The sequence below is a fragment of the Haliotis rubra genome, unplaced genomic scaffold (assembly GCF_003918875.1).
Source record: "Haliotis rubra isolate DU_JTF1 unplaced genomic scaffold, ASM391887v1 Scf344, whole genome shotgun sequence".
Taxonomy (NCBI): domain Eukaryota; kingdom Metazoa; phylum Mollusca; class Gastropoda; order Lepetellida; family Haliotidae; genus Haliotis; species Haliotis rubra.
Genome location: NW_025767018.1, coordinates 794,384 through 938,562, shown reverse-complemented (window position 1 = coordinate 938,562; position 144,179 = coordinate 794,384). Strand labels below are relative to the sequence as shown.

At 38.5% G+C, this 144,179-nt stretch overlaps 9 protein-coding genes and 3 long non-coding RNA genes across 19 annotated transcripts in view; 10 read left to right on the top strand and 2 right to left on the bottom strand.

The window, feature by feature from the left end:
* LOC124284766 (gastrula zinc finger protein XlCGF57.1-like) overlaps positions 1-10,843 on the top strand; it is a 23,243-nt gene extending 12,400 nt beyond the window's left edge. Inside the window, exons 3-4 of one of the 3 annotated variants that reach the window (XR_006900641.1) lie at positions 6,498-8,874; positions 9,634-9,777. Coding sequence is in view for 2 of the 3 variants with exons in the window: in XM_046720870.1 (XP_046576826.1) it covers positions 6,523-8,511 (1,989 nt within the window). In the remaining variant the exon portion in view is untranslated. Of the gene's footprint in view, positions 1-6,497; positions 9,311-9,633; positions 9,778-10,247 lie in introns of those variants that run through there. The other 2 variants (XM_046720871.1, XM_046720870.1) reach the window with 2 other exon arrangements.
* Positions 1-13,899, top strand: part of LOC124284780 — a 19,232-nt gene extending 5,333 nt beyond the window's left edge. Inside the window, exon 3 of the long non-coding RNA XR_006900644.1 lies at positions 13,828-13,899. This is a non-coding gene — a long non-coding RNA (uncharacterized LOC124284780). The remainder of the gene's footprint in view (positions 1-13,827) is intronic.
* On the top strand, positions 11,257-11,736 carry LOC124284778. Its single transcript, XR_006900642.1, has 2 exons — positions 11,257-11,318; positions 11,630-11,736. It is a non-coding gene; the product is annotated as an uncharacterized LOC124284778 (long non-coding RNA).
* A 2,203-nt stretch (positions 13,900-16,102) lies between the features above and the next one.
* On the top strand, positions 16,103-18,986 carry LOC124284769 (zinc finger protein 239-like). Of its 4 annotated transcripts, none has more exons than XM_046720881.1 (2): positions 16,103-16,159; positions 17,158-18,986. In XM_046720881.1, the coding sequence occupies exons 1-2, from the start codon at positions 16,125-16,127 to the stop codon at positions 18,278-18,280; spliced, it is 1,158 nt and encodes a 385-aa protein (XP_046576837.1). In that variant the 5' UTR covers positions 16,103-16,124; the 3' UTR covers positions 18,281-18,986. The 4 variants fall into 4 exon arrangements, with proteins under 4 accessions (XP_046576837.1, XP_046576838.1, XP_046576839.1 ...); XM_046720882.1 differs by having other exon boundaries at positions 16,119-16,168; XM_046720883.1 differs by lacking the exon at positions 16,103-16,159 and adding an exon at positions 16,179-16,483.
* An 11,409-nt stretch (positions 18,987-30,395) lies between these two features.
* LOC124284770 (gastrula zinc finger protein XlCGF52.1-like) lies at positions 30,396-35,721 on the top strand. Of its 2 annotated transcripts, none has more exons than XM_046720884.1 (4): positions 30,396-30,728; positions 30,895-31,047; positions 31,898-32,856; positions 32,941-35,721. In XM_046720884.1, the coding sequence occupies exons 3-4, from the start codon at positions 32,456-32,458 to the stop codon at positions 33,590-33,592; spliced, it is 1,053 nt and encodes a 350-aa protein (XP_046576840.1). In that variant the 5' UTR covers positions 30,396-30,728; positions 30,895-31,047; positions 31,898-32,455; the 3' UTR covers positions 33,593-35,721. The 2 variants fall into 2 exon arrangements, with proteins under 2 accessions (XP_046576840.1, XP_046576841.1); XM_046720885.1 differs by having other exon boundaries at positions 30,895-31,081.
* On the bottom strand, positions 31,880-48,822 carry LOC124284779. Its single transcript, XR_006900643.1, has 3 exons — positions 48,612-48,822; positions 45,166-45,168; positions 31,880-31,890 (listed from the first exon to the last, which is right to left on the bottom strand). It is a non-coding gene; the product is annotated as an uncharacterized LOC124284779 (long non-coding RNA).
* Positions 48,823-60,492: 11,670 nt separating this feature from the next.
* On the top strand, positions 60,493-87,535 carry LOC124284742 (gastrula zinc finger protein XlCGF8.2DB-like). The gene is made up of 3 exons (XM_046720846.1): positions 60,493-61,260; positions 61,598-61,671; positions 87,370-87,535. Exons 1-3 carry the CDS (start codon positions 60,493-60,495, stop codon positions 87,533-87,535), a joined length of 1,008 nt encoding a protein of 335 aa, XP_046576802.1.
* On the top strand, positions 80,548-135,027 carry LOC124284772 (gastrula zinc finger protein XlCGF8.2DB-like). Of its 2 annotated transcripts, none has more exons than XM_046720887.1 (3): positions 80,548-80,642; positions 133,069-134,013; positions 134,356-135,027. In XM_046720887.1, the coding sequence occupies exons 2-3, from the start codon at positions 133,252-133,254 to the stop codon at positions 134,599-134,601; spliced, it is 1,008 nt and encodes a 335-aa protein (XP_046576843.1). In that variant the 5' UTR covers positions 80,548-80,642; positions 133,069-133,251; the 3' UTR covers positions 134,602-135,027. The 2 variants fall into 2 exon arrangements, with proteins under 2 accessions (XP_046576843.1, XP_046576842.1); XM_046720886.1 differs by lacking the exon at positions 80,548-80,642 and adding an exon at positions 108,366-108,440.
* Positions 87,625-88,796, top strand: LOC124284773 (zinc finger protein 3-like). The gene is made up of 2 exons (XM_046720888.1): positions 87,625-87,798; positions 88,051-88,796. Exons 1-2 carry the CDS (start codon positions 87,625-87,627, stop codon positions 88,666-88,668), a joined length of 792 nt encoding a protein of 263 aa, XP_046576844.1. The 3' UTR covers positions 88,669-88,796.
* LOC124284777 (zinc finger protein 271-like) lies at positions 91,676-94,575 on the top strand. Its single transcript, XM_046720892.1, has one exon. It carries the CDS (start codon positions 92,833-92,835, stop codon positions 93,874-93,876), a length of 1,044 nt encoding a protein of 347 aa, XP_046576848.1. The 5' UTR covers positions 91,676-92,832; the 3' UTR covers positions 93,877-94,575.
* LOC124284776 (putative protein TPRXL) lies at positions 110,948-112,921 on the top strand. Its single transcript, XM_046720891.1, has 2 exons — positions 110,948-111,036; positions 111,996-112,921. Exons 1-2 carry the CDS (start codon positions 110,976-110,978, stop codon positions 112,478-112,480), a joined length of 546 nt encoding a protein of 181 aa, XP_046576847.1. The 5' UTR covers positions 110,948-110,975; the 3' UTR covers positions 112,481-112,921.
* LOC124284741 (putative nuclease HARBI1) lies at positions 112,722-115,931 on the bottom strand. Its single transcript, XM_046720845.1, has 3 exons — positions 115,187-115,931; positions 114,603-114,889; positions 112,722-112,916 (listed from the first exon to the last, which is right to left on the bottom strand). The coding sequence occupies exons 1-3, from the start codon at positions 115,746-115,748 to the stop codon at positions 112,722-112,724; spliced, it is 1,044 nt and encodes a 347-aa protein (XP_046576801.1). The 5' UTR covers positions 115,749-115,931.
* Positions 135,028-144,179: the final 9,152 nt, after the last annotated feature.

The window sequence follows — 144,179 nt, the reverse complement described above, 5'->3', positions numbered from 1 at the left end:
ATGAAACTAAGTGATTGAAGAAAGCTTTGGGAATGATATTCTATGTCTGAACCAACGCTTGTTCCAATTCAGCTTAGTCAATGGCTGATTCTGGGTTGGATGTAAACATTGCTCCATTTCATCCCAAACATGCTCAATAGGGAACGGGTCCAGAGAAACAGCTGGCAAGGGGAGTACAGGAATGTTCTTCTGTCTCAGGAAATCTGTCACAACACAAATAACATGTGGACAAGCATTATCTTCCTGAAGCTTGATGTTATGTCTCTGTCCTTGAATGAACAGCTGCACATGAGGCCCAATAATATCATCTCTGTATCACACTCAGATTCTCAGATTGCCACCGACAAGGATAAGTTGTGTCTCACATGAGATGTGATGTCGCCCCATACCATTACGCTTTCGCGACCAAACTGTCGATGGTGAACAACTCGCGTGTCAGCATACCGTTGATATTGCCGTCTGTACACCTTTGCCCTGCCATCTGAGCTGTCCAGTAGGATTTTTCGACTCTTCAGTGAACAAAAACACCATCCCAAACCTGTCTCTAGTGCCGTCGATGCTGTCTGCATCAGGCAAGACGTGCCTGTTGGTAACGTTGGAACAAAATTGGACAAATTGAGGGCCATCTGGACTGGATGTTGTACTCCCTCAATCGCCTCTGTACAGTCCTGGAAGTGATTGGACGTAAACCAGGAATGGTCCGAGCAGCCAAACTGGCAGTCTGAAATCTATTCCTATAATGGGTCAGCCGAATGTGGTTGTGACGTCGCTCGTTGATGGCCGATTCGAGGCAAATCTATCATGTCGGCATAATGTTGAAAACGTCTCCATAAAGATTAGATTGTGTTTCGATGGACACCAAAATCTCTAACCACTTCATTTAGGGCCATTCCAGTCTCCAGCATACCCAGCGTATTATTTTCTGTAAGCCATGGCATGACGTACTCGCAGTTTAGGTTAAAATAACATGTTTTCCACAAAATTCCGTGCAAAGTGCTTTGCTACATGTTTATTTCGGGTTATTTTTGTAACTTTTCAAATAACTGCTATTTTATGCAATTTTATTTTGTGCACAGTTACTTTTTCTGTTAGTAAGATGGGATAGAAAATTGTATAACATCCCTATGTTTACATGTTCCAACATAGGACAGGCGCGCATCTTAGAAATCGTAGATAAAAACTGTGACAGCACTCGAAAGGCTTCTGTAAACTTCGAGGCAATTCTGAAGGAGAAGGGACTGAAAAACTGCATGATGAAACAATTGGAATGATCACGTATATGGAAGGCCAGGTGCATCATGCTTGAGGACCAGTTCAAGGTTCAACGAACTACGGGGGGTTGGCGATGTCTCACACCAACCATTTTCAACAGAACTGACAGAACAGGATCGGAGGGTAACAAAAGTGGTCAGATTCTTGCTGAAGTAGTTGTTAGGCAGAGCTTAAAGAATCACCATCCGTGGTGATAGGTGAACGTGAAGATTGCCGTGCTTCTAGGTCGTCCTTTTAGTCTTTTTGCTAGAAGAATGGCTGAAGTCTTCTGTATGTAGCTTGTAGTCACAGTCTTTGGTTTTCTAACTAGCCTTCTGTACACAACAAAATCATCGTCATCCAAGTGATCACAGACAGAACATTGTTTTTTTACAACTGATAACTCTTGAAAACTTCTTACATATTAAAGTTCATTTTGATAGGACATGTGCACCCTAATGCGACATGCAGTAGAATGAAGACTAGGGCTTGGACAGGTACCTGGGACGGGTGGGTAATGAGTTGGAACTGGGTACCCGTCACGTTACCCTGACCCGCTTTGACTAATAAATGAAGACTTAATTGAATGTGTTTATAATTATTATATAGAAATTTTTAATTTAGGTGTCACACAACGTACATTCTCAATAGATTAAAAATTACACATATTCACAGTACGTTGTCCGGCTAGAAAAAGTCTTTAAAGAGCACGAAAGCGCTAAAATATAATTAAAATATATATCTACAAGATATTTATATCTTCAATGAGATTGGACTATTCATCGATCAACGCAGTGCAAAACTGTGCTATGAGATTTTACCTAGGTCTAGGCTATCGAGGCTATGGAAGTTATTGGTGACATGGGATGGAACCCTGCAACTAAGTGTACGACAAGATATATGCTTGATTCGTTACTGGAGGAGAATGATGAATATGGACCAAGAACGTACAGAGCCCTATGTTTTTTTTTTGTAATTGGGAAAATAATCAAGTACGGAACAGACACAAGCCTTGGCACTTAGCGTTTTACTGGCGAATGAACACATTGGGAATCACCAAAGAAGCTCTTTTAAATAACATCATCACTGTAAGAAACTGTGAAAAACTATTGTTACAAGCTTGTATAAAAATATGGGAAAATTCATCACACCTGGAGAACGCAAAACGACGATCAAGGAAAAACAAACTGGCAGTTTTTTGCAAGGCTTAAAAATGTTAAAATTATTGTTCTGAAATGACTCGAAATGTTTCACAGTACAATACATGATGTATTGTATTGTGAAGCATTTTGAGTCGGGGTCATCTAAAAAAATTATGTATTTATAAAAAACATCTTTATGCCTCGCATAGACACAAGGGCTTTAGAATCAATAATTAAATATTTGATATAACAGATGCCTATGTTTTAACACCTCAAAGTCTCACAGACGTGCCCTCGCTTTGTTCAGGACAGGTACAGCGCCTCCGCGTATAGAAACCGGTCATTTTGAAGGAATCGAACTTACAGATAGAAGATGTTTTCAATGCCCAAATCGAGTTGAATCGGAACAGCGTTTTATTGAAATCTCCACTTTATGACGATTTAAGAGAAGACCTTTTAACATCAGCAAAGTTTTTCATGCCACGTTTTACCCTCTTGTTGGAACCTGAGAAGTCATCACTCCTTTTATGCTCTCAAGATCTTATAAACGTATGTGCCAAAACCTGCTTTAAACATGTTAAAACCCTTATAAGACGCGGACAAATGTCATATAAATAAGTTTAACATTTCATGTTAGTATTTTTGTATATATTTTCTTAAGTTCAATTGTCTTTTTTATCTACTCATATGCTTCCAGTATATTGCTCTGTGATATTTAATTATCAACCGTCTCTCATAACTCCATGTATAATATTTACTGTATATTTTTATATGTATTATTATTTATTTTAATGTACATATGGTGAGACGTAAATAAGCAATCTGTCTGTCTGTCTGACTATTGTGATTGGTTTATGAGTCCACGGGAGAGGGAGAGAGGTATTTACTTTGAAAACTTTGTTTACATTACATCGTTTACTTGTTAGTTTAATGGTATACACTTGTTATTTATTACCGTCAATTGTATTTTGCCTGTAGATTGGAATGGCATCTGTTTGTAGCTCCTGGTTTGTTACGGAAGGATGTTTGTTGTTCAGATGTTTCCACATCGATTACGTACTCCCTCCTTTCTGACTCAGCTGCACTGTACACAAAGTGCATTTTGTCTTTGTGCCTGATGCGAGTATTCAAAATATGTCCAGACGCCACTCTTAATGTCGGCCATAACTGATTTTATTGAAGGGGAATAACTCACAATTAGTGTTATAATGGGTGCCCGGGTGAGGTCGGGTAGTAGGGGGGTCGGGTACCTGAGTAGGAAATTTGGACCCATCCCAGCCCTAATGAAGACACATGGTTGACTGGAGGAAGAAAAGTTACCTTTGGCATTAGTGAGTGGGAGGATGAGACCTTGCAAGATCTGTCCTTATTTCCCCACATTGGCACGTAGGACAGTCAGAAAGACAGACAAGTTATTAACATCTCATTTGTATATACAGGCATCCCTCGCCATAACGCGGGTCTTGGGGTCCATGGATGACCCCCCGCGTTATTAGACACCCGCGTTATAAGTAACGATTACATAACGCGGAACAAAGGCCAAGTAAAATCGTATTTTCCATGGACATAACAAAACTGCTATTTCGTGTATTGTGCCCAGTCAAAACTATATCGTATTGTTGGAGGTGGAAAATACAACAACTTTGTAAATAAAAAAATAGATGTATGTACATGAAACTTGCAATCAAACACCACAAGACATGATAATTCAATTGTTGTTCCTGTCATGCTACCTGTTATTCAACTAAGCCGGAAATAGCAATCAGCTGGGCACACATCAATGTTTTGGTCCAATGTACCGGTGATTCATTTAAAAACGATCCGTAAATATAACATCCACGAATTTCTATTCCATTATCAGAATAATTGATATGTCAAGCAGTTATTCTAACAGAGATCTTATATATTGCTATCGTATAAGTATAATGCATGTTTTCTACGAACATATTTAACATAATAATAAGCATTGCTAAGCACTTTGGGTTACCTGGCTGGATACAATTTACGTAGGAGACAGTTTGACAAGTCACCGTTGACTTCCCGCGATACGTGCCACTTTGATTGTAAAAACAAAATGTTGGCAATTAATTGTCAAATATGACCTCAACGAGTCAATAACGCGGGTCTTGGGGTCAATGGATGACAAGGCTGTAATCTGTTCGTGATTGCTGAGAAAAATGTGAAATTGGTGCTATCGCGGTAGGCGCTGAAAAGCGGACCCTCACGAATGAGGTAATGCCATTTCACTCACGGTTTCTCTGTTGTTATTGTAAACAGTTTTAATGAATGAAAATGGGATTGAATTTAATCAAATAAAATGTTTTTTCTGACATCATACATTCTCGGATGGCTGTGTATACCCGGGCAATTACACGGTGTGTTGCATCATAGCAAACATTGTACTGTAAACGTACTTATTTTCGCGTGGTGCAATTTTCGCGGAATTGACAGTTTAGACTACATCGCGCGGTCAATTTTTCTCGCAATCAGTGATTGCCGAAACTGCCAGCTGTCTCTTTGGCCGCCACTAATAGCAGTGAAAACAAACAGAGTGGCTTAACCTGTCAGGCGGCGTTTATTGCTTACTCACAGGAAATCCCTATCTGTGCGATATACTAGTACACTCACGGAAGTGATGAAAAACACATCAGTCTTATGTTCCGAATTCTGACGATCTGACGAATTAACTTCTACTGTATATGAAGCTCTTTGTGATTTTAAACAAGCCGGGTTGTTGTGAATGAGATGATTGAGTGTTTAGTGACTATTCGCTTCATGATGTACTGGTAAATAAAATCTTAATGAATAAATAAAATACTGCTGTATTATTTCTTTCAGAGTCGTTTCATGGTAATCTGTTTTGTATCAAACCATCTGTCATGTGACCAATTTCCATGGCGGCCACAACACATGGCTGTTTTCGCTAATTCGCGATGGGATTTCGCTCATTATTTAATTATGTTTTGGGAAATCCATTACAGCGACAGTTAAGTATGATTCTTTAGGCTACTATCAGTTGTCATTTTAAGATTCCTGTAGATTTCTGTCTTCAAACTTGTGTTATGGTAACAACTCAGGGGCGAGCGTGGCTAGACTGAATGAATGACAGGTTTATTAGCGGTGTATATGATTTTCGCTAAAATGTTTTGCTTGAAAAAGCGAAAATAAAACCTGCGCGAAATATAATACGTTTACAGTAAGTACTCGGCTGATAATCGACATGTCTTTATGATAATGTTATTACGATGTTTCATGCTGTTCATCAATTATTATTGAAAAAGACCCTGCATGTTTTAAGCATCTGAAAAAACATGGATATATACGATAAACACTGTTAATTGCAATCCGCACTGAATTTCACTAGTTTACTACGTGATTAACCAGAGCTCAACAGCGGATTTGTTGATGTGCTATTTTCGATCACGTGAATATGTGTGATCACTGGGCAACTTTTATGGGAGCCACGGTTTACCCCGCGGTTTAACCGAATCCGCGGTATCGCGAAGAGCGTTATTGCGAGGGATGACTGTACATGCATAAAATATAATTCAATGGAGCTAAAATGAGCAATGCCTATTGAAATAGACAGTAGTAACAAAGTATTGATAACAACATCATATCATGCTGGTTACAGAAACAACAAACAATATCAATACAAGCTGGCGGCTCATTGCCCTTGCAGTCATTAACATGGCATGATGAAGATGTGTAATACCGTCCATGAGGATGAAATCCTGTCCATTAGTACTAGTAATTGGTCATCTGTGCTCATCAAGTATGTCAACCCAGAATTGCATACCTGTCATTGTGTCTCCTGTAGCATATGGAGATCAGTACTTCATGCTCTACTGATCCATCTCATGGTTGAACCACCTCCATAGCAGATGTTTGTTATGTTGAGATCCTTCTCCTTGTCAGCAGAACACTCAGTTCCAAAGGTCTGCAAAGCCTTGACAGTATCTTGATTCATCAGTGAAAAGTCTATGAAAATCAACTTATTTTCATTTTTCCAAAACAGTCTGAAACCATAAATAGATCTTGTGCCATTCTTCAGGAAATGCGATAACGTGATGAAGAAAATTAACAACTCCTTTATTTTTTCAGTGAACACCACAACATCCACAGGTTAATGATGGAAGTAGAAAGCCAACCACAGACTCCTGGTTCTGTTACTGAAACATGTGTTATGATAAACCATGAGAGAAATGTGAGGGAAACAGGTGATCTCAAGACACCATCTGTTCGTGACACAGTGGAAACAGATGACGTCAAGAGACAATCTGTTAGTGACACACTGGAAACAGATGATGTCAAGAGACAATCTGTTAGTGACACACTGGAAACAGATGACGTCAAGAGACAATCTGTTAGTGACACACTGGAAACAGATGATGTCAAGAGACAATCTGTTAGTGACACACTGGAAACAGATGACGTCAAGAGACAATCTGTTAGTGACACACTGGAAAAAACAGGTGATGCCAAGCAACAGTCTGCTATAGACACTCTGGAAACAGGCAATCTCAAGAAGCAAGAAGATAAGCTGGGTCCATCAAAGCAGCTTCAGTGTGGTGATGGTGGTAAAGCATGTACAAAGTCAGGGGACCGTCTGCAACGTATAAGGATTCATAATGGAATCAAATCTTATCAGTGTATTGTATGTGAGAAAACATATACACTATCAAGTAGTCTGCAGAGACACATGAAGATTCACATTGGACAAAAACCTCATAATTGTGTTGAATGTGGGAAAGCATTTGCACAATCAGGTTATCTGCACACACACATGAGAATTCACAGTGGAGTCAAGCCTTATCAGTGTGATGAATGTGGAAAAATATTTACACAATCAAGTAGTCTGCTGAGACATATGAGGATTCACAGTGGAAAGAAACCTCATAATTGTGTTGAATGTGGGAAAACATTTGCACGGTCAGGTCATCTGCACACACACTTGAGGGTTCACAGTGCAATCAAGCATTATCAGTGTAACGAATGTGAGAAAACATTTGCACAATCAAGTAGTCTTCAGAGACACATGAAGGTTCACAGTGGAAAAAAGCCTTATAAATGTGTTGTATGTGGGAAAACATTTGCACGGTCAGGTCATCTGCACACACACTTGAGGGTTCACAGTGCAATCAAGCCATATCAGTGTGATGAATGTGGGAAAACATTTGCACAGTCAAGTAGTTTCCAGAGACATGTGAAGATTCACAATGATATAAAACCTTATAAGTGTGATGAATGTGGGAAAGCATTTACACAATCAAGTATTCTGCAAGCACACATGAAGGTTCATGGTGGCATCAGGCCTCATTTGTGTATTGTTTGTGAAAAAACATTTACAGCATCAAGTAATCTTTGCACACACATGACGATTCACACTGGAATTAAACCTTATAAGTGTGATGAATGTGGGAAAACATTTGCACGATCACATTATCTGCAAGCTCATATGGAGATTCACAGCGGAATCAAGCCTTACAAGTGTGGTGAATGTGGGAAAAGATTTACACAATCCAGTGCTCTACAGAGACACATGAGGGTTCACAGTGGAATCAAGCCTTACAAGTGTGATGGATGTGGGAAAGCATTTGCACTATCACATAATCTGCAAGCTCATATGGAGATTCACAGCGGAATCAAGCATTACAAGTGTGGTGAATGTGGGAAAAGATTTACACAATCCAGTGCTCTGCAGAGACACATGAGGGTTCACAGTGGAATCAAGCCTTACAAGTGTGATGGATGTGGGAAAGCATTTGTACGGTCAGAACATCTGCAGAGACACATGAGGATTCACACTGGAATGAAACCTTATAAGTGTGTTGAATGTGGGAAAACATTTACAGAATCAGGAACTCTGCAGACTCACATGAGCATTCATGGAGGAATCAGATCTCATCCATGCATTGTGTGTGAGGAAACATTTACAGTTGCAAGTAATCTTCACACACACATGATGATTCACACTGGACTAAAACCTTGTAAGTGTGCAGTGTGTGGGAAGACATTTGCACAATCCGATAATCTGCAGACACACATGAGGACTCACAGTGACATTAAAGAGGTTATCAGTGTGTTGAATGTGAGAAAACATTACACAATCAAGTAGTTTGCAGCGACACATGAAGATTTACGGAGGAAAAAAACGGTTGAATCAAACAAGTAGTTTGCAGAGACGTGAAGATTCACACTGGAATGAAACCTCATTAGTGTTCTGAATGTGGGAAAACATTTTCATGATCAGATTATCTGCAAGCTCATATGAAGATTCACAGCGGAATCAAGCCTTACAAGTGTGGTGAATGTGGGAAAAGATTTAGAGAGTCAAATCATTTGCACACACATATCGAGGATTCACAGTGGAATAAAAAGCTATAAATCTGAAGAATGTGAGGAAACGTTTACACAATCAACTTATCTGCAGAGACACATGAGGATTCATAGTGCAATCAAGCTTTAAAGTGTTGTGAATGTGAGAAAATATTTACACAGTCAATTACTCTGCAGAGACACAAGATAATTCACAGTTGAATAAAAACTTACAAGTGTGTTGAATGTGGGAAAATATTCACACAATCAAGTGCTCTGCAGGGACACATGAGGATTGACAGTGAAATAAAGTGATTTCAATGTGATGTATGTGTGAAAAAATTTGGACGGTCATATAATCTGCAGACACACATGAAGATTCACAGTGAAATCAATTGCTTTGATAAGATTGAAAACTCATCAATGTAATGAGCGTAAACATAACAGATAAATGATAAATCAGTGTAAATATGTGTCCTCACGTTTTGTTCTTGAGTTCTAAATTAGAAAATAAGTGTTATATCTTTTAGCTAGTTAGCGTCCACTAGAACAGTGCTGTTTTCACATTCGTATACATATTACACAGAACTAGATGAACACATGTATTGTCTTGTCATTATTTTGAAAACTTGATTTTTCTGATGACGTATCATTTCTAGCATTGTTACATACCAGGTTTTGTGGATTAATGGAACACCAGGAATACTACTAGAAAACTACCACTTTGAATCCATGACAGTGGGAGAATGATAGGGTCTCACTCATAGGCTCTGGTATTTGGCCTCTGGTTTACATTCATGTGAGAATCCATTATTTTCATTGTTTTAAGTACAATATTGAACCATACATAGATCTAATGACAATCTTGTGGAAACATTTTATAATGTCATGAAGATAAGTAACAACTCATCTATGTTTTCAGTGAACACTGGAACATCCAGAAGTTAATGATGGAAGTAGGAAGCCAACCACAGACTCCTGGTTCTGTTACTGACACATCCTTTACAATAAACCGTGAGAGAAAACTGAGGGAAGCAGGTGATCTCATAAAACAATCTGTTCCTGACACACTTGAAATAGATGATCTCAAGAAACAATCTCTAACTGACAGGCTGGACATAGGTCATCTCGGGAACCCATTTGTATCTGACACACTGGAAAGAAGTGATCCCAAGAAACAATCTGTTACTGTGGAAACAAGTCATCTCAAGAAACACCAAGATAGTCTTGGACCATCAAAGCAGTTTCAGTGTGGTGAGTGTGGTAAAACATGTACGAGGTCATCAGGACTGCTGGCACACATGAGGATTCACAGTGGAATCAAACCTTATCAGTGTGTTGAATGTGAGAAAACATTTACACAGTCAAGCCAACTGCACACACACATGAAGAGTCACAGTGAAATAAGACCTTATCAGTGTGTTGTATGTGGGAAAACATTTACGCTATCAAGTAGTCTGCAGAGACATGTCAAGTCTCACAGTGGTATAAAACCATTTCAGTGTGTTGAATGTGGGAAAAGATTTCCACGATCAGGTCATCTGCAGAAACACATGATGATTCACCGTGGAATCAAGCCTCATAAGTGTGATGAATGTGGGAAAACATTTGTAAGATCAGATAATCTGCAGACACACATGAAGTTTCACCGTGGCATCAAGCCTTTTAAGTGTGGAGAATGTTTGAAAACATTTACAAAATCAGAAGATCTGCTGAGACACATGAGGATTCACAGTGGAATCAAGCCTTATAAGTGTGATGAATGTGGGAAAACATTTGCACGATCAGATACTCTGCAGACACATATGAGGATTCACTATGGAATTAAACCTTATAAGTGTGAAGAATGTGGGAAAACATTTGCAAGATCAGATTGTCTGCAGAGACACGTGAGAGTTCACAGTGGAATCAAGCTGTATAAGTGTAATAAATGTTAGAAAACATTTACACAATCAGCCACACATGATGATTCACTATGAAATGTGAGGGAAGAATGTGGGAAACATTTGCATGGTCAGGTTGTTTGTGCCTGCAGACGCACATGAAGATTTACAGTGAAACCAATTGATTTGAGATGAAATCTCTTCAGAGTAATGAGTGTAAACATTATAACAGATAAATGATAAATACGTCAACATGTTATCAGATACTCATTTAACTATAGCATATGGGATGGTGAGGTATCCTACTGGTTAAAGCCTTCACTCGTCATGCCGCAGACCAGGGTTCGATTTCCCACATGGGTACAATGTGTGAAGTCCTCAGATGTAATATTGCTGGAATATTGCTAAAAGGGGCGTAAAACTAAAATCACTCACTCACTAATTATAGCATGGGCTTTGATCCCCAGAGTCAGGCACCTAGTCGCCAGCACACAAAATCAGCCGCCTAACCCACTCAACCACTGCAACTTCCACAAAAATGGAAGTCGGACAAATGGTAGTCTAGACTGCGGACTTTGTGTACCCCTAACCGCCAGCACACAGTCACTTTTGTGGAAGTTGCGGTGGCTGAGCGGGATAGGCGGCTGACTTTGTGTGCTGGCGATTAGGTGCCTGACTCTGAGGGTGTGGGTTCGAATCCCGGATGGGACTCAACCCAACAAAAGTACTAGAATCTGTACTTTACTAAGAAAGTGTAATCCCAAATATAACATCTTACATTTGACCACTTTCTAAACGGCACTGTGTAATCATGGAGCCTTCGGCCATGGGAGCCTTGGCAATTTACACTTATCAAAGGGGGTACACATTGTCCGCAGTCTCGACTACCAGTTATCCGACTTCCATTTTTGTGGAAGTTGCAGTGGCTGAGTGGGTTAGGCGGCTGACTTTGTGTGTTGGGGACTAGGTGCCTGACTCTGAGGATCAAAGCCCAGGGTGTGGGTTCTAATCGTGGATGAGACTCAACCCAACAAGAGTACTAGAATCTGTACTTTACTGAGAAAGTGTAATCCCAAATATAACACATGTTACATTTGACCACTTTCTAAATGACACTGTGTAATCAAAGTTCATTATTGTTCCGATTGTTCTTGTTCTAAAGTATCACCAGTGCTGAACTAGGGTTCCTGTAGCAATGGAAATGTGCAGCCACCTGATGTTGAGAAATTCCTATAATGACCATCCAAGTATCCTTTTGACGTTGTGCAGTCGTCACGTCATGATCTATGGTGCATTATATGTTTAATGTTTGGAACGAACAAGTCTTAAATGATCATGCTTACCAAATCGACATCAGTCTTTGACGTTTTAGTGCTCCATGCACTTATTCGAGATGATTGCCCCCAAACACTGAATTTATGAAACAGCACATGCATACGTGTTCATTTCCATTCACTTTTTACTGTTGACATGTGCATTTGTTCTTTTGTTCATTTGTTCTAATTTGTTCTTACACATGGCTTGCACGTTAACGTTATTTAACATCTTTAAGTGTCTACGCGTGGGAAAAGGTAAAAGTACGCCAATCTGGGTTATGTATATTTAATATCAATATGGCTGACTGACAGCCTGAGGTTTTACTCAGCTTTTTTTACTTTTCTTTGGGCCTTTGACTTTTGCAGTTATATGCTTCAATACTTAATTTCAATAGAAATGAATCGGTCAACAGGCCTTGTCTTTAAAACCTTACAGTGCAACATTGTTTATAAGCAATTGTTTGTCGACTCTCCAAACGATCATCATCATGACCGCTATGTCGGTAAGTGCTCGTAGAATCTCCATACCATCATTGCCAGGATACCCAACACAAAGAGTGAGTGAATGAGTTTAGTTTTACGCCGCTTTAAGCAATATCACGACGAGGCACACCAGAAATGGGCTTCAAACATTGTGCACATGTGGGGAGTCGATCCCAGGTCTTCGGCGTGACTAGGGAACGCTTTGACCACTAGTCTACCCCACCGTCCCCCGAACACAAAAAAGACACTCAAGTGGAAGATCACGAGATTACACACTTCAAACGTTGATCATCTTGGCGTTATGAATTCTGTAGCAATGAATCCATTGTGAGAACAACTCCTCTACATACTTTTAGTTTAGGAATCCAAGGAAGATGATGTTCCTGACAATATTTTCATGCTTCAAGACATATAAGTCGTTGTCACAGCCTCCGTTTCCGCATTCGTATGTATACATATTACATAGAACTAGGGGCGGTGGGGTAGCCTAGTGGTTAAAGCGTTGGCTCGTCACGCCGAATATCCGGCTTCGAATCCCCACATGGGTACAGTGTGTGACGCCCATTTCTGGTGTCCCTCGCCGTGATTTTGATGGAATATTGCTAAACCATACTCGCTCGTAAAGAACTAGACGGACATCTCAAAACGTGACAGACATTTCTATGATTATATCTCATTTCTACCATTGTTACATACTGGGAGTTGCGGCTTAATAGAACGCAATGAATACCACTAGAAAACTACAATCCGTGATAATGGTAGAATAATATTTTCACTTGCCTGGCGCTCGGCATTAATGTACAACAAGGACTGGTCGGCTCGGAGTCGGTATAATGTGTCTGAGCGGGGCATTCATGCTTCACTGCGGCATGGTATCTCAGTGAGCTAGCACTATAAAACCAGCTTAAGTATGGGCTAGTACAAGCAGCTGCACATACACATACACACGCATGCACGTCGTCATATGAGCGAAATATTCTCAAGTACGACGTAAAACCCAATTTCACCTCACCTCACCTCACTGCGGTATGGTATCTCAGTGGGCTAGCACTATAAATCCAGCTTCAGTCTGGGCTAGTACAAACAGCTGCACATACACATACACACATGCACGTCGTCATATGAGCGAAATATTCTCAAGCACGACGTAAAACCCAATTTCACCTCACCTCCATTGAAAACTGGAACACCAACAAGTGATTGATGGAAGTATACAACCAACCACAGAGCCATAGTTCTGTTACTGAAACATGCGTTATAAGAAACCGTGCGAGAAAACTGAGAAAAACGTGATCTCGATAAACAAGCTATTACTGACACAAAGGAAACAGGTGATCTGAAGAAACACCAAGATAGTTTGATGCCATCAAAGCAATTTCAGTGCGGCGAGAGTGGTAAAACATGTTCAAAATGAGGTGACCTTCTCAAACACAGACCCGTGAAGATCCGGGTTAGAATTGATCTTCAGTAACCCATGTTCGTCGTAAGTTACTAACCGGATCGGGTATCCCTAATGCGTAGATCGGTGCTCATGCTGTTGATCACTGAGTTGTCTGGTCCAGATTCGATTATTTACAGACCGCCGCCTTATAGCTGGAATATTGCTGAGTGCTGCGTAAAACTGAAACTCACTCACGCGCTCTGAAACACATGAGGATCCACAATCGAATAAAACCTTATAAGTGTGGCGAATGTGAGAAAACATTTACACAATCAGATGACAGAGACACGGGGCGGTGGGGTAGCCTAGTGATTTAAGTGTTTGCTTGTCATGCCGCAGGCCCTGGTTCGATTCACCACATGGGTACAACGTGTGAAACCCATATCTGGTGGACCATATTGGCCATTAAACGTTTACAGTGGAGGAAATGTAGATTCCAGTGGTCATCACATACGTTTCGTAGCCCATCTTCTGCAAATACCCCACAACATCATGGTTCTACATCAGTAGCATCTGACCTCCTTGCACTTTGACTCTTGTTAGTGTATTCTCGATTTCCCATTTCAGATACTCTGGAATAAAACTGCAGCTTCGCTGAAGAGAACATTCACAAAATTGATAAAAAGTCATTTGCACACGCACGCACACACACACACACACACACACACACACACACACACATTGTAACTGTGTGTATATTATTCGAATAATAAAACTAATGCTGTTTGACACACAAACCTTGATGGTGTCACACATAGATATACTAACAATCAAGAAATCCCCACCCATATTTAAGTTGTTCTTTTTAACTTATCATAAGTTCATTTTGGGATAGTCCATTTAGATTTGGATGGTTTTTTTAAAATTAAAAATACCAAACCGCCTCCGTGATGTAGTGATTAGAGCGTCCTCCCGGAGAGCGGATGAGAGTCAGTATAATGTGTCTACGTGGGGTGTGCATGCTTAACTGCGAGATGGTCTCTCAGTGAGCTACCACTGTAGAACCAGCAAAAGTCTGGGCGAGTACAAGCAGCCACACATACTCTGGAGTACGACGTTAAACCCACTTTCCTCTCACCTCTTATCCCAGGTGGGACGTCCTTCCTGATGTCAAGGAGAGTAGTTTTACGCAAGGTATTTGAGGGCATTACAAGGATAGATTTGGAATCAGAATATCACTGGACCACAAATATACTTGTGTTTGCTATTTGCCAGCCGGAAATTCTACTCGAAATGATGCTGTGGTGGACTTACTTTGTTATATGATATATCCCAGTCCCTATACTACTATTATACAAAACTCCAGTATTATACAGCCGTCGTTGTTGGGCTTACTGGTCGGTGTGTTGACATGTATAGTCCGTTTGCGTTCAAATGAGAACGACAAATGATTAAATAACTCGAAATTGGGATAAGTGCACAACACATAAACAAGACACATGGTCCTGAAACCACTGTACCCAACATGATCTGAAACGTTTTTGGATCGATCACGGGAAAAATTGTTTAAGAAGCTATCGTGTAATATTGTGCTATTTTCACGCTTCACATCGGGGGATGACAAGCGACTGATGGAACAGCGCCTGACCAACTGGGTCATCTCACCTAGTTGTGCTGAGTTGCACCTGAATGTGTGCTGGTTCTGTTGCACCAGCCGTTGGTCACCCGTCAGTGTGAAGAGTGAAAATAGCACAATATTACGTAATGGTTTCTGAAACAACTTTTCCGCGATCGATCATAAAACGTCAGATTTCAGATTCGGCTGGGTACAGAAGTTTCAGGATCACGTGTCTTATTTATGTTTTGTGCACTTATCCCCATTTCGAGATACTTAATCATTCATCGTTCTCATTTGAACCCAAACGGAATATACGAGATCACATCTCACGTACTCACACTGATGCTGACAGTGGATATGTGCATCTGCCTACAAATCTACTACATGTATATTCCTCAAATACCTTAGGAGTTAGGAGATGATTCTGAGAAGTGACCATGACGAAAAACTACATCACACAAAAGGTCATCTGTTATGTGACCAAAAGACAAAAACTAGTGAATATATAATATTTCATTCTTTTTTAGCGGCGGGGGACTATGCCATATTAATGGCAAAGACTTGTTCTTACGGCGATGATTTAAAGATTTTACGTGCGCTTTCCGACATAATGCGAAAACTGTGGTCCTTGATGACTGATGCCCTCCCTGTCGCCGCCTAACATCGCCACAAGGGCATTGCTCATTGGTCGAAAGATAGGAGCTAAATATAGCCTATGGGGTATTTTCCAACATGGCGGATAATGACAGCGACTCATCGGGATACGGGTAAAACTGGTTTGTTTCAGCACAGTGCGCGTACCAATATCGTAATACATCACTATCCTAAATCCTCCTGAAAATGGGGTCTCGGTCCAATCTTGTCGTGGATCGAGGACTGGCGTCATAAATCTACCGGGGAAAATTCCTCACGAAAATGGCAACCCTGACTTGTCCCTGTAGTGCGGCGTGTAGCGCAAGTGGTCCAGGACAGTCAAACCGGTCCATATTTCTGTGTAGCGCGCAAATCTGGGCTACCCTACACAAAGTCAACACTCTAATGAAAGTCAGCTGTTAATGCATATCCTATAGGCAGGACTGAACTGGTTATTAGTGAGTGATATGGAATATGAATACCGTTGCTGTGTATCCGTCACGAGAATAACCCCCTTTCATACTTTAATGAAGGAAACTAAGGACGGAAACTTTTCCTTACAATACTTTTCTGCTTCGACACATGTAAGTCGTTGTCACATTGGCCGCCCAACGCGTCATGTCAGGTCAGTTTGCTGTTTTCACTAAATCGGATACATACTGACTGACTGAGTTTAGTTTTACGCCGCTTTTAGCAATATTCCAGCAATATCACGGCGGGGGACACCAGAAATGGGCTTAACACATTGTACCCATGTGGGGAATCGAACCCGGGTCTTCGGCGTGACGAGCCAACGCTTTAACCACTGGGCTACCCCACCGCCCGGATACATACTGAACAAAACGACGAACTTGTAATCTAATTCCTGAAAACAGGATGGCTGAGACTTGGCTGATTGTGCCTCATTTCAACCATTGCGGAAATATTGAAGGCATGAATAATACTAGAAAACTGCCACAGAGAATCTGTGATAATGCTAGGGCCTCACGCATTGGGTCTGATTTTGAGCCTCTGGTTTACATTCATTTTAACTTATTTTTAACTTTTTATAAGGCCAAAAATAAATCTAGCAACCATGAATAGATTTGGTAACATCCTTGAAAGAAACGTAACTACTCCTTTATGTTTTCAGTGACCACTTCAACATCCAGACGGTAACGATGGACGTACACAGCCAATCGGAGATACCTGGTTCTCCTACTGAAACAACTTCAGTGATAAACCGTGAGAGAAAACTGACAGAAATAGGTGATCTTAAAACATCATCTCTTTCTTCCACACTGGAAACCGGTGATCACAAGAAGCACAAAGATTGTGGACCAGCAAAGCAGTTTCAGTGTGGTGAATGTGGTAAAACATTTACAAAATCAGGTGACCTTCTGAAACACATGAAGATTCACAGTGGAATAAAACCTTATATGTGCGTTGAATGTGGGAAAACTTTCACACGACCAGGTAATCTGCAGACACACATGAAGATTCACAGTGGAATAAAACCTCACAAATGTGTTGAATGTGGGAAAACATTTACCCAATCATGTCATCTGCAGAAACACACGAGGATACACAGTGGAATCAAACCTTATCAATGTGTTGAATGTGAGAAAACATTTACACAATCAAGTCATCTGCACACTCACATGAGGAGTCACACTAAAATCAAACCTTATCAATGTGTTGAATGTGAGAAAACATTTGCACAATCAAGTTATCTTCGGACACACATGAGGATTCACAATGGAATAAAACCTTATCAGTGTGTTGAATGTGAGAAAACATTTACACAGTCAAGTACTTTGCAGAGGCACATGAAGATTCACAGTGGATTAAAACCTTATCAGTGTGTTGATTGCGGGAAAGCATTTGCAAGGTCAGATCATATGCAGGCACACATGGAGTTGCACCATGGAATAAAATCTTATGAGTGTGGCGAATGTGAGAAAACATTTACACAATCAGATGATCTCCAAAGACACATGAAGACTCACATTGGAATCAAGCCTTATGAGTGTGATGAATGTGGGAAAACATTTGCCCGATCAGATAATCTGCAGACACACTTAAAGAATCATGGTGGAAACAAACCTTATAAGTGTGGCGAATGTGAGAAAACATTTACACAATCAGTGTATCTGCAGAGACACATGAGGGTTCACAGTGGAATCAAGCCTTTTAAGTGTGTTGAGTGTGGGAAAACATTTGCACGATCAGATAATCTACAGACACATATGAAGATTCACAATGGAATATATTGATTTGAGAAGCTTGAAATGTCAGCAGTGTAATGAGTGTAGCACATATTGTCACGACATGTGCACCATTAATTTTATGTGTTCCTGCACAGAAAAGATTAATTTTTACTGATTTCACCTGTTCATTTCCTGTCTATATTAGACGACAGGCTTGATAGGTACCCGAGACATGGAAATTGTTTATGATCTGTTCTTTATATGTGTGACTTAGGGTAAAACGTTAGTCAAAATCGCCAAAATGTGCATGTCTCCAATGATAGTATGACATTTTGAGTGAATATTTCAAAGTAAATATTCATCTTGTGTGAACAAAACAGATTACAGTTTTGACATAAGTTATTGCCCCGTTTGTCCATACCCAGAACATATTTTTATATGGTTTAGCTTTTTTTAGAATTTATGTTCAGTATGTCGTCTCCATAAAAGTGTAATTCACGTTACCTCATGAAAATGACCATATAATTACTTTTAAAAATATGTGTAATTATTAGATAGTATGCCTTATTTACAGTTTTATATTGGGACAATACAATATCAATCTCATAGCCACTAAATTTCAGCGATTTCCCACCATGATACTTTACAGGTTTAAAGATTAAGATTTTTTTTAAGGATGTAGGTAGTGAATGAGTTAAGTTTTACCCCGCACTTAGCAATATTACAGCTATATGGCGGCGGTGTGTACATAATCGAGTCTGGACCAGACAATCCAGGGATCAACATCATGAGCATCGATCTACGCAATTGGGATACGATGACATTTGTCAACCCAGTCAGCGAGCCTGACCATCCGATCCCGTTAGTCGCCACTTACGACAAGCACGGGTTGCAGAAGATCAATTCTAACCCGTACCTTGACGGGTCTTTTAAGTTCTTTGAGTGGCATTACGCCAAAATGCCCACCCTCAACCGAGACCAAGGATACTTCATTCCATCCGTTTATGATGCATTCATCCACCAAGCCCAAACTACTGTATGAACTCTGCTGTATAAACATCTCATTATTATTTGTATATCAATGGCTGAAATATTGCCGATGTGACGTTAAATATTAACTCACTCACTCACTTGTATATCATTGGCTTCCACGCCTGTCCTTTGTCTACTCTCTGGCTTCATCAGCTTTCTGCCTAGCCAAATACGTTAATTATGTTGTTTTCTTTGTTACATTGTTTCATCCAGTATATATATACTTCCCCCTTCTTCATGTCCCATTATGCTTGACAACGGTACAAGAATATGTATCGAAACGTCGCACTCACGAATAAAAAGAAGTTGTTATCCATAAAGTTTGTTCTATATGGGTCTTTTAAGGATCTACATGACCACCATAAGATACAAGGGTTTTAGAATGAATGGGTCTAAGTGAAGGAGATAATACGTCATCTTCTATAGCGCACAGTCTCCAAACACCAAGTGATTGCTCGCGGCGCTTAATCAGAATCTGATTCTTATTACCCTGGATAACCCAAGCTGCCTGTTAGGCGCTAGAAGGTTATAGTACAAGCAGCCGCACATACACATACACACGCATGCACGTCGTCAGATGAGCGAAATATTCTCAAGCACGACGTTAAACCCAATTTCACCTCACCTCACCTCACTTTGTGTATGAATCTCATACTATATTATGAGAGAGAGGTTCACTGACGTGTGGTCACAAGGGTTAGTTGCCAGTCAGTGAGGAAATCTGTTAATTTGAACATTGGTCAAAAGTCGGATCCGTTCGAGAGTTGTCCACTTCAAAGGCCGCATGTCTCGTAACTATTAATTGCCGGTGACTATATATGACGGAGATAACGGTGCTGTTAATGATAATGATCGTGGTTATCATATTCACCATCATTACATTTAGACAAAAGTTAGTTACTTTTCATCGCAGCTGTTTGTCCGTGTCAGAGCGCTGAACCACTACCCTATTTCTCTCCTGGCGACCGGTTGTTTATGTAGACTGGACTTGCGTTACACTGACACAGATGATGACTCCTCTGTGTTTTCAGTGAACACTACAGCATCCAGACGTAATGATGGAGGTAGTCAACACCAGAATCAGGTGACCTCAAGGCACCATCTGTTACTGACACACCAGAATCAGGTGACCTCAAGGCACCATCTGTCACTGACACACCGGAATCAGGTGATCTCAAGTCACCATCTGTTAGTGACACACCGGAATCAGGTGATCTCAAGTCACCATCTGTTACTGACACACCGGAATCAGGTGATCTCAAGACACCATATGTTACTGACACAGTGGAAACAGGTGATCTCAAGGCACCATCTGTTAGTGACACACCGGAATCAGGTGACCTCAAGGCACCATCTGTTAGTGACACACCAGAATTAGGTGATGTCAAGGCACCATCTGTTAGTGACACACCGGAAACAGGTGATCTCAAGGCACCATCTGTTACTGACACTGGAAACAGATGATCTCAAGACACCATCTGTTGCTGACACATCGGAATCAGGTGACCTCATGGCATCATCTGTTACTGACACTGGAAACAGGTGATCTCAAGACACCATCTGTTAGTGACACACCGGAATCAGGTGACCTCATGGCATCATCTGTCACTGACACACTGGAAACAGGTGATCTCAAGGCACCATCTGTTAGTGACACACTGGAAACAGGTGATCTCAAGACACCATCTGTTAGTGACACACTGGAAACAGGTGATCTCAAGGCACCATCTGTTACTGACACACTGGATGATCTCAACAAACTATCTGTTAGTGACACACTGGAAACAGGTGATCTCAAGACACCATCTGTTAGTGACACACTGGAAACAGGTGATCTCAAGACACCATCTGTTAGTGACACATTGGAAACAGGTGATCTCAAGACACCTTCTTTTAGTGACACACTGGAAACAGGTGATCTCAAGGCACATCTGTTACTGACACACTGGATGATCTCAACAAACTATCTGTTAGTGACACACTGGAAACAGGTGACCTCAAGGCACCATCTGTTAGTGACACACTGGAAACAGGTGATCTCAAGGCACCATCTGTTACTGACACACTGGAAATAGGTGATGTCAAGGCACCATCTGTTACTGACACACTGGATGATCTCAACAAACTATCTGTTAGGAAAGTCTAGAAACAGGTGATCTCAGGAAACTATCTGTCACTGACACACCGGAAACAGGTGATCTCAAGATACCATCTGGCACTGACACCCTGGAAACAGGTGATCTCAAGAAGCTATCTGTTACTGACAGTCTGGAAACAGGTGATGTCAAGAGACGGAAAGATTGTTGGGTTCCATCAAAGCAGTTTCAGTGCAGTATGGTAAGACATTTATAAAATCTGAGAGGGCATTCGCTTTGTCACAGTAAAGTGAAGGTTCATCATTGTGTTGAATGTGAGTTGTAAAATTAATGTTGCGGTCGTCACATTCCATTGCTAAATAGGAAAATACTGCCATTGATGTAACATTCATGGTCTACCGGAACAACATCTGCAGACATTGACATATATTCTACGTCAGACAAATCCTAAAGTCTCCTCAGATGTATTGCTTGCATAATATCTCATATTTTTGTAAAGTCAAGTTCCATACAGAAAATGTCATTTCACATTGATTGGAATAGCATTTTATTCAGGAAGAATTATTTACAAGAAATACAAAACGTTAACGGCAAAGGATACTGTACTTTTTTTCGCTTGGTGCAAATTTCGCGGAGTTGACAGTTTAGACTACATCGCGCTGTCAATTATTCGCGCAATCAGTAATTGCTGGAACTGCCAGCTGTCTCTTAGGCCGCCGCTAATATCAATGAAAACAACCAGAGTGGCTTAACCTGTCAGGCGGCGTGTATTGCTTACTCTCAGGAAATCCCTACCTGCGCGATATATACAGTAATACGTTTACTAACGGAAGTATTAAGTACTTATGAAGTGAGATATCGTGATGGTACTAGTATATTATATAAATAGAAGAAAAAACACATCAGTCTTATGTTCCGAATTCTGACGATGGCATTGCGAATGTGGTTAAAGAAAGCATCATCCCCTAAGACACCTGGACTTCCAGACTTTGTGATTTCATTTCGTGATATGCAGGAATAAATATAAATAAAATCTCAATGAATAAATAAAATACTGCTGTATTATTTCTTTCCGAGTCGTTTCATGGTAATCCGTTTTGTATCAAACCATCTGTCACTACGATTGGTCAAAATAGAACATGTCTGGACACGATTTTTTTTTAAAATGCATTACGGCGACAGTTAAGTATGATTCTTTATGCTACTATCACTCGTCATTTTAAGACTCCCGTAGATTTCTGTCTTCAAACTTGAGTGAATGAATGAAAAGTTTATTCGCTGTGTATAAATGTTCGCGTTAAATATTTTGCGCGAAAAGCGCGAAAATAAAACCTGCGAGATATAATACGTTTACAGTGAAGTTCTTTTCATACACCAAAACTGGTCCTTATTTTCAAACAATCCAATGGGAGAGTTGTGATTGATATATAATATGTTTGACAATGACAGATGTTCAACGTAGCTTGATGTACTTTCGCAATCCTTTCCTTGTGTAGACAAAGTCATCAATATTCCCCGCAACAGTGCCAAATTTGAAATGGCAATAGACTATTTATAAGGAAATCACAACAGGTGATGTGTATGACAAATGATATATGTGTGACTAATGAAATTTGTGAGACAAATGATGTGCATGTGACAAATGATATGCATGTGACAAATGAAATGTGTCTGACAAATGATATGCATGTGACAAGTAAAATCTGCGTGACAAATGAAATGTGTCTGACAAATGATATATGTGTGTGACATGTGATGTGCAAATGACAAATGATAGGTGTGTGACAAATGATGATGTGCAAATGATGACAAATGATATGCATGTGACAAATGATGATGCAAATGATGTGACAAATGATAGATGTGTCTGACAAATGATATGTGTGTGACAAATGATAGGTGTGTGACAAATGATATGTGTCTGACAAATGATAGGTGTGACAAATGAAATGTGTCTGACAAATGATATGTGTGAGACAAATGATATGTGTCTGACAAATGAAATGTGTGTCACAAATGATATACATGTGACAAATGAAATGTGTCTGACAAATGAAAGGTGTCTGACAAATGAAATGTGTGTCACAAATGATATACATGTGACAAATGAAATGTGTCTGACAAATGAAAGGTGTCTGACAAATGATATCCATGTGACAAATGATATGCATGTGACAAATGAAATGTGTCTGACAAATGATCTGCATGTGACAAATGATAGGTGCGTGACAAATGATATGTGTCTGACAAATGATAGGTGTGACAAATGAAATGTGTCTGACAAATGATATGTGTGTGACAAATGATAGGTGCGTGACAAATGATATGTGTGTGTAACAAATGAAATGTGTCTGGCAAATGATATGAGTGTAGCAAATGATATGAGTATAACAAATGATAATGCGTGCGTGACAAATTATATGTGTGTGACAAATGTTATGCATGTGACAAATGATATGTGTGTGACAAATGATAAGTGCGTGACAAATGATATGTGTGTGACAAATGAAATGTGTCTGGCAAATGATATGAGTGTAACAAATGATATGAGTGTAACAAATGATAGGTGCGTGACAAATGAAATGTGTGTGACAAATGAAATGTGTGTGACAAATGATATGCATGTGGCAAATGATATGTGCTTGACAAATGATATGTGTGTGACAAATGAAATATGTGTGTGACAAATGAAATGCATGTGACAAATGATATGTGTGTTACAAATGATAGTTGCGTAACAAATGATATGTATGTGACAAGTGAAATGCTTGTGACAAATCAAATGTGTGTGACAAATGAATTGTGTGGGACAAATGAAATGTGTGTGACAAATGATATGCATGTGACAAATGATAGGTGCTTGACAAATGATATGTGTGTGACAAATGATATGTGTGAGACAAATGAAATGTGTGTGACAAATGATATGCATGTGACAAATGATAGGTGCTTGACAAATGATATGTGTGTGACAAATGAAATGTGTGAGACAAATGAAATGTCTCTGAGAAATGATAAACATGTGACAAATGATATGTGTCTGACAAATGAAATGTGTCTGACAAATGATATGCATGTGACAAATGATATGCATGTGACAAATGATATGTGTGTGGCAAATGATATGTGTGAGACAAATGAAGTGTATTTGACAAATGAAATGTGTGTGACAAATGAAATGCATGTGACAAATGATATGTGTGTTACAAATGATAGTTGCGTGACAAATGATATGTATGTTACAAGTGAAATGCTTGTGACAAATCAAATGTGTGTGACAAATGAATTGTGTGTGACAAATGAAATGTGTGTGACAAATGATATGCATGTGACAAATGATATGCATGTGACAAATGATAGGTGCTTGACAAATGATATGAGTGTAACAAATGATAGGTGCGTGACAAATGAAATGTGTGTGACAAATGATATGCATGTGACAAATGATAGGTGCTTGACAAATGATATGTGTGTGACAAATGATATGTGTGAGACAAATGAAATGTGTCTGACAAATGATATGCATGTGACAAATGATATGCATGTGACAAATGATATGTGTGGCAAATGATATGTGTGAGACAAATGAAGTGTATTTGACAAATTATATGTGTGTGACAAATGATAGGTGCTTGACAAATGATATGTGTGAGACAAATGAAGTGTATTTGACAAATGATATGTGTGAGACAAATGATATGTGTGTGACAAATGATTTCTGTGTGACAAATGATAGGTGCTTGACAAATGATATGTGTGTGACAAATGATAGGTGCTTGACAAATGATATGTGTGAGACAAATGAAGTGTATTTGACAAATGATATGTGTGTGACAAATGATAGGTGCTTGACAAATGATATGTGTGTGACAAATGATAGGTGCTTGACAAATGATATGTGTGAGACAAATGAAGTGTATTTGACAAATGATATGTGTGTGACAAATGAAATGTTTGAGACAGATGTTATATGTGTGACAAATTAAATACATGTATATATAGAACTATAGAACATTTACTTAAACGAAAATGTTGATACATGATTCTCTTACAGTCTAAATGTCTTTTCAGTACCTTGTGAGACCTCATTGCCCTGCAATACACGACTGAATGCGGCTAGGTACACTACCGATCAAAGTTTGTAGGAAATCGTGTGACAAATGTGTGAGACAAATGAAATGTGTGTGACAAATGAAATGTGTGATGTGTGTGAGACAAATGATGTGTGTGTGACAAACTTGTAAATAAACTATAGAACTTTTACTGAAATGATGAAAATGTTGATATATGATTCTCTTACAGTCTAAGTGTCTTTTCAGTACCTTTTGAGACCTCCTCGCCCTGCAATACATGACTGAATGCGCCTAGGTACACAACCAATCAAAGTTTGTAGGAAATCGTGTGACACACGTATCCCAATATTCGACCACTTCTTTTTGTCATATCCTTAATGTTTCTAAGTCCTTTTGGGTTTATTCTGTCCTTCATTACACACATTCTCAATAGGGTTGAGATGTTGGCTGTAGCTAGGCTAGTCCAAAACCTGAACATTTTCGTTCGACAACCACTGTTTTGTTTAGTTTGTTTTGGGTCGTTATCATGCTGGGAAATCCAATAACCTTCATACAGCGTTCGGGCCGATGGAAGGAGGTGATCATTTAAGATGTCAACATATTGTTTCTTCGTGAAATTTCCAGGGCAAATACACAACCGCGTCAATCCACGTGATCATATCCCACCCCCCACATTTGAAATTTCGGGCTATGTTTTGGGCGTTGGTAGATAGGTTTCACGGTATCTTTTGTCAAAATTGTCACGCAGGTCGGAAAAAGTCAGACAGAAGGTCGTAGTCATGGAGCCTTTAAATACACAGCCACTTCATGTAAAGCATGTAGGGTACATTTACGTCTTTGGGGTTTGTAACACATAGTCAAACAGTTTTGTCTGTAAAGGATGAATGCAAACTGAAGCAGTTGTTCATACAAGTGTGCACTCATCATTTTCATGCTATTAGTAAGTCATAAATGTTGAAGTATATCTTATTTTGTATCAGATTCTTTACCGGATATCCAAATGTTCATTTGTTTCATTTGGAAATCAAATTATGAAGTATGTGAATGTTTCAAGCAAATTATTACGTTGAAGTATTTACACATATGTTTTAGCATTGATCTCCCTTTACCGCGTTTACCCGAATATTCTACAATGTTTAAAATTGTAATAGTAGTTTTCATTATTCAAGCAAATATTCGAGATACCCTTAATAGGAATGTTTATGAATAATGTGAGTGAAGAATGTTATGCTATGTATTTGTATTATATCGTTACGGTGAATTACTAGTCTTCAGTGGCATGCACAATGTACGTTCACTGAATTATGTCATTTATAGATATTGCTTAATAAGACATATGATGTACGTCATCAACTATCATGTCAGAATGATTAATTGTCTTACTTAATTCATTACTTGAATGTTACATGTCTGTAACTGATCATGATTCACGTCTTTTATTGATTGATTCATTCATTCATTTATTCATTGATTATCTAAAGAATACAGATTCCTGCTTTGCCTGAGATCCCCCTCTGTTTGTGGAGATTCCGGAGCTAATTCCCCGAAATAATTCTAGGTAGAAACAGTAACACAACATACTGTTTCAATATTCTCATATTCAAACAGCAGCGAATTGGTTTATGATAGAAGATTGTGGGTGAGTGAGTTCTGTTTAAGTAGATAATAAAGCTACTCTGTTTTCAATTTTACGTCCTTTATTGTGATTTAAGACCGCTGAATGTAATTCACGCGATATTAATGAAACACAGAAGTATGATGACTACCAATAAGTGTGACATGTATTTCTACATCTATCAGATGAAAACACACACATGTAATTTGGCTACAGTACAGTTTGATGTGTAATACTGGGTATGAGGAGTTATTGGACTTGAGGCTGATGTGCAGGTAAAGTGGTAATATGTTTTCTTTTACCAATTATTTTGTCACTGAATGCTTTAAAACGTTGTGATTTTGTGATAGGAATAGTGGAGTGATTCCAGAATGTTCATGCTTCCAGAAGTAGTCAAAATATCCGTGTCCATTTATACATGTTATAATGGTTTTCAGTCATGACAGTAAAAATCCGAGTTACTTCCTATCAGTGTATATCTCACATACGTAAAGAAATAATGTGAAGGGTTTTCGGTGTGACATTAGCAGGAACAGACTGGCCGGTCTGATGTATGTCTGTTATACATGTCAAGGTCAAGGTCACTATAACCAAGTCAAAAGTAACAAGAGTTATACAACTCTTTGTAATTATTAGGTTAAACATTCAATAAATGTAGTGTTTATTGATACTTTTCACTCTCAAAGAAAAGAGACATGACTCAGCTACTCTTTGATTTCTTCCACTGTAACTCCGTTCACTTGCATTTGCTCTAGAGTAGGACAGTATATATTTTCATACTGAATTTCTCCGGTAGAACCAGATTATTCCAACACAAATGTTGATATGAAAACTGTATACGTTTGAGACTGTGATACTGCAAACATTTGCTAATGCAAAACTAGAATAAATATACAATTGAAGGTATCTTTGCGATACTTTCCGGACTTGCTCCTTCGTCAGCAGAAGGACATGCTTACTTCTTAGCTTCATCAATAAGAAAATACCCAGAAACGTTGTATTCCGTAGATGTACCCCTTAATGTGTATCACTTGGGAATGCTATGCAAATACTCGATGAGAGATAGCTGTGTGTCCCTAAAATGTATATACAGATGCAGTTTAACTGCCTACATCTAAACATGTATCTTGGAAGGAAATTAATTCTAAAGTTACAATTTATCCTCAACTCATTCTTCTCTTTTAATCTGACATATTTACCTGTCGGGCTTAATAGCAGTTGTCACGTACGTTGAGTGTGACACCTGGTGTCATCACTGATTTTCAGTGATACACTCATATAATTTTCGCGGCTGTACTTTGCCTTACATCAACCGTAATTTCTTCTGAGGATTAATTAGACTGGGTATTCTTTTGCACTACCAATCTATGGTTTATGATTTTTGTTTTATGTTTCTTGCGCTTGAGATTTTTAATTGTTTGATTAGTTTTCTAGAAGTTGGTGACTCAGAAATGAAACTTACAACTTTATGGATGACAACTTCTTATTTATTGCATAGAGCGACGTTTCGATGTAGATTCTTACATCGTTATCAAGCTAAAAGTGAATACAACCAGATGTAGAGGGGTATATATACACAGTATGTATTGACAACAGCAGATTAACATTAACAACAACATGTAATTGAATAACAACTGGTACATATTTATGAGAGGCCAGTGGGAGACTAAGAATAACAAATGAGACTGGGAATAAGGGGGATAAGTTGTAATAACAAGCTGATTGGATGCATTCTGAGAGTCTATAGTGTGATTAGTTCTTCATAGGCCGATGGTATATAGTATCCTTGGTCTCTGTTAATCAAAGGTTTGTGGCGGCGGATTTCGATGGCTTCCAAGAGTTTTCTTTTTGTGAAGTCCTGATTCTTGGTTGATAGGACTTCAAATTTGTCAAACTTGATTTGATGGGTTGGAATTTCTGTTGGTGATCGGAGAGGGCTGATTTGCTGTCTGATTTTGCTGTTGAGGTTTTATGTTCTTTAATGTGGATATAAACGGGACGTGAGGTAACACCAATATAGGATTCATCACATTCACAATTAATCTTGAGAAGAAGGACATCCAGTCCAGCAACCATCTCACGTTCCTCATATCAACCAAATTGGAGAGTCTGACCATCCTATACCCTACAACTAGGTAACTGAAGACTACGTTGTAAGCCCGATCTTCACGGGTTGTGTTTTCGGCCACCAAAAGAGATTGATTATAATATAATAAAATCACCAACGTTTCAAAGAAAATTATTTTGTCACACAATTACGTGTAGAAATCCATGGATGGTATTAAAACAAATATACACTGAGGTGGGTTTATGTTCTGTCGTGTGTTTTCGCATTCAAATAGAAAACATAATGGTTATATATGCTCAATTTCAATAATCGTTCCCGGGTGGTGGCGTAGCTTTGAAGCATTCGCTCGTCATGCCGAAGACCTGAGTTCGATTCCTCACATGATTAAAATGTGTGAAGCCCATTTATGGTGATATTGTTGAAACATTGCTAAAACGTTGATATGAATTTCATCATTACGATGATTTGCTAATAACAAGATAACAAACCCCGGCGCAGTGATGAACTGATTTTATACAAAATGTGCGACGTAATGCTGCGTAAATAAGACTTGACACCTGAAGTTAGGTGGCTGATTACGTTCCAGTTAGTGTCTTGGATGTCTTCATCTTGAACGGGCCAACGTTTGATCAGCAAGTGATTGAAAGTCTGAAATGATATGTAGTCGATAAAGGTAAATTCCCCACAACAAAAACTAACAGCATAACCATCAAATGACTGTTGTTCAAAATTCGTTATGCAACCTCAAAATAAAACTGGCTGGCTGGCTGAATTTAGTTTTACGCCGCTTTTAGCAATTCTCCAGCAATATCAATATCAGAAATGGGTTTCACGCATTGTACTCATGTGGGGAATCCAAACCGGGTCTTCGGCGTGACGAACGCTTTAACCACGTACTCAAAATTAAGAGTTTGGCTAGGAAGGAGTCATAAAGGTGTTCTAAGCACTCTACTGAGTCATAGACACGTAATAAATACAGGTTAAATTTATAACAAGAAAAATAATAAAGTATAAAATATAAATGTTAACTTTTCAACTCTATATTGTGCACAGTTAACATCATTGTATTGATTTAGTGATGAATTTTCTCTAAATCCAGTGTTGTGCAAAGTGCTGGGTCACAGTAAAAACAGACTGGTCCCCGGCCTCTGTTGAGGTGTCAACCTGGTTTTCTGGGTATTCAGCGCGGGCGCTACACAGCCTTTGCCACTATGATGTAGCCGCCAGGGGACCAGGTCGTTGAGGAGATAGACGGGAAACCAGCGTATTCTAAAAATAGCTACACGCCGCACTCGCAACGGAAGATCTGCTCTAATATTATAGTTTGATCACCCCCAGAGGTCGTACATAGTAGTGTAATGTATTGATTGGTTGAACTTTGTATTGAGGATATTCATGTTATTCACGTGCATGGGCTGGCCGCATGGCTGGGTTAGAGATTATTTAGGGTCGAGTATAAATATAAGCGAGTGCTATGTGACGTCACTCGGCGGCCATCTTCCAACCTAGCGATGTACCTCTAATGTTTCTCTTGGGCGATTAAAGTGTGTGAAACAAGAAGATGTTGTATGGTGATATGTGAAGGTGATACACTGCAATTGGCGACGAGGATGGGATTCGAAACCCAAACGTAAGTAAATATAACAGACTACAATTGGAATGATTTCCAATGTAGAGCATTCAGTAACATCTAGTCTTGGAACTGTGTCTCGTTTGTTGGTGATCCTCGATATCGATCTGTTACCGTTCACTATCTCCACTATCAACCATGTTCGTTGTTCTGTTCTCTGATCCAGGCAACGCCTCCTCCTGACAACGACGTTGTACCAGCCGTATATTAACTATAGATAACATGGAAGAAAATAACTATAGACACAAGCACGAGCGTTTATACACCCCGAGAATAACACCGATTGTTACTCTCAGTGACGGAAAGCATCGACACTTCGGTAAGAATGCATTGCACTGGACCCTTTCCGCCAGGTAGGTAGGTGTTCGGTGCAATGCGTGTGTACCAGCAATTAAAGAGCATCATATGTGTTCGCATGTCTCCTCGCTGTAGTCACACACTCGTATACGTAATACACACAACTGAATGGCCTTGAATTTCATAGCATAACGTCTTCCCATATTCGTAGGAAGCATAAACATAAATTGTGTGTAGATTATTTTTCCCCGATCATGGCGATATGACCCGACATTTCGTTACAAAGACAACCATATATGTTGTTGGAAAACATATGTTTAAAACTTGTCACCCAACGAAGTGTTCGTTTGCCCGATTTAAATACACTCCAAGTGTTTAAAAATGTTAGGGTGTGTCACTCCTTATGATATCTGCCATCTGAATGATATTGATATGGAAAGGCATTAATTTTGATAGATCTAATTATGTTCACATGAAGACATATTTGAATTATTTCAATGCAGTGTTTTCAAACTTTGCGTGTGCTTATGACAATATTGGGAAAAGAATATTCGAATATATTCATTGCTTTTAACGAATTTTACACAATGATGTATATCACCTCATAGCCCTTAAATATGAAACATCAGTTAAAGTATGGACATTAATCAGCTGAATACAAGTCATTGTGAGGCTATAGAGAGGATAACTATACATCCTGCCATTGGTATTTTCCATACTGACTATTGAAAATCACTCCGCTAAGTGTTGTGTATGGGAAGACATTTTTACGGAATCAGGTTTGTTTTCATGCTACATGTCATGCCATCATATTGTGTATGGTCTCTGCCCTACTTGTTATAAGAGTGTGACAATGTTTCTTATGCTTTCAGTAAACACCATAACAGAATCCTTTCTGTCACTGAAACCAATGCAATCTGTTTATAGGGTTTGCTGAAAAAAATGGGGATCTCCAGAAAGATATGTTATTGATACCTTGGAAACAGGTGATCTCAAGAAAGAACCATCATTGGAACCCTGACAATTGGTGATCTCATGAAATATCCAGTGATTGGAATCCTGGAAATATGAGAAACGATTGTGGTCCAACAAGGCAGTCTCATACATGAAGTGAGTGCAGGAAAACATTTTTCAGATCAGATCACTTAAAAAATATTTTTTATCATAGCGGAGTCTTATCAGCATGGCGAATGTCAGAAAACATTCACACTATCACCTAATATTGGGAAACATGTGGACAAAACATTTTCAAAATCGGATAATCTGCTGACGCGCATCAGGATTCACTGTGGAATCAACCCTTACCAATGTGTTGAATGTGGGGGAAAATAACACAATCAGGTACTCTTTAGAACCACACAAGGATTGACAGTAGAATCAAGCCTCATCAGTGCATTGTGCTTGGGAAAACATTTACACAATCAGGTAACATGCAGAATCACATGAATATTCTCTGTGGAATCAAGACTCATCAAGACATTGTGTGTGAGAAAACATTTACACAATCAGGTAACATGCAGAATCACATGAATATTCTCTGTGGAATCAAGACTCATCAAGACATTGTGTGTGAGAAAACATTTACACAATCAGGTAACATGCAGAATCACATGAATATTCTCTGTGGAATCAAGACTCATCAAGACATTGTGTGTGAGAAAACATTTACACAATCAGGTAACCTGCAGAATCACACGATGATTCACAGTGGAATCAAGCCCCATCGCTGCATCGTGTGTGAGAAAACATTTACACGCTCAAGTTATCTGCAGAAGCACATGAAGGTACACAGCGGAATCAAGCCTCATCAGTGCATTGTGTGTGAGAAAACATTTACACAATCAGGTGAGCTGAATTCACACATGAGGATTCACACAGGAATCAAACCTTATGAATGTGTTGAATGTGGGAATAAATTTACACGATTAGGTAATCTGCAGGCACACATGAGGATACACAGTGGAATCAAACCTTGCCAGTGCATTGTTTGTGAGAAAACATTCACACATTCAGGTCATCTGAATTCTCACATGAGGATTCACACAGGAATCAAACCTTATGAATGTGTTGAATGTGGGAATAAATTTAGACACTCATGTCAGCTGAAGACACACATGAGGATACACAGTGGAATCAAGCCTCCTCAGTGCATTGTGTGTGAGAAAACATTTACAAAATCAAATCACCTACAGAGACACATGAGGATTCACACAGGAATAAAACCTCACAAATGTGTTGAATGTGGGAAAACATTTACCCAATCATGTCATCTGCAGGCACACATGAGGATACACAGTGGAATCAAGCCTCATCGCTGCATTGTGTGTGAGAAAACATTCACACTATCAGGTCACCTACAGAGACACATGAGGATTCACACAGGAATCAAGCCTTATGGATGTGTTGAATGTGGGAAACAATTTATACAATCAGGTTGCCTGCAGAAACACATGATGATTCACACAGGAATCAAGCCTCATGAATGTATTGAATGCGGGAAAACATTTGCAGTTTCAGGTAAACTGCGGAGACACATGAAGATTCACAGTGGAATCAAACATTACTAATGTGTTAATGTGGGGAAATTTACACATTCGAGTGACCTTCTGAAAAAAACAAATTTACAAAGACATGTCAGCTGCACATACACGTGACGAATCACAGTGGAATGAAGCCTCGTAAGTGCATTGTGTGTGAGAAAACATTCACACAATCAGGTTGCCCGCAGAAATATATGATGATTCACACAGCCTTATGAATATGGTGAATGTGGGAGGAAATTTACGCAATCAGTTCGGGTATTCCCATTTGTCGGCACCTATTGTTTAAAGGTTCTAGATCAGTGGAGCGCGATAATCCCTGAGAACAAAACGTGAAATTCTTATTTTGCTCCCCTGTCGGTCTGTGATATTTGGTCACCCAAGCCGGTCAGAGAATATTTGGTTACCCAATATTTAATGATGACTTTAAGTACAAAAAGAAAAAAAAATATCTCACACAGTTACACAATTATTTTACACATTTCATTAGCACTTTTACATGCATACATCTATTGCACATATCTTCATTCAGTTCACCTGCAGCAGGGATAATCTGCAACACCTGAAACACAACGTTATATAGTCTCCCTGTCTGCATTCACACAGGAATCAAACCTTGAGAATGCCATGTACTCTTTAGAAACACATGCGAATTCACTTTTCAATCAGGCAGCGGGGACCTATCACTGTGTTTGGTTTGGGAAAGTATTTACACCTGCAGGCTCCCTACAGAAACATATAAGAATGCACGTCAAAGTAGAATCCTGTCTGATGATTCTGAATATCAGTGTTGTGATGGAACTTTTAAATTTTTTCTCTGGAATGTGAATCGTTTAAAACCCAAAATCTATGACAATGACTTTCAAAATTGTATGCCATTTCAAAATTGTTTGTCTTGTAGAAACATTTATTGACATATTTCCGATGTTGATTGGTGACATGACTTTGATATCTTATATAGCCCAGCAGTAAAACTCTCCGAGTATGGTCGACTTTCTGGTGGTGTCTGCGTATGTGTTCAATATCTCAGCAAATCTGAGTTTGACAATTTTATATGTATCAAATTTATTAAGTCGATATTTGCACTAAAGGTAATTAAACAACGGATTCATCTCTAATGGAAAAAAGCAATTATTGATTATTGTTGGAATGAGTCTTTGTGTAACTTAATCTTCAAGAGAGAATCGCGTCTTGTTATCAGACCTGACAGTCATGTAGAAGATGCTATTATGATTTTGTAAGTATGCGTTTAAATTCTGCCAGACGTATGAAGAAACGTGTATCGATCGCACCACCGCGAAACAATCCACCCATAAATGCTGAGTGTAAGGCTTCACGATGGGTTGCACAAAAATCTCTGAAGACATTTAGACTTAATTAACGTAACGATAATATCTATAGAGAATATTGTATTGTAAAGAACGTAACAGATGAAATAATGAGAGCTACTTATTAATGCGAAAAATGCGACTATATCTGAAGCGCATTAATAAATCTCGCATTATTATATTGTCTTTTGCACTCGATATCGTTATTACTAGTATTTGGGTCACGATAACCCAGTGAACAAAGACGAACGATTGATTCACAAAAATTCCTTTATTGACACAATAACATCGACATCGCAAGGTTGTCTGTTTTCACAATTATCCATAGATATTTGAGCTCACAGCCGGCAGGTATCCACGAGCCATGCGGCTTAGATGACGTGACCTCGCACGAGTTATGTAACGTTTTTTGTTGTTGTTGAACATGCTACTGCTGTTGAAGTTCGTGTTGACTGACTTCCTTTGATATCTGAACACTGTTATTATTATGATATTTTATATATATGTTTTCATTTGCTTTACTATTACTATTAATACTTTTGCATATGTATATGTGTGTATGTGTGTTTATGTATGTGTGTGTATAAGTATGTATGTGTGTGTATGTGTGTATGTATATATATGTATGTATGTGTGTATATGTATATTTATTTATTTATTTATTTATTATTTTTATTTATTTATTTATAATTTTATTTTATTTTTCAATACTATTTATAGTTAATATTATAGTTAAACATACACACTTGTTTCTGATGTATGTAAGGTAACATACACAACCTCTAGCGATTATAGACATAAATATAATTAATAAAAAATTAACAATGATATACAAACTTACCTTAGGTATTTTTATTCCCTACTATTGCTTTTTATAGCAATTAGCAGGTTAATGGCATGTTTCCCCTTTCTGTACAAATTATTTCATTTTAATTACCCATACTGTTTCCACCATGGTATTTCCCCATCTCATCGAAATGATGGTGTGGACTTTTTCATTCCTCTTTTTTACATGTTTTCTTTCTTTTCTCTACTTATGTAAAAACACTTTCTTTGACTTTACTGGATGCTTTTACTCTCCCTCAGTTGACCATGATATCTATTTGCAAACTTATATGTTGAAAGAAATGACATTTTGTGTGTATTTAAAACAAGTACATGATGGTTTTGATGTGCATCTACCCGCTGCCTACAATAGAATGTTTGAATGTATAGATGCCAGTTGACATCAGTCAGTACAGACAGGCAGTGGGGACATTTGCAGTCGGGCTACACTCATATGCAGCTTGTAAACAAAATATTTTCACTTTTCTATCCCGACATCTTTGCGTTTTCAGCAAATCGGTTAGTATTATCGCATCTCTTCTAATACTCTGTTGTGGAGACGTACATCCTAACCCTGGCCCAGTACTAAATACTTTAAAGATAGTCCACCTAAATGTTTGCAGCCTCAAAGACAAATTGGTTGTTAAAGAAGTTAAATTTAATTCTTTTGATATCATTTGCATAACTGAAACGTGGTTGCATAAAGACATTCCGAACGATGATATTCTTATACCGGGATTTCAACCTCCATTCCGGAAAGATCGAGGGAGTCGCGGGGGCGGTGTGGCTATATATGTTAAAGACAATTTGTATGCGGAGCATATGCACCAACTCGACATTGCTGGACTTGAAGCCGTATGGGTTTATGTTAAATGTAAACATCGTGCCTACCTCACAAGTACCTTCTACAGAGCTGACCGGAGCATTGCGTACTGGGAACTAATTGATCAGTCAATTGGAAACGCTGTTGATCTTAACTTATTTACTGTTATTACTGGCGACTTTAATGTAGATATTTTAAAGGAAAGCAATCGTAAAATTCAATTATTGGAATCCTTACACGGACTAACCCAAATTATTGACAAACCAACTCGAATCACCCCGCAATCCAGTACTTTAATTGATCTCATATTTATACTATATCCACTATGCAAAATGTGCAGGATCGCGGGGTGTTAGACTCTATGTGCAGTGACCATTGTCCGATATATGTTGATATCAAATCTGTTAGACCCAGGTGTGATACATTTAAACGTAAAATATATGATTATCAACATATGGACGTTAATGGTATGATTTCTGATATCAATAATCTTGACACTAATGACTTATTCTTAAACAACCACGTGGATGATATAGCAAATAAATTAACGACTATAATAAGGAATACTTGTGACAAAAATATCCCAAATAAAATTGTTACTATTCGACCATCGGATCCACTTTGATTGAATAAAGAAATTAGATCGCTAATACGTAAGTGCAATAGACATCATCAGCTCGCTAAGAGGCAAAACTCTGTTACCCGTTGGGCTCGATTCAGACAAAGTAGAAATAGAATAATCTCGGCTATCCGAAAAGCGAAAAGAGCGTATGCAAGTAAACTAGATGAAACGATAAATCGATCCACTACGGACAAATGTTGGTGGAAATTAGTCAATAATTACGTGAAGAGAAATAAAAACAACAGTGAATAATAACAGTGAAGTATATGATATCTTAATGAGTGTTAATACTGCGAAGGCAACCGGCCTCGACGGCATTGGAAATAGAATTCTTAAATTAATTGCTGTCAGTATTTCACCCCTTTTAACGGGACTTTTTAATCTATCACTTCAACAACGCGCATTCCCGTCAGTTTTGAAAGAAGCAAGCGTTATACCGATTCACAAAAAGGGAAGTGTAAATGATTGTACAAATTACAGACCAGTAGCCTTAACTAGTTGTGTATCTAAAATATTTGAGCGATGTATATTCAAACATGTTTTCAACTATCTCAGAGGCAATAACATCTTATCCAATTTACAGTCAGGTTTTATCCCAGGGGACTCTTGCATGAATCAGTTGACATATTTGTATAATTTCATAGCCAAGGCAATGGACGAAGGTAAGGAAATACGTGCAGTATTTTGCGATATCAGCAAAGCTTTTATAGTGTAAACATATTTTATTCAAAATAAATTGAACTAGGATTGGTAAACAAGCCGTAATGGCTTATCTGAACATGATACATGAATAAAACAAATATTAAGTAATATGCAGCATGATAGGAAAGCAAGCAACCTGCGTATGAAACATTATTAATCATTTATCAAACCTATGCAATTTTATTATAAAAGTATGGACAGATTGTAGTATGAAAGAATTTACAACTACATTTTTGTTTGGATTACCATTTAGGACAGAATTTAAATTAAATCCATGTTCGTAAAAATACATGCGATGTCTGATGTTAGAATAATTAGGACAAGTAAAGAAGTAATGTAAAGTATCCTCATAGGGGTGACCACAGGAACAGAATGGATCAACTGAAATGTGCCGTTCAAACATGTGCGCTTTCAAATTACTGCACCCAAGTCTGAGGCGTGAGTGGATAATTTGGCAGAAACGTGTACCAAAGGTTTTATCGAATATATTTAAATTGGGTGGTTTAGATGATTGGAATGCATTTTTGAATTGGCCTATGGTTTCAATATCGTACATACTCTCGGGCAAATCATTCCATTGTCGTATTGTATCAGGTAAAAACGAGTTGCTATACAAGTCACTACGACATCTTATAGTTTGAATGTTATTTCTGTTTCTTAATCTATGGTCACTTAACTGTGATACTTTTTCGGGCAGTAGATCAGTTAAATAAACTGGTGTGATATGATGAACCATTTTGTAAAATAATGATCACTTGCTAATTTGTCTTCGGTCAACTAGGGGCATAGAGTTAGTTTCCTTATATATATTAAATCATGACTTGTTCCTCTAACTGCCCCGCAAATCGTCCGCAGTGCGTCTAAATGTAGATTTTCGACAAGTTTTTCTTGTTCTTTAGTACAGTTATCCCAAAGGTGCGAACAGTAATCGAACGTTGGTAATATATATGACTTGGACATTTGCTCTAATGATTTTCTAGATAATCTGTATTTAAAACTGCGTAGACAATTTACCAATGGACGAACCTTTTCAACTAATTCACCAATGTGGGAATTCCATTTACAGTCTGATTGCAAGGTTACTCCTAGGTGTTTATGGTAGCCGACTTCAGTAATGTCTACTCCATGCATTTTAAGCTTAGGAATTGGAAGTTGATTACCGGTATTTCTGCGAGTGAATAAAACAGCTTGAGGCTTACCAGGATTAAAGCTAACCTGCCATAGTTCAGTCCAGTGAGAGATCCTGTTTAGGTGACTATTTAAGGAAGCGGCAGTAACAACATGATTATCAACAATAACATGTACCGAAGTATCATCGGCAAAAAGACGAATGTTACTACTGATACCCTCAATGATATCATTTATGTAAACTAAAAACAGTAACGGCCCAAGGACAGATCCTTGTGGCACCCGAGCAGTGACTTTCTTTAGATCTGAATTGGAATTGTCTATAACTACTCTCTATAATCTATTGTCAAGATAACAGAAAAAAACAATCAAGTAACTTACCCTTAATACCATAAGCTTCTAATTTCGCTATGATTCCCTTATGCCAAACTTTGTCTAAAGCCTTGCTTATGTCACAGAAAACATGCCCATACATGTAGTATGAAATCATACAAGTATGTCAGTTGGTATACAGTTCCATCCCCAGGCATGAATCCTGACTGCAAATTCGTTAATACGTTATTATCTACAAAAGAGTTAAACACATGTTTAAAAATACATTTCTCAAATACCTTTGATAAACAGCTGGTAAGAGCAACTGGTCTATAGTTTTTACATTCATTAAAACTACCTTTTTATGAATAGGAATGACAATAGCTTCCTTCCATATTGTTGGGAATTTCCAATATTCTAGGGATAAATTGAATAGATTAGTAAGAGGAGTACAAAGGGATGGCACGATCATTTTGATAAATCTGTTACCTATTTTGTCTGGTCCACTGCCTTTGGAAATATCAACTGATAATAGGATGTCTCTTACTTCTTGTGTAGTCAATACAATAGACGCAAGAGGAGTCTTTACTTTATATTCAAGTGTAGGAGTCTCCTTATCAGGATAGTCAACTTATGCGTGGTCAGCAAAATATTCATTAAATATATTTGCTTTATCTTTACTATCATTGAACATATTATCGTTATGAATAATCGAAGGAAATTTCTTATAATCTCCATTTTTGGATTTTATATACTTATTCACTAAAGCCCACCAAAATTTAGAATTACTCCCCTGATTGATCTTATCATCTAAATCAGAAATATATTTCAATTTGGCTGCTCTCACGGCTGCTGTTACTTTGTTCTGTAAAAGCCTAAATTTTTGCCAGTCTTTATCATAATTTCGAGTCTTTGCTTTCTTATGCTGTCTATTTCTTTTCCTGATAAGTATTCTTATAGTACTATTCATCCATGGATTGTCCCGAGGTCTTATTGTTACCACATTGTTTGGGACATAAATATCACATATATTTCTCAAAACATCAACAAATTCATGTGTTAGTATATCAATAGCATTACATCTACAGATGGAATCCCAGTCAACGTTGTTAAAGATCACATATACACTACGGGGTACAAATACATAAATCACTAACTGGCATCGTTATAAATGAAACCCCGTCATTAAAACTACTCATTTCGACCTTTAATTGACTTAAATCGACCTTTTTGACAACAGTGCACAATTCTCACCCGCGAACGAAATTTCAACCAATCAGAGCGGCGCGTCTCTGTGACGTCATATGAGGAATCGCTTTGAGGGCCGATGCAGAATTCATCTACATTTTAGGGGGTAAATTATCTTGTTTACATGTTTGTATAAACCTGAAATCGTGACAATTGTTGTGGAAAATGAAAGCTATATGCTCTCACAATCTACTGTCATTTAATTTTGTCTCCTGCTTTACCTAGTTTCATAGACTTGTTTTCATAGACGATTCTGTCAAAATCGATTGGTGTCGTTAGGCCCTATTTGTATAATGACTGATCCAAATTGATCCCATTTCTGTGTTTTCTTACCTCGATATTTAATCATGTCATGTAAAAATCTGTTTGTATTCTCAAAACAGTGTCGGCCCATAAGTTTTCACATGCAATACAGCAATTAATACTCCCTTGTTGTATCCCGTGTTAGGTGGTATAAACCTACACATGTTATTTGTCATCATTCACTTGATGGTCAGTTAATGAATTTATAACAGGTATAATTAGTGGTAACACACTTAGATTACCCAACAAAGGTTCCCATTTGGCATTTCTTGTGTCTGGAGTAAATATTCAACATTATAAACATCGATCAAAGGATTAACCGATAATACGCTCATTGATTAATTACTTTTATCTAACACAGCGGATTTGTCAAAAGGTAGTGTTTATGTATGTAGATTTACTAATCTATACTGAATACACTCTGCCGTGTCGGTGTCTGCGTAAAAGCAACGTCCTTCTTACAAAGGATTAACCGGCAATACATGGATTGATTGCCCATTATTGGCTAACTAAATTACTGTTTTTAAAGAAAGTTGCCAGGTGTGCTATCTTGGGTCACCAATGAGACTATACACCAATACCTGAAAAGATTTATCACTTTTTCGTATAGTAAACTGTTAAAAGACACATCATTTGGAACAGTTTTGTGGATGTTGAGGGATACATTCCTCAAACAAGGTAATGGCATGATATTGTTCCTGTAATTTTAATCTGTTTTAATTTTAATATTTGCATTTTGTTTTTTATTCATTTGTCGTAGCATTCAACAGAATCATTGTTTTCGCCTTGAAGTGTAATGAGACAGACAACATACACAAAGTGTGTGTGCGAATTATGATTCGCATTGGCAAACTATAAAATGTCTAGATATTACAGTTCTGTTAAATAAATTTATTCCGACTACATGTCATACCATCTACTTTCATTTTAGATATCATCTTTTCTTGTCATGTTACTGTTTCATATATCAATGTATATTGGAGCGGTCCTCATATAAGTTCTTTTGAGCTTGTTGACCATTCCAGTTCGTGAAAATTCTGTCTTTGCTTTTTCATGAAATAAATATGTTTCAAGCACATTATATTATATCAACAAGTAAAATACATTCTGGGGAAGAAAGATTGAGCACTAATCATTTAAGTTGTATTACAGTCTTTGAATAAACAGTCTAGTTTACATAGTTTGAACTCACTGGACCACGTCCAGCAGACCTGCCAACTGCCATCCACGTAAGATTACCTCACGATTTCTGCCTACCCTTTCAATTGCTCTCTGCATCCAGCGAGCATGAACAGGTTTCATGACGCTAATCCTCAAATCAATCGTCTTTTGTCTTGAGATTAGCTGCCACAAACTGAGATCATCCTGTCTACTGTCAATTACTAGTACTAACAGTTGAAAGGAAAGCCGTCTTTGATCCAAACGCCCATGTGTTCTGGGAATTAAGATGTTTACGCTAGAGTCTGATTAAATACTAGTACATGTATAGTACTTCCCAAAGTTGTGAGTGTAGTCGTGAGTGAGTATAGTCATTCTGGTCAACCATTTCCTGATTTGCCTCCTCGCATTATTTAATACACGCATTAGTTTGTTGATTTACAGTATTTTAGATAAGGTTTGTATACCTGCTCTAAATAACAGACTCACTAAATGGCCAAGTATGACAGCTAAAATTCCATAATCACAAGCAGCTTTTAGAAAGAAATATTCAACTTCTGATCATATCTTTACACTATCCAGAAATGTCTATCCGGTCATAAGCGTAAACTATGCGTAGCATTTGTTGATTTCCGTACAGCTTTTGATTCGATCAATCGCTCTAAATAGTGGTACTCTTTACGTAATGCTGGCCTGAAAGGAAGACTGTATTAGATTTTAAAAGTACTGTATACCAATTTCAAAGCTTATGCACGTTGTGGTGATGATAGACCGGGTTTTTCGAATGACCCATTAGTTAAGACAAGGACGTATTGTGAGTCCAATTCTATTTTCCCTGTTTATCAATGAATTGTACAACGATATTAGCGCAAATGCTATGCATGGCACCCAACTGTTTCCAGATCTTTTTTACTCTTTTATGCTTTTATTTTCTTACGTCTTAGTCCTTTTATCAGAATCTGTAGTTGGACTCCAAGCGCAGTTGAATATTTTGGAACGGAATGCTAAAACATGGGATTAATCAGTTAATCTAGATAAGACTAATTTTGCTATATTTAGAAAAGGTGGCCGGACATCGTCTAAAGAAAGACGGTCCTTTAACAACTAATCTTTAATTGTCACTGATCATAATATACTTATCTTGGTTATATCATAGTTCATGCATGGTCCGTCTTAAGTCTATAATCCGTTAGTGTCGATAAACGCTCGTCTTGATTGCCACGTTTACTTGATAAGGTTTATGTACTAATCGTCACGCATGAAATGCACCGAATAAAGACTAGCCACTAATAGATGCTTCTCTTTGTATTTTGAAGGTAAGTCATCTTCACATTCATTCATTGTTCTTAAATTATGTTCACATTTCCCTGTTTTCTATTGCTTTCCATACTGTTAGTATATACCACTATTGTTATTTGAATGATGCAGTACTGATTAAGTACACCAGGAAATATTTGTATTCTACTAAGTTTAGTTTAAGTTAATTTAGACATTATGTAATTTTAGTAAATGAAAATCACACATAAAGGAATCGGGGTTGTTGCTCAGTCCTGTTTCAGTCCATCAGTCGCAATCACCATCTATCCTCGTGTCTCCGACTGTCATCCTTCGACGACACCTGCAATTACGTGGACAGCAACAACAGCAACAACAAGAATTTGACATGTCAACACTAATATCTCAAGTATGCCACATGAGAATCTTGAGGTGTTCTCTGGAGCTGCAAATGGTCAGAATTGGTGGCAGAACTTTTTAAACTATATATAAACTTTTACACCTTCAATGATGAACGCAAATGCGAACTGTTACCACTTTATCTTAAAGGAGCAGTTAAACTGGTATCGTGTGCTACCCAACGGAGATCGAATAGCTTGCTACAATCAAGGCGTCATTCGATCAACGCTTCTCCTCTCATGCAAAGGTGTACCGACACTATTTGGTCGCCTCCTTGATAACCAAGGTAACGCAACCAACTCTGCAGGCTGTACTGCAAGACCTCCATAGTAACAATCCACCGGTGACGAGACAGAGACAGCCTCCACAACAACAGCTGCAGTAACTGCCTCCTCAGAACCAGCCACCATCACCAGGGCCTGCTCACCCCATAAGCATGACCACACAGCTGCCACGACCTACTTTCCAACACCAACAGCACCAACAACTGCAGCGACCACGACAACCCGCGCCTTCTCACTTCCAACGGAAATATCTTGGCTGTGATATGTATTGCTCAAATCGTTATGCATGCCCACGCTTCAAAACAGTCTGTACTTGTTGCAGTAAGTTAGGACACCATTTTAACGTTGGTATCAGTGCGGATCATTCACAGAATAAAGCACCAAGGCAATAGGTACGCGCGCCCGATTCTCCAGTTTCTGAGGTCAGGCATGCAAAATCTATAGTTTCACTAGTGGCTCCCTTGGTCAAGAACACCCTTCTGATAAAGATAAAACAAGTGAAGACACCAGCCCCTTAGCCAACACATACCCCTAAACATGTCTCACTCCCAGTACCCTTACAATCAAACATCCCTGATCATGACACCCCAATTTCTTTACCCAGTCCCTTTCCATCTTAGACACCTGATGTTGCTATCCATCAAACAGTCAAACATTCCCTGTTGATGGGATCCTTCGCTGCCAATTATTAGAGGTAGGAAAACACTGTCATATAGAATGGACTGGGATGGCAAAACCGCCCAGGAACCTGCATCACACATCAGTTCTCATCTTCTCAAACACTTCCACAAGCACAAGACAAATTCTACACGCAACGCAAACCTAGGTATTTCACGTAGTTCCAGACATGCCTAACGCTTCTCAGTCTCTTGACGATATTTCATTTGGTTCTTTAGGTTCCTTATGCTTGGCCAACCCTTTTACGGTAACATAGTCCCTGTGTTTCATAAGTGCTTGGATTTGCATAGGTTACTGAAGGACATTTTGCATATCCAGATAATCATTGTCTTATTGGTTTCCATTTTTTTTCGTTTTTCTAAGGATCTGCATGGAGTCTGATGCTACTTTGGCTACTGGCTGTTTTTATCCACTCTGAAGTTGTAGTCTACATTTTCATCATGCAACAAATTGGTTATCTCTAAACCTTTGTCTGTCAATCTAGCTTTACTTCAACATTTCTTTGATTCATCTACACTCTCAACAGTCGCTGGAGATATGTCTATCACGTGTCTATCCTTTTAGGATTACTCGCTGTAGGTGTTGCTTCTGTCTTGTTCCTACTATATCGCCGACGCTCCGCTTCTCAGAATGGTCTCTTGCTAGTACTGACAACAGGTCCTGATTGTGTTAATGTCCAAGTCGTGTCTCTGATTATTTGACCTTCTTACAGGAACATCCAGCTGCCATAACTAGTGACAACCTTCGACTCTCAGGTTATTTGTCCCCTACTCTCTCTGTTGATTTGCCATGATTCACCATTACAAACAAGCTGACTACAACTTTCCTTGTTACCCCCTAGCAACTTAAGAATATCTTTATTTAATGCCCGTCAGCTCCATAAGATTTTATCACAACCTTGTAGTACATACATGTATATTTGTCAAGTCCACAACAGTTTAGATCAGGTCCTTGGTCAGACAGACACGTTTGTATTTAATTTTGTGTGTGGGCATTGCATCTGAGCAATACATTATATCGTGTAATCATTTATATATCTGATGTTTGATGTGATTTTGTTTTCTGGCATTCATTTTTTTATGTTGCTTAATTGTATTTTCTATAATGTTCTCAACATAAAAACAAAGTGTGAAGCCCATTTCTGGTGTCCCCCGCCGTGATGTTGCTGGAATATTGCTTAAAGCGGCGTAAAACCAAACTCAGTCAGTCAGTCAGTCTCAACATAAAAGCTTTTGAGGACAAAAACTCCACGACGCCCGTCATAGTTCTAAAATACGTAATATTTTCCTCAATCTTATATACATTATTGTGACTTTATAAAATAGGACTGAACAGCACATTTTGTTTATTTTACTCAGTAACGAGAATACTAAAGGCTGACTTAGTTAGTTAGTGTTGATCATTCAATCTACAGAATCGTTTCTCTGTCACTGAAACAAATGAAATATGTTAAAGGGGTTGTTGGAAACAGGAGATCTCAAGAAACAACTCGTTATTGGAACTCTGGAAACTGGTGATCTGATGAAAGAACCCGTTATTAAAAAGAAACATGTTCTGTCACAGTGGAAACAAGACTTATCAGTGTGCTGAATGTCGGAAAACATTTACACTATCAAGTGAACACACGTGCAGATTCACAGTGGAATCAAGCCCCATAAGTGCATTGTGCGTGAGAAAACCTTTACACACTCAGGTGACCTTCAGAAACACATGAGGATTCACAATGGAATCAAACTTTTTGAATGTGTTAAATGTGGGACAAAATTTACAAAATCAGATACTCTTCAGAACATTATCAATTTGTCAGAAAATCAGAACATTATCAATGTGTTGGATGTGAAAAAACATTTACTCAATCAGATAAGCTTAAGATTCACAGTGCAGTAAAACCTTATGCATGTCATGAATGTGGGCAAATATTACAAAACCAGGTATTTTGAAGAAAGACGTGGGAAGTCACAGTGGAAACAAACCATATCAGTGTATTGCGTGTGGGAAAACATTTGCACAAACAGCTTATTTACAGAGACACATGGAGATTCGCAGTGGAATGAGTGAGTGAGTGAGTTTAGTTATACACCGCACTTAGCAACATTCCAGCTTTATGGTGGCGGTCTGTAGATAATTGAGTCTGGATCAGACAATCCAGTGATCAACAGCATGAACACAGCATGAACACCCATTCTCACCCAAGCAGTAACAAGCCCGAATCTGCACCCATGCATTCTCACCAAACCACTAACAAGCCCGTATCTGCACCCATTCTCACCCAAGCAGTAACAAGCCCGTATCTGCACCCATTCTCACCCCACCACTAACAAGCCCGAATCTGCACCCATTCTCACCCCACCACTAACAAGCCCGTATCTGCAGCCATTCTCACCCCACCACTAACAAGCCCGAATCTGCACCCATTCTCACCCCACCACTAACAAGCCCGAATCTGCACCCATGCATTCTCACCAAACCACTAACAAGCCCGTAACTGCACCCATTCTCACCCAAGCAGTAACAAGCCCGAATCTGCACCCATGCATTCTCACCCCACCACTAACAAGCCCGTATCTGCACCCATTCTCACCCAAGCAGTAACAAGCCCGTATCTGCACCCATTCTCACCCCACCACTAACAAGCCCGAATCTGCACCCATTCTCACCCCACCACTAACAAGCCCGTATCTGCACCCATTCTCACCCCACCACTAACAAGCCCGAATCTGCACCCATTCTCACCCCACCACTAACAAGCCCGAATCTGCGCCCATTCTCACCCTACCACTAACAAGCCTGAATCTGCACCCACCACTAATAAGCCTGAATCTGCACCCATTCTCACCCTACCACTAACAAGACCGAATCTGCACCCATTCTCACCCCAACACTAACAAGACCGAATCTACACCCATTCTCCCCCAACACTAACAAGCCCAAATCGGCACCCATTCGAATGCCACTACCCCTGATGAAGGAAAACATCAGTCGTTATTAAAGTAGCAAGCAGGCATCGACACTTACTTCACCACAGCCACACCACTCAAAACCACCATGAGGGCTTACGGTAGGAAATACGCAGCGCAACAACAACAGCCAAAAGGTGTGGTCTACAACATCAGCTCTGACTGTGGCAGCAACTACATCGGGGAAACATCAAGACCAATCAACATTCGCATTAAAGAACACAAGACAGACAGACATTCAGTAATAGGCCACTGGCCCAAAATGCATGCATAAATATAAATTTGGCATGAATTTACATACATTTTACAAAAACGTCAGAATTTTTATTTTCCCAACATTATATTAAAAATAGGCATAAATTATTTATAACATTAATGTTTATTGAAGACATTATGTTAACAAAACTGTGTTGTGATAGAAGATGTTTCAAATGTTTATCTAGAAATTTATTCCTTGTATCAAAGTAGGCTTTACAAATAAGTAAAACATGTATTTTATCTTATTTCATCAATTGGAATAAGATTATTTGTTTCACAAAAGGACAAATTCTTGTATCATAAGAGACATTGTTATATCTACAGGTCTCAGAAATAAGTTTACAATTACCACATATAGGGCAAATATCTTGAATATAGGGCAATATCTAAACTGAGATAAGTTTCAACATTTCGGAGGGATTTGAAAGGTATATAAGTAGAACACTTGGTTGTATTGTGTAGGGATGAGTACCGATCTTGTGAAAGATTATCAGACAATCCCTGCTTAAGACAGAAATGAAACCCTCAACATCTCCAATATCCTGGGAAATCCAAACAAACCCAAGCCCAAATCCAAATATAATGTTCTTGATATGAGATGCCCATGTCGTATGTCCAGATTCATCCAAAGACTTTAACATTAAATAACACTGATGAGGTAATCTTACAACTTGGAAGAGTTAAAAGTCTACATCATTATTTAACTGCCCTGGACATACAAATAAGTTCAAGAGGGAATCTGCCACATTCACAATGAACCATATTTTGTTACAAGTATTTTGCCAACTTTTCAGAAATATTAACATGTTTTATCTGGATTTGTTCATTGGTTTTACAATGAATGACACCCCAAACGTCTGAACCGTAACAAAGAAAAGATTTAACCATAGCATCAAATATTTTGAAAAGATCCACACATGACAAATAACCTACTCGTTGTTGGTATCTATAGAAAACCATAAGGGATTTATTGGCTTGAGAAGCAAGAGTAGTCAGAGCTTTAGTCCATACTAGCTTTGGAGTGAGCAAATACCTGTAGTATGAAACAAATTCCAGCCTTTGACAATAAAGAAACAACTTTTCATGCTGTCTGATGGGCCTACTATTTCTGAACACAATAGCTTTAGTCTTATCAGTACTGACCTTCATACCAGTAAGTTGGCAAACATCCATATATGTGTGACAAATGATATGTGTGTGACAAATGATTTATGTGAGACAAATTACTTGTGTGTGATAATTGATGTGTGTGACAAATGATATGTGTGAGACAAATTATTTGTGTGTGACAAATGATACATGTGTGACAAATGATATGTGTGAGACAAATTATTTGTGTGTGACAAATGATACATGTTTGACAAATGATGTGTGTGAGACAAATGATATGTGTGAGACAAGTTATTTGTGTGTGAAAATGATATGTGTGAGACAAATGATATGTGTGACAAATGATATGTGTGAGACAAATTATTTGTGTGTGACAAATGATACATGTGTGTGACAAATGATATGTGTGACAAATGATTTATGCGAGAGAAATTATTTGTTTGAAAAATTATGTGTGTGACAAATGATGTGTGTGAGACAAATTATTTGTGTGAAAAATGATGTGTGTGACAAATGATTTGTGTGAGACAAATGATACATGTTTGACAAATGATTTATGTGAGACAAATTATTTGTGTGTGAAAAATGATGTGTGTGACAAATGGTATGTGTGAGACAAAAATTTTTGTGTGTGACAAATGATGTGTGAGACAAATTATTTGTGTGTGAAAAATGATTTATGTGTGACAAATGATACATATGTGACAAATGATATGCGTGTGACAAAATTAATGATCTGCGTACATATATTAATCAGTATCATCTAAAATGTGTTACATTGAGGAAATGGGCAGAATGGGTGGAGAGAGGAGTATTTCAATCTACGTTTTTGATTTTCATAATAATTAGATATGTGTGTGTGTGCATAAATGTCTGTATGTGTGTATAGTGTGTACATATGTATGTACAATATTCCCAGAAATTATTGAGAAAGTTGTTTCGGCAAATATCTAATACATGTATATAAACTATAGAAGTTTTACTGAAATGAAAATGTTGACATATGATTCTCTTACAGTCTAAGTGTCTTTTCAGTACCTTGTGAGACCTCCTTGCCCTGCAATACACGACTGAATGCGCCTAGGTACACTACCGATCAAAGTTTGTAGAAAATCGTGTGACAGCGGATCCCAATATTCGACCACTTCTTTCTTCATATCCTCAATGTTTCTAAGTCCTTTTGGGTTTATTCTGCCTTCATTAGTCCCCACACCTGCGGCTAAGGCCTTATCATTAATATCACTTTGCATTTTTCACCGAACTATATATATACACAATGGGTTGGGTATTGTCCACATTCCCCGAGAGCCATTGCATTAGGAGCGTTAATGCTTGTCCCAAGATTGTGTTTACCTGCAAGAAATTTCGACCCTTTCTACCACTTCTATTCATTGATGTCCCTTATATTTCGCATCCGTAATGAAAGATGGGTTTAATTTTTTAATCAAAATATTTTGAAAAATATTCCGAGTGGGACTTTTCAATATGTCAAAACTAATTTGAAAACACTCATTAATAGCTTTTCCTCGTTTAACGCCAAATGTGAAACTTATGTTGTAAAATCTAATGATGGAGTCATCAATAGTCCAAGGTACTTATTTTATTGAACAACTTCTACAATTTTATTACGATAATACACGTTGTTTTGGTTTCGAATGATTGACATTTAACTTCCATGTTGAACAGTAGTCATCAAGAATAATCAGTTGCTCCTGAAGCCCACTTACTCGATCAGACATTTACATAACATCATCAGTAGAAACAGTTCATGTAAATCAGGGAGTAATTGTACTCCTCCACGACATCCATCAAGGACATCGGCAACCAACTCATTAATAAATAGAGTAAATAAAATGATACTTAATATTCAGCCCTGTTTCAGTACAATAAGACATTCAAAACACTCAATAAAGCCAGCGTTATGCTGTACTCTAGTCTGTCTCAGTCCCTGAACCACATTATTCCACCTCCTGCTTAGCCCTCCCTGTAATGCTTAAGCCCTAAATGAAGCAAGTCTAGGCCTGGGTCCTGAATCTCTCAACTCACTAGGTGTGTTTCTCAATTTAAATTGGATCATTTGTTCCTATCAAAATTATATACATTCATAGATTAAGCGTTAGTGTAAGATAAGAAAGCTGGCTGTTACAGTGGAATGCATAGACTGAATCATATTCAACATTTTAACAGATGGACATTTTTGTAGAACATTTATAAGTTTATTTCTATCATTAGAATCAAATGATTTTTGAAAGGCAAAAGGCAACACAGAATCTACCCTTTGTATACAAGTGTGAGCACGGTGTAGGTTGTTGCATATCCAAGCTTCACGCCTGCTTGTGCTTCACATATATAGTTATTTTCTTACCCATGTAGTTATCAGGATCATGTCGCGATCATGCTTTGTGCACTATTATACCTTTATTCCAAGTGCAAGTATTCCCAAATACCAATATCATTAGATTAACAACTAGTCTCTGAACTGAACATATTTTACTGAAAAAAACGTTCATAGTAAAAATATATATATATAATGAAAAGGAGCCCTGAGACTTTCTTCAAGCTGAGGAAATCTAGACTTGCCACATTTTCTAGACTTGCATGGGCTTTCTTGGATATATTTGCTTCAGGGTCTGTACGAGAGACTACAATACCATCTTTATTCATGATATATAAGATAACCTTACATTTATGTATACAAGAATGTCTATTATTGTGTTATGAAATAAATTATTTCGTTTGTTATGTTGTTGTACCTCATAGTTGTGTTCTATACGTGGACTGTATGTATACATTTGTATGGTTTTGTACGCTTTAAGCACTTTTACGGCCGCATCATAAAGCATGAATGGGCTTCATAAAAAATACTGGCCCTATGTCAGGAATCGAACTCGTGCCTTTCGAGTGAGTTAGTGTGTTTAGTATTACGCCGCTTTTAACAATATTCCAGCACTATCATGGCGATCGAGTCTTTCGAAATCAGAGTGATGAGAACAAATTGACTGACCACACACACACACACACGCACGCGTTTGTATATGTGTGTATATAAATGTAAGCAACATATATGTGGATGATATTTGTAAGCAATTTGAATATCTATCTATCTATCTATCTATCTATCTGTCTATAAATTTAAATAGATATAGAATAGTTAAAGGAAATGTAGGCAATATTTAGATAGAAGATATTAGATTCGGGTACATGTATAATGCAAACAATGTTTACATCTTTTGTTGCCTTTTTCTGAAAGATCCTTACAGGAAAGCTTACTAAATGTAAGATCATTCTGATACTTGTACTTTGATATGGCCAAAATTAGAACTAGGTGAATTGAACAGGACTGTGAAATAATGAAAAAATATACAGATGAAATTAAGATTGAAGGTTCACTGCACAACCATAAAAACATAAACGATGTCTGTAGTACTTGATTTTGTTGGAATATCCCTTTTGCCTTAGCATACACATGACACGGAACTAGTGGCGGAGGATGTTCTTGGTAGAGTATGGGTGTAGTAAGACGCGAGTGTATTGAGATATCAGCTCGCTCGACAAGAGATACCACTCTCTCTCTCTCTCTCTCTCTCTCTCTCTCTCTCTCTCTCTCTCTCTCTCTCTCTCTCTCTCTCTCTCTCTCTCTCTCTCTCTCTCTCTCTCACACACACACACACACACACGAGTTTATTAGACATTCACCAACATGAACATACATAATCAGTGAATATGGAAATGTTTACAATTGATTATTAGAGCATGTTCACAATCAGTTACCTATATGAGAAGAATATTAGGTAAACACCACATGGAGATTCGTTACACAGGATGCATACTGCTTTAATCATTATACACGTCCCAATGTACACAACGACATGCAATAGTTGACTTACGATGAAACATACTCTAACACATCACCAAGTGGGCGTTGATACTATGTACAGTCTATAATATATAAGGGGCGGTGGGATAGCCTTGTGGTTAAAACGTTCGTTCGTCACACCAAAGACCCGGGTTCGATTCCCCACATGGGTACAATATGTGAAGCCCATGTCTGGTGTCCACTGCCGTGATATTTCTGGAATATTGCTAAAAGAGGCGTATAACCAAACTCACTCACTCACTCACTGTAACCACCTTTCTTTTAGACAACAAAGTAAACTCTGTCAAAAAAGAAACGCAACCCCTGTCCTCAGATATGAAAAATTCGTTTGAATGAAGTTATTGCTTCCAAACTAAATTTTATTCGAATGTATTGAAATGATACACGTAATTAATGAAGATTACCATCCAAACAACTGCATTTGTACGCATAAGTGTATTTTATTGCTTATTCCGTCACAACGCATGAAATGACCCTCATGGTGACTTCGCACAAAAAAAACACATGCAAATCATGAAAATGGCAGTTAATGTAGGGGTGTATAAAAGCCCATGTGCTTCCGTATGATATTCATTCATTTGTCGCCGAAAAGCTGTGTTAAAATGCCACGATTGAGTGCTGCCGACCGAAATATCGCCATTGGTCGTGTTCAAGCCGGAGAAAGTTTTGGAACTGTTGCACGGCACCTAAATGTTCACAAAACAACGATATCCCGACTTTGGAGCCGCTACAACAACTTCAATTTGACCAACGATCGCCCGAGAAGTGGAAGGCCAAGAATCACGACCCCCCTTCAAGATCGGTACATCCGGGTCCATCACCTGCGTAATCGGCATGCCCTACCAACCGTGACTGCCACACAAATACCAGGTTTGAGGAGAGTGTCAGCTCAAACGATTAGGAACCGTCTGAAAGAAGCGGGTTTACGTGCCTGTAGACCAGTTGTTGGACCTGTACTACGCCCCTACATCGACGCCGACGACTCAGGTGGTGCAACAACGTAAGGATACGGACTTTACAAAACTGGAGGCGAATCTGGTTTTCTGATGAATCACGTTTTCTTTTGCAACGTCACGACGGAAGACAGCGTCTGTATAGGAGACGTCATAAACGTTTAGCGCCCATCTGCGTCCGACAGGTGGACAGATTTGGCGGAGAAAGCGTCATGGTTTGGGGAACCATCTCATACAACCAGAAATCTGACTTGGTGATCGTTCCAGGGAACCTGACAGCCCAACGTTACATCAACCACGTGTTAGAGCTTCACCTTCTCCCGATTATTGACCAACAGACACAGATTTTCAACGGGACAACGCCCGGCCTCATACTGCACGTGCAACAATGAACTTTCTGCAGAATTCCAACGTCAATGTCTTGCCATGACCCTCTAAATCACCAGACCTCAACCCTATTGAACACCTGTGGGATACTCTGGATCGACGCGTACGTCAACGTCAGCCGCCGCCACAGACGCTGCAACAGCTCGCCGTTGCACTGCAGGAGGAGTGGAGAGCCATTCCCCAGGAAAGAATCCGGCGTCTTATCCGTTCTTGTCCAAGGAGATGCCGTGCAGTGATTGCAGCGCGTGGTGCTCATACGAGATACTGAGACAGACGCCCCCCCTGGTGACAAACTGGTGTCTGTGAGATGACTTTTGAAATGACAATTTTAAACATGCCCATCTGGGTTATTATTCTGCCAAATTTCAGACTTCTGTCTTAAATAATAAAAATGCCGTGTCGTCCTAAAACTTCAGATCAAAATCTCTAAAATACAGGGGTTGCGTTTCTTTTTTGACAGAGTTTATAATCAAAATTTCAGTAACATAGAGTAGGTTGCTTCACATTACCACACAATACATAGAGTCATTTCCGTGACCAGGGAGCATTTGTGAAAAAAAGGTATATAAATGTAATGTGTTCAAAAGGAATAAGTAATAATTACATTCTTTAATTATTTAGGCATTTGTTCCTGTTAGATTGGAAACCACTAGTATGATCTTTATTGTTAATAGCACCTGTATAAATAGCACCTAGACTCTATATATCTAATATGCCTAGAAACCGTGCATTCTGGATTAATTAGAATCGATGTGAATGTTGTCAGAAAACATATTATGTGATCATATAAGTCTTATCTACTTAAAACAAATAATATAGTTTACGCTTTGTTGATATATCGAGATATTTAACCAATAATACTGACAACACACGATGTATGTTTGTCGAAGGGAAGAAAATTGCAAAGCTATTTCATTTCACGCAAGAAGTCGGCGCGAGATTCCTGCAGACAGCTGTGAGATACTAGACTAACACTTAGTCCCTGAATATATCATTTTGATAGCAACAAATTAAATACACCCATTTAGATTGAAAAGGAGTCCTAGGGAGTTGGGAGATTCAGGACCTAGGGAAATATAGACTTGCTTCATTTAGAGCTTTAGCATTGCAGGGAAGGCTAGGTAGTAGGGAAAATAATGTGGTTCAGCGACCGTGAGACAGACTAGTGAGATACCTCAAGCCACTGTATGAATAAAGGATACAGCGACAGTTTAGGTAACTCTACCCTCTCCAGGTTCTCGGTGACTGGCTTTCACAGCTACTCCCGGCACACGACAATTCTGAAAATGAAGGAAGTCTCCGGGCTCCTTTTATTATTATGAACTGTTTTGTTTCTGTAAAATATGTTCATTTGAGAAACTAGTTGTCAGTCTAAGCACATGGGAGGCAACCCCTACTCCAAGGCAAAGCGCCCCCTGGCAACGACGTGTCGTGTGTTTACGAAGAAAGGAGCTTTTGAGACACTCGCACCATGTCGCAGATGTGGGTCATGGAGGAGCGTAAACAGAAAGGGAACATTTGTGTCAATACGAGCGTGTCCCTGGCTGTTGTATGGGTTTGAATATACATTACCTGTGTAGCACGCTCAATGTCCTCGCCCCACTCTCCATCTCTCCAACAACTTGCCCCTTCCAACGTGATTTATGAGTTTGGTTTTGTCATATTGGATAGACATATTCTTTGTGTGAAGGTAAGAGTTTTAAATTCAAAAATTCGTAGATTGAAAGATATATTGTAAACTTATTTGAACATCATAAGTGCTATAGAAATAGGTGAGATGCGGTGAAATGGTGTTTAACGTCGTGACTAAAGATCACATATACTCTAGGGGTACAAATACATAAATCACTAACTGGCATCGCTATAAATGAAACCCCGTCATTAAAACTACTCACTTCGGTCTTTAATTAACTTAAATCGACCTTTTTGACAACAGTGCACAATTCTCACCCGCGAACGAAATTTCAACCAATCAGAGTGGGGCGTCTCTGTGACGTCATATGAGGAATAGCTATGAGGGCCGATGCAGAATTCATCTACATTTCAGGGGATAAATTATCTTGTTTACAGGTTTGTATAAACCTGAAATCGTGACAACTGTTGTGGAAAATGAAAGCTATATGTTCTCACAATCTACTGTCATTTAATTTTGTCTCCTGCTTTGCCTAGTTTCCGAGTTACAACTTGTTTTCATAGACGATTCTGTCAAAATCGATTGGTGTCGTTTGGCCTTATTTGTATAATGACTGATCCAAATTGATCCTATTTCTGTGTTTTTTTACCTCGATATTTAATCATGTTATGTAAAAATCTGTTTGTATTCTCAAAACAGTGTCGACCCATAAGTTTTCACATGCAATACAGCAATTAATAATCCCTTGTTGTAACCCGTTTATAGGTCACGGTATAAACCTACACATGTTATTTGTCATCATTCACTTGATGGTCAGTTAATGAATTTATAACAGGTATAATTAGTGGTAACACACTTAGATTACCCAATAAAGGTTCCCATTTGGCATTTCTTGTGTCTGGAGTAAATATTCAACATTATAAACATCGATCTAAGGATTAATCGATAACACGTTGATTGATTAATTACTTATATTTTACACAGCGGATTTGTCAAAAGGTAGTGTTTATGTATGTACATTTACTAATCTATACTGAAAACACTCTGTCGTGTCGGTGTCTGCGTAAAAACAACGTCCTTCTAACAAAGGATTAACCGGCAATACATTGATTGATTGCCCATTATTGGCTAACTAAATTACTGTTTTTAAAGTTTTTAATTATGCAATCAGTTGCCAGGTGTGCTATCTTGGGTCACCAATGAAACGATACACCAATGTGAAATACCTGAAAAGATTTATCACTTTTTCGTATAGTAAACTGTTAAAAGACACATCACTTGGAACAGCTGCAGATGAATGTCATATCACTAGTTTTTGTGGATATTGATGGATACATTCCTCGAACAAGGTAATAAATAGCCTGACATTGTTCCTATAACTTTAATCTGTTTTAATTTTAATATTTGCATTTCGTTTTTATTCATTTGTCGTAGCATTCAACAGAATCATTGTTTTCGCCTTGAAGTTTAATGAGACAGACAACATACACTAGGGTGTGTGTGCGAATTACGATTCACATTGGAAAACTATAAAATGTCTAGATATTACAGTTCTGTTATAAATTCACTATAAGCATCAGCAGATCGGCTGCATTTTATTTAGTTTCAAAATGCATACAAGTATGATAATAAACTAATTAGGATAAAAGGCCAAATATAAAGACACACATTGACTAGTATCTACATACTGGTGAGTGGACGTTAATCATGTGAATGTAGCAAGAAATTTATCGCGCAGTATTGTCACTTCGACCCCCACCTCGCTTCCGTGGAAGAAATCGTTATGTTATAAGTTGTGTCATGCAAAATCCTTTTGATTATGATTCAAATACATTTTTAACTACGAGTAGAAAGTTGTTTTGATTTTCTAACTTGATGAAAACAAACCATAATCTCATTAATTCTAACAGACTTTAGCCCGTCACTTTACGATTTTCAAACATGGCGAGGGCGCCGCGAACATACGCTAGTCTGAGGATAAATGCTATTTAGGTTTGTTTTCACCGAGTTACAAAATCAAAACTACTTTCTACTGGTAGTAAAATATGTATTTGATTGATGGCCAATAGGATTTTGCATGACATAGCTTATAACAATTTCTCTCGTGGCAGCGAGGTGGGTGTCAACATAATACTACTTACAATATTATTGTAGCTTCGACCACAACCTCACTTCCGAGGAAGAAACCGTTATGTTACAAGTTGTGTCATGGAAAATCTTTATGGTCATCAATTATATAGTATACATATTTTACTACAACTAGTTAGTACTTTTGATTCTTTAACTTCCGTGAAGCGATCTGAACACAAGTAAGATATCGTTTCAGGCTTCCACAACGCTCGCTTCGCACTCACAAACATAACCCATTTAGCACGACCTGCGGGGTCCTGTGGAAATCTGTGCATGGTGACACCATCGCCCGACTCCTAGGAGCAATTGACAACATAGTATTATTGGGAAATATTCCATCGTACTTTTGTATGATAGAGGACATCTTCTCGGATACAAGAGAGATGCCATTTCCTTTTGATTGAATAATTACTGGTAGATATGGGCTGCTGTTCTAAAATGTAATTCAATGTGGCCACCAACAGTAACGGATGGTAATGATTTGTGGGGAAAACCAGATGCTTTTCCTTCTTGGAAGTTCCTCTGAGTTGTGGTTCTGAATACGATTTACGTAGTACAATTTCCTTATTTACTATGTTTTGTTTTCGCTTAATGAAGGGTCCAATTTAAGATAGCATTAGCGATCTAATATTTTAATAAACTACCACCAACAGATTTAGCACATGTAGACAGAAAGCAAATGAGGAATAACTCGTGGGAGGGTGAAAAATAGATTAAATTGGTTTTCGGAAAATATGAATTTACAGTTTCATTTATAAACAACACCACAGTAGATATTTGTCAAACCTATATCTTTTAAACACATTCTATGAAGGTGAAAAACCACCACAGTGACTGTAGACACGAAAACAAGATGAACAGGTGCATTTTGTTTTGACCACTGCACCTTCCAGGGACATTCGATGGTCCCTGTAGGAAATTCATTTACTACACTTTGTTTAGGCTTAATGTAGGGGTTGCGTCTTTTACGCCATGTATAAATCGCATTATAATGAGTTATGAAGGAATTCCCCCACCCTCCCCGAAATAGGTCAAGGTGATAGGAAGTCTTCCAGATTCCCGGTAGTACGTCTTAGATCACGTGACCAGAAAGTCTAGCGGGTGGCTGGGAGGCTCTAAACCTATCCATAATCTACTACTTGTATGTATTAGTTTTCCCTACCTGTTAATATATTTATATTACCCGATATTTGGCTACAAAGACAACGATACATGTTGGAAAACATATGTGTAAAACTTGTCTCCCCATGTAAAGGCTCTCCAGGTGTTTAATGATAGGGTGTTTCACTCCTTATGGCATCTGTCATCTAAATGATATTTATATCGAAAGGCATTTATTTTGAATATGCAGAATGCAGTTAAATCTATCAAAGATAGATCTGATTCTTTTCGCGTATTTTTTTGAAAGTTTTCAATGCAGTGTTTTTTAGCTAAGGATGTGCTTATGACCAAATTGGGGCTAAATGAAATATTAATGGAATATATTCATTGCTTTTAACCAATGTTACACAATGATGTAGATCACCTGTACAGAGTTTTACAAGATATCTATTTGCTTCTTGTTTTGCGAGGATGATGAACTTGCCATAGCCCTAAAAATGTAACAACAGTAAAAGTATGGATATTAATCAGCTGAATACAATTCATTGTGAGGCTATAGAGAGGATAATTATACATTCCACCATTGGTGTGTTGTGTATGGGAAGACATTTTTTACGGTATCAGGTATGTTATATTATCATGCTGGTGTCATACCATCATATTGTGTATGGTCCCTACCCTTGATGTTATAAGAGTGCTTCTTATGTTTTCAGTTAACGCCCTAGCATCAGCAGATTAATGATGGAAGTTTAAAGCAATCCACAGAATTCTTTCTGTCACTGAAACCACTGAAATCTGTTAAAGGGGTTTGCTGGAAACAGGAGATCTCAAGAAAGATATTTTATTTATCTTGAAAGTCGTTCAACAAAGCAGTCTCATAAATGTAGTGAGTACAGGAAAACATTTTCTAAATCGGATGACTTGAAAAGGCACATTCTCTGTCATAGTGGAGCCTTATGATCATGTTGAATGTCGGAAAACAGGTCAGCTAAACTTGGGAAACATGAGGAGAAATATTTTCACAATCAGATAATCTACTGACACACACCAGGATTCAAGTGTTGAAGTGTTGAATGTGGAGAAAATTCAAAATCAGGGACTTTTAGAATCACATGAGGATTTACAGTAGAATCAAGCCTCATCAGTGCAGTATGTTTGAGAAAACATTTACACAATCAGGTAACATGCAGAGTCACATGAAGATTCACAGTGGAATCAAGCCTCATCGCTGTATTGTGTGTGAGAAAACATTTACACAATCAGGTAACATGCAGAGTCACATGAGGGTTCACAGTGGAATCAAGCCTCATCGCTGCATTGTGTGTGAGAAAACATTTACACAATCAGGTAACATGCAGAGTCACATGAAGATTCACAGTGGAATCAAGCCTCATCGCTGCATTGTGTGTGAGAAAACATTTACACAATCAGGTAACATGCAGAGTCACATGAAGATTCACAGTAGAATCAAGCCTCATCGCTGCATTGTGTGTGAGAAAACATTTACACGATCAGGTAGCCTGCAGAATCACATGAGGGTTCACAGTGGAATCAAGCCTCATCGCTGCATTGTGTGTGAGAAAACATTTACACAATCAGGTAACTTGCAGAATCACATGACGATTCACACAGGAATAAAACCACATGAATGTGCTGAATGCGGGAAGAAATTTTCACAGTCAGGTAACCTGCGGAAACACATGAAGATTCACGAAACACATAAAGATAGTGAAATCAAGCCTTATGAATGTGTTGAATGTGGGGGGAAATTTACACGTTTAGGTGGCCTCCGCAAACACATGAGAAATCACGAAGGAATCAAACCTCATCAATGCATATTGTGTGAGAAAACATTTACACAATCAGATGACCTTAAGCATCACATGGAGATTCACAGTGGAATCAAGCCTCATCAGTGCCTTATGTGTGAGAAAACATTTGCACAATCAGTTCATCTGCAGGCACACATGAGGGTTCATACAGGAATCAAGCCTTATGCATGTCTTGAATGTGGGAATAAATTTACAAACTTATATCAGCTGAAGGTACACATGAAGATTCACAGTGGAATCAAGCCTCATCAGTGCATCGTGTGTGAGAAAATATTTGCACGGTCAAGTAATCTGCAGCAACACATGAGGATTCACAGTGGAATCAAGCCTCATCAGTGCATTGTGTGTGAGCAAACATTTAGACAATCAGCTCATCTGAAGAGACACATGAGAATTCACACAGGAATCAAGCCTTAAGAATGTGTTGAATGTAGGAAAAAATTCGCAGTATCAGGTAACTTGGAAAAACACACGAGGATTCACATAGGAAGCAAGGCATATGAATGTGTCGATTTCCTGAAAGAAAATTACAGAATCAGGTAGACTGCGGAAACACATGAAAATTCACACATGTATCAAGCCTAATGAATGAGTTGAATGTGTGAACAAGTTTACAAAGCCATGTCAGCTGCACATTCACATGAAGAATCACATAAGAATTAAGCCTCATCATTGTTGTGTGCGTGAGAAAACATTAACACAATCAGGTTGCCTGCAGGAACACATGAGGATTCACAGTGGAATCAAGTCATATGATTGTGTTGAATCTGGGGGAAATTCACAGTGAAATCAAGCCTTTTTAATATGTTGAATGTGAGGGAAAGATTTACGCAATCAGTTCTTCTGCAGGCACACGCGAGGATTCAAACAGGAATCAAGCCTTAAGTACGTGTTGAATGTGTGGAATGAAGCAGTAAAGACTTTTCGCTGTGTTGGGCATGGGAAAGGATGTACACCTGGAGGTGCCCTGCAGAAACACATAAGGATTCAAAGTGGAATCATGTGTGATGATTCTGAATATCAGTGTTGTGATCGACATTTTTTTTCTTTTAAGGATAAGAATGGTATAAAATCCAAAATCTATGACAATTACTTTTTAAATATTTACGCCATTTCAAAATTGTATGTCTTGTAGAAAAAATTGTTGACAATATTCCCGATGTTGATTGGTTACATGACTATGACATCTTTTACAGCCCAGCAGTAAAATTGTCCGAGTTTGGTCGACTCTCTGGTGGTGTCTGGATATGTGTTGATCAATATCTCAGCAAATCTGATTTTGGCAATTTTATATTTATCAAATTCATAAAGTCGATATTTGCACACTGATATGTACATATATTCCACCAGCGTGTTCATCCCACAATGATAAGACTCACACAAAAATGTAGTCTTGATAATGTTGGTGAGTTTTTATTTGTCTTAGTTTAGAGATTCTCAAATAGTACTGTGTGGCGACATGAACGCTCGAACTGGTGAGAGTAACAACCCCCAAGTGATATCTGTTGATAATAGAAACGTCACCAACATATTCGATGACGAGGAGGATGTCCCTAATATTGATAGACATTTGTTATCCATTTCAGTTATTTAATGTGATGGTAAAGTGTTTAGAGATGAGCAAGGTGAATATTCTTTTGTCAGACAACATGGCTGTAGTGTAATGATGATTTTTATTTCATTTTAATTTTATTCTGTCAGTCGCTCTAAATAGTGGTACTCTTTACGTAGTGCTGGCCTGAAAGGGAGAATGTATTCGATTTTAAAAGTATTGTGTACCAACGTCAAAGCTTGTGTAGTTGGGGTGATGATAGGGTATTGATAGACCGATTTTTTTCGAATGACCCATTTGCTTAAGACAAGGATGCATTGTGAGTCCAATTCTGTTTTCACTCTTTATCGATGAATTGTACTACGACATTAGCGCAGTGGGTAAGCATGGCTCCCACATGTTTCCAGATCATTTTGAACCTTTTATGCTTTTATTTGCTGGCAACGTAGTTCTTTTATCAGAATCTGTAGTTGGTCTCCAAACTCAGTTGAATATTTTGGAACGTTATACTAAAACATGGGATTTATAAGTTAATCTAGATACGTCTAACGTTGTTATGTTTAGAAAATGTTGGCGGATATCTTCTAAAGAAGGATAGTCCTTTGTTAACCAACCTTTAATTGTCACTGATCATTATATACTTATCTTGGTTATGTCATAGTTCTAAAATGCGTCGAGGCGGTGGGGTAGTCTAATGGTTAAAGCACTGGCTCGTCACGCCGAAGCCCCTGGTTCGATTCCCCACATGGACACAATGTGTGACGCCCGTTACTGGTGTCCCGCGCCGTGGTGTTGCTGGAATATAGCTAAAAGCGGCGTAAAACCAAACTCAGTCTAAAATGCGTCACAGTTTCCTCAATCTTATATGAATAATTATGACTTTATAAAATAGTACTGAACAGCATATGTTGTATATTATACTCAATAGTGAGAATAATAAAGGCTGTCTTAGTTAGTGTTGACCTTCGTTTTCCAGGTTGGAGGATAATTAGCATTCTGTGTTAAGCTTTAAGACTACAGGCATGGTCCGTCCCAAGTCTATAATCCGTTAGTGTCGATAACGCTCGTCTTGATTGCCACGTTTACTTGATAAGGTTTATGCACTAATCGTCACTCATGAAATGCACCGAATAAAGACTGGCCACTAATAGATGCTTCTCTTGGTTATTTGAAGGTGTTGCGGTCCTAAGCTAATTCCCCAACAACTAATTCTAGGTATTATAGTTTCCTAGACCAAACATAAATCTTAAAAAGCTTATTTCATGTAAATGTAATTAAAAATCGTAGAGGAAATCCTCGATTTCCGGCACAACACCAAGTAACTACAGACAGAAGCTGAGAGGCCAAGAGCCAAGGTCCTTGCTGACCACCCTGCTCAGTCCTGTTTCAGTCCATCACTCACAATCACCACCTATCCTCGTGTCTCCGACTGTCATCCTTCGACGACACCTGCAATTATGTTGACATCAACAACAACAATTTGACATGTCAACACTAATATGTCAAGTATGCCACATGGGAATCTTGAGGAGTTCTCTCTAGCTGCAAATGGTCAGAATTGGCTGCAGAACATATTTAAACTTTTCGAACTTTTACTCCTTCAATGATGAACGCAAATGCAAACTTACCATTTCAAACCATATCATTATATCGCGTGTGGGAAAACATTGCACAAACAACTTATTTACAGAGACACATGAAGATTCTCAGTGGAATGAGTGAGTGAGTGAGCGAGAGAGTGAGTGAGTTTAGTTTTACACCACACTCAGCAATATTCCAGCTACATAGTAGCGGTCTGTATATAATCGAGTCTGGACCAGAGAATCCAGTGATCAACAGCATGAGCATCGATCTACGTAAATGGGAACCGATGACATGTGTCAACCAAGTCGGCGAACCGAACCACCCGATCCCGTTAGTCGCCTCTTACGACAAAAATGGGTTACTGGAGATAAATTCTAACCCGGATCTTCACGGGTTCACAGTGGAATGAAACCTCATCAGTGCATTGTGTTTGAGATAACGCTTACATATTCAGAAACACATAAGGATTAACATTCGAATTAAGCCGTTTGAATGTGTTAAATGTGGGAAAGAATTTACACTATCAGGTACTCTTCAAAAACACATGAGGATTCACAGTGGAACCAAACCTTATCTGTGCATTGTGTGTGAGAAAACGTTTACACAATCACACCATGTGCAGATACACATGAGGATTCACACAGGAATCAAGCCTTATGAATGTATTACAGTGCATATATACCCTTATACTTTTTATATTTTGCGCAAATTTTTGTTCACAAAGGAAATCAGTATAGGTGCAATTCGATGTGCATAGTCTGTCTTGTTTATAGCCCGCATGTTCACGCAGCAGTAGGCAATTAGCAAACGCGTACACGCCAACCTTAAACTAATTAATCAAAGATGAAGTTAGTGGGCTGTGTCAACTCCGGCCTTTCTTCTCGGGTACATCCCTTGGTCAAGCACAGTTAAGTAGTCCCATCCCAGCAGGAGCATGTCTACCACCAACTAAGCCGTAATTGAAAATGAACTTTTGTTGAACAAGATCGAGATTACCATCATGCCATCCTCTTTGTCCTGTCGTAAATGCCACGCTGACTGTGGCTACATCATAAACAAAATCAAACCTTGTTAGGTAATCATCTTCTTACCACCTACCTCGTGTAGTATACTTTGTCAGCATAGGGTAGATAACGCATATGGAAACTTCAACTGCATAGAAACTTGATAATGACAAACTCGTGGAACTGTGGGTTATAAAATCCTGGGTTCTACCATCTCAGGCACACTTGCTTGAATAAACCGAGGAACTCACAGCTCTCTCCTTTCTTGTTTCAAGGTAAGAAACATTTTAACTTTATTCTTGTTTATGTCTAACTTGTTATTTCTTTGTAATTATTGTCTAGAAAATGTTTGAAACATTCCTACGATATTGAAGCACTTTTAGAAATACCTACCATTGTAAATGCTAGTTCTCGATATATACAGGGATATTTATTTATGCACATTGCGTCGTGGGCTCCTCAAGTTTATGTTTTTCATGTACAAACGAATGCTTCTGTTCTATGTCTATATCCCCAGTGTTTGTTTAGTTTTATTCATTTGCGTGTTAGATCTGTACATACAGGTTAGATTCTCGTCTCGTAGCCTAGATTACTAGATAGCTTAGTCACAAAAACAGTTCCGAGAGTTTACACGATTATGTCGAGCTATGAGGAATTTGTAGGCAGATCAGTTATTCCGTATTTTACGATAGTCCGCCGATCAAATAATATTCGAGTAGATGTCCTGCAGATACGTGCTCACAGAATAGGTTGCAACAGCCAAACATTGTATTTCACCAACATGAAAAGTATTTGAATAATGATAGTAAAGCTCCGTTCCCCGTGCAATGTATACCGTACAGAACAGTTTATACGCGAATAACACCGAGGCGATGCCGTGCAGTTCAGGATGCCCACGGTGGTCACGGTGGTAAGTCTGCATTCCCAGTGTGCAATTTCGCTATATTTCATTGACTCACAACGCCTACAAGATGTTTCAAAATAAACATAAAAATACAGTTGAAATTCCTATATGCGTTTCTTTTTTTGGAGAGTATATATTCTAGGTCATGGCTTAACTCCGTATATGTCGAAATTGCACGTTGCCAATAGCAACATCACCGTCGAAATACATTTACCGTAGTCACCCAAATAATTCAGGATGGTACAAAGTAGTAATACACCAGCTAAAACTATATCGTCTGTCTCCGTAGTTACACATATTTATATCACTCTCTAGTTCCACTTACCGTATCTACCGAAATTATTGTATTGAGAAAATTAATGTTAACATTACAGTTAGAATGCGTACAGTCAGTACCGGAGTTAAATGGTATATGTAAAATCTGAGTACCTTGAGCCGTTTACCGTACTTGCTCAATGCATGTATTTTTATAACTGAAATTTACTTACACTAGTCGTGAATCGTTACCGTAGTTAATGCATTAAGCGCGACATACCGTAATAATCATAAATTCCTACCGTAGTAAACGCAATAGGCACTACATACCGTAATTGTCATAAATCGGTGCCGTAGTTTACGCATTAGGCGCGACATAACGTAATAGTAATAAATCCGTACAACAGTTAAAGAACTAGGCACTACATGCTGTAATTAAACCGTTGGGCGCTCCACTCAGTACTTGTCCTCTGCAATTGCTGTTGATGATTAATTTATCCGTCAGGTTATGTTATTCATCAGTACCGTAGTTAATCAAGGAAATGTTGTATTATTTGTATTATGCTTCTGTAAGTAGTTACCATACAAACCCTGTTGTACCACACATTGCTTGTATTACCTGACTTAGATATAAATTGTATTAGGATATCATGTTCTAAGCACTGTACTGAGTCATAGACACGTAATAAATACAGGTTAAATTTATAACAACAAAAATAATAATATATAAAATATATATGTTAACTTTTCAACTCTATTTTCGTTGGGGTCGGAATGCTTACTTCTGACAACGACAACGTATAGACACAATCACGAGCGGTTATACACCCCGAGAATAAATCCGATTGTTACATTCGGTGACGGAAAGTATAAACAATTCGGTAAGAATGCATTACACTGGTCACTTTCCGCCATGTTCTTTTATTTGCAGCTTCAGTCAATTTATGTTATTTTCAAGCATTATTTTGAGAGGGTTCACATGCATTGCACCCGACACCTACCTATCATATTAACCCCAAACCCCTCAAAATGATCCTAAAACCTGAAATATACTGACCGAAGCTGCGATTAAATGGTATTTGGTATGATGCATTCTTACCTGAGGGGTTTAGGGTTAGGGACTTTATGCAATACGGTAGGTACGTGTTCGGTGCAATGCACGTGTACCAGAAATTCAACAGCGCCATATTCGTTCACACGTCGACTCCCTGTTGTCACACACTCGTATGCATAATACACAGAACTAAATGGCCATGCATTTCATAGCACAACGTCTTTCCATATCCGTAGGAAGCATAAACATAAATTGTGTGTATATTATTTTTCACCGATCATGGTTATATGACCCGACATTTCGTTACAAAGACAAGCATACATGTATATCGTTGAAAAACATATGATTAAAACTTGTCTCCCAACGAAGTGTTCGTTTGCTGGATTTAAATAGGTGTTTAATGATAGGGTGTGTCATTCCTTATGATATCTGCCATCTGAATGAGATTGATATGGAAAGGTATATTTTTGATAGATCTAACTATGTTCACAGGAAAACATATATGAATTATTTCAATGCAGTGTTTTCAAACTATGCTTGTGCTTATGACAATATTTGGGCTAAATATTGGGGAAATAATGTTCGAATATATTCATTGCTTTTAACCACTTTTACACAATGATGTAGATCACCCGTACAGCGCTTTGCAATTCATCTATTTGCTTCTTTGTTTTGACAGGATGATGGATTACTCATAGCCCTTAGATATGTAACATTAGTAAAAGTATGGCTATTAATCTGCTGAATACAATTCATTGTGAGGCTATGGAGAGGATAATCATTGGTATTTTCCATACTGGATACTGAAAATCACTCTGCTAAGTAGTATATAGTGTGTTGTGTATCGGAAGACATTTTTACAGTATCGGGTTTGTTATCATGCTACTTGGCATACCATCATACTGTGTATGGTCCCTACCCTAGGTGTTATAAGAGTGTGACAATGTTTCTTATGTTTACAGTGAACATAACATCCACAGGTTAATGATGGAAGTTGAAAGCAATCCGCAGAATCCTTTCTGTCACTGAAACCAATGAAATTTGTAAAGGGGCTTGCTGGAAACAGGAGATCTCAAGAAAGATATTTTATTGACACCTTGGAAACAGGTGATCTCAAGGAAGAACCCATTATCGGAACTCTGGCGATCTAATGAAAGATCAATTTATTGGAACCCTGGAAATATGTGAAACAATTGTGGTCCAACAAGGCAGTCTCATACATATAGTGAGTGCAGGAAAGCATTTTCTAAATCAGATGACTTGAAACAAATCTCTATCATAGCGGAGCCTTATCAGCATGTTGAATATCGGAAAACATTCACACTTTCAGCTACTCTTGGGAAACATGTGGAAAAACGTTTTCACAATCAGATAATCTGCAGGCACATATCAGGAATGTTGGGAAAAATAACACAATCAGGTACACTTTAGAACCACATAGGAAGTCTCAGTGGAATCAAACCTCATCAGTGCATTGTGTTTGAGAAAACATTTACACGATCAGGTAATATGCAGAAACACATGCAGATTCACAGTGGAATCAGGCCTTATGAATGTGTTGAATGTGGAAATAAATTTACACGATCGGGTAGCCTGCAGGAACACATGCTGGTTCACAGTGGAATCAAGCCTTATGAATGTGTTGAATGTGGAAAGACATTTACACGATCGGGTAGCCTGCGGTATCACATGATGCTTCACAATGGAATCAAGCCTCATCAGTGCATTGTGTGTGAGAAAACATTTACACAATCAGGTAGTCTGCAGAAACACATGTTGGTTCACAGTGGAATCAAGCCTTATGAATGTGTTGAATGTGGAAAAACATTTACACGATCGAGTAGCCTCCATGATCACATGCTGGTTCACAGTGGAATCAAGCCTTATGAATGTGTTGAATGTGGAAAGACATTTACACGATCAGGTTGCCTGCAGAGTCACATGAAGATTCACAGTGGAATCAAGCCTCATCAGTGCATTGTGTGTGAGAAAACATTTACACAATCGGGAAATCTGCGGAAACACATGCAGATTCACAGTGGAATCAAGCCTTATGAATGTGTTGCATGTGGAAAAACATTTACATATTCAGTTAGCCTGCAGAATCACATGAAGATTCACAGTGGAATCAGGCCTCATCAGTGCCTTATGTGTGAGAAAACATTTGCACAATCAGTTCATCTGCAGGCACACATGAGGGTTCATACAGGAATCAAGCCTTATGAATGTCTTGAATGTGGGAATAAATTTACAAACTTATATCAGCTGAAGGTACACATGAAGATTCACAAAAGAATCAAGCCTCATCAGTGCATCGTGTGTGAGAAAATATTTACACGGTCAGGTAATCTGCAGCAACACATGAGGATTCACAGTGGAATCAAGCCTCATCAGTGCATTGTGTGTGAAAAAACATTTACACGATCAGCTCATCTGCAGAAACACATGAGGATTCACACAGGAATCAAGCCTTAAGAATGTGTTGAATGTAGGAAAAATTCGCAGTATCAGGTAACTTGGAAAAACACACGAGGATTCACATGGGCAGCAAGGCATATGAATGTGTCGAATTCTTGAAAAAGAATACAGAATCAGGTAGACTGCGGAAACACATGAAGATTCACATCGGAATCAAACCTTATAAAAGTGTTGAATGTGGGGGGAATTTACACGTTCAAGTGACCTTCAAAAAACACATGAGAATTCACACAGGATTACAAAATCAGATAACCTTCTGAATCACATGCTGAATCATAGTGAAGTCAAGCCTTTTGATTGTTTTGAATGTGGGGAAAGATTTACGCAATTCACTTTTCAATCAAGCAGTGGGGACTTATCACTGTGTTTGGTTTGGGAAAGGATGTACTCCTGCAGGCTCCCTGAAGAAACATATAAGAATGCCCGTCAAAGTAGAATCCCATATAGAACAAACTTTATGGATAACAACTTCTTTTATTCGTGAGTGCGACGTTTTGATACAGATTCTTGTACCGTTGTCAAGCATAATGGAACACGAAGAAGGGGAAAGTGTATATATACTGGATGTAACAATGCAACAAAGAAAACAACATAATGAACATAATTGGCTAGGCATAGAGCTGAAGAAGCCAGAGAGTAGACAAAGGACAGGCATGGAAGCCAATGGTGTGCAAATGATAATGAGATGTTTATACAGCAGGGTTTATTCAGTAGATTGGGCTTGGTGGATGAGTGCATCATAAGCGGATGGAATGAAGTATCCTTGGTCTTGGTTGATGGTGGGCTTTTGGCGTTTGATGTGGATGGCTTCGGTGAGCTTACGTTTAGTGAATCCCGTCTAATGATTCTGAAAATCAGTGTTGTGATGGATCTTTTAACTTTCTTTTCTGGAATGTGAATGGTTTAAAATCCAAAATCTATGACAATGACTTTTTAAAATTATTTACGCTAAACAGTAAAACGGTCCGAGTATGATCGACTCTCTGGTGGTGTCTGCGTATGTGTTTCTCAATCTCAGCAAATCTGATTTTGACAATGGTATATGTATCAAATTCACTAGGTCGATATTTGCAAACTGATGGAGATATTAATTTGATATGTAAATATATTCCACCAGCGGCTTCATCCTACTATGATAAGACTCACACAAAAATGTAGTCTTGATAATGTTGGTGAGTTTTTATTTGTCTTAGTTTAGAGATTCTAACTGTGTGGCAACATGAACGCTCGAACTGGTAAGATTAACAACCCCAAGTGATATCTGTTGATACTAGAAACGTCACCAACATATTTTATGACGAGGAAGATATCCCTGTTGAGGCATGTCTGTAGTGTTAATGATGATTTCATTTGTTCACCTGATATATCTGAATATACATTTGTATAAGTATTGTGGATATATCATCGATTAGATTCCGATCATCTGTCTTTGAAGCTGAAATGTTAAATTCTGAAAATGAACATGACTAAAGGTAAATCAACAACGGATTCACCTCAAATGCAAAAAAACCCAATTATTGATTATTGTTGGAATGAGTCTTTATGTAACTTATTAAGGAAATCTCCAAGAGAGAATATGTTATTAGACGGTGTTAATAAAGCTGACTGTCATGTAGAAGATGACATTATGATTTTGTAAGTATGCATTTAGATTCTGCCAGATGTATGAAGAAGCATGTACCGATCGCACCAACGTGAACAATCCACCTTTAAATGCTGAGTGTAAGGCTGCACGATGGGTTTCACGAAAATCTCTAGACATTTAAACTTAAACGTAACGGTAATATCAATAGAGAAGAATGTATTGTAAATAACGAAACAGATACAAAAAACTGCTGTAGAAGATTTAAATCGGACGTAAGTAAAGGAAATGTTGAAAACTCAACATTGCAACTAAAAGTTCAGAGTCATTTTGAAAACAAATAAGATGCTAAAAATATGACCCACACCAAAAAATTTAATTCCGTATGCGGAATGGTTAAATCATAATTTAAACATGTGTTTCATAATGATTCTGTTTTAAATGATTCTGTTGATAATTTTTCTGTACAAGATGATGCAGCACCATGATATATTTTATCTGAAGATATGTCAGATGTCGACCCACTTGTATTAGATTCACACAAAACAGATAATGACATTTCAGAAGCGTCATTGCATTTGAAAAACGGAAAATCAGCTGGTCTAGACCTCGTCGTGGTGGAATTGCTTACAGTTTGTTATTATGCCCTTTTGGAATAAGTGTTTTATTAAGTGTTTTTAAAATTGCATTTTCACCCATTGTCGGGCACAATATATCATTGTTCCCTTACATACAAAAAGTGCTCCCGATAATTATAGAGGGATTTCCCTAAAGAGTATTTAAGGGTAACGTTTGTACACCTAAATAGCACACTTGCTAAATGGCCAAATGGTTTTCTCACACACAATGCACTGATGAGGTTTCATTCCCCTGTGGACACGTGAAGATCCGGATTAGAATTCATCTTCAGTAACCCATTTTTGTCGTAAGAGGCAACGAACGGGATCGGATGGTCAGGCTCGCTGGTTTGGTCGACACATGTCATCGGTTCCCAATTGCGGAGATTGATGCTCATGCTGTTGATCACTGGATTGTCTGGTCCAGATCGATTATTTACAGATCTTCGCCATATATACTCTGCTTTGTGCGGCGTAAAACTAAACTCACTCACTCAAAAACACATGATGATTCACAGTGGAAACAAGCCTTATCAGTGCACTCTGTGTGAGAAAACGTTTTTCACAACCCCACCATCTGCAGATACACATGAAGATTCACAAAGGAATCAAGCCTTATGAATGTGTTGTACACTTTCAAATACTCTACAGAACCACATGAGGATTCACAGCAGCAAGCAGCGAAAACGTATCATTGTGTTTAGTTTGGGAAAGGATGAACACCTACAAAAACACTTAGCCATTCAATGTAGAATCACCTCTTAACATTAGGTTGAATGCGGGAAAACATTTACACTGTCAGATACTCTTAGCCAGTAAACACTTAAGAGAATTCGCAGTAGAGTCAACTGATTGTTGAGTTTTAGTGTTATGTATACATAGCAAAGTGTCAGCTTGATACAGTTCTCCAGTGGTAACTTGTGGCAGTTCACCGCATACAGTCTAAACTTACATAACTTGGAGAAGGTGAAACACAACAACTATGTGTTAAGACACATATCTTTAATGAGTATTCCACTGCTTGTACAAGACTGCCATTGTACCTTTCCATTTTATTGAGTGAGTGAGTGAGTTTAGTTCTACGCCCCTTTTAGCAATATTCCAGCAATATCCCGGCAGAGGACACCAGAAATGGGTTTGTCACATCGTGTCCATGTGGGGAATTGAACCCGGGTCTTTGGATCGGCACTAGCGAACACTTTAATCACTAGGCTACCCCGCAGCTTCTATTGCGTATAGTATGAATACAGTACACAAATGACATGTGTGTTATAAATGATGTGTGTGACAAATGATGTGTGTGATAAATGATGTGTGTGACAAATGACGTGTGTGTGTGATAAATGATGTGTGTGACAAATGATATATGTGTCAAATGATATATCTGACAAATGACTTGCGTATGTCTACAAATTAATATTATCTTTATAATTTAATTTGAAGGAAATTGGCAGAATGAGTGGAGAAAGAAGGGGTATTTTGATCTGCGTTTTTCATTTTTGTAATAATTAGATATGTGTGGTGTGTGTACTTGTGTGTGGGCGTATGTGTGTCTGTGTGTATATGTTTTTTATGTGTGTGTGTTTAAGTTCATGTGTATATGTCTAAGTGTTTATATGAGTGTCTGTATGTCTGTATTGCAGAAAAAGCTCTGAACACCACACAGTTGACATGGTTAACCAACATAACATGTGTAAAAAAAAACCTACTCTCATAGATATGATTTACTGAGAAGTATTTATAATCATTCCAATGTTTAGGTTATTTGGGTAGGATAATCACGAAGTAGTTCCATCATCCGAGATCCATCATCCAGTAGCTCTCCCCTCTGTCAATCATCACCTAGTAGTTCCATCATCCAGTAGTTCTCCCCTCTGTCGATCATCCTCCAGCAGTTCCAACAACCGTCGACGATCATCACCCAGTAGTCCCCCCCTCCCACTGTCAATCATCACCAAGTACTCACACCCACTGTAGATCATCCTCTTGTAGTTCCAACAACTGTTGATGTCTAGGCATGTATAATGCCAATTGTTTTATGATAATACAAACTGGTGTAGAAAAGTGGGAAGAAATGTCAGACAATTGGACTAATCTTTCTACATATTTTGAAAATGGTGTTTACTCTATCCAGCACACACTGCAACAATGGAATTCAGTTATTTTGTGAGTACAGGAAAGAAACCTACATTTATTGTCTTAAACAGTTTTGGGGCGGTGGGGTAGTGTCTGCTCGTCAGGCTGATGACACAGGTTTGATTACCCACATGGGTACAATGTGTAAAGCCCATTTCTGGTGTTACCTGCCGTGATATTGCTACAAGCGTGGTAAAATCATAAGGACTGATTCACTTAAACAGTTTTCTTGTATAGATAACAAAGACATAAAATGCACAAAAATATAATGACTACCAACTTGCCTAAATGACATATATTTGTAGTGTGTATATACAATGACCACGTGTCGAACACAAAGGGCGTACACAGCATCAATTCAGAAAATATAACTGTCAATGAATCCAAGACAATCTGTGTCAATGACATGTTAAGTTTACCTTTACATTTACCTGCTAAATCTCCTTCAACATGTAATACAAGCTATGACTGGACGAAGTGTTTTGCAACATGCCAAACATGACTGGACCATGGGGCCGTTGCTAAGACTACCTTACGTCTATGTTAAGGTATGGAAGTTACGGTCACCTTAGCGCTAAGATCGCTTTGTACAACGGCACCCATGTGTCCTGCAACCTGTGAAATATAACTGGACCTAGTGTCCTCCAACATATTAAGCATAACTGGACCATGTGTCCTGTAACACGTGAAACATGGCTGGACGAACATATGAAACATCACAGGAGTATGTGTCTACTATGTCCTGCAACCTGTGAAACATGACTGGACCATATGTCCTGCAACAAGCGAAACATCACTGGAGTATGTGTCTACTATGTCCTGCAACCTGTGAAACATGACTGGACCATATGTCCTGCAACAAGCGAAACATCACTGGAGTATGTGTCTACTGTGTCCTGCAACCTGTGAAACATGACTGGACCATATGTCCTGCAACAAGCGAAACATCACTGGAGTATGTGTCTACTATGTCCTGCAACCTGTGAAACATGACTGGACCATATGTCCTGCAACAAGCGAAACATCACTGGAGTATGTGTCTACTATGTCCTGCAACCTGTGAAACATGACTGGACCATATGTCCTGCAACAAGCGAAACATCACTGGAGTATGTGTCTACTATGTCCTGCAACCTGTGAAACATGACTGGACCATATGTCCTGCAACATGCGAAACATCACTATGTGCTTTGCAAGTGAAAATCTGACGGAGATTGAACTTTTTACACTGTGTAATGAGTTCAACAGCTTGTCAATAATCACAATAATTAATACGAATGTAAAGTCAATGTAAAATCATTTTGATTTAAATTAGATTAACTTCAACAGATCAGAACTGAAGGAGGAAAGAGAAAGTTCAAATTACAGCAATCATTATTGAAATGTATAGTACAACGTATAAACAACATAGTCCAAATAGAGATGATATCTGCAAGTGTTTTTGACACTGCTTGGAACAATCAGCCACAGTATGACAGATGTTTGAAAGGTTTGCAAATATTATACACATGCTAAATATGGTAAGACCTTTCTTAAATGTTTGATAAAATGGTATTGTGTGGCTTCTCTGAGGTTTCTACAGATATCAAATAAAAAGATGTTCCCATATTCAAACAGCAGTGAATGGGTTTATGATAGAAGACTGAGGGTGACTGAGTTCTGTTTGATTAGAATATATATCCATTCTGTTTCAATATTGCGGTCCTTTATCGTTGACTTAAGACCGTTAAATGTAATTTAAAAACCGATCGAGTCAGAGGCGGATAATGAAACACAGAAGTATGTTGACAACCGATACAGATGACGCATATTTCTACATCTATCAGGTGAAAACACACACATGTAATTTGGCTACAGTACAGTTTGATGTGTTATATTGCGCATGAGGAGTTAATGGACTTGAGGATGATGTGCAGGTAAAGTGGTAATATTTTTTCTTTTACCAATTATTTTGTCATTGACTAAACGTTGTGACTTTGTGGTAGAAATAGTGGAGTGACTCCAGAATGTGCATCCTTCGAGAAGTAGTCAAATATCCGTGTCCATTCATAATGGTTTTCAGTCATGGGAGTAAACATCAAAGTTACCTCCTATCAGTGTATACCTCACATACGTGAAGAAATAGTGTGGAAGGTTTTCGGTGTGATATCAACAGGAGTAGACTGGCCGGTCAGATGTATGTCCGTTATAGATGTCAAGGTTAAGGTCACTGTAACCAAATCTATAGCAACAATTATGGTTTGAGAGTGTATGAGAGTTATACAACTCTTTGTAATTATTAGGGTAAACATTCAATAAATGTAGTGTTTACTGATACTTTTCACTCTCAAAGAAAAGAGACATAACTCAGCTACCCTTTGATTTCTTCCACTGTAACTCCGCTCACTTGCATTTACTGTAGAATAGGACAATACATATATATATATAGGAACTAGTTCCTTGAACAAGTTCCTTGATATATATATATAAGGCAAAGTATATATATATATATATATATAAAGAAAGTGATGAGAATACCGAGCGTACAGTAGTACATATATAAGAAGAAGTTTCTGAAATAATTACACAACACGGATCTTCTCCAACATGTTTCACTTTTATCTTCAGGGAGAAGTGATTACAGTTAAACGGATTATGTTATGACGTCAATTTGTCATGACGTCACAATGCAACTGTATACAAATGTTGTGACGCGGCGTTGCCATGACGTCACATTGGCGGCTTTATATTGACAGTACTAGTAGCACAATGAAAACAAGTATAATTCAGACACATTGCGTTACCTATTTAACGATGGACACAATTCTTTGATGAAAAAGTTTTCTTTAGCTTTACGCTGCATGGCGTCAGCAGTATTCATTTTATAGAAAGGGAATATTTTAAATTTTATTTCCTTTCCTGCTGCGCAATTGTCAATGTGAGCGCTTAAGGGGATGCACCTTGTTTTGGGGTCCTTAATCTGTTGTTTATGGACGCGCATTCTGTCCCTCAAGCACTCCGTTTGTCCAATGTATTCTTCATGACACCCTTGGCATATAATAACATAAATAATATGTTTTGCGGAGCAGTCCATGTTAGAGCGTACATGAAATAATTGTTTCCTGTTTTTGAACTTTATACATGAAGTTTCAAGTATATATTCACAAGTTCCACAATTTCCCCGTTTACATTTTGAGACACTGAATTCTGTAGGTTTAATACATGAGTCGAATGTGGCACTTGTCAATATGTGTTTTAAGTTACGGCTTTGGCGTATGTGTTGGAATACCATGGTTCTTCCGGTGGTATACTGTATAGATATATATATTGTGAAGATAAGTACCCAAGTATATATATATATATATATCTATACAGTATACCACCGGTAAGGCAAAGTATATATTTTTGGCTTTGGTTTTGAATATACACAGCGTAAAGCTAAAGAAAACTTTTTCATCAAAGAATTGTGTCCATCGTTAAATAGGTAACGCAATGTGTCTGAATTATACTTGTTTTCATTGTGCTACTAGTACTGTCAATATAAAGCCGCCAATGTGACGTCATGGCAACGCCGCGTCACAACATTTGTATACAGTTGCATTGTGACGTCATGACAAATTGACGTCATAACATAATCCGTTTAACTGTAATCACTTCTCCCTGAAGATAAAAGTGAAACATGTTGGAGAAGATCCGTGTTGTGTAATTATTTCAGAAACTTCTTCTTATATATATATATATATATATATATATATATATATATATATTCATACAGTATACCACCGGTAAGGTAGAGCAAAGTATATATATATATATATATTTCATACAGTATACCACCGGTAAAAGCAAAGTATATATATATATATTCATACAGTATACCACCGGTAAGGCAAAGTATATATATATATATATATGTTCATACAGTATACCACCGGTAAGGCAAAGTATATATATATATATATATTCATACAGTATACCACCGGTAAGGCAAAGTATATATATATATATTCATACAGTATACCACCGGTAAGGCAAAGTATATATATATATATATATATACAGTATACCACCGGAAGAACCATGGTATTCCAACACAAATGTTGGCATGAAAACTGTCCACGTTTCAGACTGTGATACTGCAAATATCCCACAATATAATACATATAGTATTGAAAGGTATCTTTGCTTTCTGGATATCTCGCACAAATGGTAGTAACTCATATTTCTACTGACGACACATACAACCTGACATCGGATGCCTATTTGCATTACAATCCAAGCTGTAGAATGACACACTGTCCAAAACCCACGATCCCTGAACAAGTCGGCGGCCAGTGTCTGTAATATGTGGAGCAAGACGTTTAGGGGAATATTTTTACTCCTTCATCATATTAAGAATATACTCACTCCTTCATCAGGTGGTGAATATACTCACTCCTTCATCAGGTGGTGAATATACTCACTCCTTCATCAGGTGGTGAATATACTTACTCCTTCATCAGCTGGAGGATATACTTACGTCTTCATCAATAAGAAAATACTCTGAAACGTGTTCCGTAATTGTACCCCTCAGTGTATATCACTTACGCTATCCTAAGACTCAATGAGAGATAGCTGTGTCCGTCCTCTGTATATACAGATACATACACATGACAGTTTAACTATCTAAACATATATCTTGGGAGGAAATGAATTCTAAAGTTACAATTTATCCTCAACTCATTCTTCTCTTTTAATCTGACATATTTACCTGTCGGGCTTAATAGCAGTTGTCACGTACGTTGGATCTGACACCTGGTGTCGTCACTGATTTTCAGTGATACACTCATATCATTTTCGCGGCTGTATTTTGCCTTACATCAACCGTAATTTCTTCTGAGGATTAATTAGACTGGGTATTCTTTTGCACTACCATTCTATGGTTTATGATTTTTGTTTTATGTTCTTGCGCTTGAGATGTTGTTATTTTCAACTTCGTGCGTATGTTTATCAGGTTATTGTTCAGTGTCTATAGAGTTATGTTGTAGCGATGAATATGTTTGACAACCTACTCCAAGCTAAGGAGGGGCGGTGGGGTAGCCTAGTGGTTAAAGCGTTGGCTCGTCACGCCGAAGACCAGGGTTCGAATCCCCACATGGGTACAATGTGTGAAGCCCATTTCTGGTGTTCCCCGCCGTGATGTAGCTGGAATATTGCTAAAAGCGGCGTAAAACCAAACTCAGTCAGTCAGTCAGTCCAAGCTAGGTTGCTTGGTTTTCTGTTTTTTTAACGCCGCACTCAGTTTCCCAGTAATATTATGACAGTCTGTAAATAATTGAGCCTGGACCAGACAAGTCAGTCATTAACATCGCTAGCTTCGATCTACGCAATTGGGATACGATGACGTGCATCAACCAAGTCAGCGAGCCTGACCATCTGATCCCGTTATCGCTTGTTACGACAAGCATGTGTTGCTGAAGGCCTGCTTCTAACACCGATCTTCACGGATTGTGTTTTCGGACACCAAAAGAGATTTATTATAATACATAATAAAACATCAACGTTTCAAAGTAAATAATTTTGTCACACAATTACGTGCAGAGATCCGTAACTGGTATTAAAACAAAGTTATACTAACGTTAGTGTATGTTTAGTCGTGTGATTCGCATTTATTACGTTCAAATAAAAAAACATAATGGTTAGATAGTTTCAACAATCGTTCCCGGGTGGTGGCGTAGCTTTAAGTATTCGCTCGTCATGCTGAAGATCCGGGTTCGATTCCTCACACGGGTACAAGGTGTGGAGCCCATTTATGAATTTCATCATCATGATGATTTGCTAATAACAAGATAAACAAACCCCGGCGCTGTGATGAACTGATTTTATACAAAAGGTGCGACGTAACGCTTCGTAAATAAGACTTGACACCTGAGGTTCGTTGGCTGATAAGGTTCCAGTTAGTGTATTGGATGTCTCCAATTTGAACCGGCCTACATTTGATCAGCAAGTGATTGAAAGCTTGAAATAATAATATGCAATCGACAAAGGTAAACTCCGCAAAACAAAATATTAACCATATAACCATCAAATGGGTGTTGTTAAAAATTCGTTATTCAACCTCAAAATTAAGAGTTAGCATCGGAAGGTCTAGTAAAAGTGTTCAAAAAGGTGTCCTAAGCATTGACCCGATATTTAGACACGTGATAAGTAAAGGTTAAATTCACAATAATAATACTAATATATAATAATATCTATGTTAACATTTCAACTCTATATTGTGCGTAGTTAACATCATAGTATTGATTTGGTGATAACTTTTCTCTAAACTCTATGTTGTGGCAAAGTGCTGGGTCCCAGCAGAGACCATATGGTCTCTGGTCCGAGTGAAAACGGACTGGCCCCGGCCTCTGTTGAGGTGTCAGCCTGGTTTTCTGAGTATTCAGCGCGGGCGCTACACAGCCTTTGCTGCGATGATTTAGCCGCCAGGGGACCAGGTCGTTGAGGAGAGTGGCGGGAATCCAGTCTTTCCTAAACTGGCTACAGACGCACTCACAACGGAAAATCTGCTCGTCATATTATAGCTTCATCATCCTGAAGGCGAGAGGTCGTACATAGTGGTGACACTTGAACGTAAGTAAATGCATTAGATTACAAATGGAATGCCTACAATGGTAGAGCATTCAGTACCATCTACACTTGGAGTTTGTCTAGTTTGTTGGTGATCGTCGATATCTATATGCAGGGAGAACAGAAGCTGTCTCCACTGTCGAGCATGCTCGGTGTTCAGGTCGGATGCGCTTCTCTGATCAAGCCAATGCTTCCTCCTGACGACGATTTTGTATCAACCGTATATTTACTATTATATCCCGGTGTAATGTAAATTCGCGGACATCTATTTTCGCGCACCTATCATTTCCGGGTTCACGCGGTCGCTACACATAAAGTCATGATGTCTGTTTCGTTGTGTCTTTGTTGAATAAGAACGAGATACTTGAGCATGGATCTTTATTCTTCGAGCCGTTACATCCCGAGTAGCGTTCCATGACGGGAGCCTTCGTTATTGACATTTAGGGGAGAATTAATTGTTTATCAGTAACGTCACAATGTCAGGGTTTGTGTTTGTAAGCATGAAGTCGTGTTCGTATTCCTGCTGTCACAATTTGGAAATCACAAGCTTCAAATGAAAGGGTTTTTTCCAAAGTTTTCTAGCAAATGTATGTTTATGCTTCTGCACTAATGCAAAAAATCGAGAGAAATATGAGCCATAAAAAATAGTTTTCTTTCATGACAGCACCAATGTACCGGTCGTCTGCATTCGTAAGTGGCAACCCTTAAAGGTCATGACCCCAGTAGGTGGGGTGTAGCCCAGGAAAAATAACTATGGAAGCCCATTTCAGAAACAATCTTTACAACTTGACAACTTTTCATGAACAGTTACCTAGTAAAAGCAATTATGACGACTTTATAAGATGAAATAAAATAGTTATAATTAATGAATTACGAAACTATGCTTGTGTTTGTTCAGTAAATGTCTCCAAAGTGATGAAGAATGTTTTTTTTTTGTAACTTTCATTCAAGATTACAGGAACTTTAGCGTTTTGTTCATTAAGATAGACAAAAGTAGACAAATTCTGAACATTTCTTAACAAAAACTTTCTTATCAGCATTGCGAGACATGAACTTCAATGTTTCATCGTTATCAGCTTTTGGCGTAAACTATTCGCCATGCTGTCTCGATATTAGCTATCACGAATATTGATGACTTAGCGCACAACTGACCTTGATACTGTTGTGGGCATGATGGCTTCGTCCCGCTATGATAGTGTCCAAGGCTTTTATAAACATTTTATATTGATAAAGGTTTGTATAATTGTTGATTTTCACGTGCCTTGTTAACTCTGCATACCGCACCGAAATGTGTTAGGTGTGCGAATATTGATTACGCAAGGTTATATAAAAGAATGAAGAACAGAATTATAGACACAATCACAGGCTGTTATACTCCATGACAACAAAGCTGTTTGTTAAATTCAGTGACGGAAAGCTGCAGCACTTCAGTAAGAATGCATTACACAGCCTTACACGACCCTTTTCACCGTATTCTATTATTCGCAGCTTCAGTAAATTTATGTTATTTTTATAGGCTTATTTTGAGAGGGTTCACATGCATTGCACCTGACACCTACCTATCATCATTACCCCAAACCCCTCAAAATGATCCTAAAAAACTATAATAAATTGACCGAAGCTGCGAATAAATGGTGTCTGGTATGGTGCATTCTTACCTGAGGGGTTAAGAATTAGGGACATTATACAATATGGTAGGAAGGTGGTCGTGTAATGCACATGTACATGTACCAGCAATTCAACAGTGTCATATGTGTCACATGTCTGTTCACTGTTGTCACACACTCGTACACATGATACACAGAACTGAATGGCCATGAATTTCATAACATAACGTCTTTCCATATCCATAGGAAGCATAATCATAAATTGTGTATGTATTAATTTTTTCCCGATCATGGCGATATGACCCGACATTTCATTACAAAGACAAGCATACATGTATATCGTTGAAAAACATATTTTTAAAACTTGTCTCCCAATGAAGTGTTCGTTTGCTGGATTTAAATACGCTCCACGTGTTTAATGATAGGATGTGTCACCCTTGATGATATCTGAGTGAGATTTATATTGAAAGGCATTAATTTTGATAGATCTAATTTTTCATATGAAGACATATTTGAATTATTTCACTGAAGTGTTTTCAAACTATGGGTGTGCTTATGACAATATTGAGGCTAAATATTGGGGAAATAATATTCGAAAAAAATTCATTTCATTTAATCAATTTTACACAATGATGTATATCACCTGTACAGCGCTTTGCAATTCATCTATTTGCATTTTTGTTTTGACAGGATGATGGAATACTCATAGCCCTTAGATATGTAACATTAGTAAAAGTATGGATATTAATCTGCTGAATACAATTCATTGTGAGGCTATGGAGAGGATAATTATACATCCCACCATTGGTATTTTCCATACTGACTATAGCCTGTTTCAGTAAGACACAGTTATCTGCCCCAAAGTTATCCCCCTTGAAACGCTCCAACTTCTGGAGCATTTCGCCTCACCGAAAATAGCATTTCGCCTCACCGAAAATGGTGGCCAATGACGCTTTGGCATGGTTGGTGGGTGAAACAACACACATTACCAAGCTTGAACTTCAGAACTACCCATGAAGTGGCAAGTTACCAACGTCGGGAAACAAGCTGAGCGTGTAAGAGCTGCTTATATTAATAACAAATACTTCAATTAAAATAATTCCTTTAATTATATTTAGATACACATAAAAATTGCTCATAACTACATAGGGCTGATTATACATGTTACAACTCTCAGGCAGTCAGATAATTATTCAGTCATCAAAGCAATGCCTGACCAATCAATGGATAATCAGGTAACTTCAGATTATTGAAAACATTAACCCTTAAAGTTAAACTTAAGAGTGCTACTATAGTTATTTGCACATGATGTGACAACTTATTTAAAAGAGCATCGGAGGTCAGTTTCGGCTGACTTGGTTGACAGACATCGGTTTCCAATTGCGCAATCGATGCTCATGCTGTTGATCACTGGATTGTCTGGTCAGACTTCGATTATTTACAGACCGCCATATATAGTAATATTGCTGAGTGAAACTAAACTCACTCACTCACTATTTAAAAGAGCTCCTGTGGTGAAGCTATTCTAAAGATGTTGCTTCTTGTATTTTTTGAAAACCTATGATGGTCGAACAAATGCTTCTTCTCAGCTCTTCTAAACAAATTGCCACATGATAGGTGGGTCCTATTGAAATCAACATGAAGAAGTTTTACACATGATCATTTGTAGCATGAGTGGATGATCATGGTGATGATGAGTGGATGATCATGGTGATGTAATCATGATGAGTGGATGATCATTTCCCAAGTAATCTTAATGGTTGCATGCTTTTCAGTGTTAATCATGTCATCCCATAATATAATGAATAATCAATTACTATCAATTTGAAAGTTTCGATTATCTCCCTTTAGCATGTTAAGTTAGTTTGTTGTTTTTTAGCATGTTTTCATGAAGCCCAATCTTGCCTAGATTGACTCATGTTGATAATTATATAAACTTGAAAAATTTCGTGAAATCATGTTAATCTACAGGTCAGGTAAGTGGTAATAATAACAGTTATCATTAAGAAAAGATGATATTTTCTGTCGATTCGTTTTCAACCAGTTTGACATAATAGTGATCAAAGGGTTAAATATAAGTGTTTGGATAGCCCTCAGTCACTATTTTGTGAAACCTGTTGAAAATGAAGTTTATAAGTATTATTTGATTGTATGTCATCAAATTATAAATACAAGACATGGGAATAACATGACGATTATTAAAGAATTCTGCAACATTAAACTTTTTTCAATCTGTAATTTGTTTTGTAGTTGGTTGAAAGCTGAATTAAATGTTTACAAATTCTGAAACCTATCATGTAGCAACATAAAACAGATTTAATGCATAATAGGTGGACACTATTGACATAGCTTTAGTGTTTCACAAGTGGTGGCTGAAGGTTACACAGTGCAGCACAAACAAAGAAAATCTTTGAAACTTGTTCGCTCTCACTGAGAGGAATAACACCTTGTAAGATTCTAAAGTTCTTGATTTGCTTCATGACCCTTTCAACATGTATTCTTAAATTTGCAATTCTTCTTGTGCCCTCTACCTCTCTGGCAGTAAATTTAAAGTTCTTTTTTGCCAACTCCATCTAAAAGTCCACTTTTCTCTGTAATTTGCTTGTCAGAAATATTACCATCCCAGAGATTGCTGACATAAGTTATAACTTCAGATGGACAAATTCTAATGAAAACCTTCCAAATCATGTGACTCTTGAAATCAGATACAGTTGATAAGGGACTTGGGGGGTTCAGTATACAGTTCAGTACAATCTATGATAACATGTGTTGTGGGACATCTTGACTATAATGATCTTGGCAAGTTCTGTTGCACAGTGTCTTGTCAAGGCCAGTAGATAAGGAAGTTCAGGCCATGGTACATCTTCTCAATCCATGAATTGACAATGGTGCTAACTGTTGAAGCAGAAACTTTAAACCACTTTGCTAAGTCTAAAACAAGAAGCCCTAAGCGAAGTCTGATAAATACCATGCAAAATTCATCTTTTAAGCTGAGTTTGTGTGGTCTGCCAAGATTACTAGTTGAACCATCATCTATCAGTTCATCCAAAAGTAAGTTGTCTGCACTTTTATCCGGTAGACCAGTGTAAAACATCATTTCTTCGTCTGTCAAATCATCTACAGTGAGCCAAGGCCTGTCGCTGTCATCTGTAGTTGTAAAGGCGAATGCACTTTCCTCTGTCTGTGTGCCTGTGGATACATGGGATACAAAACTGCTGCATGGGATGTCGGTTTGTGCGCTGGCATCTCTTACACATGGTGAAACTCCTACCTCCTGATGTTTGAAGTTAGTCGGGGTGCTGGGTTCAACCCACCCTCCATAGTCATGCATCAGTACCGATAACTCAAGGCGTGATAACGAGGCAGGAGAGCTGAGACCAGCAGCATCTGTATGCAGTGTTGGGCCATGTTCCTCTTGCTGTCCTCCCTGATGTTCTCTCAGGTCCAAATGTCTGTGTCCTGCAGCTGGAAATCAAATCGGTATATAATCAATGTTAAAATTTCATATATGTGACACATCATGCACATAAAAAGAAAATTATCAATTTGATGTTTTAAAAACTATTTAGGCCAGTCCAAATCTTAATAAAAATAACTCAACCCATCACCTCACTTACCACATATTTGGATCTATTGATTATTGAATTTAAAAACATTTTTTTTACGGCTATTAAAAACTAAAATTCAACTTCGTATTTTAGGAAGGACATTGAATGGTTTGTCATGTGGTGTGTTAGCTTTAACTGATAGTCAAATCGATATAATAATCAGCATGATCACTTTGAATATTTATGTTTGGTATCTAATGACTTTTTCTGTATTGATAGAATTTTCATTGCAATAGTGAACAGCTTTCATAAACGTAACTTTAAACTTACCTTGGTAGTTTTGAAGACTTTGTGTGCAAATACAGATGGCAGGTTTACTTCACGGATGGGCCCATTCCCTCCCTGGGGAAAATACACCTGCGGCCATGACCTTTATGTTGAAGTTCTTCTGACTGATTCTTGACAACCAATTACTTCTTAGCTTTCGATGTTTTGATGATTTACCGGATGGGAAACGATGTAAACTTACAGTCCTGCCATTAACTACTTTTCCACTGTAACTATGACAGCCAACAACACAACAATACGCCTTCCCAGACATACTGCCAAATTGCCAGCCTCAGTAAAGTGGTGCGCCCAACGCTCCGGAAGTGCCCTCCGCTGTGGAGCGCAGTGGTTTTCTGCTTTCACTTGATGGAGAGTTCTGACTTTTTCGGCACTTACTGCAAGAGGCTAATAAAATCACCCCGCTAAGTAGAATATAGTGTGTTGTGTAGGGGAAAACATTTTTATGGTATCATGTTTGTTATACTACTAAAATGTCAAGCCATTATATTGTGTATGGGCTCTACCCTAGATGCTATAGGAGTGTGACAACCTTTCTTATGTTTTCAGTAAACACCATAACATCCACAGGTTAATGATGGAAGTTGAAAGCAATCCACAGAATCCTTCCTGTCGCTGAAGCCAATGAAATCTGTTAAAGTGTTTGCTGGAAACAGGATATATTAAAAAAGATATTTTATTGACACCTTGGAAACAGGTGATCTCATAAATGATCTAGTTATTGGAACCCTGGAAATATGTGAAGCAATTGTGGTCCAACAAGGCAGTTTCATATGTGTAGTGAGTGCATGAAAACATTTTCTAAATCAGATGACTTGGAAAAAAATAATCTCTATCAAAGCGGAGCCTTATCAACATGTTGAATATTGGAAAACATTCACACTATCAGCTACTGTTTGGAAACGTGTAAAAACATTTTCACAATCAGATAATCTGCAGGCACATATAAAATTCTCTATCATGGCGGAGCCATATCAGAATAATTGCACAGATCGATGCTCATGCTGTTGATCACTGGATTGTCTGGTCCAGACTCGATTATTTACAGACAGTCTCAATATCGGCATGTTGAATGTAGGAAAACATTCACACTATCAGCTAATCCTGGGAAACATGTGGAAAACCATTTTCACAATCAGATACTCTGCAAACACACATCAGTATTCACTGTGGAACCAACCCTTACCAATGTGTTGAATGTGGGAAGAAATTACACTATCAGATACTCAGGAACCACATGAGGAGTCACAGTGGAATCAAATCTCACCAGTGCATTGTGTGTGAGAAAACATTTCCACAATCAGGTAGCCTGCAGAATCACATGAAGATTCCCAGTGGAATCACAGGTCAGCTAATCTTGGGAAATATGAGGAGAAATATTTTCACAATCAGATAATCTGCTGACACTGTGACACTGTGGAATCAATCCATACTCATGTGTTGAATGTGTAGAAAAACTCACAATCAGGGACTCTGTATAATCACATGAGTCTTTACAGTGGAATCAAGCCTCATCAGTGCAATATGTTTGAAATACCATTTACACAATCAGGTCACCTGCAGAATCACATGAGGACTCACAGTGGAATCAAGCCTCATCGCTGCATTGTGTGTGAGAAAACATTTACAAAATCAAGTGACCTGCAGGAACACATGAGGGTTCACAGTGGAATCAAGCCTCATCGCTGCATTGTGTGTGAGAAAACATTTACACAATCAGGTCACCTACGGAGACACATGAGGATTCACACAGGAATTAAGCCTTATGAATGTGTTGAATGTGGGAAAAAATTTACAATTTCAAGTAATCTGCAGACACACATGAGGTTTCACAGTGGAATCAAGCCTCATCGCTGCATTGTTTGTGAGAAAACATTTACATGTTCAGGTAGTCTGAAGACGCACATGAAGATTCACACAGGAATCAAGCCCTATGAATGTAATCTATGCTTGAAAAAATTTGCACGATCAGATAACCTGCAGAGACACATGAGGATTCACAGTAGAATCAAACTTTATGAATGTATCGAATGCTTGAAAACATTTACATGTTCAGGTGATCTGAAGACACACATGAGTATTCACACAGGAATCAAGCCCTATGAATGTAATGTATGCTTGAAAAAAATTACACGATCAGATAACCTGCAGAGACACATGAGGATTCACAGTGGAATCAAGCCTTATGAATGTATCAAATGCTTGAAAAATTTTACAGAATCAAGTCAACTGCAGACACACATGAGGATTCACAGTGGAATGAAACCTCATGAATGTATCAAATGCTTGAAAAAATTTACACGTTTAGGCAATCTGAAGGTACACATGAGGATTCACAGTGGAATCAAGCTCTATGAATGTATTGAATGCTTGAAAAAATTTACTCGATCGAGTAACCTGCAGAAACACATGAAGATTCACAGTGGAATGAAGCCTCATGAATGTGTTGAATGTGGGAGAAAGTTTACACGTTCAAGTGACCTTGAAGAACACATGAGAATTCACAGTGGAATTAAGCCTTATGGATGAGTTGAACATGGGAACAAATTTACAAAGACATACACGTGACGATTCACAGTGGAATCAAGCCTCATCAGTGCATTGTGTGAGAAAACATTTACACAATCAGGTAATCTTCAGAAACACATGAGTATTCACAGTGGAATCAAGCCTCATCAGTGGATTGTGTGTGAGAAAACATTTACACAATTAGATTGCGTGCAGAAACACATGAGGATTCACAGTGGAATCAAGCCCCATGAGTGCATTGTTTGTGAGAAAACATCCACACAGGAATCTGACCTTATCAATGTATTGAAAGTTTGAGGAAATTTACAAAATCAAGTAGCCTGCTGAATCACATTCCTGCTTGAATGTAGGGGGAAAATACGGAATCAGTTCATCTACACGCTCACAGGAGGATTCACAAAGGAATCACGCCTTTAGATTGTGTTGGATGTGTGACAAATGTCATGTACTCTACAGAATAACATGCAGATTCACTTTTCAATCAATCTGTGGACACTATCACTGTGTTTGGTTTAGAAAAGGATGTACACCTGCAAACTCCCTGAAGAAACGCGAAAGGATTCAAACTAGAATCCCGTCTGATTATTCTGAATATTAGTGTTGTGATGGAACTTTTAACTTTCTTTTCTGGATTGTGAATGGTATAAAATCCAAAATGTATGACAATGACTTTTTCAATTATTTACGCCATTTCAAAATTGTATGTCTTGTAGAAACATTTGTTGACAATATTTCCGATGTTGATTGGTAACATGACTATGATATCTTTTATAGCGCAGCAGTAAAATTGTCCGAGTTTGGACGACTCTCTGGTGGTGTCTGCGTATGTGTTCATCAATATCTCAGCAAATCTGAATTTGACAATTTTATATGTATCAAATTCATTAAGTTGATATTTCCAAACTGATATAGATATAATTTGATATGTACAAGCTGAATTAAATGTTCACAAATTCTGAAACCTATCATATGGCAACATAAAACAGATTTAATGCATAATAGGTGGACACTATGGACATAGCTTTAGTGTTTCACAAGTGGTGGCTGAAGGTTACACAGTGCAGCACAAACAAAGAAAATCTTTGAAACTTGTTCGCTCTCACTGAGAGGAATAACACCTTGTAAGATTCTAAAGTTCTTGATTTGCTTCATGACCCTTTCAACATGTATTCTTAAATTTGCAATTCTTCTTGTGCCCTCTACCTCTCTGGCAGTAAATTTAAAGTTCTTTTTGCCAACTCCATCTTTTCCACTTCTCTGTAATTTGCTTGTCAGAAATATTACCATCCCAGAGATTGCTGACATAAGTTATAACTTCAGATGGACTAATTCTAATGAAAACCTTCCATGTCATGTGACTCTTGTAATCAGAATACATGAGAGTTTTGTTGATAAGAGACTTGGGGGGTTCAGTATTGAGTTCAGTACAATCTATGATAACATGTGTTGTGGGGCATCTTGACTATAATGATCTCGGCAAGTTCTGTTGCACAGTGTCTTGTCAAGGCCAGTAGATAAGGAAGTTCAGGCCATGGTACATCTTCTCAATCCATGAATTGACAATGGTGCTAACTGTTGAAGCAGAAACTTTAAACCGCTTTGCTAAGTCTAAAACAAGAAGCCCTAAGCGAAGTCTGATAAATACCATGCAAAATTCATCTTTTAAGCTGAGTTTGTGTGGTCTGCCAAGATTACTAGTTGAACCATCATCTATCAGTTCATCCAAAAGTAAGTTGTATGCACTTTTATCCGGTAGACCAGTGTAAAACATCATTTCTTCATCTGTCAAATCATCTACAGTGAGCCAAGGCCTGTCGCTGTCATCTGTAGTTGTAAAGGCGAATGCACTTTCCTCTGTCTGTGTGCCTGTGGATACATGGGATACAAAACTGCTGCATGGGATGTCGGTTTGTGCGCTGGCATCTCTTACACATGGTGAAACTCCTACCTCCTGATGTTTGAAGTTAGTCGGGGGTGCTGGGTTCAACCCACCCTCCATAGTCATGCATCAGTACCGATAAATCAAGGCGTGATAACGAGGCAGGAGAGCTGAGACCAGCAGCATCTGTATGCAGTGTTGGGCCATGTTCCTCTTGCTGTCCTCCCTGATGTTCTCTCAGGTCCAAATGTCTGTGTCCTGCAGCTGGAAATCAAATCGGTATATAATCAATGTTAAAATTTCATATATGTGACACATCATGCACATAAAAAGAAAATGATCAATTTGATGTTTTAAAAACTATTTAGGCCAGTCCAAATCTTAATAAAAATAACTCAACCCATCACCTCACTTACCACATATTTGGATCTATTGATTATTGAATTTAAAAACATTTTTTTTACGGCTATTAAAAACTAAAATTCAACTTCGTATTTTAGGAAGGACATTGAATGGTTTGTCGTGTGGTGTGTTAGCTTTAACTGATAGTCAAATCGATATAATAATCAGCATGATCACTTTGAATATTTATGTTTGGTATCTAATGACTTTTTCTGTATTGATAGAATTTTCATTGAAATAGTGAACAGCTTTAATAAACGTAACTTTAAACCTACCTTGGTAGTTTTGAAGACTTTGTGTGCAAATATAGATGGCAGGTTTACTTCACGGGTGGGCCCATTCCCTCCCCTGGGGAAAATACACCTGCGTCCATGACTTTATGCTGAAGTTCTTCTGACTGATTCTTTACAACCAATTACTTCTTAGCTTCCGATGTTTTGATGATTTACCGGATGGGAAACATTGTAAACTTACAGTCCTGCCATTAACTACTTTTCCACTGTAACTGTGACAGCCAACAACACAACAATACGCCTTCCCAGACATACTGCCAAATTGCCAGCCTCAGTAAAGTGGTGCGCCCAACGCTCCGGAAGTGCCCTCCGCTGTGGAGCGCAGTGGTTTTCTGCTTTCACTTGATGGAGAGTTCTGACTTTTTCGGCACTTACTGCAAGAGGCTAATAAAATCACCCCGCTAAGTAGAATATAGTGTGTTGTGTAGGGAAAACATTTTTATGGTATCATGTTTGTTATACTACTAAAATGTCAAGCCATTATATTGTGTATGGGCTCTACCCTAGATGCTATAGGAGTGTGACAACCTTTCTTATGTTTTCAGTAAACACCATAACATCCACAGGTTAATGATGGAAGTTGAAAGCAATCCACAGAATCCTTTCTGTCGCTGAAGCCAATGAAATCTGTTAAAGTGTTTGCTGGAAACAGGATATATTAAAAAAGATATTTTATTGACACCTTGGAAACAGGTGATCTCAAGGAAGAACCCGCTATTGGAACCCTGGAAACTGGTGATCTCGTAAATGATCTAGTTATTGGAAGCAATTGTGGTCCAACAAGGCAGTTTCATATATGTAGTGAGTGCATGAAAACATTTTCTAAATCAGATGACTTGGAAAAAAATAATCTCTATCAAAGCGGAGCCTTATCAACATGTTGAATATTGGAAAACATTCACACTATCAGCTACTGTTTGGAAACGTGTAAAAACATTTTCACAATCAGATAATCTGCAGGCACATATAAAATTCTCTATCATGGCGGAGCCATATCAGAATAATTGCACAGATCGATGCTCATGCTGTTGATCACTGGATTGTCTGGTCCAGACTCGATTATTTACAGACCGCCTAAATATCAGCATGTTGAATGTAAGAGAACATTCACACTATCAGCTAATCCTGGCAAACATGTGGAAAACCATTTTCACAATCAGATACTCTGCAAACACACATCAGTATTCACTGTGGAACCAACCCTTACCAATGTGTTGAATGTGGGAAGAAATTACACTATCAGATACTCAGGAACCACATGAGGAGTCACAGTGGAATCAAATCTCACCAGTGCATTGTGTGTGAGAAAACATTTCCACAATCAGGTAGCCTGCAGAATCACATGAAGATTCCCAGTGGAATCACAGGTCAGCTAATCTTGGGAAATATGAGGAGAAATATTTTCACAATCAGATAATCTGCTGACACTGTGACACTGTGGAATCCACCCATACTCATGTGTTGAATGTGTAGAAAAACTCACAATCAGGGACTCTGTATAATCACATGAGGATTTACAGTGGAATCAAGCCTCATCAGTGCAATATGTTTGAAATACCATCTACACAATCAGATCACCTGCAGAATCACATGAGGATTCACAGTGGAATCAAGACTCATTGCTGCATTGTGTGTGAGAAAACATTTACAAAATCAAGTGACCTGCAGAATCACATGAGGGTTCACAGTGGAATCAAGCCTCATCGCTGCATTGTGTGTGAGAAAACATTTACACAATCAGGTCACCTACAGAGACACATGAGGATTCACACAGGAATTAAGCCTTATGAATGTGTTGAATGTGGGAAAAAATTTACAAATTCAAGTAATCTGCAGACACACATGAGGATTCACAGTGGAATCAAGCCTCATCGCTGCATTGTTTGTGAGAAAACATTTACACGATCAGGTAGCCTGCAGATACACATGAGTATTCACACAGGAATTAAGCCTTATGAATGTGCTGAATGTGGGAAAACATTTACACACTCTAAATATCTGCAGGCACACATGAGGATTCACAGTAGAATCAAACTTTATGAATGTATCGAATGCTTGAAAATTTTTACAGAATCAAGTCAACTGCAGACACACATGAGGATCCACACAAGAATCAAGTCTCATGAATGTATCGAATGCTTGAAAAAATTTACACGTTCAGGTGATCTGAAGACACACATGAAGATTCACACAGGAATCAAGCCCTATGAATGTAATGTATGCTTGAAAAAATTTGCACGATCAGATAACCTGCAGAGACACATGAGGATTCACAGTGGAATCAAGCCTTATGAATGTATCAAATGCTTGAAAAAATTTACAGAATCAAGTCAACTGCAGACACACATGAGGATTCACACAGGAATCAAGCCTTATGAATGTATCGAATGCTTGAAAAAATTTACACGTTCAGGCGATCTGAAGGTACACATGAGGATTCACAGTGGAATCAAGCTCTATGAATGTATTGAATGCTTGAAAAAATTTACACGATCGAGTAACCTGCAGAAACACATGAAGATTCACAGTGGAATGAAGCCTCATGAATGTGTTGAATGTGGGAGAAAGTTTACACGTTCAAGTGACCTTGAAGAACACATGAGAATTCACAGTGGAATTAAGCCTTATGGATGAGTTGAACATGGGAACAAATTTACAAAGACATACACGTGACGATTCACAGTGGAATCAAGCCTCATCAGTGCATTGTGTGTGAGAAAACATTTACACAATCAGGTAATCTTCAGAAACACATGAGGATTCACAGTGGAATCAAGCCCCATGAGTGGATTGTGTGTGAGAAAACATTCACACAGGAATCAGACCTTATCAATGTATTGAAAGTTTGAGGAAATTTACAAAATCAAGTAGCCTGCTGAATCACATTCCTGCTTGAATGTGGGGGAAAAATACGGAATCAGTTCATCTACACGCACACGAGAGGATTCACAAAGGCCTTTAGATTGTGTTGGATGTGTGACAAATGTCATGTACTCTACAGAATAACATGCAGATTCACTTTTCAATCAATCTGTGGACACTATCACCGTGTTTGGTTTAGAAAAGGATGTACACCTGCAAACTCCCTGCAGAAATGCGAAAGGATTCAAACTAGAATCCCGTCTGATTATTCTGAATATCAGTATTGTGATGGAACTTTTAACTTTCTTTTCTGGAATGTGAATGGTATAAAATCCAAAATGTATGACAATGACTTTTTCAATTATTTACGCCATTTCAAAATTGTATGTCTTGTAGAAACATTTGTTGGCAATATTTCCGATGTTGATTGGTAACATGACTATGATATCTTTTATAGCGCAGCAGTAAAATTGTTCGGACGACTCTCTGGTGGTGTCTGCGTATGTGTTCATCAATATCTCAGCAAATCTGAATTTGACAATTTTATATGTATCAAATTCATTAAGTCGATATTTCCAAACTGATATAGATATAATTTGATATGTACAAGCTGAATTAAATGTTCACAAATTCTGAAACCTATCATATGGCAACATAAAACAGATTTAATGCATAATAAGTGGACACTATGGACATAGCTTTAGTGTTTCACAAGTGGTGGCTGAAGGTTACACAGTGCAGCACAAACAAAGAAAATCTTTGAAACTTGTTCGCTCTCACTGAGAGGAATAACACCTTGTAAGATTCTAAAGTTCTTGATTTGCTTCATGACCCTTTCAACATGTATTCTTAAATTTGCAATTCTTCCTGTGCCCTCTACCTCTCTGGCAGTAAATTTAAAGTTCTTTTTGCCAACTCCATCTAAAAGTCCACTTTTCTCTGTAATTTGCTTGTCAGAAATATTACCATCCCAGAGATTGCTGACATAAGTTATAACTTCAGATGGACAAATTCTAATGAAAACCTTCCAAATCATGTGACTCTTGTAATCAGATACAGTTGATAAGAGACTTGGGGGGTTCAGTATACAGTTCAGTACAATCTATGATAACATGTGTTGTGGGACATCTTGACTATAATGATCTCGGCAAGTTCTGTTGCACAGTGTCTTGTCAAGGCCAGTAGATAAGGAAGTTCAGGCCATGGTACATCTTCTCAATCCATGAATTGAAAATGTTGCTAACTGTTGAAGCAGAAACTTTAAACCACTTTGCTAAGTCTAAAACAAGAAGCCCTAAGCGAAGTCTGATAAATACCATGCAAAATTCATCTTTTATGCTGAGTTTGTGTGGTCTGCCAGGATTACTAGTTGAACCATCATCTATCAGTTCATCCAAAAGTAAGTTGTCTGCACTTTTATCCGGTAGACCAGTGTAAAACATCATTTCTTCATCTGTCAAATCATCTACAGTGAGCCAAGGCCTGTCGCTGTCATCTGTAGTTGTAAAGGCGAATGCACTTTCCTCTGTCTGTGTGCCTGTGGATACATGGGATACAAAACTGCTGCATGGGATGTCGGTTTGTGCGCTGGCATCTCTTACACATGGTGAAAGTCCTACCTCCTGATGTTTGAAGTTAGTCGGGGTGCTGGGTTCAACCCACCCTCCATAGTCATGCATCAGTACCGATAAATCAAGGCGTGATAACGAGGCAGGAGAGCTGAGACCAGCAGCATCTGTATGCAGTGCTGGGCCGTGTTCCTCTTGCTGTCCTCCCTGATGTTCTCTCAGGTCAAAATGTCTGTGTCCTGCAGCTGGAAATCAAATCGGTATATAATCAATGTTAAAATTTCATATATGTGACACATCATGCACTTAAAAAGAAAATTATCAATTTTGATGTTTTAAAAAACTATTTAGGCCAGTCCAAATCTTAATAAAAATAACTCAACCCATCACCTCACTTACCACATATTTGGATCTATTGAATATTAAAATTTTAAAAATATTTCTTTTACGGCTATTAAAAACTAAAATTCAACTTCGTATTTTAGGAAGGACATTGAATGGTTTGTCATGTGGTGTGTTAGCTTAACTGATAGTCAAATCGATATAATAATCAGCATGATCACTTTGAATATTTATGTTTGGTATCTAATGACATTTTCTGTATTGATAGAATTTTCATTGAAATAGTGAACAGCTTTCATAAAGGTAACTTTAAACTTACCTTGGTAGTTTTGAAGACTTTGTGTGCAAATATAGATGGCAGGTTTACTTCACGGGTGGGCCCATTCCCTCCCTGGGGAAAATACACCTGCAGCCATGACCTTTATGCTGAAGTTCTTCTGACTGATTCTTTACAACCAATTACTTCTTAGCTTCCGATGTTTTGATGATTTACCGGATGGGAAACGATGTAAACTTACAGACCTGCCATTAACTACTTTTCCACTGTAACTGTGACAGCCAACAACACAACAATACGCCTTCCCAGAGATACTGCCAAATTGCCAGCCTCAGTAAAGTGGCGTGCCCAACGCTCCGGAAGTGCCCTCCGCTGTGGAGCGCAGTGGTTTTCTGCTTTCACTTGATGGAGAGTTCTGACTTTTTCGGCACTTACTGCAAGAGGCTAATAAAATCACCCCGCTAAGTAGAATATAGTGTGTTGTGTAGGGGAAAACATTTTTGTGGTATCATGTTTGTTATCATGCTAAAATGTCAAGCCATTATATTGTGTATGGGCTCTACCCTAGATGCTATAGGAGTGTGACAACCTTTCTTATGTTTTCAGTAAACACCATAACATCCACAGGTTAATGATGGAAGTTGAAAGCAATCCACAGAATCCTTTCTGTCACTGAAACCAATGAAATCTGTTAAAGTGTTTGCTGGAAACAGGATATATTAAAAAAGATATTTTATTGACACCTTGGAAACAGGTGATCTCAAGGAAGAACCCGCTATTGGAACCCTGGAAACTGGTGATCTCATAAATGATCTAGTAATTGGAACCCTGGAAATATGTGAAACAATTGTGGTCCAACAAGGCAGTGTCAAAAGTGTAGTGAGTGCATGAAAACATTTTCTAAATCAGATGACTTGAAAAAAAATAATCTCTATCAAAGCGGAGCCTTATCAACATGTTGAATATCGGAAAACATTCACACTATCAGCTACTGTTTGGAAACGTGTAAAAACATTTTCACAATCAGATAATCTGCAGGCACATATAAAATTCTCTATCATGGCGGAGCCTTATCAGCATAATTGCACAGATCGATGCTCATGCTGTTGATCACTGGATTGTCTGGTCCAGACTCGATTATTTACAAACCGTCTCAATATCGGCATGTTGAATGTAGGAAAACATTAACACTATCAGCTAATCCTGGCAAACATGTGGAAAACCATTTTCACAATCAGATACTCTGCAAACACACATCAGTATTCACTGTGGAACCAACCCTTACCAATGTGTTGAATGTGGGAAGAAATTACACTATCAGATACTCAGGAACCACATGAGGAGTCACAGTGGAATCAAATCTCACCAGTGCATTGTGTGTGAGAAAACATTTCCACAATCAGGTAACCTGCAGAATCACATGAAGATTCACAGTGGAATCACAGGTCAGCTAATCTTGGGAAATATGAGGAGAAATATTTTCACAATCAGATAATCTGCTGACACCGTGACACTGTGGAATCCACCCATACTCATGTGTTGAATCAGAGAAAATCTATTATATGGTCTCTGGTTGAATGTGGAGAAAAACCCACAATCAGGGACACTGTATAATCACAGGAGGATTTACAGTGGAATCAAGCCTCATCAGTGCAATATGTTTGAAATACCATTTACACAATCAGGTCACCTGCAGAATCACATGAGGATTCACAGTGGAATCAAGACTCATTGCTGCATTGTGTGTGAGAAAACATTTACACGATCAAGTGACCTGCAGGATCACATGAGGGTTCACAGTGGAATCAAGCCTCATCGCTGCATTGTGTGTGAGAAAACATTTACACAATCAGGTCACCTACGGAGACACATGAGGATTCACACAGGAATTAAGCCTTATGAATGTGTTGAATGTGGGAAAAAATTTACAAATTCAAGTAATCTGCAGACACACATGAGGATTCACAGTGGAATCAAGCCTCATCGCTGCATTGTTTGTGAGAAAACATTTACATGTTCAGGTGAACTGAAGACGCACATGAAGATTCACACAGGAATCAAGCCCTATGAATGTAATGTATGCTTGAAAAAATTTGCACGATCAGATAACCTGCAGAGACACATGAGGATTCACAGTAGAATCAAACTTTATGAATGTATCGAATGCTTGAAAACATTTACATGTTCAGGTGATCTGAAGACACACATGACGATTCACACAGGAATCGAGCCCTATGAATGTAATGTATGCTTGAAAAAATTTGCACGATCAGATAACCTGCAGAGACACATGAGGATTCACAGTGGAATCAAGCCTTATGAATGTATCAAATGCTTGAAAAATTTTACAGAATCAAGTCAACTGCAGACACACATGAGGATTCACAGTGGAATGAAGCCTCATGAATGTATCGAATGCTTGAAAAAATTTACACGTTTAGGCGATCTGAAGGTACACATGAGGATTCACAGTGGAATGAAGCTCCATGAATGTATTGAATGCTTGAAAAAATTTACACGATCGAGTAACCTGCAGAATCACATGAAGATTCACAGTGGAATGAAGCCTCATGAATGTGTTGAATGTGGGAGAAAGTTTACACGTTCAAGTGACCTTGAAGAACACATGAGAATTCACAGTGGAATTAAGCCTTATGGATGAGTTGAACATGGGAACAAATTTACAAAGACATACACGTGACGATTCACAGTGGAATCAAACCTCATCAGTGCATTGTGTGTGAGAAAACATTTACACAATCAGGTAATCTTCAGAAACACATGAGGATTCACAGTGGAATCAAGCCCCATGAGTGCATTGTGTGTGAGAAAACATTCACACAGGAATCAGACCTTATCAATGTATTGAAAGTTTGAGGAAATTTACAAAATCAAGTAGCCTGCTGAATCACATTCCTGCTTGAATGTGGGGCAAAAATACGGAATCAGTTCATCTACACGCACACGAGAGGATTCACAAAGGAATCACGCCTTTAGATTGTGTTCGATGTGTGACAAATGTCATGTACTCTTACAGAATAACATGCAGATTCACTTTTCAATCAATCTGTGGACACTATCACCGTGTTTGGTTTGGAAAAGGATGTACACCTGCAAACTCCCTGCAGAAACGCGAAAGGATTCAAACTAGAATCCCGTCTGATTATTCTGAATATCAGTGTTGTGATGGAACTTTTAACTTTCTTTTCTGGAATGTGAATGGTATAAAATCCAAAATGTATGACAATGACTTTTTCAATTATTTACGCCATTTCAAAATTGTATGTCTTGTAGAAACATTTGTTGACAATATTTCCGATGTTGATTGGTAACATGACTATGATATCTTTTATAGCGCAGCAGTAAAATTGTCCGAGTTTGGACGACTCTCTGGTGGTGTCTGCGTTTGGCGTTTCCATGGCAACAAGTTGGACTTTGACTGAAATTAGTGGTAGTGCTCTTTTCCGGAGCAGAACTCTAAAACCGTTCAATATTTCATCACCAAACTTGGCACATAGATAGATCTGGTGGTCCACTGGTGCCTTTTGGTAGTTTGGGAATTCTGAATAAAATATAATTAGGCGTTTCCATGGCAACAATTTGACTTAGACTGAAATTGTGGTAGTGCTCTTTTCCGGAGCTGAACTCTAAAACTGTTCACTATTTCTTCACCAAACTTGGCACATAGATAGATCTGGTGGTGTACTGGTGCCTTTTGGTAGTTTTGGAATTCTGAATAAAATATGTTTGGCGTTTCCATGGCAACAAGTTCGACTTTGACTGAAATTGGTGGTTGTGCTCTTTTCCGGAGCAGAACTCTAAATCCATTCTCTATTTCTTCACCAAACTTGGCACATAGATAGATCTGGTGGTGTACAGGTGCATTTTGGTAGTTTGGGAATTCTGAATGAAATATTTTTGTCATTTCCATGGCAAGAAGTTTGACTTAGACTGAAATTGGTGATAGTGCTCCTTTGTGGAGCAGAACTTTTAAAACCTTTCAATACTCTCCTTCCACTTTTCTATATACACACCTAAATATTTGACATAATCATAACTCGTAGACATAATCATGAAGAGTATTTTGCCATTGCAGGGGATATTGATGACTTTGTCTTCTTGTTTGTCTTAGTTTAGAGATTTTTATGTAGTACTGTGTGGCGACATGACCGCTGGAACTGGTGAGAGTAACCACCCCCAAGTGATATCTGTTGATAATTAAATGTCACTAACATGTTTGAGGAGGAGGAGGATATCCCTGTTGAGGCATGGCTGTAGTGTTAATGATGATTTCATTTGTTCTCCTGATATATCTGAATATACATTTGTATAAGTATTGTGGATATATCATCGATTAGATTCCCATCATCTGCCTTTAAAGCTCAAATGTCAAAATCCACTGATCATTTTATACTTATCTTGATTATATCATAGTTTTAAAATGCGTCATTTTTCTTCAATCTTATATGAAAAATTGTGACCTTGTAAAATAGGACGAAACAGCACATTTTGTTTATTTTACTCAATAACGAGAATACCAAAGGCTGTCTCAGTGGTTAATCTTCACTTTCCAAGTTGTAAGGTAATTAGCATTCCGTGTTAAGCTTCAAGACTACACGCATGGTCCGTCCCAAGTCTAGAATCCATTAGTGTTGATAAACGCTCGCCTTGATTGCTAAATCAAAGTGTACTTGATAATCTTTATGTACTAACCATCACTCATAAATGCACCGAAAAAAGACTGGCCACTAATAGTTGCTTCTCTTGGTATTTTAAGTCGTGTTTACTTCATTCATTGTATGCTCTTAAATTATGTTCACATTTCCCTGTTTTCTATTGCTTTCCATACTGTTGGTAAATACCACTATTATCATTTGAATTATGCAGTACGGGTTAAGTACTCCAGGAAATATTTGCATTCTAGTTAGTTTAGTTTAATTTAATTCAGACATTATGCAATTCCAGTACATTTTACCCCTTCAATAACATGTCGTTTGGCATTGTCAGTAAGGGTTATGTCATTCTTAATTCATGATTCTCAGAATATATTAATTGTCCAATATTGTGATTTTGGTGATGTTATATTATGAGATGTAAATGACTCATGAAATGCACCGAATAAAGACTGGCCACTAATCGATGCTTCTCTTGGTTATTTGAAGGTGTTGCGGTCCTAAGCTAATTCACCGGCAACAATTTCTTGGTATTATAGTTTCCTAGACCAAACAAAAATCTTAAAAGGTTATTTCAGGTAAAGGTTACTAAAAATCATGGAGGAACTCCTCGATTTCCGGCACAACACCCAGGAACTACAGACAGAAGCTGAGAGGCCAAGAGCCAAGGTCCATCACTCACAATCACCACCTATCCTCGTGTCTCCGACTGTCATCTCCATGACTGCAGCTTAAAAAGGTTACTACTTCAGGTCAAGGTTATTATAGTATCAAGTTTACATCTTCTTTGAATTGGAAAACATATGTTTCTATTACAAATGACATATGTACAAACAATTAATGTGACTAACGACTTGCGTATATAATCAAATTATTATCATCTAAAAAGGTTTACATTGAAGGAAATGGGCAGAAGGAATGGATGGATGGATGGATGTGTGTGTATGTACATCACTTAGTGTATATATGCATGGGTGTGTGTCTGCATGTCTGTATTACAAAGAAAAGACAACTGCGAACACTACACAAGTTACATGGTTAACCAACATAACATCAGTAAATGTTACCTACTCTCATCGAAATGATTTACTGAGAAATAGTATGCTCTTTCCAATGTTTAGTTCATGACTGAAGGTAAATGAACACGATGTTGAAGAAACAAATGATTTCAAGAATGACGAGGACCATTGGATAGAGATTCCTTTGAGGAAACCGCCAATCATCACCCAGTAGTTCAATTGTCCAGTAGATCTCCCCACAGTCGGTAATCAACCAGCAGTTCCATCAACTATCGAACAACACCCACCAGTTACAACTATCGATCAACACTCAGTTCACCCCCACCCCACCCCAAAACAAACAAACAACACACACACACACACACACACACACACACACACACACACAGACAGACAGACAGAGCAGTTCCACCGTCGATCATTTTTCAGTAATTAACCCAATCGTCGATCATCAGCCAACAGTTCCATTTAAACTCTATCATCACCTTGATGTTCTCCCCACTGTTGATCATCACCCAGCAGTTCTGCCAACCATTGATCATCACCCTGTATTCCACCAACTGTTGATCATCACCCAACAGTTCTGCCAACCGTTGATCATCACCCAGTAGTTCCACCAACCTTTGATCATCATCCAGCAGTTCCACCAACCGTTGATGATCACCCAGCAGTTCTGCCAACCATCGATCATCACCCAGTAGTTCCACCAACTGTTGATCATCACCCAACAGTTCTGCCAACCGTTGATCATCACCCAGTAGTTCCACCAACCGTTGATCATCACCCAACAGTTATGCCAACCGTTGATCATCACCCAGTAGTTCCACCAACCGTCGATCATCACCCAACAGTTATGCCAACCGTTGATCATCACCCAGCAGTTCTGCCAACCGTCGATCATCACCCAGCAGTTCTGCCAACCGTCGATCATCACCCAGCAGTTATGCCTACCATTGATCATCACCCAGCAGTTCTGCCTACCGTCGATCATCACCCAGCAGTTCTGCCAACCGTTGATCATCACCCACTAGTTCCACCAAACCTCGATCATCACTCAGCAGTCCCCCATCCCCCAATGTCAATCATCACCAAAGTTTTGGTCAGGCTAACGTTCAATATATATTGAATTCTGTTCTATCGTTGTTGGGTGTGTCTGTTAACACCAACTGTCGAACTTAAGTTTAACATCCTACTCCGAGATTGTTTGTTTGTCCTTTGTGTAACGAGGCACTCATCACTTTTCCAGTAATATGATGACAGTCTGTAAATAACTGAGCCTGGACCAGACAAGCCAGTGATTGACATTGCTAGCATCCATCTACGCAACTGGGATACGATGTGATGTATCAACCAAGTCCGCGAGCCTGGCCATCCGATCCCGTTAATCGCTTGTTACGACAAGCATTGGTTGCTGAAGACCGTGTTCTAACCCCGGTCTACACGGATCGTGTTTTCGGTCACCAAACGAGGTTGATCATAATGTTAAAAATAACGTTTCAAAGTAAATTATTGTGTCACACAATTACATGTAGATCCATATAGCTGATGTTAAAACAAAGTTACACAAAGGTTAGTTTGTTTTCTCGCATGTTTTGGCATTTGTTACTTTCAAACAGACAATATGGGTTAGATATCCTCAGTTTCAACAATGGCCTAGCTTAGTGGTTACAGCGTTCGCTCGTCAACCCTGGCTCGATTCCTTATATGGGTATAACGTGTGAAGCCCATATCTGATGTCATCAGTGGTGATATTGCTGAAACATTGCTGATTATATACTGAAAGCCATTAAAAATGCAATATGACATTCATACTTTCTTTACTTACTCACACTAATTTGAACATATATAAACCTAACTGGCAGATATGTTTTAAGTGAACATCTGTGAATAATCATCTGAAAATGTCCAGTCAACAACAACATCAGTGACGCAACAACGACATCACACAAAGGAGGGGTCACTTGCAGCCAATATCGTGTGTGTCCGCCGTGCGCTGCAAGACATGCTCGCAGTCTTTGGGGCATTGAAAGACACACATTTCTCAGGAACACAGCTGTTGGATGGTCTGCAGCCTCTGATGGTCTGTGGTCTGGTCATGACACCACCCCCTCCAAAACGATCATGTTCGAGGACACAGTTTGGCGCAAGTCTTTCTCCTTTATGTCGATAAATCTGTTGACGTCCATCTGCAAAGGATAAGTTAAACCTGGATTCATCTGAAAAAATTACATCTGGTCATGTCCTGTTGCCAAGATTGGCCCCATTTGCTGCCCATCGCTGTCTGGCAAGTCTGTGGCGATGCAGTAAGGTTGGACCACGGTACGGGTGACGACACCGGATGTTGAAGGCAGCAAGGCGTCCTTGCACCTTTTGGACGCTGAAATGACGTTGACTTGTCCCAATTGACCTCCTTGCCTAATCATCAGCTATCTGGAACCGATTCCGCAAGTGTGAAACTCGGATATTGCGGTTTTGTCGAGCTCTTATCACAGGTGGTGCACTAGGTCGCGGACGATCAGCAACACTTCCGGTAGCCCGAAAACGTTGTCTGAGTCGACTTACAGTGGATGGATGCACATTAAAGTGCCTGGCAATCATCACATCTGAAGCACCTTGGCTGACCATACCGATAACCTGATTCCTTTCGTCTTGTGTCAAGTGTGGCATTTTCTCAAAGTGATTGAGTTCCACAATTCCTTGTGCTTTTAAAGGGCCTGGGTGCAGGTAATGCATGTGCACAACGTGTTTCATGAATGTGGTTGTGTTTACGAGAAATGCCAAAGGTTCAGTTTTAAGTATCAAAGTTCATGTGAGGGGAATGCTCCGGGACTCGAACTCGAAATGGGCCAGAATAACAGCCTTTTATCCCTACATCCTCTGTATCTCAGGAAAAAATCTTCAATAAAACTTTTGTAAGTTCCAGGACAACAAATACCAATTGCGTTTTTAGTGGCTTTCAATATATATAAAACGTACGACTTGAAACCTTAGGTTAGGTGACTGATTAAGTTCGAGATAGTATATTTGATCAGTAAGGGATTGAGAGCCTGAATTAATATGTAATTCGATAAAGATAATTTCCTAATAACTAACTATAACAATATAACCATCAAATGATTATTGTCAAAAATTGTTAATCATTGCCACGCTATAAATATACACGAGGTTAAATTCATAATGATATTGCCTAAAACTGGGGCCGGGCCGGGCATAGTGCTTTGAGACACTATAGATGCTATTTAGGTATATATAATGCTTATCTATGGATTTAAACACAATTCAAGATACATGTGTGAGTTTTAAGTTGCTTTTGAGAACCCGGGCCAAGCCGGACGGAAAACTGGACGGAGTTTTTGTTGAGAATGTAAGAAAGAGGGCTTCACTTTGAGCGACATGTTTGCTTCAAATACTACGCGATAAGACTCCATGAAGTGGTATTTAGGTAGATATAATACCATATTGCCTTTCACGTGTAACTCTAGTAAATTACCAAAGCTATAAGTGCTTTAAACTATATTTAACCATGTCATATTTGCCCATTGATATTCACCATCCACTTCGCATTAACATAGACATCATGTGCTGATTCAGCCTGAGCAAAAAGAATTAATTAGAGAGCACCAACAGGTTAATTAAGAAAAGAAAGAAGTAAAAACACGCTCGACACTTCCTGTCCACGAAGCCACCTTTACTAAGGTTAACCTTAACTCCCATTCTTTAACATTGCACTAAGTTACCTTAGTGACTTCCGATCACTTTAGTGCTTTGTGAAAGGAGGTCGAGGACGTCACAAGCTTAGGGCAGTAAGTAACCTTCTCACAAAAACATATCAAAGAAAACTTGTAAATAGCAACAAAACGGTGGCGTTTCTACGGGATCATTGATATGTAGTCATAGTTTTCCTTTTATTTCATCGTTAATTGTACACTTTCAGTCAAACTATACATTTGTGAATGTTGGAAGTTTATCTACTCAAATGCGCAGGTTTCGTTTTAATATTCTGTAATCCCTTTTAATATTACCCGGAGGCCCGGACCGACTTTTCTTGGCCCGAGTTTTTAGCATTCCCGGGTCGCAGTAAAAACAGACCGTCCCCGGTCACTGGTAACGTGTCAGCCTGGTTCCTCGGGTATTCTGCGCTGGCGCTCCACTGCCTTCGCTACTGGGAGCCGCTAGGGGACACGTCGTTGAGGAGGATTGGTATGTTCTCATTTCGCCTACATCCCATTTCGCCTACAGTCTTAAAACAACATGTCATGGTCCGTTGACTGTTGATTACGCAATGGTGAGCTAGTGGCACCCCTATGATCTAAAACGGACTCTTCTAGTTGAAGTAGTTGAAGAACAAAAAGAATTTATTTATTTCTGTTACTCATCATTTTCTGATCACAATCGTGACATTGTCCATTCTCACTTCAAGTTGATAAGGTGACCAGCTGCGTCAAGGAATTGAAGAGGTGATTTTCTCCCAGAAGCAAGTTGCTCTTTAAGTCTGTCCAAGCGACTCTCCAGGTTTTGGTAGATCCTTGATTTGGGGCGGACAGCTACTCCATGATTGATCTGTCTGCGTGCCACGGATATCAGCACCTGGGGAACACTGTTTCGATGGCACCAATGGCAGCAGCTTCGTAGTCTGTTTGCAGGGGAGAGATTGACACCGACCGTTGTAAGCACAATATCCTTTAAGTGAGTAAACAGTCTGATATATGTGTCACGGGATTTGCTGAAAAGTAGGGAAAAGGCAACTGGATACATCTGGTCCTGTACAAGGCAGTGCAAAACATACACTTGGGTCCAGTAGTGTTAGGAATTGGTTAAAATCTCCTAATCATCGAAAATAATTGGTTAGCGTCATTTATGAATTTGTTAATGCACACAAAAAAATAAGGAAAAAACGTAGTTATTTGGGGGGTGTTTGGGGCAAAATTTCAGATCTTTAAAGGATGACTAGTATGTTAGGAACATAAATTTCTTGGTGTCTTTAAGATGAATTCAATCACGACTTGGAACAAGCTTGTAGTGCTTATGAAATGTAATAGATAAAACCAACCTTGTGAAAAATATTGTTGATGAAAACAAGTGTTCCAGAATTGTTTGTGTTCGATTATGAGAAATCATGATCGATTGCTTGGTCGTTTAGTCACTGCGACCAATATTCGATTATTTCAATTAATCGGACCACCACTAGGGTCCAGAGACTAGGGCACACATAACATGTTCCATCCATGTACACTGTTTCAGCCACAGCAAGGATATCCATCATCTCTGCGGTTGTGAAGATTAACTACATCTCATCATCGCATGCATTAATCCCTGTCATGTTATTTTAACCCTGTTTTAACTTCTCAGTGGACGCACTAATCCTGTTTACTCAACTACATATCCTTATAACAACAGTCGATCAAGACTCAGTGAGTCAGGTTCATTATAAGAGTAGGGGTGCATTCTCTAATCCCAATTCGCCTACATTGTTTTTGTAGGCGAATAAAGACTAAACCGTCGATTTTTGAACAGTCAGCAGTGCCGATCCGTCGAATCATGCTTGAATGGTTCTGTGCTAATCCTGGGAGAGTCTAAGTACATTAATTAAGGTGTCGGAAGTAGGGTCATCCTCTAGGTCACAGTAGCAATATGTGCTTGTAGATCCTTCAGATGGTTGATGATCGTCATCAGTTCCACCATCATTTTCATCAGAGTGATCAAAACCAAGCTCCCGTTGCATCAGTTCAAATAAGTTTTGTTAATCCATTTAGAATGTGCTATAGGCACACAGGTCACAGAAGACCCGCAAAAAAGGTTAAATGAATCTGATTGCCTTGAGCCATTCTAAATGCTGGTCAAAGATTTGTCAGTGGGGTCTGCATGGGCCCAGTCAGTCCTCAGTAGGGTATGTGCAATAACACATCAACTACTTTATAATGGAAATTCTTTCTAAATCTTAAGCCTGATTTTTGAAAAGATACGTCCCATGAAGATAGTTTACTGCACTGAGCGATTCTATCACAATATTTATAGCCTTTGGGTCCGTTTGGAACCCGCTCCATAAGGCAAGGGTTAATGCATCAATTTTAATTTTCTACAAAAGTACAAATATAAAGAGACTCCAAACATATATTTAATGCGTCAATTTCTCATTGTATCATACGAGTAGGCAAAGATAAGTACAAAAGTACAAAAATAAAGAGAGTCAAACCATCCAACACCCCTTGCGTCTTTTTCTTGGTATGATCCAATGTTTGGATAACTAATTAATAGCTAAGATCACAGTGCTCATCCGTCGAATGCATTTTACTACTTTGAAATCAGAAATTCGACGGATCGGTACGCGACCTTGAGGAGAGAGGCAGGAAACCAGTCTTTTCTAAAAATAGCTACAGGCGCTCGCAACGGAAAATGTGGTCGTCATATTATTGTTCACGCCGATGTCTGAGGTCGTATATAGTGGTGGCACTAGAACGTAAGTAAATGCAACATATTACAATTCGAAGGTAGAGCATCCAATATCATCTAATCTTGGAGCTGTGTCTCGTTTGTTCATGATCGTAAGTATCCATATCATATGTTACCGTTCGCTATCTCCATTGTCGACCATGCTCGCATTGCTCGTTGTTGGGGTCGGATGCGCTTCTCGGAGCAAGGCAACGCTGCCTCTAGTTCATATGAATAAACTCGTATTCCTGCCAAGGCCTACACCTTGGTATATAGGCAGGGCTCCAGATAATTTTTCAACATCAGGAGTACGTACTCCTTATTTTTTCAATATAGGAGTACTGGAAAAACTTAAGAGTACATTTTGAGTATACTGAATGGAAATTAATGGCGTATCAGTAATCCTGTGTTTCGTTTCATATATGCACCACACCATTGCTACTCTTGTGTAAACAGGTCAATAAACAATAAAACAACACTTTTTCAGATAAATACGTCTGTAAATGATTCCAAGTCCGTACAGCATTGCTGTGGTGCGTATGTGCTACGTTTTCTAAATTATTTCCTACCGTATCGTGCATTTATTTTATCCCTACATACGCCGATACGGCCCTTATCTGGAGCCCTGTATAGGTGCAAAGTCGTCTAGTTATATGCTGGACCATGCTTCCTCCTGACATAGTTCAACAATGTTAAATGTCGTGGTAAGGCTCATTTATTGTCACGCCGAAGACCCGGGTTCGATTCCCCACATGGGCACAATGTGTTAAGCCCATTTCTGGTGTCCCCCGTCGTGATATTGCTGGAATATTGCGAAAAGCGGCGTAAAACTAAACTCAGTCAGTCAGTCAGTCATTTATTGTCAAATATTTACTATGGCCCACCCAACGTTTAACCGATGAAGCCTAATTTCTCGGCGCAGACTTCCGACGAGTTTCAAGTCGGAACGGACTGTATAAATTCATGAAACACGTTTGCCAAAAAATCTAAATCTGACTTGTACTACGTTGTAGCAGCAGTTTATTCATTTATGCACAAATCCGCATAATGATTTCCATTGGATGTGTCCGCGTTTAGATGAATCAAGCCTTAAACTTCACTCACTACCACTTTAGTTGGGTAAGATTACAGAATACCGGATACCTTCCGCCATCTTTGAAACTAATAAAAGCATGGGAGATTACTTTTGGTTAGGGTTAGGGTGACGTGACACTAAACAATACAATTACATATTGACAAAATGATTACTTCTTAAAGGTGAAGTGTAGACGAAAAAATCACGTTTTTTCTTATGGGAACCAAAATGGAATTTATTTATTACTTAATATCAGTGTTTGAAAAAATACACTCATTTTTCTTACAATGAATGTATAACCCGCTCTATAAGTGCTAAAATGTTATGCCATTATGAGGCCTCTGTTTGCCAAGTAAACCACAGGGGCGTGTCACGCTTAGAAACAGTGTTAGAAAGACATATAGGTATATAGACCCTACCCTAGTACTATATAAAAGCAAAGGGATGTAACGACGGAACCACCCCCTCCTCAATCAAAGTTAGATTTCACCACGTAAACTATTTTTAAGGCCCCGTCGAGGCCTACAGATCAAAAGCGAGATGATTTCCCTACAAAATGAGCTATAAATGGTCACAATTGGATCATTATTTCAAAAGTTATACGCCACGACTCACCGAAAACAGTTACCTCCGCAATTCCAAGCCAAAATCATGGATCACCCAAGACAGCGAAAGCTCACCTTTTAAATTCGTTTATTAATTCCAGCCACGTTGACAACACCTATGTAGGGCTAGATTCGATTGGCAGCGGCATTCCACAGGTCTACAAACTTATTGCAACATCTACTGATCATTTCCTCGACAGTAAGCAGGCATTTTCTCCCAAACCATCGGCAATATCATACTCACTTGTCGGCCATAGATGGCCTTGACATTTAAGTGACCTGGGCCCGGTTGTTCAAAACACGGTTATCTTAACACTCGGTTAACTCTTAACCGACTGTTAAATCCTTAACCCGCCGTTAGCTAACCGAACGTTAAAAGAGCGTTGCACAGTCCATGTTTAACACTGCCGTTTACTAACGTCATGGTTATCTTTAACGTCGTGGTTAAAGTCGTGGTTAAAGTTCTATCAATCCCATAATGCTATAGTTTGTTTACTTCCGCCAATGTCAGAAATGGAGGCACCAAACGAGATATCACCGCCTGAAAACCTAAAACCAAGAAAGAAAAGAAGTAGGAACTTTTCGGTGGAGGAAGAAAACACTATTCAAAGCTGTGTGGAGGGCAATTCGAAAATATTAAATGAAAAGCACAGTAACGAGGTAACTAGAAAAAAGAAAAATCAAATTTGGATGCAAATTACCAAAGAAGTCAATACGAGAGGCGTTGCTTCACGAACCGTTGACGAGGTGAAAGAAAAATGGACAAATATGGCCCGTAAGGCAAAGAAAGTATTTACAGACTTTCGTATGCAGGCAAGGAAGACGGGAGGTGGCCCGCCCCCCACCAGAGCCCAGCCAGGCGACTACTCGAATAATCGAGATCATGCGGGACACAGCCAGCTTCAGCGGAGTGTTCGGTGGAGTCGAAACGGGGTTTAATGAAAGTAAGTTTCAATGGAAGTTTAACATAGTTGACGCACTATTTTCATGACCGACAATTGTTTTATAATATTTTTTAATGAATAGATCTACCTCAGAATCCGATCGCTTTCTCAAGCCTTATATCACTTGTGTCGTCTGTCACTGCACGCTGTGTTTACACTCTATTTTTAGTAAATGGCGACCTTGAACTTGGTGTATTTGGGGTGAGAGATGTTGTCAATGTTCAATCGTGATAAGCTGCATTTGAAAGCGAAAGGTTACAGTCTGCATTGTGGGGAATATAATATATATTTGTTCAACAAATTCAATCTTTGAGACACTGTGAGTAGCTTCTAATATCCTATCTAGAACGATTATTTTCAACCTCACTGGTACAACGAGCCCATAATTGTAAAAATTGTTTTAGTCCTTCGACAACACAAGATCATAGATGTAATTGGTGCATGCAATTTTCTCAATATTCTACAAGTGGTCGATCCAAAGTTTTTGTCGATATTGCTAGAGTATCCATATAATTACCAGGCGTAACCAAAACTCAGTCATTCGTGTCAGTGGTAGGTGCGTGGTGAGTACCCAAAATACGAAAAAACAAGATTGCTTAAATTTTACGTATTGAAATTAGACTTATGTAAGGTAGAATTACATGTTAAAAAAATACTTATCATTAACGTGTTTCTGTTTAAATTAAACTGTAATTTAATCCCTATAGGTCATGCTTGTATACATTATTTTCATTATCTCTACCAAATTTAAAAGTGTATTTTAATTAAAGTTGATAAAATATATAGATCCTGATCATTCAACATTTCAGTTTGCATTACATTTAACAATGAAAAAACAAATAAATGACAAAGTAATCATATATATGTTAAATTTAATTTGAATCACTAAATTTAGATTTGCCTTAATTCAAAGATTGATGTTAAGTTCTGACATTTAACAAAAATTGAAACATTTTCAGGCAATGAGGAAAGCACATGCAATCTGTTAGAGGCTGATATTCCTCCAGAATCAGGAATACTGACACCACCTCCCATTATCAACCCTGAGGAAGCTGCACAGCCATCAACATCAGCATCGACATTAGCACCGACGTCAGCATTGACATCAGCATCCTCATCAGCACTGACGTCAGCACCGACATCATCATCGACATCAGCATCGACATCAACACCAGCACCGACGTCAGCATCGACATCAACATCAAGCCCGCGAACAAGTGGTAAATCCTCAAAATCAAGATCTAAAATGTTCAGCAGGAAAGAGCATGGTGTTGTTGATAAAGTATACCAGCTCCAGCAACAAGTGCTGACAGGGGAACTTGAACTTCAAGCAATGAAAAAAAGAAAACTTGCTTTGCAGATTACACTCTTGGAAAAAAGTCTTGACAGTACTAGTGAATATATGGACAGCTCATCAAAGCTTCTCATGTCCATGTTGAAATAGTTAGTTCCATACTGAAGTAACATAGGTATAAACACATAGGTGATAGCTATCAGTGTATTTTAAAATACTTTAGTCAAGTTATAGGAAAGGATTACAATCAACACAACATTTCTTCTCACTTTAATCACAATCACAATAAACTAGCCTGTTAACAGAACATTACATGATATTATCCACTAATTACTTTGCTTTTAAAAGTTTTTGTTAGCAACATTTGAAATGTCAATAGGTTTAAGTCACTTTATTGTGCAAAAAATGTCCTAGCAATATGATCTCTGATCCCCTTGCCATCATGTCTTCCTCCATATGCCTCAACTGGTGGCTGCTCATCTATGTTGGCTCTGTCATCATCAGGCTCACACATGTCAATAGCAATGTTGTGCAGGACAGCACAAGCAACAACAATGCAACACACTCGGCTTGGTTCCATCCTCACCTATTTCGAAGGAATAATACATATTTTACTTTTTTGTATGTCATTTTTCAGTAACACTTAGGTAAATTCATGAACATTTGAGCTTCATAATGAATTATTAAATATTTAATTTCATAATGTATTTCAATTATGAGATTTTACACATACATATCCAAATAGATATTTGATACATATATACTGTACATGTAATTAATGGACAATATTAATTTCATATTGGATATTTCAGTACATGTATGTAATTAATGGACAATATTAATTTCATATTGGGATATTTCAGGGATGTTGAACAAAATATTTCAATATTTTTTATTCCCAAATATTTTCATTCATTTCAGTGGAGCATATACAAAAGTATATAAGTTTGGTTTGATGGAGTAACAGTGTTGGCACAGCAAGCAACATGGACTAGCATGACATATACAGCAGGTAGTGTGTAGTACACTTACAAGAGAAAGTATATTCACAACATTTTTCACAAGGTTGGTTTAGTATGTTACATTTCATAACTACTACAAGCTCGTTCCTTGTCATGATTGAATTTATCATACAGATTCCAGGAAAGTTATGTTCCTAACATACTAGTCATCCTTTAAAGATGTAAAATTTGTAAATGGATTTTGTGCAATTTGCCAAAAACCCAAAAGAACTACATGTTTTTTTCTATATTTTCTTCGATGATTGATCGGTTGTAATGAACCAATCATCAATTGTGAGATTTTAACCAGTTCCCAACACTATAATGTAATACAATGGAATATCAGTGATGGCATAGCAAACATTATAGTCTAGCATAACCCATACAGTATTAAAGTAGTGCATTACACACTTATAAGAGAAGGTATAATCAGGCTAAGGATATTCCTTGGGCCATTACCTCTGGGACTTTGAGGTGTTGTTATTTTTCCAGTGTTCAATGTGATATAATGAAATAACAACTAAATATTTCAATAAATTATTATGATGTCTTACATTGCAATATATATTTTTCCCAACAAAAAGAAGGAATGTGTGATGTTGAGCTTAAAGCTATTATATTTAGAAGGAGGTGTTGACATAAGGTTTACTGCAAATCCTTTTTACTGTTCAATGAAAAGGAAATATGTTGAATTTCATATTAGTGAATTTTTTATATGAAATAATAAAGATATGTTTTCACTATCGGACTGTGATTATTTTTTTCATTGAATTATTTAGTGTTGGAATTTATTGGGTAATACACGAGAAGAAAATTATGGAGGGTGAACTTGAAGAATGGTTGAGATCTACACTTACTTCCCCTCTGTTAAGAGTTTAATTTAGATCTTGGGTATTTATCATTCTTTATCTTTATATTGTTATTATTTGATAATCTGTTAAATTTGCATTATTTTGTGTTGTATTGAATAAATTATATGTTACAAGTACACTTGTGTTGTTTTGTCCTTTAGATATTGATTGTTCCTAGGCATATCTATTCCTGTTGCAATAATAATGAGATACATACATACAATATTATATATACACACATATGTACATGTATGTATGTATGTATGTATGTATGTATGTGTGTGTGCACGTATATGTTATATATGTGTTTATGTGTATATATATATATAATATTATGTAATAATAATATTTTCCTTCGTAATTTAATGTGTGAGAAAATTCTGAGGATTGAAACATATCTTTACTCAGTATCAATATTACCTCAGAGTGTAGGACATGGAAACGTCGTTTCCACCTGCCGAATGTCCTCTCAATTGTCACACGTGTCGCACATAGGCTGTCGTTGTATCTCTGTTCTGGTTGTCCATGGGGGTTAAAGTAGGGCGTGAGGAGGAAAGGCCTACACGGGTATCCGTTGTCTCCTAAAATGAAACCGTCAGCAATCCTTGTGTGGTGTTGCTCAAGATGATGACAGAGTGCAGATGTCCGGAATAGGTGGCTGTTGTGAGCTGCACCTGGCCACTTGGCACACACGTTTGTTAACCTTCCTGCAAAGCAGGTGTATATACAAGCTTTATAAAGTCACATTTTTTTAGTGCTTCATTTCACTAAAATACATCAAATTAAGTGTACTTGTCAATTTTTACGATCATTAAATTGATTACAGTTATTCCTCACAATTTATGATTCATATATGTTGATATGAAGTGAACTTTAGACAAAAAATACATGAATTGACTGAACACATTCTGGAATGTCACGCATTGCGTATTTTTTTTCAGAAATGGATTTTATATAAACCAAGGGAAGTCACTCTCAGGTATATTGCCATACTATAGATCTACCTTCGTGATCACATACAGCTTGAACGTTGATACTGTGGTAACCTTTTCTGTTCACATAAGCCGGTTCATCTCTTGTTGGAGCTTGGATTCTTACGTGTGTACCATCTATGCAGCCTATTACGTTAGGAAACCCACCGAGTTGGTAGAATCCACTCTGTATAGTACGCAGGTGCTCGGCGTCGGTTGGCCAAGTAATGTAAGCGTCCTTGCGTGCAACGAGGGCATCAGTGACATCTCTAACCACTCGTGAAACACAACTCTTGTCCACACCCAAGGTATCCCCAACCACTTGGAGAAAACTCCCACTCGCATAAAATCGCAAGGCAATTAAAACTTGTTGCTCTACTGTAAGTGCGTGTCCGCGATTTGTTGGTCTTTTAAGATCGTCTCTTAAAGTATCCACCAAATACTCGATAGACCTCCTTCCAAACCTGTAACGCCGACGCAGTTCACTGTCCGAATAGCCTAGAATGTTTAAATCGTAAGCTCTGTAAACTTTCTCTTGTCCTTGGTTCTTTAACGGCACCATGAACGCAGCATTCGGTTGAATGATCAACGCCATCTTGCCGATGTTAAACAACCCGGTTAACTATTTAGCGGCGGTCCGTAGGTGTGTTAACTTTAACACCAAGATAACGGCGGGTTAAAGATAACCGGGTTTTGAGAAACGCTTTAACCACTTGGTTAACTTTAACGGCCGGTTAAGAGTATTTAACCAGTGGTTAAAAGATAACCGAGTTTTGAACAACCGGGTTTAGATGTGTGGAAGTGCCGCTTAGAATCGAAACTGTAAAGATTTTATTGAAGATGAGTGTCATGTTTTATTGCATTGTCCTTTGTATGCTGATGAGCGATTGCAACTTTAATCTAAATGTACAAGTCTTTTAGATGTTTTTTTAAAAATCTGGGTATATTGAAAAAGTTAGTTTTCTTCTAGCTTGTCCAGAAAACCTGCCTTAATATTCTTAAAAAGCGTACTGCAAATTTGTATATATCTTCTTAATGTAACTTGTACCCTTTTTTTTGCATTTTTAATATTCATATATTATACTCTGTATATTGTGGCACAAATGTATCTCATAATTCCGTACGGAATGGCTCAAAATTTTACAGTGATATAGCATCATTCGTTTTCTTTGTTGAAAATAGACGTTTAAGTTTAAACAGACTAGGTCATTCATAGAAATAACTTGGAATATACATCATCCCGCTGTTGAAGAAGAGCTTGGGGATATGGGTTTGGGAAGGAAAAGGTATTTTTCAAAGCACATATTTCATGTATGTCCTCAACATTTTCTTTCTACGAATAATGTGACAATGGACTGTTTCTCCACACAGCTGTGATTTTCGAGTTGAATTGTGGTGGTCAGGGTTTCCAGAAATGTAACTGTTGTCCTAACCAGTGTAAATCGATACCTTGTACCGGTAAATGTTTTAATGTGCTACTGAAGTGTAATAGCTTGTATAATAACAGGCTATGTTGTCCCAACAAATGAATTTTATCAGGATATACTCTGTACTCGCATTATAAATTTGGTGTTCTCTATTTCAATAAGGGCTTACAGGGATTTCATGGAATCCCTGAGCTAATATTTCAGTAATTTCATGAAATCCCTGGAATTTTAGCGAATACATGAAATCCCTGGGGGTCTCAGGGATTTCATGAAATCACTGACTCTTTCAGGGATTACGTGAAATCCCTGGTTTCACACATTCCCTGTAACATATATAATCTGAGATGGGCTTTGTTTACCTTTCAAACGATTGGCACTTTCAGAGTGCGACACTTGATATATTTTGCTAGATTTCACTGGGACACTTGGTTTTTGGTGGCAAAGACCATTTGTCATTTTACTTTGAACTGTATGAGGAATTCAAGGATTCATGTAAGGAAGATGGTTTTGAATTATAGTTGTGATGTAATGGGCAAAACATAACCGACAAACGTGTGACATGATTTTATAAACACCCTGTCTGAAAAGTCACTTTGACATTTCCAAAATATTCAAAGCGATTCTCGGTTCATCGACGATGTTTCAGAATTGGTGATTCCATCAAACAACAACAGATACCGGTGACCACAATATACAGGATTTTAAAAAAACCCAAATAACCCACTAATTCTCCCAGTAAAATTCAACATTTATCTAGTAACACATATTATAAATGACGCAAAACGCAATGAATTGTAATTAAGTAATGTGTCAAAGCTGATGAGATTTACGATGCATGTAACGTTCAGTAGATATGCCCAACAATGACCGGATGACATCATAGAAAAACGAATTTTAACGGAATTCAAAACTGCGAACTGCATTTATCTTTGTGATGTATTTGGAGATGGTTTTGACATCAAAGTTAAGTGAAGGCTGAAGAGGGGGGAAATGTATTGTACGTTTTATGTAGGAATGTACCAAATGTAGAATGCCTTCACATTCACTGATGGCAAGCTAGATTTAGTGCATATACCTTTGAGTTTTGGTGAAAGGAGTTCTTGCTGGTTGGAAAGACCGACTCAGGTTGAATGTTATACAATTTGGTTATGTGGTAACACTTTTTGTACAATGTAACAGTATGGGACTGACCACATGGCCAGCTGACGGCCAGGCAACAGGTGGATTAAAACGGTAGCCTGCGCATCGAGACACAAGAACCACACCTATATCTGCACCGCGTGAAATGGGTAGACCTAATAAATTCTAACAACGTCATTCGTTTATCATTTGAGCACCAAGACGTCATTTCCAAGGGACATAAGCCATGGTGTGTTCATTGTGGAAATAAAACACTTGGTAAATGTGGAAACTTTGAATCGATATAACACAAAAAATATATTAGTTACTTCTGATATGTGTATTGTTTTGGCTATGAAACTACTTAACAAACATTTCTTATGATGAAAAAGTGGAAGACAAAAAGAGTAATTTTCTTGTAAACTTGCCCTTTAAACAATGATAATCTTTGTTTTATTGGATATGAATCAATATGCCCAGAAGATATAAGTCTAATTTTGATCTATTTGATCTGAGATACTTACTAATTGTTATAAAAAAGGTAAGTTTTTAATAAATTGGTTAAGTCATAAGAAAAGTTTCGAAAAACACATATGAAAATGTCCTGAAACCTTTACTTCCTGCAAACCTTTGATTTTTCAAATTCTCTGGATGTTGAAATAACTTTATTATGAGTTATGATACTAGTAATCACTTTCAGCAATATCCTTTTAGTAAATATTGGATTAAAACAAACCAAAGATGTCTTATGGCAGGAGCCAACAAACTAGGTTAATACCCAGTGATTGTTCTACTATAATATGTATAGTTTGTTTGCCTAGTTCTGCCTTAAGATCATAGTAATCCTATGTAATTAATGAAATAATTATTAATAACTTGATTAGATTATTAATAAGTTTATTACCTTTCCATGTTTACTGAAGGACAAAAGATTATTAAGACATACCTTGCTATCATTTCCAGTGAAGTAATTAAAATGACAGTTGTGTTATTTCACTAAAAATGTACCAATATACCTCCCCTGCATGTATATAATTCATGTTGTAACAAAAATCTAAAACAAATAATGTTTTCATATTTAAAAAATACACATTTATTTCACTCTGTCCAATATTCCAATATTCCAGTAATTCACTATTCTTCTCACATAGTTTTCCTCTTTGATTCACATGGAGTAAGGTAATTCAATACAAGGTCCCATCTCTTCATAGAAATTCTGAAATATTGATATAAACACAGTCAGGTACTCTGCAGACCACATGAGGATTCACAGTGGAATAAAGCCATACCAGTGCTTTGTGTCAGAAAACATTTACACGATCAGGTCATCTGCAGAAACGCTTGAGGATTCACACAGGCATCAAGCCATATGAATGTGTTGATATAAGCAGGGACAGACTGGCCGGTCCAATATATGTCCATTATACATGTCAAGGTGTAGGTCACTATAACCTATACATGTCAAGGTGTGGTCACTATAACCTATACATGTCAAGGTGTAGGTTACTATAACCTAACTATAACCTATACATGTCAAGGTGTAGGTCACTATAACCTATACATGTCAAGGTGTAGGTTACTATAACCTATACATGTCAAGGTGTAGGTCACTATAACCGATCCTAAAGCAAGAGAGTATACTTGGTGTCAGGTTTTTTGTTATTTTTTTTAAATTCAGAGAGTTATGGGACTCTTTGTAATTATTAGGTAAACATTATAAATAAATATACTGTTTCTTATACTGAACCACAAAAGAAATGTTGCACCGATAGCGGTCTCTTAAAGCTCACACACTTTAATTCACTCTAATTAACAATCAAAACGGAGGATCGAGTTCAAACTTGACAATTGTGGTTAACACATTTTCGGGAATACATTTAGAGTTCACACAAACAAAATCACCAAAACTGGTACAATTAAAATACCTAAAAGTCAGTTTTGTATGTGGCCTCCATGGGCATCGATGAAAGCATTGCATCGTCTGTACATGGAATGAATTGGAATGGTTGGTGAAGGCCATAGGCACTAGGGTCCATATTCTGTGAAATGCCAGATCAAGTCCAGCCGCAGTTGTCAGCCATGGTTGGAGGTCATTCAATCTTCTTTGAATCTCGTCCCAAAGGTGTTCTGTTGGACTTAAATCCGGACTGAGTGCAGGCCACTGTAGGTTTTGGATGTCATGTTGTCTTAGGAAGTCCAATCTTGCTCTGGCATTGTGGACACGAGCAATGTCTTGCTGGAAGATGTGATTTCTGTAACATCCAAAATGTGGTACAACGTGGGGTCTTATGACTTGGTCAATATAGTGAGCAGCTGTCACATCATTTCCTCATCCTGGACAGAGATTCTGGGACACCATGGTGTCAACTAACTAGTTCAGACCGATTGCACCCCACACCATGATGCTTGGACCACCCCACGAATCTCTTTCAACAATAAACTCATTGGAAAACAGTTCCCCACACCGTCACCATACTCTCACTCTGCCATCGACTGTCGAAACACAATATCGGCTTTCATGAGATAAAAAGCACAGTTCTCCATTGTCGATAACGTCAATTTCGATGCAGAGTTGCCCATTGCTGTTGATTATGGCGGTAATGAGCGGTGAGACTACGGTATGGTCTGTCACAGCAGAGGTTTCATCCGCGCAAACGTCGTCGCACTGTTTAGGCATCGATGGGTCTGTTGTGGGTCCCACTGGTCTGGCGTGCTGTTTACTTCCTCTGGGGACGCGATCCTGCTGATGATGGCTCACAATCTGTTGGTATTCACTTTCTGATGTTACTAAAGGTTGCCCACTGCGTGGACGGTCTTGGATGCTGTTAGTGACCTGATACCACTCCTTCAGTCGATAGATTGTCCTAACATGAACATTAAAATGATTGGCTACCCTCCTGAAGTCTGGAGAACTTGCAAATGCAATCGTCCCAAGACTTGATTCTTCTGATCTCTCACAAGTTGTGGCCTGGTGATTGTGTCAAAACAAAAATGACTTCAGGCGAGTTTTGGACACCTCTATTTCACTGGTAGGGTTGTCATGACATGTACATGCATTTTCATTTTCACAAATGTCTTACAGAACCTTTTACCATGTCTGCCTTTTTCGGTGCGTTTGGTTGATGTGCCTTTTCATCAGAAAAAGACTCTGATGTTGGTAATAACTGTCAATTTGAATTGAAAAACATGTTAAATGTCACATGCAACGTAAAAAACAACTTTGCAGATTCTGATACCTTTCGGTATGGACTTACCGAAACAAATCGTCAAAAATGCAAATTCAACTTATAAAGTTGAAAAATAACGCGATGAAAAAAAACGCGCGAAATCGGAGTTCAAACATTTCACTAATATTCCCCCGACTTTTCGGGGGAAAACTGGTTTCAACAGCTGGGCTGCGCTCATAGCACGTGCGCAGTGAAATAGGTTCGCACAGCTTGGAAACGGGTTGTCTGGTAAATACTCGGTGAAGGCTTTAGTGTGAGCTATTTTTCTAATGTTTTGTTGATATCTCACAGGCGCGAGCTGTTTATATGTTATGACAGTAAATTAACTGTTTATATAATTTCATTTGTCTATTTCACCACATGTTCTTCTTACTGAGTCACTTTCTCAGTTCGATACTTGAAAGCAATGTCATTATTTAGCGTTGACACAATTTCTAACTGTGATATAGATATGTCGTCACAGACAAAACTCAATGTCTTGTTTTATTGACACTTTTGTGTCTGCCTGTCTGTCTGTCTGCTAATGACAATATTTAATACACAGCTGCTATCACTGACAACATGCAATTTGAACTTAACACCAATCAGGCTATACACCATAAACAAAATGCATTGATTTATGGCCCGAGTTCGGTCTGTGTCACATTATGTAATTACACAGACAGGCAGGTGTGATACTTGAACACATGACATGTTATGATGTCTGTTGATTGTAAAATGTTATACACAAAAAATGAGCCCAACATCTCTGTATATACACACACAATGAGCCGTGAGGGCATCTGCAAATGAACCAGCCGTTACACTTGAGTGCACACCCACCCACTCTGACTGGGTTCGGTATCCCGGCTGCTTCGTTTCTTGGGAAGTAAACCCAAGTACACACTATTGCACTTTTGATTTGCGATTGTACGCTTATAAGTTTGTTTATATGTTTTTTCATAACCAGCAATGTATATTATATGTCATAAATAACTGATAATTGTGTTGTAATTAGGTTTGATTTTTTGGTTGCATGTGACCTTTAACAAAACGGTACAATCATAATAAAAACACCACCTTGTAAGAACCAAATTTTGCATTTGGTTTAGAAAGGCTATGTTTCTTTTGTGGTTCAGTATACATTTCACTTTGAGAGAGAAGAGACATAACTCAGTTACTCTTTGAGTAATTCCATTGTAACTCTGCTCACCTGAATTTGCTTTAGTGTAGGACAATATATTGTTATACTGTATTACTCTGGAAGAACCAGACTATTCCAACACAAATGTTGATAATGAAACTGCATATGTTTGAGACTGTGATGCTGCAAACATTTGCACATACGAAAATAGAATAGATACACCATTGAAAGGAATCTTTGCATTCACTTTCTGGATGTCTTGCACAAATGAAAGTAACTCACATTTCTACTGGGGAGATATACCAGACACCTATTTGTTGCATTACAATTAGGGCTGGATATTGCCCTGATTTTCATATTGCAATATATTGCAATAATTTAAGAGATATTGCAATACATATTGTGATATATTGACAGGAAGGTTTCTGCCCAAGTGCGTACATAATAAATTCATGATAGCTCTCTCTGTGCGTCATCATCTTCTTAGTTGCTGTTACACCATACTTTCAGCTCCCCATCCCCATTGTGTATGGCATACTGTAAAATATGGGGTGGAGGCTTGGAGTGGAGTCTTGGACTGGAGTCTGGAGCATGGAGTCTGGAGCATTAGCGCACTTGCCACTTCTGTAAATACGGTTTACTGTTTAGAATATGCCATTAATAGCTCTTCCCAGTTGTCATTTATACCTCTGGAATCACCGGTTCCAAAAGTACTACAAATTGATATATACTGAGTCAAAAAAGAAACTTTACATTCTTTCTTCAGGGCACTATAAAAGAACAAGAGATGGTAAGATGGTTAAATTGTTATTATTTCATTGCTGAGGTCTGTGTGATGTACTCGATACACTGACAGTGCCATAATCAGTTCCATTAGGCTACACCGCCATTCCAAAACATGGGTATACAGAATGTCAAGTCACAAGAATAAAAATGCGAAATTTCTCAGTTCAATATCGTGTATAGCCTCCCCGCGCATTCACACCACTGCCAAACACCGTCTCCTCATCGACTGCCTGATGCTTGTGAACACGTGGTTGGGGATTCTGCGCCATTGCTCTTGCAAGGCGGCGCCAAGTTCCTGCAAATTCTGATGTTGGTTCCTAAGACCACGAAGCCTTCTCCCAAGTGCATCCCAAACGTGCTCTATTGGATTAAGGTCAGGGGACCTCGATGGCCAGTCCATGACGTTGATTCCAGCGTTTTGAAGGAAATTTCGTATCAACATCGCGGTATGCGGCCGAGCATTATCGTGCTGGAACTGTAGACCTGGGCCATGAGCCGCCATGAAAGGAACGAGTTCAGGACTGAGCACCTGGTCGCGGTAAGCAGCAGCTGTGAGGTTTCCATGGATGGCCAGAAGTCGGGAACGGTTGTTCCCACAGAAAGCACCCAACACCATGCAACTTCCGTCCCCGAATCTGTCGACTTCCTGTACACAACATTGGGCATACCGTTTATGACATCGTCTCCAGACACTCTATGCCTGCCGTCCGCGAATCTGAGGGTAAACCTGGATTCATCGCTAAAGACGACTCGATTCCAGTCTCTCTGGGTCCATCAGAGATGACGTTGGGCCCACAGCAGACGTTGACATTGATGAAACGGCGTCAATATTTGCCCACGATATGGACGTCGAGAATGGAGATTGGCAGCCCGCAACCGATTTTGAAAGGTCTGTGAGGACATCTCAGCCCTGGTTCGTGTAGCCGGCAGAAATCTGTCACGTAGGTGACCTAGGACAAATTGACGTTCTTCTGCTCGTGACGTCACACTGGACGACCCGACCTTGGGCAATCAGAAGTGGTGCCAATATATAGTAATACTATATTTGTAGAAACTTTAGGTATTCTGGCATCTATACTGAGTCAAAAAAAGAAACTTCACAAAATGTAATTAGAAAAATACTGAATAATTTTTCTCTGATGATTCATCTATGTATCCGAAATGTGATCCCTATCTTTCGACTCTAGAAAAACGTTAGCAAAACCCACTCAAACCCATCCATTCGTCGTGCAAATGATGTTAGTGCCAAATCAGGTTTTGCACGTGCATTCGATCACATGATCTTCACATCGAAGTTTTCTTCATATGCACATGTTTGCATTGGCCTCAAGAATTGAAAAAACACTTTTAAACCACAGTTCTAACGGTACTTGAAATGCCACGATTGACAAATCTGCAACGTGAACGTGCCGTTGGCATGTTGCAAGCGGGAAGATCAGTTATTGACGTCGCAAGAGCAATGGGATGCAGCCGTCGTACTGTGTATGACTTGCGAGACCGTCTACAACAAACTGGCACCACTTCTGATTGCCCAGTAGCGCTGGTTTAGCTCTCGGACATTCTGAGGGCAGATCGTATCAGTGATGTGTTTCCTCTAATCTGTCACATTCCAATGGACTGCCCATACATAACCCGACAGAAAGTCAAGATTTTCTAGGCCCAAGAGAGCTGATGAAACTCACTAATAATCAGCTTGCAAAATATTCTGCTGCATTTATTTTTGCTTTTTGTTTGTGAGTTCAAGGATGTAGAGAGATGGCTAATTTTGAAAAACAAAACAATGATGACACTGGAACAGTTACTTTTTCTATCACTGACAAAAAATGTTGAATAATATTGTGCTATGTATCTTATGTAATCAATTTCTTTGTTAAGTAAGAAATAAATAATTCATGTAATAACAACTATTATATTTCCTGATTATTAGTATGTCATACTCATAGCATAGACCTAATGTATATACTTTATCCCTTACTACGGCTTCCTCTACACAATTTGCAATTACATGTGACAATGTTATATATGTCGTTTTTGGACAATAAATAATGCCATTATTAATATTTTGTTTATAGGTTGTAAATAATTTACATGCCTCTCCATCCATCCATTCATCCATCCTTCCATCTATTCATAAACATATTTTCTTGACGGCAGCACAGCCCTAGAACAGGACCAGTAGTTAATACTGTTACAGAATGACATTTCTGGAGTTGACAGGGCTAATTGATACGTGTATACAAAATGCCTCCTGCTTCTGATAAAATTGATAACACCAACTAGCTACAGATGTTGAAGCAAATATACTGGTTTAGCTACCCTTAGGTTCAAAACAAAACAAACTCGGTCGCCTAAATATTTACATTAAGACTCCATTCTGAGACTCCACCTTAAGGCCCCACTCCAAGACTCCACTCCATTTTTTACAGTATGCCATTGTGTATGGCTGTGTGCCAGTGGTTTACAGACAAATAAAATGATATAGAACCTTAATGTGGAATTTTTAATTGAAGTATTGCAACAAAGTTTTGTGAACATAATGATAAAGGTAACAGTATAACATGATTTTCATGGTCAGTGTTGTTTACTTCAACAGAATACACTTCAATGCAGTATGTAATTATTGTTACTGTATGTCAGTGATTCATTCAGATTCAACTCCAATATAATCATGTGTTAACATGAAATATTGCAAAATGAAACAAAAACATGATTTGGTTTAACTACTTGAGATTAAAATCCAATAACTAAGATCCTTGACAAGAATGTCATTATACATTCCAACAAAATTTATAAGACTTAGACCTTTATGATAAATTGATATCATATGTGCCATTATGAAATAAACAAACATAACCAAATACTGTGAATTGTGAAATGGTCACTCAGAGCCAGAGGCTCTACTAATAAGTTCAAATAAATAAATGGTCTGAGGCCACTTAATTCCTCAAAATGAAACCATTCAAACAGCGTTGCAAACTCCCGCTTGCCCCGACCGTCCGGGGCGGTCTGTTATGCGACCGGACGGTCCGTTAAGTTGCACGCCCGATCTTCTGGCTGTTAAATCGTGTAATTTTGTAATGTATATAATGACTAAAGTCTTGACTGAAAAACATTTGAAAACGTGTGTTATTGTGACAATAACCTGACATTAAACAGTTCCCTCCTCTTATTAACGTTACCAACTTTCCAGCCGAGAGTTACCAGACCATTTGTCTGGATGAATTTTTGTTTTTTCAAACTCACAAACTGTAAAGCATTTGGTAGAATATATGGCACTTTTGGAGCCACTTATATTATAATGTCACTTCCTCTTGTAAAATGTTACATTAAACCAACAGAAATAAAAGCTGCACTGTTGGAGCACATTTTGTGCCATGGACATTAAACAGTTCCCTCCTCTTATTAACGTTACCAACTTTCCAGCCGAGAGTTACCAGACCATTTGTCTGGATGAATTTTGGTTTTTTCAAACTCACAAACTGTAAAGCATTTGGTAGAATATATGGCACTTTTGGAGCCACTTATATTATAATGTCACTTCCTCTTGTAAAATGTTACATTAAACCAACAGAAATAAAAGCTGCACTGTTGGAGCACATTTTGTGCCATGGAAATCAAGGGCAGATAATTCAAAGGGAGCTAACTCTGGATGATCCAATACATTGCAGAATCTGAACCATATTACGATAATCGTATTGAGAGATACTGTACCGGTATATACCGGTTTACCGGTAATATTATAATTACAATCATCTCCCTAAACAAGTCTGTGGTCAATTTCTGTAATATGTGGAGAAACACGTTTTGGGATATATTCTTACTCCTTCATCATACACTAGCCACATAAAGAAACCGTGCACACAGAAAATCTTCATAATTGGAATGCAACACAGCAAAGCCGAAATGATGTGGACGCTTTATAAGCTGAAGTATCGGACCAAAAGAAAATGTCAAAAGAACATGAACAATATCCGTAACGATGACGTCAGAATTTCAAACCGAGTAGGGGGTCACACAACGAAGTCACAAAATCAATAACGGGTATGACCACCATGTGCGTGAAGCACAACGCCGACGCATAGAGGCTACCAAATGAGCATTGGAGGTCTGGGAAATGGTCTGGGACGTGGTCACTGCTGTCTGGAACCTGTATCTGGGATGAGTCACCCGAATCCATCTGTCCTGTCTTGGCGTCGTTACGGGAATGCCCAGAACGTGGGAGGTCGGCGACGTCATTACTGATTCGATAACGCATGACCCATGCAGATATCGTGTTACGATGGCATTGGAAATCTGCTGCCACCTGTTGTTGGCTCATTCCTGCTCGAACTATTCCAAGGGCTTCATGACGTTGAGCAGATGTTAATCTTGGCATGGTGTGCATGTGACTTCTCATGTAAATTGGTGAACATTTGAATGACCAAAGATCAAGCTTTCGACAGTGACAGAAATTTCAGAGTTTCACATGTTGTGTGCATCTGTATGGGCTGCACGTGCAGTAACACATTGCAAGGCCTTAGCCCACCGTCAATGACGTCACATCGCCTGGCACGTGCATGAGCGTTTGATTGTCTCCAATACTTGCTATGTTCACATATGTATTTATGTATAAATACGCTGTGTGCTTATATTTATATTTTTTGTGTGCACAGTTTCTTTTTGTGGCCAGTATATAAAGAACATACTTACTCCTTCATCAGGTGAAGAATATACTGACTCCTTCATCAGGTGAAGAATGTACTTATTCCTTCAAAAGATGGTGAATATACTTATTCCTTCATCAGTTGAAAAATATGCTTACTCCTTTGTCAGGTGAATATACTCACTTCTTCATTAGGTGATGAATATACTTACTCCTTTATCAGGCGGTGAATATACTTACTCCTTTATCAGGTGGTGAATATACTCACTTCTTCATTAGGTGATGAATATACTTACTCCTTTATCAGGTGGTGAATATACTTACTCCTTTATCAGGTGGTGAATATACTCACTTCTTCATTAGGTGATGAATATACTTACTCCTTTATCAGGTGGTGAATATACTCACTTCTTCATTAGGTGATGAATATACTTACTCCATTATCAGGTGGTGAATATACTTACTCCTTCATTAGGTGATGAATATACTTACTCCTTCATTAGGTGATGAATATACTTACTCCTTTATCAGGTGGTGAATATACTACTTTATCAGGTGGTGAATATACTACTTTATCAGGTGGTGAATATACTATTTCCTTTATTAGGTGGTGAATAATACTTACTCCTCCATCAGGTGGTGAATATACTTACTCCTTCATTAGGTGCAGAATATACTTACTCCTTCATCAGATGGTGAATAAACTTACTCCTTCATCAGGTGGTGAATAAACTTACTCCTTTATCAGGTGATGAATATACATACTCCTTGATCAGGTGGTGAATATACTTACTCCTTCCTCAGGTGATGAATATACATACTCCTTCATCAGGTGGTGAATATACTTACTCCTTCATCAGGTGGTGAATATACTTACTCCTTCATCAGGTGGTGAATAAACTTACTCCTTTATCAGGTAATGAATACACTTCTTCCTTCATCAGGTGATGAATATATACTCAATATATACTTTTCATCATTTTGAAATTACAATGTGCCGTTGAGAGTGACATCCAAGGGAAAAATACCAGCACCTTGAGCATGTACTAGTTACGTGGATATGTGTGCTATACAAATATCCTGTAGTAATAATAAAGAGAAAAGCTATTGTGTATGACTTGAAGTTACATATGATGAGACTTATTAACTTATTGATGAAAATATTAACACTTTCTTTAGGTGAATGTTATGCTTACTCCTTCATCAGGTGATGAATATACTTGCTCCTTAAGTAGGTGAAGAATATACTTACTCCTTAAGTAGGTGAAGAATATACTTACTCCTTAAGTAGGTGATGAATATACTTGCTCCTTAAGTAGGTGATGAATATACTTGCTCCTTAAGTAGGTGAAGAATATACTTGCTCCTTAGCCAGGTGAAGGATATATACATGTACCTTCACTGGGGCAACAATATAGATACTCCTTCATAAGGTGAAGAAACTCTTTACTTATTCACTAGATGATGAAGAAACTATATAATACACATTCATCAGGTAATGAATATACCTACCCCTTTATCAGGTGAAAGATATGCTTCTTCCATCGTTAGGTGATGAATATATACTGATGGTAAAAAGTTAGGCAACCCCCATATTTTGATAAATGATGCCACAAACAGGATTGACTGTAGCTGGATGAAGACTTCGCATGCTTGGTTTTTGTATCTTACACGAAGGAAATAACAATGAAACTGAAGTATGAGACAAAAGACAACATTTACTAGTGTGATGGTGTTTATTGAGAGCAAAAGAAAAATGTAAGTGAAAAACAACAAATTTCATCACTTTACATGTTTGGAATCGGTGTGAAGGAAAAATTTACATTTGAAAGGAATAGAGAGAAATAGTGCAAGAAACAAACAGTTGAATGTCTCTAGCACTGTTTTAGTGTACAGGAAGCAATCGGTATTCAGTGTATCCTCTTCAGGTTTTTGATGACAGATGCACACCTATTGGCCATTGACCGAACCCAACTTTTTAAGAAATTGCATCGGCAAATTGTTCCATTCATGGACTATGGCATTTCCACCTAACAGCTGACGTGAAATGAGTTCGAGCCATTCTGGTGTTTCTGAATATCACTTTCAATGTCAAATTACAAGTGACATAACCATGTGAATGACGGTGGCTCCCACGTGATCGAAGCACATAAAAATCTTGTGCGTGATCATGAACATTGTGCATGTTTCGTAAAGAGTCGTTGATGGTGCTACATTTCAGTAACAATTGTTTGGCTCAGCAAAACACATTTTGTCAGTTATTTATCGTAATATACAGGTGTTGCTTAGCTTTTTATCATGAGTATATTAGCCATTCATAAGGTGATGAGTATACTTACTCCTTCATCAGATGATGAATATACTTATTCGTTCCTCAGGTAATGAATATATTAACACCTTCAGGTGACGAGTATACTTACTCCTACATCAGGTAAATGATAATATACTCATGAAAACGAACAAAGGAACACATGAGAGTACAAGTGTTCCTGTATTTATTTCCACAGTTTCACCCACAGTGCAATACATGCCTTGTCAAGAAACCTGGAAAAGAATAAAGGAACACTTGTATTTTCATGTGTTCCCTTATTCATTTCCATGGGTATATATACTGTTTTCATCAGGTGAAAAACATTGCTACTTTTTGCATCAGGTGAAAAAAGATACTTACTCCTTCACCTGAAGAATTCATAGAAATTGCACCATCAGTTGAAGATTATAAAGATAATTAATTCGTGAACTCATTCATTGTTTAATGCCTAAATTCAATAAGTCTTATTAATAAACTGTATTTTGTAGGCAAATATTCAGGAGTAGTACAGAAACTTACATGGAACTGTCAAGGTGACAGCAATAATCCAATACATGGACCACTGAAAATTCACCTGTAATTTATTTGAAAACAGCTATTGAACGAGCAGGGGTGGTCGGTCAGTCTAGATTGGAAATACAATCATTTTAATTGGCTAAAAATGCATGAAAATTCGTTGTAAACAAGCAACGAGATATGGAACACGTGTGTTACTATTTTAGGGAGGGTATCCCCTTCGGGTCGCAGGTCACATGATTGAAAATGGCGCTGCTTATATGTGAGAGATCGACTGAGATGTTTGATGGTTTGCAAAGGTTAATTTTTTGATATTTTGATGACGAAAATAGGGCGCAGGTATAAGTACAAACAAGTCATTCACGTATGTTTTTCTTGCGCAAAAATCGTAATGGGTGCACGAAAGTAAGACAGAGGACTTCCTCCATTGCGGCCTATGGAAGTGATGCATAGTGTTCCTATTAATGAACCAGGTATGATGCATTCTTACCTGAGGAGTGTAGGATTAGGGACCTAATACAATATGGCAGGTAGGTGTTCGGTGTACCAGCATTTCAACAGCATCATATGTGTTCATATGTCGGCTTGCTGTTGTCACATACACAGAACATCCTCAAAAAACTCCAGGGTATACGTTACGATCACTCTCCACTATACCCTGGATTCATCCACGGCTTGGCCCGATGATTTTATTACCTCCCTTGGCTGTCTTTTTATCCAATCAGGTGTCTACGCTGGAAAGTTGAGCGAACCAATCACAACTCACTTACGCTTCTTAAATTATTTAACCGTTTAAGCTTGTCAACATAATAATATATTGTTGCAGATGTACTCTGAAAGAGGTAGAAGGAGTTCTTTTATATGGTTTTTTAAAGATTCAGATCTGTCAGTTTGTCTGTATTATTTCCCAAAAAATCTGAGTGGTACTGTGAACAAACCTTCGCGACTGCGACCGCTATCTTTGTTGACACTGGCAAGCTCGGATGTAACGGCGGCTTAGCTGATTGGCTACTGTGAGAATGCGGAGCCAGCAAAGGGAGGTGATATAATTATCGGGCCAAGCCGTGGATGCATCCAGGGTATAGTGGAGAGTGATCGTAACCTATACCAAGGAGATTATCGAGGATGATACACAGAAGTGAATGGGCATGAATATGGTTATTGTAAATATCATGTACTGTGGACTCTGGCAATATCGGCCTCTGTAAACACTGGCACTCGGTCTATATCAGCACAAAGTTTCAGTCCTGGCAGAAATGCACTTAATTATCATTTAGAAACATCTGTAAACATCTGCATCTGTCTACACAGGATGTCGGCATTCTTTTTTCAGTCCCAACTAACAATTGTTTTGAAAACAAATCTGTAAAAGCCGGCACATGAAGGACGGTGCAACCCTATGATGCAATTAGGTCCTAATGATGTAACAACACAATTCGCGGTACTCCCGAGATTATTCAGAAATGGAAAGTGTCAATCAGTATATTGTTAATTAGTGAGTGGTACGTGTTACTTACATAAAGTAATTAACTCTTTCAACACCAGTCAACCAGAGGCATTTACTGCCATAACACCGAGTTCCCAGAGACTCGAAGGTCATAGATGAAGCCTATGTTTATGAAGAAAATTATTACAAGAAGATTTCTTAAATAATATGTATGGTCGCCTATTTCCCGATATCAGTGGCTTTCTGCTCGGTAACATGACAAAACAATGGAAAATACCTCCGTTTTCGAAGCTTCGTGAATAACATGTGAGGCGAATCGTTTGATGGCTGGTATCGTTTGAAAGCTCTGAACTTCAACATTATCACTATACCCTTACCGAGAGTATTTTCACATTTGTAAGAAGCGATTTTTATTGGATACAGATTGGTTTCTAATGACGCTTTTTCGCCACAGTCTGCTATAAGGGCCGTGATTGGTCAAAATCAGACTCGTGACCTAAGGCAGCCAATCGTATTATGGCAATGGATACCGTCCTCGTAAATGAAAACTTTTAGATTTAGACGAAAGTTTTGGGTAAAATAATGTTTTTCTGAACTTATTAAGCAAGAAATCGCTACATGGAACTTATTGGACGTATCGTGTTAGGTTATGACCTGTGACAAAAATGCTTCATAGATATATTTTCGCATTAAACATCGTGTCTGTGCGTGAAGAGATCTTGTCAGTGACTTGACTTACATTACATGATCGCACAAAAAGAGATGGAAATATTAATTTTATATGTAGGTTTGACAACTTTTATGAATGCTATTGTTGATTTTATTCATTAGTTTATTCAGTTTGTTTAATGATTTCCTCGAAACATGTTGTTAATGCTAAAGTGACAGTACGACAGTGAACTTCCCGTGTGCACCTGCGTCATAAGCAAACTTGCAACCTGCCTAAACCGGCACTGCGTCAAATCTGGCATTTTTATTTGGTCCCGATTGATGCTGGTATTGACAGAGTACACTGCATCTGAAACATGTCTAAAATGATATCATAGAGAATTTTATAGCCCTAAGTCTTTCCATATCATATTGTGTATGGGGCGTTGGGGTAGCCGAGTGGTTAAAGCGTTGGCTCGTCACGCCGAAGACCCGTGTTCGATTCCCCACATGGGCACAATATGTTAAGCCCATTTCTGGTGTCCCCCGCCGTGATATTGCTGGAATATTGCTAAAAGCGGCGTAAAACTAAACTCAATCAGTCATATTGTGTATGGTGCCTACTCTAAATGTTATAAGAGTGTGACAACTGGTTTCTTATGTTTTCAGTAAACACGATAACATCCACAGATTAATGATGGAAGTTGCAATCCACAGAATCCTTTCTCTATCACTAAAACAAATGAAATCCGTCTAACCCGGAGATATCAAGAAAGATTTTTTATTGACATCTTAGAAACAGGTAATCTCAAGGAATAACCCATCAATGGAACATTAGAAATAGGTGATCTGATGAAAGAGCCTGTTATTGGAACCCTGAAATTTATTGATCTGATGAAAGAACCCATTATTGGAACCGTGGAAATGGCTGGGAACGAGAATCATGAAAAACATACTGGTCCAACAAAGCAGTCTCATGCATGTTGTGAGTGCAGTAAAACATTTTCTAAATCAAGTGACTTCAAAAAGCACATGCTCTGTCACAGTGAAATCAAGCCTAATGAGTGTGTTGAATGTCGGAAAACATTCACACACTCAACTGCTCTTCAGAGACACATGAAGGCTCACAGTGGAATCAAGCCTTATCAGTGTAATGTGTGTGAGAAAACGTTTATTCGATTAAGTTACCTTTCAAAACACATGAGGATTCACAGTGGAATCAAGCCATACGAATGTGCTGAATGCGGGAAAAAATTCACGGAATCAAGTACTCTTCAGAGACACATGAGGATTCACAATGGAATCAAGCCATTTGAATGTATTGAATGTGGGAAAAAATTTACACAATCAAGTAACCTGCAGACACACATGAAGCTTCACAGTGGAATCAAGCCATATGAATGTGTTTTATGTGGGAAGAAATTTACAGAATCAGGTAACCTGCAAGTACACATAAAGATTCATAGTGGAATCAAACCTTATGAATGTGGTGAATGTGGGAAAACATTTACACACGCAAGTAACCTGCAGACACACATGAAGATTCACAGTGGAATAAAACCATATGAATGTGTTGAGTGTGGGAAGAAATTTATACAATCAGGTAACCTGCAGGTACACATGAAGATTCATAGTAGAATCAAGCCTCATGAATGTGGTGAATGTGGGAAGAAATTTACACAATCAAGTAACCTGAAGACACACATGATGAAGATTCATAGTAGAATCAAACCCTATGGATGTGATTAATGTGGGGAAACATTTACACAATCAGATTATCTTAAGGATCACATGAGGATTCTCAGTGGAATCAAGCCTCATGAATGTGTGTTGAGTGTGGGAAGAAATTTACACAATCAGGTAACCTGAAGACACTTGAACATTCACAGTGGAATCAAACCTTATCAGTGCATTGTGTATGAGAAAACATGATTTACACAATCAGGTGAACTTCAGGTACACCTGAGGATTCACTCAGGAATCAAGACTTATGAATGTGTTCAATGTGGGAAAGAAATTACCAAATCAGGTCATCTGCAGAGACACATGAGAATTCATACTGGAATCAAACCCTATGAATGTGTTGAAAATGGGAACACATTTATACGATCAGATTGTTTTAAGGGTTATATGAAGATTCACAGTGACATCAAACCCTATCAGTGCATTGTGTGTGAGAAAACATTTATCAGGCACACATGAGGTTTCACAGTGGAAGCAAGCCTTATCAGTGTATTGTGTGTGAGAAAACATTTATTTGATTAGGTACTCTACAGGCACACATGAGATTTCACAGTAGAATCAAACCATATGAATGTGTTGAATGAGGGAAAAAATGTACACAATCGAGTAGTCTGCAGACACACATGAAGATTATCAGTGGAATGAAGCCTTATGAATTGTGTTGTGTTTGGAAAGTATGTACAGCTGCAGGCACCCTTATGATACACATAAGGAGTCAAAATGCTGTCTTATCAATGTGTTGAATGTGGGAAAACGTTTACACTACCAGATACTCTTAGCCAGTAAACTTTTAAGAGGATTTGAGGTAGAATCAACTGATTGTTGAGTATTAGTGTAGTGTATACATAGCAAGGAGTGAGATTAATTAAAGTTCTTCAGTGTTAACCTGGGGTAACTTGTGGCAATTCAATGCTTACAGTCCAAACTTTTATAACATGGAGAAGGTGGAACACATATGCTGAGACACACATCTTAAACTGGTTTTAAAAAACTGCCATTGTACATTTCCAGTTTATTGAGTGAGTGAGTTTAGTTTTACGCCCCTCTTAGCAATATTCCAGCAACATCTCGTTGGGGAGACACCAGGAATGGGTTTGTCACATCGTATCCATGTGGGAATTGAACCCGGGTCTTCGACATGATAAGTGAACATAGCAAGGTGTAATACAGTTCTCCAGTGTTAATCTGGGGTAACAAGGCAATTCAATGCATACAGTCCAAACTCACATAACTTGGAGAAGGTGGAACACAACAATTATATGCTGAGACACCAATTTTTAATGAGTAAAAACTGAAAGAAATTGTGCCTTTCTGTTTTATTGAGTGAGTGAATTTAGCAATATTTCAGCAATATCACAGCAGGGGACATCTGAAATGGGCTTGTCACATCATATCCATGTGATGAATTGGACCTGGGCCTTGGTATGATGAGCGAAAACACTGACCACTGGGCTACCCCACCACTGCTGTTGCATATAGTGTGAACATGACATGTTATGTGATACATTATCATTACCGTGGTTGCATTTTTATTTACTTTTTATGTATTTAAGCAATCAAAGTTAACTTTCCCTCACACATGTCACAGCAGGAATATACTATCCACACCAGGTTAAGAATAATAATATTCAGTATGAAAGTGCACTTATTCCTGACTGAATGAATTAAACAACTTTCCATGACATCACTTCAAGGCTGCCAGCTGGAGTATGGCACACCAGGGACTCAGTCAGTATACAGATCTCAGGGCAACCAAAAAAAAGCTGTAAGTCAGAATGAGCTAACTTTGGTTAATGGTTGATTAGGATTATGCCTTGGGCAGCATGGTTTCAAACGGGCCATTTCTTCACTTTTGAGAGACTACAGTGCCTAATCATGACGTGTGTGACAAATGAAATACAGTTTGTGACAAATGATGTGTGTGCCAAATAGCTAGTGTGATTTGTGACTAATGATCACACATGATACATGTGTCACAAATTACATGCGTGTGAGAAATAGTATACATGTATGTAACAAATGACGTGTGTGACAAATGAAATACATGTATTTGACAAATGATATATGTGACTAATGACGTGTGAGACAAATGCTGAAACAAATATCTGCTCATGATATAGTCACAATTGTACAATCGACTCTGCTTTTGGCAGAGATTTCTTATGAATGTGGGAAGGGTTTTGTCGCTTCTGTGTAACAAATAACGTGTATGACAGATGATATATGTGTGATAAATGATGTGTGTGACATGATATTTTTTACAAATGACGTGCAACAATTAATGTGACTGACGACTTGCGTATATAATCAAAGTATTATCATCTAAAAAGGTGAACACTGAAGGAAATGGGCAGAAGGAATGGATGGATGGATGGAAGTGTGTGTATGTACATCACTTAGTGTATATGTGTATGGGTGTGTGTCTGCATGTCTGTATTACAAAGAAAAGACAACTGCGAACACTACACAGTTTACATGGTTAACCAACATAACATCAGTAAATGTTACCTACCCTCATCGAAATGATTTACTAAGAAATAGTATGCTCTTTCCAATGTTTAGTTCATGATTGTAGGTAAATGAACACGGTGTTGAAGAAACAAATGAATTCAAGAATGACGAGGATCTGGACAGAGATTCCCATGAGGAGATGGTCAACCATCACTCAGTAGTTCAATTGTCCAGTAGAACACCCCACAGTCGGTAATCAACCAGCAGTTCTACCAACTATCGAACAACACCCAGTACCCCCACCCCTCACCCCTGTCGATTTACACTCAGCAGTTCCAGTAGTTCCACCTACTATCGATCATCTTCTAAGTAGTTACCCTTTCCTTCAGTCGTACATCACCCAGCAGTTCCACTAAAACAACTCCATCTTGATGTTCTCACCACTGTTGATCACCACCCAGCAGTTCTGCCAACCGTTTATCATCACCTAGTAGTTCCACCAACCGTCGATCATCACCCAGTTGTTCCTCTCACTGTCGATCATCACCCAGCAGTTCCACCAACCGTCGATCATCACCCAGCAGTTCCACCAATCGTTGATCATCACCCAGCAGCTCTGCCAACCGTTTATCACCACCCAGCAGTTCTGCCAACCGTCGATCATCACCCAGTAGTTCCACCAACCGTCGATCATCACCCAGCAGTTCCACCAACCGTCGATCATCACCCAGTAGTTCCACCAATCGTTGATCATCACCCAGCAGCTCTGCCAACCGTCAATCATCACCCAGTTGTTCCTCTCACTGTCGATCATCACCCAGCAGTTCCACCAATCGTCGATCATCACCCAGTAGTTCCAACACACATCGATCATCACCCAGCAGTCCCCACCCCCAATGTCCATCATCAACAAGGTTTTGGTCAGGCTGACGTTCAATATATATTGAATTCTGTTCTATCGTTGTTGGGTGTGTCTGTTAACACCAACTGTCGAACTTAAGTTTAACATCCTACTCCGAGATTGTTCGGTTGTCCTTTGTGTAACGAGGCACTCATCACTTTTCCAGTAATATGATGACAGTCTGTAAATAACTGAGCCTGGACCAGACAAGCCAGTGATTGACATTGCTAGCATCCATCTACGCAACTGGGATACGATGTCATGTGTCAACCAAGTCAGCGAGCCTGCCATCCGATCCCGTTAATCGCTTGTTACCTCAAGCATGGGTTGCTGAAGACCAGGTTCTAACCCCGGTCTTCACGGATCGTGTTTTCGGTCACCAAACGAGGTTGAACATAATGTTAAAAACAGCGTTTCAAAGTAAATTATTTTGTCACAGCTGGTATTAAAACAAAGTTACACAAAGGTTAGTTTTATGTTTTGTCGTGTGTTTTGGCATGGCTAGATATCCATAATTTCAACAAACGTTCCTGGGCGGTGGCGGATCCTAGAGGTTAAAGCGTTCGCTCGTCACGTCGAAGACCCAGGTTTGATTCCTTACATGGGTACAATGTGTGAAGCCCATTTCTGGTGTCATCTATGGTGATATATTGCTGAAACACTGTTAAAATGACGATATGCATTTCTTCATTGGGATGATTTGGTAATAACAAGATATATTCCTCACACAAAATTAAGCAACAAGTATTTTCAGTATAATATCTTTATCAATCTCGAGAGCGATTTTTGCCGACATGTCGCTGAAAGGTAAATATTCAAAGAATACATAATTTTTAGTGACTGTCAAATTCATTTATCTGATAACATTGACATCACCCAAACACAACCACCGTCAGAAACAACATGCAAAATGTGTGGCATGAATGTGCTCCACTGTTCACACATGCACCCTGATCGGTGTAAGCCTACCTGTAATCATTCCTCTGGCACAACAAGCGGGTCCTAACTTCATTTTAATGGATGATAATGCCTGAGAAAGAGTTGTTAACGATGTTGTTTAGATCAACAACATCACACATATGGACTGGCCTGCAAGGTCACTTGATCTTTATCCCATTGAACATGCTTGAGACATTATTGGAAGTCGTGTTTACGGTCCCCATGTTCACCCCCAGACTCTGGATGACCTTGAGCAGGCGTTGCAGAGAGAATGGCAGAACATTCCACAACAGCAACTTTAAAGGCTCATTTGGTCAATGCAAAGACGTATAGAAGCTTGCATTTGTGCTCATGGTGGTCATACGCGTTACTGAACACTGCTTCACTGTCCAAAACTGACTTGAACCTTAATGTTAACATTTTGCTCCATCAATGCAGCACATTTTGCACGACTGTTTCACGGGTACATGCTTTTGATGATTTGTAAGTCTATTATTGCTCAATACCATTTTATTCCATTTTGTTAATTGTGTGTACATGTTTCACCTTTCTATTGCATCATTCCATGATTTGCAATTTCAATAAATGAAAATGTAATGAGACTACAAATTTGTGTTGCTTAACTTTTGTGAGGAGTATAAATAAACCCCGGCGCAGGGATGAACTGATTTATGCAAAAGGTGTGATGTTGCGTAATGAGACTTGACACCTGAGGTCAGGTGGCTGATCATGTTCCGGTCAGTGTATTGAATGTCTTCCACTTGAACGGGCCAGCATTCGATCAGTGATAGAAGCCAGAATTGATATGTAATCGATTAAATCCTCAAAACAAAAACAACAATATAAGTCAAATGATTTTTGTTCAAATTGCGTTATCTAAACTCAAAATTAAGAGTTGCCTTTTGTTTCCGATGGATAGGAATGCCTCATAAAGATGTTCTCTCTGCGCTGAGGTATAAACACGTGATAAACAGAGGTTAAATTCAATCAATATATATAAACATGTGGATATGTGTTACTTTTTAAGATCTATATTTGCGTAGTTAACTTTTTGGTGATAAGTGATTTTACAAAGTTCAGGGACCCCGGCCTCTGTTGAGGTGTCAGCCTGGTTCTTGGGTATTCCGCGCAGGTGCTTCTCTGCCTTCGCTGGTATCTTCCCATAAGACAGACCTCCCAAAAAGACAGACCGCTTAAAACAACACATGAGCCGTCGGCGTGCCATCATTTCGCCTACCCTCTTATCAGAACAAATTTAACCACCACTGCACACCACGCAGGTGCTGTCCTACCGCTATAATAATGAACTCACTGTCAAGAGAATGAACTTAAACAATACACTTTGTGACGTTTAGTTTAACATCATAGTAACAACGATCATGTAACAATACACTTTGTGACGTGTAGTTTAACATCATAGTAACAACAATCATGTAACAATACACTTTGTGACGTGTAGTTTAACATCATAGTAATAACAATCATGTAACAATACACTTTGAACATTGTCAACACATAGTGTGGCGACAGTGAGGATCAGCAGTTTATTGCATCATGGTCTTGAGGTTATATCTTGAATATGTATTTAAGATTTGATACATGGCCAACAGCATCAAGAAACTGCATCACAGATCTCACGTCTGTGGAGAGCTGGGTCTCTTGATCCTCTGGTCTCGTTCTCTGTGGATGCGGGCTCGTGGTCTTCATGCTCCTCCAATTTTAGTCTGTCGCCTGGAACGTCTGTCTGCTCTCTCCATCTTCTTTAGCTCCTTAATGAACTGGAAGATGTTGGGATGTGAGCGAGCAATCAAGCCACAGTGAAAACCTCCGAAGTGGTTATTCGAATGGGGACCAGTGTGTGGGTTGAAAAATCTGGCGTCCTCTTCAACCCAGGTGAGTGAGTGAGTTCAGTTTTACGCCACTTTTAACCATATTCCAGCTATATCACGGCGGGGGACACCAGAAATGGGCTTCACACATTGTACCCACGTGTGGAATCGAACCCGGGTCTTCGGCGTGACGAATGAACGCTTTAACCACTGGGCTACCCCGCCGCCCTCTTCAACCCAGGTGCTGGTGACACAGTCGTTGAAGGCTGACACTTGCTGACCGTCGAGTCCCTGTTCCATAACCTCAACTAGGGAGACTATATAACGTTGTAGATTATCCCTGCCTCAACCCAGGCATCCTGAACCTGGTTCAATGGCAGCAATGGTAAGGTTGCTCTTCGGACGTGGGCCTAGACTGCTGGCGTGTTCATGTAGTCTCGGGACAAACCCCTTCTCCACTACCTGGCGCCACAGAGCGTGGGAGTACAGAACAGACAACAGACAACCCCTAAAAAGAGCTATCCGGGAAAACATCACTAATGGCGTTGTTGATCTGTTGTACAGATGATGTCAGTCTGGACTCGCTGCTTGAGTTGGCCAAGAAGTCAGATGTGTTCTTCGTTCTCAAAAGAGGGATGACTGAACAGCTGCAGTTACAACATGGTCTTCAATAGCACTGCATCAGTACACACTTCCAGTGTGGAGAAATCTGACATTCAGCCTATACCTGACGCCTGCATAGAGTGCTCGCTGACCACCTCTCTGGGATGTCACAAGCTCCGTTCTCTGGAGATTTACCATTTTGATACCGATTGTAGGAGACCGTGGTATTTATATACTGTGATACAAATGGAACAACTCACCATTAATAGGTAATTTAGATAATTCACTTCTAAGATAACATAAATATGACTATAATCTCCTTAGAAGTACTAACAGTATGATAAGATTTGTGTATAGAATCACAGCATTGAGATAATCTCATTCTATGAGGAGTGAGGTGGGTTTTACTCCGCTTTAAGCAATATTCCCACATTATCACAGCGGGGGGTCACTAGAAATGGGATTGGCACCACACATTGTACCCATGTGGGAATCGAACCCGGGTCTTCGCTGTGACGAGCGAACGCTTTAACCACAAGGCTACCCCACCGCCCCTCATTATAAGACAACAAGAAGCATGATTATAATCTTGCCTTAAAATACCAGCGTAAGTATGGATAATACACAATATCGATGTTTATAGAGTATAATCTCCCTTTGAGATACGAACTTATGTGTTTAGAATTAAAAAAATTATAATCTCTCTTTTGTGTTAACATTTTAATACTTTAGTACAGAGATAACTAGAGAAATGGGGCCGGTCCACTTAGTTTCCTTCCTGGTGGGGGCGAACCCAGCACTTCTAGAATTGCCGTACCGAACAAACGCCAAACACAGGTAGCTGACAATATGCGACTCAGAGATCAATGATGACGATGACGAAGTTTGCTGCCTGTGCAAGTTATTTCAGCCTGTAGAGGTGAAAAACTGTGTCTCACTTATTTTTGTGAAATGGGCGGAATGTACACACCCTAGTTGCACTCCCGTCAAAACAGTTCGTCGAGTTTTGGTGTCCATGTCACAACGAGAAAGAAGAGTGAAAGAAAGATTGTCAGTCAGTGTAGATATGTTGTTGTTTCTAAAGTGTTGTGATTTTCATATCAAAACTTCGAATTTGGACAATTGTTCGTTAATAGCCTATAACGTCGGCTTTGCTGATTTCTTTCATGAACAGTGCACCATACATTGTCGTACATTCCGGGAATCCCACTGACACATGGACCAATCAAGTGTCCGAAAATACTCGACGTCACTCTCATCGATGGGAAGTCTCCCAGTTGAAAAATGGCGGCCACTCTGTTTATCGAAGACTCGATGGAGAACGGGAATTATGTTGAAATTGATCCGTGAATGAATCATCTAAAGGTAAGAAACGGAGTTGTTTTTATTGATTCATCCACGCGATAGCATAGTATTCTTATCTGTCCGAAAACCGGGTACGCGAGGATAATTCACCCAAATCTACCCAGACTCCAGACTCGGTCATTTGTGAAGAAACTTTCTGAGAAACCGTTGCATCGTGTGTACATGCAGGTGTATGGAAAAAGTCATGGAAAAAGCCATGGGAAAAGGTCGGTTAGAATGCACTTTACCGGGAGCAGCCCACAGGCCCTCGTGTCTTTTGCGAGCATTAACCCCCTTGATGCCGAGTTTTTTCAGGCGCACATTTCATACGGTTTGAAAAGTAAACGTTTTGCGAGAATTGCGCCTCGCGTGGTCCTGGATATACGCACGGCTATAACATTACACAGAAATGTAGAATATTAAATTTCCTATCCGTTAGTATAAATATAAGTGCAACTACCTTGGCGGTTTGAGAAATAGACACTGCTAAATGTTGTCCAAATTTTGTTATGCGTTGAAAACAGTAAATTTATCCGCTTTTATCGCGAACGGATAAAAGCACTGTGCTGCGATTTTTAATGTGGCATCTTTACGGAAAGTGTGAGCGAAGAAAATGCAGCCTGATATCTGAACGACATAAATGTATATTTAATTGTGTTTATGTGCTTGTGCATAACGTTATACGCTCATCATTAAAAATGACTCGCAATAAATGTAAAACTGGATTTTCTTCTATGACGTCAAACGACGACAGAGAGGTCATACATAATGATAAGGGGCATAACTCCGTTATGCGTAACACTAGGTCAATGTAACTCAGATCACTTGGAAAGAATTTGTTGTGGATACGGACGCTATATTTTCGTTATTTTATGTTCATGGTGAACCAAACTATTCCAATTCAAAGTTCCCCAATGTGAACTGATGCACTTTGGTAGTTTCACAATTTATAAGAAAAGATGACAACGTATTACATGTGAAAGCACGTAATAGCGATTTGAATGGCCCTATCCGATATATAAAGTTAATTCTTAGATTCCCATATTCTCCTGTTTGTGTAGATGTATTTTGACTAATTTTGCATCAAGTATTACCAGAGTACTAGCCATATCTTCAAATGTAATGAAATTGCTGAAAATAATACAACATTTTAGTTGACGCCATTGCTTGTTTTATGCATTTTGCAACGCCGGAAAAAGAGACGACATTGGTATGCTGACTAGTATATATCTCACCTAATTTCCATTAATTGTATAAAAGATCTCGGCTTCTACGCCAGAATTTAACACTCTTTAGACAAAACATAAAATGACTGATTTTTCCATTTAAATAGTGTCCTGAATATAACAACAATTAGACGGTTTTACAGCCGTATCTTATTGTGAACAACACGCTAATTCCTGTTTGGCATCAATTTAACGTGAAATAAAAATAATATTTCACAACACCAATATTTTGTTTGGGATAAGAATTTTGTTTGTTTATGATTATGTAGCTATTTCTCTTCATACGTATGCAATGAAAGATGCAAAAAGATAGCCCTTTATATATGGAACTATATATTAGAATATGGATGTAAGATTTGTCCTAATTAACACATGAGACGGTATATATATTTTCAAAAAATTTCCTATAAATGTAGTTAGAGTTTGATATCCTGTCATCACAATATTATTTAATCAATATGAATGGAATATATTATCTAAAAACTATGATAGAGAATCATAAAACGCTTCCAACAAACGCCAAGACCTTGCCGATCAATATGCATCATTCTTTGTCTATAAAAAGACACAAAATTATGCAATGAACTAGACAATTCCTTTAAAGGTCACATGCAACCAAAAAATCAAACATAATTAAAACACAATTATCACTTCTTCATGACATATAACATGCATTGCTGATTATGAAAACAAATAAACAAAATTATAAGCCGTATAATCGCAAATCAAAAGTGCAATATTTTG

Coding starts and splice junctions, on each gene's coding strand:
- LOC124284742 (XM_046720846.1), top strand. CDS start 60,493: ATGCAGAGTCACATGAAGATTCACAGTAGAATCAAGCCTCATCGCTGC. Junction 61,261..61,597: donor AAACATTTAGACAATCAGCT/CATCTGAAGAGA, acceptor ACACAATCAGGT/TGCCTGCAGGAACACATGAG. Junction 61,672..87,369: donor GAATCTGGGGGAAATTCACA/GTGAAATCAAGC, acceptor TCAGATACTCAG/GAACCACATGAGGAGTCACA.
- LOC124284776 (XM_046720891.1), top strand. CDS start 110,976: ATGCGGGACACAGCCAGCTTCAGCGGAGTGTTCGGTGGAGTCGAAACG. Junction 111,037..111,995: donor CGAAACGGGGTTTAATGAAA/GTAAGTTTCAAT, acceptor AAACATTTTCAG/GCAATGAGGAAAGCACATGC.
- LOC124284772 (XM_046720887.1), top strand. CDS start 133,252: ATGAAAGAGCCTGTTATTGGAACCCTGAAATTTATTGATCTGATGAAA. Junction 134,014..134,355: donor TACAATCAGGTAACCTGCAG/GTACACATGAAG, acceptor GGTGAACTTCAG/GTACACCTGAGGATTCACTC.
- LOC124284769 (XM_046720880.1), top strand. CDS start 16,493: ATGGAATATGAATACCGTTGCTGTGTATCCGTCACGAGAATAACCCCC. Junction 16,651..17,157: donor CGCCCAACGCGTCATGTCAG/GTCAGTTTGCTG, acceptor TTATGTTTTCAG/TGACCACTTCAACATCCAGA.
- LOC124284770 (XM_046720884.1), top strand. CDS start 32,456: ATGCAGAATCACATGAATATTCTCTGTGGAATCAAGACTCATCAAGAC. Junction 32,857..32,940: donor TGCATTGTGTGTGAGAAAAC/ATTTACACAATC, acceptor ATGTGGGAATAA/ATTTACACGATTAGGTAATC.
- LOC124284741 (XM_046720845.1), bottom strand. CDS start 115,748: ATGGCGTTGATCATTCAACCGAATGCTGCGTTCATGGTGCCGTTAAAG. Junction 114,890..115,186: donor AGCTGTATGTGATCACGAAG/GTAGATCTATAG, acceptor CCTGCTTTGCAG/GAAGGTTAACAAACGTGTGT. Junction 112,917..114,602: donor TCCATGTCCTACACTCTGAG/GTAATATTGATA, acceptor CCTTCGAAATAG/GTGAGGATGGAACCAAGCCG.
- LOC124284777 (XM_046720892.1), top strand. CDS start 92,833: ATGAGGATTCACAGTGGAATCAAGACTCATTGCTGCATTGTGTGTGAG.
- LOC124284773 (XM_046720888.1), top strand. CDS start 87,625: ATGAGTCTTTACAGTGGAATCAAGCCTCATCAGTGCAATATGTTTGAA. Junction 87,799..88,050: donor ACCTGCAGGAACACATGAGG/GTTCACAGTGGA, acceptor ACGCACATGAAG/ATTCACACAGGAATCAAGCC.